The sequence below is a fragment of the Dipodomys merriami genome, unplaced genomic scaffold, assembly GCF_024711535.1.
Source record: "Dipodomys merriami isolate MVZ:Mamm:240054 unplaced genomic scaffold, mDipMer1.0.p SCAF_11, whole genome shotgun sequence".
NCBI classification, from domain to species: Eukaryota; Metazoa; Chordata; class Mammalia; order Rodentia; family Heteromyidae; genus Dipodomys; species Dipodomys merriami.
This window is the reverse complement of record NW_027202382.1, coordinates 48,001,263-48,123,158: the sequence shown is the minus strand read 5'-3', so window position 1 is coordinate 48,123,158 and position 121,896 is coordinate 48,001,263. Positions and strand designations below refer to the sequence as shown.

Here is a 121,896-nt window from a genome sequence, read left to right as displayed (position 1 = left end):
CTGGGCGTACTTGCTGGAGGCTGGGGGGACTGAGGTGGTCTCAGGTTGCTCTGCAGACCCGTGTTTTGTTTCCGTGCCTGCACCAGGGCTTGGGCAGCTGTCCCTTTGCTTTCTCGCTCAAGGTTGGCGCCTCACCTCCACTTCTGGCGCTTTTGGTGGTCAACTAGGGACAAGAGTCTCATGGACTTTCCTGCCTGGGCTGGCTTTGAACCTTGATCCTCAGATCTCAGCCTCCTGAGCAGCTGGGGTTTTAGACACCTGCTATTTGAGGCCCTAGCCTCCCACCCTGCCTGCCTCTCCCCTCCAGCCCAATGAAGACCCAGCACTCTGCCTTCTGGAAGCTGGAGATGAGCCAGAGCGAAACCTGGGGTGTGAAACACACTGACCCTTCATGGTGTGTGTGTGTGCATGGGTGATGGGTGTGCGTGTGAGGTGTGTATGTACAAGCATGTACACATGTTTCTGTGGACGCCAGCCAAGGCTGGCTGTGTTGGCACAGGGCTGGGCTACAGCGGGGCCTCGTGTCTCTGTCCTTGGCCCTAGGGTGGCCTCGCCTCTGCTCCCTTCGGGCTGGCCTCGGCACTCCAGACGGTGGAGCTGCGCTTCTGCCTGGGATCCTGGGAGTGTTGTCAGGCTCTAGGGGGCCCCAGGCATGGGGTGCTGATGTCCAGGGTGTGTCGTGGAAAGGTCTGGGGCCCAGCAAGAACCGATGCCTGCAGGGGGCTCTGCTTCTGTCACTAGGGCCCAGAGGGGTGGGGCGGCGGGGACACCCGGAGTTCTGCGAGGCCAGCAGCTGTAAGGTCAGCTGAGTCAGCCAGGCACAGGGGACGGGTGGGCCGGTCCCTGGTCCCCAACCCTAGGTGTAGAGACGGCTCCTTCCCAGCCCCCAGGGCACTTGGGAGGTGATGCTAGGACAACTCACAGCTGCCCAGTGGGTGTGGCCAGCAGATCCTTAGCTGTGACACCATCTGGAAACATAAACAGGCCCCAGACAGGTGTAGGTAACTTCCTGCCCACAGATGGGGCTTGGGTCACAGGGAAGCTGGCGGCCTGGGTATGAGCCGGGAGGCTCAGGCTTGTGAGGTGATGTCTGGGAGCCTCTGCCCCTCCCCACTCCCACCCCTGAGTTTCAGCAACAGACGGGGCCTTCCCACCCACCGCATGGCAGAGCCCCAGGGACGGAGCCTCGGCCCAAGGCTCTGCACCCAGCCACCTTGCCCTGGGGGGCCCGCGCAGGGCCGCCAGCCAGTGTGAAGTGCCAGAACTGAGCTCAGCCTCCCGCAGTGGTCCCTGCCAGCCACAGGCACAGCTCTGTGCCCACCAGTGCTGGGCCTTGAACCAACTGCTTACCCAGCTCAGACACTTTCCTTAGGACCAGAGTGATAACTATGCTCACAGATTTAAGAATCAGGATGTGTCTCAAGTTTGGCGGAGAGTCAATTGGCAAAGTGGGGCACTTCGGGTGGATTCTTGTCACTGAAAAGGCTGTTCCAGCACCCAGCGGGGCCATGGGGTGGAGGGAGGGCCAGGGCCAGGCCTGGGGCAAGGCTGGCCGAGCTGGCCCCCGCCTCCTGGATGGGGACTCTCTCTCTCTGAGCTATCCCCTGACAGAAGCCACAATGCCCGTATCCAGGAGGGAACAGATGAAATGGGCCTGCTGGAGTGGTGGGTGGCTTGCTCTGTGCCTCTGTGCCCAGTATCTGAAGGGGGGAGGGAAGAGGGAGGGCTGGGGGGAGGGCAGGCACTGGCCTTAGGGTGGTGCCAGGCACACCTGCCACTCATGAGGCCCCGGAGGACAAAGCCATTCATTTCCAGCCCAGTGCTGGGCACCCAGTAAACAGAATAAGTGGGTTCCTAGGGAGCATGTGGCAGAAGATGGCACTGTCTCTCCAATCCCGGGGACCCTCGGGGACACAGAAGAGACAGTGTCTTCTGGGTAGTCAGTGGGGAAAGAAAGGGGAAAAACCCTCCGAAGGGTCTAAGGCTAAGGCCATCAGATGGGAGAGAGGGAGGGAGAGAGAAAAGGGCTTGGACTTGGGGGCTCCCAGTCAGACACAAGCACAACAAAGGGTGGAGAAGTTCAGCTTGGCTGGGGCCCCGGCATTCCCAGCCTTCTTGTTGACCTTGGGCAGCAGCAAGACAAAGGCCATGGCCAGAGCACAGTGGTAGAAGCTGTGCACGTAGGTGTAGTCCCAGTCCTGCGGGGAGAGGCAAGTCAGAGCTGCTGCCCTGTAAGGCTGCCGGCCTGCGCCGACCCTGTGTCCTCCGGGTCCATTGCAGGTGCCTCAGGACAGCCCTGAGAACATAGCCGCTCCCACCACCAGACCCCAAACCCCACCGCACAGAAGGCCCGTGCACCACCAGGGATACCCCTCCCTCCTTCCCCTCTACTCTCCCTCCCTCCCTCCTTCAGATCCTGGCACCCGACAAGGAACTCCTTCTAGAGGTGGACAGTACTGTGTGTTCTTTCATAGTGGAGCCTCTCTGTGAAGTCACACCCCCAGCGGCCTCCCCCCAGCTTGGCAGGGCCATGCTCATTAGAGCTCACGTGTGTGTCCCCCCCCCCATACCTCGAAGAAGAAACGCAACATCAGGGCCAAGGCCCCAAAACAGAGGCCAGGGCCTATCTGCTGGGTGTAGACGCTCTTGTCAGGGTACAGACCCTTCTTCTCCTTCATCTTCTGTAGCTATGGGGAGGGATGGAACATTCTAGCACAGCATGAGAAAGCTCCCTCCCTAGCTGGCTGATGGGGCCTGCATGTACCTGCCCCCAAGCTGGTCATCATCTGAACCAGTGGAAGTCCTGACCTGGGTGACAGGGCTTTGGGGAACCTCTGGGTCAGCGCCCGGGGCCTGCTCCCCTCCTGGCTCCTTGTTCATCTCCCAGCCAGAAGGGAGCCATCGCAGGAGCACTGCTTACACTGACCCCTGACCACGCACACTCTGAGGAGGGGGCCTGTGGGCTTTGATAGCACCCTGACATTCATTGTACAGTTTCTCAGTTAGGGAGTCCCCTCAAGTTTGCTATATTATTCCACCAGCATGTTTGTCCTGATTTCTCAGGTGGAGCTCTGTCTAGGATTCAACTGAGAAAGTACGGGAGAAACATGTTGGGCCTGGGGACAGCCTCACACAGAGAACAGCCTCACACAGGGAACAGCCTCACACAGAGGACAGCCTCACACAGGGAACAGCCTCACACAGAGGACAGCCTCACACAGAGAACAGCCTCACACAGAGGACAGCCTCACACAGAGGACAGCCTCACACAGAGGACAGCCTCACACAGAGGACAGCCTCACACAGGGAACAGCCTCACACAGAGGACAGCCACACACAGAGGACAGCCTCACACAGGGAACAGCCTCACACAGAGGACAGCCTCACATAGGGGACAGCCTCACACAGAGGACAGCCTCACACAGGGGACAGCCTCACACAGAGAACAGCCTCACACAGAGAACAGCCTCACAAAGAGGACAGCCTCACACAGAGAACAGCCTCACACAGAGAACAGCCTCAGACAGAGGACAGCCTCACACAGGGAACAGCCTCACACAGAGGACAGCCTCACACAGAGGACAGCCTCACACAGAGGACAGCCTCACACAGAGAACAGCCTCACACTGGGGACAGCCTCACACAGAGAACAGCCTCACACAGAGAACAGCCTCACACAGAGGACAGCCTCACACAGAGGACAGCCTCACACAGGGGACAGCCTCACATAGAAAACAGCCCCACACAGAGAACAGCCTCACACAGAGGTCAGCCTCACACAGGGGACAGCCTCACACAGGGGACAGCCTCACACAGAGGACAGCCTAACACTGGGGACAGCCTCACACAGAGATCAGCCTCACACAGAGAACAGCCTCACACAGAGGACAGTCTCACACAGAGGACAGCCTCACACAGGGGACAGCCTCACATAGGGGACAGCCTCACACAGAGAACAGCCTCACACAGGGGACAGCCTCACACAGAGGACAGCCTCACACAGAGAACAGCCTCACACAGGGGACAGCCTCACATAGAGAACAGCCCCACACAGAGAACAGCCTCACACAGAGGACAGCCTCACACAGAGAACAGCCTCACACAGAGGACAGCCTCACACATGGGACAGCCTCACACAGGGGACAGCCTCACACAGAGAACAGCCTCACACAGAGGACAGCCTCACACATGGGACAGCCTCACACAGGGGACAGCCTCACACAGAGAACAGCCTCACACAGAGGACAGCCTCACACCGGGGACAGCCTCACACAGAGAACAGCCTCACACAGGGGACAGCCTCACAGAGTGGACAGCCTCACACAGGGGGCAGCCTCACACAGAGAACAGCCTCACACAGAGAACAGCCTCACACAGGGGACAGCCTCACACAGGGGACAGCCTCACACAGAGAACAGCCTCACACAGAGGACAGCCTCACACAGAGGACAGCCTCACACAGAGAACAGCCTCACACAGGGGACAGCCTCACACAGGGGAGAGCCTCACACAGGGGACAGCCTCACACAGAGGACAGCCTCACACAGAGGACAGCCTCACACTGGGGACAGCCTCACACAGAGGACAGCCTCACACAGAGAACAGCCTCACACAGGGGACAGCCTCACACAGGGGACAGCCTCACACAGGGGACAGCCTCACACAGAGGACAGCCTCACACAGAGAACAGCCTCAGACAGAGAACAGCCTCACACAGAGAACAGCCTCACACAGAGGACAGCCTCACACAGAGAACAGCCTCACACAGGGGACAGCCTCACACAGGGGAGAGCCTCACACAGGGGACAGCCTCACATAGGGGTCAGCCTCACACAGAGAACAGCCTCACACAGGGGACAGCCTCACACAAGGGACAGCCTCACAAAGAGAACAGCCTCACACAGGGGGCAGCCTCACACAGAGAACAGCCTCACACAGAGAACAGCCTCACACAGGGGACAGCCTCACACAGAGAACAGCCTCACACAGAGAACAGCCTCACACAGAGGACAGCCTCACACAGGGGACAGCCTCACACAGGGGACAGCCTCACACAGAGGACAGCCTCACACTGGGGACAGCCTCACACAGAGATCAGCCTCACACAGAGAACAGCCTCACACAGAGGACAGTCTCACACAGAGGACAGCCTCACACAGGGGACAGCCTCACATAGGGGACAGCCTCACACAGAGAACAGCCTCACACAGGGGACAGCCTCACATAGAGAACAGCCCCACACAGAGAACAGCCTCACACAGAGGACAGCCTCACACAGAGAACAGCCTCACACAGAGGAGAGCCTCACACATGGGACAGCCTCACACAGGGGACAGCCTCACACAGAGAACAGCCTCACACAGAGGACAGCCTCACACATGGGACAGCCTCACACAGGGGACAGCCTCACACAGAGAACAGCCTCACACAGAGGACAGCCTCACACCGGGGACAGCCTCACACAGAGAACAGCCTCACACAGGGGACAGCCTCACAGAGTGGACAGCCTCACACAGGGGGCAGCCTCACACAGAGAACAGCCTCACACAGAGAACAGCCTCACACAGGGGACAGCCTCACACTGGGGACAGCCTCACACAGAGATCAGCCTCACACAGGGGACAGCCTCACACAGAGGACAGCCTCACACCGGGGACAGCCTCACACAGGGGACAGCCTCACACAGAAGACAGCCTCACACAGGGGACAGCCTCACACAGAGTACAGCCTCACACAGAGAACAGCCTCAGACAGAGGACAGCCTCACACAGGGGAAAGCCTCACACAGAGAACAGCCTCACACAGAGGACAGCCTCACACAGGGGACAGCCTCACACAGAGGACAGCCTCACACAGAGAACAGCCTCACACAGGGGACAGCCTCACATAGAGAACAGCCCCACACAGAGAACAGCCTCACACAGAGGACAGCCTCACACAGAGAACAGCCTCACACAGAGGACAGCCTCACACATGGGACAGCCTCACACAGGGGACAGCCTCACACAGAGAACAGCCTCACACAGAGGACAGCCTCACACAGAGAACAGCCTCACACAGGGGACAGACTCACACAGGGGACAGCCGCACACAGGGGACAGCCTCACACAGGGGACAGCCTCACACATGGGACAGCCTCACACCGGGGACAGCCTCACACAGAGAACAGCCTCATACAGGGGACAGCCTCACAGAGAGGACAGCCTCACACAGGGGACAGCCTCACACAGAGAACAGCCTCACACAGAGAACAGCCTCACACAGGGGACAGCCTCACACAGAGAACAGCCTCACACAGAGAACAGCCTCACACTGGGGACAGCCTCACACTGGGGACAGCCTCACACAGAGATCAGCCTCACACAGGGGACAGCCTCACACAGAGGACAGCCTCACACAGAAAACAGCCTCACACAGGGGACAGCCTCACATAGAGAACAGCCCCACACAGAGAACAGCCTCACACAGAGGACAGCCTTACACAGAGAACAGCCTCACACAGAGGACAGTCTCACACAGAGGACAGCCTCACACAGAGGACAGCCTCACACAGAGGACAGCCTCACACATGGGACAGCCTCACACAGGGGACAGCCTCACACAGAGAACAGCCTCACACAGAGGACAGCCTCACACCGGGGACAGCCTCACACAGAGAACAGCCTCACACAGGGGACAGCCTCACAGATAGGACAGCCTCACACTGGGGACAGCCTCACACAGAGAACAGCCTCACACAGAGAACAGCCTCACACTGGGGATAGCCTCACACTGGGGACAGCCTCACACTGGGGACAGCCTCACACAGAGATCAGCCTCACACAGGGTACAGCCTCACAAAGAGTACAGCCTCACACGGGACAGCCTCACACAGAGAACAGCCTCACATAGGGGACAGCCTCACACGGGACAGCCTCACACAGAGGACAGCCTCACACAGAGAACAGCCTCACACCGGGGACAGCCTCACACAGAGGACAGCGTCACACAGAGGACAGCCTCACACAGAGAACAGCCTCACACAGGGGACAGCCTCACACAGGGGACAGCCTCACACAGAGAACAGGCTCACACTGGGGACAGCCTCAAACAGAGAACAGCCTCACACTGGGGACAGACTCACACAGAGATCAGCCTCACACAGGGGACAGCCTCACACAGGGGACAGTCTCACACAGGGGACAGCCTCACACTGGGGACAGCCTCACACAGAGAACAGCCTCACACAGGGGAGAGCCTCACACAGAGGACAGCCTCACACAGAGGACAGCCTCACACAGAGGACAGCCTCACACAGAGTACAGCCTCACACAGGGGACAGCCTCACACAGAGATCAGACTCACACAGGGGACAGCCTCACACAGAGGACAGCCTCACACTGGGGACAGCCTCACACAGAGAACAGCCTCACACAGAGAACAGCCTCACACTGAGGACAGCCTCACACAGAGATCAGCCTCACACAGGGGACAGCCTCACACAGAGGACAGCCATACACAGAGAACAGCCTCACACAGGGGACAGCCTCACACAGGGGACAGCCTCACACAAGGGACAGCCTCACACAGAGAACAGCCTCACACAGAGGACAGCCTCACACAGAGGACAGCCTCACACAGAGAACAGCCTCACACAGGGGACAGCCTCACAGATAGGACAGCCTCACACTGGGGACAGCCTCACACAGAGAACAGCCTCACACAGAGAACAGCCTCACACAGGGGACAGCCTCACACAGAGAACAGCCTCACACAGAGAACAGCCTCACACTGGGGACAGCCTCACACTGGGGACAGCCTCACACAGAGATCAGCCTCACACAGGGTACAGCCTCACAAAGAGTACAGCCTCACACGGGACAGCCCCACACAGAGAACAGCCTCACATAGGGGACAGCCTCACACGGGACAGCCTCACACAGAGGACAGCCTCACACAGAGAACAGCCTCACACCGGGGACAGCCTCACACAGAGGACAGCGTCACACAGAGGACAGCCTCACACAGAAAACAGCCTCACACAGGGGACAGCCTCCCACAGGGGACAGCCTCACACAGAGAACAGGCTCACACTGGGGACAGCCTCAAACAGAGAACAGCCTCACACTGGGGACAGACTCACACAGAGATCAGCCTCACACAGGGGACAGCCTCACACAGGGGACAGTCTCACACAGGGGACAGCCTCACACTGGGGACAGCCTCACACAGAGAACAGCCTCACACAGGGGAGAGCCTCACACAGAGGACAGCCTCACACAGAGGACAGCCTCACACAGAGGACAGCCTCACACAGAGTACAGCCTCACACAGGGGACAGCCTCACACAGAGATCAGACTCACACAGGGGACAGCCTCACACAGAGGACAGCCTCACACTGGGGACAGCCTCACACAGAGAACAGCCTCACACAGAGAACAGCCTCACACTGAGGACAGCCTCACACAGAGATCAGCCTCACACAGGGGACAGCCTCACACAGAGGACAGCCATACACAGAGAACAGCCTCACACAGGGGACAGCCTCACACAGGGGACAGCCTCACACAAGGGACAGCCTCACACAGAGAACAGCCTCACACAGAGGACAGCCTCACACAGAGGACAGCCTCACACAGAGAACAGCCTCACACAGGGGACAGCCTCACACAGGGGAGAGCCTCACACAGGGGACAGCCTCACACAGAGGACAGCGTCACACAGAGGACAGCCTCACACTGGGGACAGCCTCACACAGAGGACAGCCTCACACAGAGAACAGCCTCACACAGAGGACAGCCTCACACAGAGAACAGCCTCAGACAGAGAACAGCCTCACACAGAGAACAGCCTCACACAGAGGACAGCCTCACACAGAGAACAGCCTCATACAGGGGACAGCCTCAAACAGGGGAGAGCCTCACACAGGGGACAGCCTCACATAGGGGTCAGCCTCACACAGAGAACAGCCTCACACAGGGGACAGCCTCACACAAGGGACAGCCTCACAAAGAGAACAGCCTCACACAGGGGGCAGCCTCACACAGAGAACAGCCTCACACAGAGAACAGCCTCACACAGGGGACAGCCTCACACAGAGAACAGCCTCACACAGAGAACAGCCTCACACTGGGGACAGCCTCACATTGGGGACAGCCTCACACAGAGATCAGCCTCACACAGGGGACAGCCTCACACAGAGGACAGCCTCACACCGGGGACAGCCTCACACAGGGGACAGCCTCACACAGAAGACAGCCTCACACAGAGGACAGCCTCACACAGGGGACAGCCTCACACAGAGGACAGCCTCACACAGAGAACAGCCTCACACAGAGAACAGCCTCAGACAGAGGACAGCCTCACACAGGGGAAAGCCTCACACAGAGAACAGCCTCAGACAGAGGACAGCCTCACACAGGGGACAGCCTCACATAGAGGACAGCCTCACACAGAGAACAGCCTCACACAGAGGACAGCCTCACACAGAGAACAGCCTCACACAGAGGACAGCCTCACACATGGGACAGCCTCACACAGGGGACAGCCTCACACAGAGAACAGCCTCACACAGAGGACAGCCTCACACCGGGGACAGCCTCACACAGAGAACAGCCTCACACAGGGGACAGCCTCACAGATAGGACAGCCTCACACAGGGGACAGCCTCACACAGAGAACAGCCTCACACAGAGAACAGCCTCACACAGGGGACAGCCTCACACAGAGAACAGCCTCACACAGAGAACAGCCTCACACTGGGGACAGCCTCACACTGGGGACAGCCTCACACAGAGATCAGCCTCACACAGAGAACAGCCTCACACAGGGGACAGCCTCACACAGAGAACAGCCTCACATAGGGGACAGCCTCACACAGGGGACAGCCTCACACAGAGGACAGCCTCACACAGGGGACAGCCTCACACAGAGAACAGCCTCACACAGGGGACAGCCTCACACAGAGAACAGCCTCACATAGGGGACAGCCTCACACAGGGGACAGCCTCACACAGAGAACAGCCTCACACAGGGGACAGCCTCACACAGAGAACAGCCTCACACAGGGGACAGCCTCACACAGGGGACAGCCTCACACAAGGGACAGCCTCACAAAGAGAACAGCCTCACACAGGGGGCAGCCTCACACAGAGAACAGCCTCACACAGAGAACAGCCTCACACAGGGGACAGCCTCACACAAGGGACAGCCTCACAAAGAGAACAGCCTCACACAGGGGACAGCCTCACACTGGGGACAGCCTCACACAGAGATCAGCCTCACACAGGGGACAGCCTCACACAGAGGACAGCCTCACACAGAGAACAGCCTCACACAGGGGACAGCCTCACATAGAGAACAGCCCCACACAGAGAACAGCCTCACACAGAGGACAGCCTCACACAGAGAACAGCCTCACACAGAGGACAGTCTCACACAGAGGACAGCCTCACACAGAGGACAGCCTCACACAGAGGACAGCCTCACACATGGGACAGCCTCACACAGGGGACAGCCTCACACAGAGAACAGCCTCACACAGAGGACAGCCTCACACCGGGGACAGCCTCACACAGAGAACAGCCTCACACAGGGGACAGCCTCACAGATAGGACAGCCTCACACTGGGGAAAGCCTCACACAGAGAACAGCCTCACACAGAGAACAGCCTCACACAGGGGACAGCCTCACACAGAGAACAGCCTCACACAGAGAACAGCCTCACACTGGGGACAGCCTCACACTGGGGACAGCCTCACACAGAGATCAGCCTCACACAGGGTACAGCCTCACAAAGAGTACAGCCTCACACAGGGGACAGCCTCACACAGAGAACAGCCTCACATAGGGGACAGCCTCACACGGGACAGCCTCACACAGAGGACAGCCTCACACAGAGAACAGCCTCACACCGGGGACAGCCTCACACAGAGGACAGCGTCACACAGAGGACAGCCTCACACAGAGAACAGCCTCACACAGGGGACAGCCTCACACAGAGGACAGCCTCACACAGAGAACAGCCTCACACTGGGGACAGCCTCAAACAGAGAACAGCCTCACACTGGGGACAGCCTCACACAGAGATCAGCCTCACACAGGGGACAGCCTCACACAGGGGACAGTCTCACACAGGGGACAGCCTCACACTGGGGACAGCCTCACACAGAGAACAGCCTCACACAGGGGAGAGCCTCACACAGAGGACAGCCTCACACAGAGGACAGCCTCACACAGAGGACAGCCTCACACAGAGAACAGCCTCACACAGGGGACAGCCTCACACAGAGAACAGACTCACACAGGGGACAGCCTCACACAGAGGACAGCCTCACACTGGGGACAGCCTCACACAGAGAACAGCCTCACACAGAGAACAGCCTCACACTTAGGACAGCCTCACACAGAGATCAGCCTCACACAGGGGACAGCCTCACACAGAGGACAGCCTCACACAGAGAACAGCCTCACACAGGGGACAGCCTCACACAGGGGAGAGCCTCACACAGGGGACAGCCTCACATAGGGGTCAGCCTCACACAGAGAACAGCCTCACACAGGGGACAGCCTCACACAAGGGACAGCCTCACAAAGAGAACAGCCTCACACAGGGGGCAGCCTCACACAGAGAACAGCCTCACACAGAGAACAGCCTCACACAGGGGACAGCCTCACACAGAGAACAGCCTCACACAGAGAACAGCCTCACACTGGGGACAGCCTCACATTGGGGACAGCCTCACACAGAGATCAGCCTCACACAGGGGACAGCCTCACACAGAGGACAGCCTCACACAGGGGACAGCCTCACACAGGGGACAGCCTCACACAGAAGACAGCCTCACACAGAGGACAGCCTCACACAGGGGACAGCCTCACACAGAGGACAGCCTCACACAGAGAACAGCCTCACACAGAGAACAGCCTCAGACAGAGGACAGCCTCACACAGGGGAAAGCCTCACACAGAGAACAGCCTCAGACAGAGGACAGCCTCACACAGGGGACAGCCTCACATAGAGGACAGCCTCACACAGAGAACAGCCTCACACAGAGGACAGCCTCACACAGAGAACAGCCTCACACAGAGGACAGCCTCACACATGGGACAGCCTCACACAGGGGACAGCCTCACACAGAGAACAGCCTCACACAGAGGACAGCCTCACACCGGGGACAGCCTCACACAGAGAACAGCCTCACACAGGGGACAGCCTCACAGATAGGACAGCCTCACACAGGGGACAGCCTCACACAGAGGACAGCCTCACACAGAGAACAGCCTCACACAGGGGACAGCCTCACACAGAGAACAGCCTCACACAGAGAACAGCCTCACACTGGGGACAGCCTCACACTGGGGACAGCCTCACACAGAGATCAGCCTCACACAGGGGACAGCCTCACACAGAGAACAGCCTCACACAGGGACAGCCTCACACAGAGAACAGCCTCACATAGGGGACAGCCTCACACAGGGGACAGCCTCACACAGAGGACAGCCTCACACAGGGGACAGCCTCACACAGAGAACAGCCTCACACAGGGGACAGCCTCACACAGAGAACAGCCTCACATAGGGGACAGCCTCACACAGGGGACAGCCTCACACAGAGAACAGCCTCACACAGGGAAAGCCTCACACAGAGAACAGCCTCACACAGGGGACAGCCTCACACAGGGGACAGCCTCACACAAGGGACAGCCTCACAAAGAGAACAGCCTCACACAGGGGGCAGCCTCACACAGAGAACAGCCTCACACAGAGAACAGCCTCACACAGGGGACAGCCTCACACAGGGGACAGCCACATACAGAGAACAGCCTCACACAGGGGACAGCCTCACACAGGGGACAGCCTCACACAGAGAACAGCCTCACACAGGGGAACAGCCTCACACAGGGGACAGCCTCACTCGGAGAACAGCCTCACACAGAGAACAGCCTCACACAGAGGACAGCCTCACACAGAGGACAGCCTCACACAGGGGACAGCCTCACACAGAGAACAGCCTCACACAGAGGACAGCCTCACACAGAGGACAGCCTCACACAGAGAACAGCCTCACACAGGGGACAGCCTCACACAGGGAACAGCCTCACACAGAGAACAGCCTCACAAAGAGGACAGCCTCACACAGGGGACAGCCTCACACAGGGGACAGCCTCACACCGAGAACAGCCTCACACAGAGGACAGCCTCACACAGAGGACAGCCTCACACAGAGGACAGCCTCACACAGGGGACAGCCTCACACCGGGGACAGCCTCACACAGAGAACAGCCTCACACAGAGGACAGCCTCACACAGAGAACAGCCTCACACAGAGGACAGCCTCACACAGAGGACAGCCTCACACAGAGGACAGCCTCACACAGGGGACAGCCTCACACCGGGGACAGCATCACACCGGGGACAGCCTCACACCGGGGACAGCCTCACACAGGGGACAGCCTCACACAGAGGACAGCCTCACACCGGGGACAGCCTCACACCGGGGACAGCCTCACACCGGGGACAGCCTCACACCGGGGACAGCCTCACACTGGGGGACAGCCTCTTGGGGGATCAGGGGTCGCCTGTCACCAGACAAGTGAAGACCACTTTCAGTGTTCTAGAACTTGACCTCATGGGAATGAGAGGCCACAGCGGTGGGGGTGGGGGAGGCCTCCGGTGCCAGAGACTGTGTTCTGGTAGGCCTCCTCAGCCAACCCCACAGGGCTCGCACCAGGCTCCCCAGATGAGCGCGGCCCGCCCAGGCCTCCTGTGGGCCTGGCTCCCCCTGGGAGCCCTTGTCTTCCGGACTCCCTACCAGCCAGCTGTTCCAGCATCTCTTCCCAGCAGCTGGGTGAGCCAGGGCACGTGAATCCCAGCGTGCCACCATCCAGAGATCCGACATGTGAGCTGGGAAATGCACTTTGGGGACCAGAGGCTGGCAGGCAGCTATGGCTTGGGGCCTGAAGTCTGAGGCAGTGTGGACGCTGGTGGGGACTCTAGGGAGTGGGTCCTGCCCTGGCTTTAAAATCCAGCCAGAGTCAGATCTAGCCAAGAGAGGCAGAGAAAAGACCCTGACCCCTGTGCAGGCAGGAGATGCGCTATCGGAAGGAGTCTGAATGTGTATGCATTCTGGCAGGCTAATGAATGGCTGGACCCAGATGCCCCTGCGGCCCGGCGGTTCTGGCCTTGCAGGTCAGCCCAGGGCCAACACTACTTCCCTAAGTCCCAGTGAGAAAGAAGCTTCTTGTCAACTGCCCCCAAAGCCAAGTCGGGCGTCTGCTGTCCCAGTGGGGCACCATGGTGGGTGAGTAGCTCTGCCCTCCATGGTTAGTGATGAATGAATGGGTTTGAAACTTGCCACCAGGATTTCACTTTCCCTCCCTGCGGCTGTGAACGTACCCTGGCGGCTCTGCCCTGAGCCGGGCTCCCGCTTGCTGGGGGCCTGGCTGCCTGTTCCGGTCCCTGTGTCTGTCTGTAGCTCCAAGTGACAGCAGAAGTCAGTTGGGGCTCAACTTAGGGCACCCAAGATTTTGGATGATGCTCTATTGAGAGCAAAGCACAGCAGAGGGACTTGAACTCAGAGCCCAGGGGTACTGCAGGCCTGGAAACTAGGCCAACCTAGTCTGCAGCCGGCTGGCCTTCGGTATCTGCGATCTGGTCCCTCCTGCCCTGCGGTGGGTGCCAGTAGATGCCCCAGGCCCTTCCCAAATCAGTGTCCCTCTTCCCCCCATGGCAGCTTGGTTGGGCTGTAGGCCTTGTCACCAGGAGAGGCAGAGGCCTGGTTCTGAATGTGAAGGGCAGGCTGGGTGCCAGCTGCTCCCCAGGGATGTGGTATCGGGTTCAGGCTTCATCGTCCCCACCCTACTGCCTCCTTGTAGCCAAGCCCAGGATGCCCCCTCCAGGAAGTCTCTCTGGATGACTCCAGGCTGCTTCCTAAGCTGGTGCTATACTTCTGATGGTGGCTGACAAGGAGCCGCTACTCTGTGCCTGCCCCCATGCAGACCCGTCACCTCGTGGGAGAAGAGGCTGAGCAGGAAGGGGCTTGGGCCTTCCTTGCCCAGTGTCAGCATATTTTTGGGCATTTCCATGGCCAGTCTGACTGTCTGGGAGGGTGGGAGGTGCACAGATGCTATCCTCTCCCCAGGGCGTGGGGAGTCAGGGCCAGGGGAAGGTCCTGGGTCGCTGAGGCATGCGGTACGTACCCACTTCACGGTGATGATTAGGATGGCCGTGCCGATGGGGCCCGAGTACACCCCGTATCCCTGGTGGTCGTGGTAGGTCCTGACCGCGATGGTCAGCACACCGAACATCACCAGTGTTGACCTCTGAGGCTCATCGAAGTCAGCCAGAGCTGGGGGCCGGGGACAGGCAGGTGCCGGGGGGGGGTGTTAAGGGCCTCCTCCTCCCTCCCAGCTGCACCCCCACACTTAGCTACCTCGAGCCCTCAGCCCCGTGTCCATGACTAACAGGTGTGGGAGTGAAGCGGACCGGCTGTATCCACAGGGCACTGGGGCTGACACAGGAGAGCTGTGAGTGGTCACGCAGGGCCCCAGGCGGCCCTCAGGCAATGGAGCTGCCTTCAGATCAAAGCCTTGGGGGTAAAACCCGGACCCACGCCCCAGAGCCCAAGTGTGGGAGGGGCTTGCCTTCTGAGAGCCCAAACAAACAACCGTTCCTACCCACTAGGAGGAAATCCTGGGCGGCAGAGGGTGATAGAGCTGGCTTGGGGAGCGAGGCAGGCTGCACGGGGAGGAAGGTGCTCTTAGAGCTGGGGTGGGCACAGCGGGCATCACTCACCCATCAGGGAGACCCACATGCTCAGGGCTGTCCCGTAAACACTGAAGTATTCCAAGATGTCGTGGCGGAGAAAGCAGAGCACGGAGAGGCCTGGGCCGCTGCAGGCGTGGTAGAACTGCGGGGAAATCGCGCATGGTCAGTGGGCAGCGGGGACTGGTGCTGCCCAGGAGGACGGGGCTGAGCCGGAGCCTGGTCCCAGGGAGCCAGGCTACTCAGGACCTGGGGCACACTTCATGACTCCTTCTGGGCAGTGGAGCACCGCAGCCTCCGCCCCTCACAGCGTCGAGAGGACTGAGCAACCGTGGACATCACCTGGGGAGGAAAAACCTTTGACCTCTGACCTCTGTTCTGGCTGGGAATTGAGAATTGCTGGCTTCTGTCTCTTTGAAGAGACTCCCTGCCCCCAAGTGGGGGCTAAACCCAGCACCTTCTTTCTCCTTGTCTTTCCCCATACTCTCGAAGTTGCCTCCCAACTGCCTAACTGAATAGCTGTGTGTGTGTGTGTGCATGTGTGTGCATGTGTGTGCCTGGGCAATGTCCCTTAGGTTTTTTTCTTTCAAGGGTCGTACTTTACCACTGGTACTAGAGCTCACTTCCAGCTTTTTGGTGGCTCACTGGAGACAACAGTCTCATAGACATTCCCACAGGGCCTGGCTCTGAGCCATGATCCTCAGAATCTCAGCCTCCTGAGGAGCTAGGGTTGCAGGTGTGAGCCACCAACTCCCGGCTTGAATAGTGATTTTTAAAGCAAAACGCTTCTTGTTTTCCAAGCCGTCTTACAGAGAACAGCTCTCTCTCTCTCTCTCTCTCTCTCTCTCCATCTGCATTCACATTTCATCATTTTAAGTAATATTTAATTACATGACATAATTATTTTGACAAGTTTGGCTGGCATAAACAAGCTTGGGAACTGGCACAATGGGCTCTTGGTGAGACCAGCTCGGCGGGAGGGAGCTGGCGTACTGGAACCCGGCCTGCGGGCGGCAGAGCTGGGGGGATGTACAGCTCCTGCTGATGGCAACTGTAAGCGGACCAAAATTAAGGCCGTCTTGGAAGCACAGATAGAAATTCAGTGGTCCTCTTCTTTGTTCTGGTCAGAGCTGCCTAGATACTGAAGCCACTGGGTTTTGAAATGACATTGGCAGAGAGGAGGGTAGAGGAGGGTAACCAGGTGCTATTTAGCTCAAGGCAAGAAGAGCTTCAGGTGAGGCTTCATCAAGGTAACTAAATGGAGCAGGGAGGAGATGTTCTATGTTGTTCTCTTGCCTACGGCTCCTTCTAGAACCCCACCGTGCCCCCTCCCCCATCATCGGTCTCTACTACCCTTTGCCCACAACTGCTGTGTGTGGTTAGGCCCAGTCACTGTGGCATTCTGGGAAACGCCCATGCCCTGTCCCCTAGCAAGAGTGGGATTCGTCTATCCTGTCCAGGCTGTGAGGCCAGCTCTAGGCACTGAGTGTGTGTGTGTGTGGTCCAGGGAGTGGAACCCGATATCCCCACCCTTGGGTCCCCCTGAAGTGGGAATTAGTCTGTGCCAAGAAGTACCTGTGCAGGGAGGAGGGGCAGGGCAGCCATCGGGGCCTCCAGGACCCTCCTCCTGACTGACCTGGCCTGGCAGGGGTGCAGTGGGGGCCTGTGGACAGGCCTAGCACATTTTGCTCGGGGCTCTGACAAGAGGCTGTTGGCTCGGGCCTCCGAGAACACCAGCTCTGTGGATCTTTTAAGGGGTCTGTGGTACAGTGTACAGCGTGGTGTCCCCCACAGACCGCGGCCATGGTCAAGGAGGTCCTGGTTGAGAGGTAAGAGAGCTGGGGGGACGGAGAGGGGAGACGGAGGCTTGGAGGCCTGAGGACATTTGTCCCAGGAGGCAGCTGCCCCTGCCACTCTGGGCAGGGCTGGGTGGGCCTCTGAGGCCAGCCACAGAAGCAGCTGGGCCCAGCCCAGGCCCAGGCAGGGCAGGGTGGCCGGGCTGGGCACTTGGCCCGGGGAAGGCGATTCTGGCTTCGTTCTTGGCCCTGAGGCCTTGGCATGGCTTGGAGGTCCCTGTCTTGTCTTGGTGTCTCATCCGCTAATAGAGTCTCTGATCCTGACCCAGGTTGGCTCCCAGAAGGAGCAAGAGGGGCTGGGACGGGGCACGGGGCACAAGGCGGCTTCAGTGTGCGCACGCCCACGGTGACAGCAGTGGCTCTGTATCCACCGCACCCAACAGGAGTCCCAGAGCTACAGGAGCGCTCAGCCTAAGAGGCTGTGCGCGGAGCCCCAGGCACGGTCCCCGCCCTGGGCGCTGGCTTGGGGCTCATTGTCCTTGGTGTGAGGCGGGCATCGAGCGTGAGGGGCTCTGGTTCTTCAAGGACTAGGCCCGGGAGGCTCACTGTTACCCACGACAGGGCCACCACGCGCCCCACAGCCCGTGCGCATGTGTGGCTGCCTGTAAAACCAGATTTGACAGGCTCGGCACGGGGTGACCCCCGGATGAGTCTGGATCACGTGTGGGCGCTTGCCCATTGTGGCACGCTGCTGGGGAGAAAGGCCAGCCTGGGGTTGTGGCGCTGTCTCCCACAGGTCTGGCTCTGTTCTGAGTGGGAGGCTAGAGGCCCGTGAACCTCCTCTGCGCATGCGTCATACAAGGGAAGATGGAGGGGAGACCGTGGGAGGGAGCAAGCCTTAGAGAGGCCAGTAGTAGGGGAGGCAGAGGGACCCAGAGGCAGGGGGGAGGGCACTGAAAGAGATGGGCACTGGGTAGATGATAGACATGAATAATTAGATGATATGTAGACAGGTGATAGACAGATGGTGGATTAGAGTAGCTGTTAGGCAGACAATTGATGATTAGGTAGACAATAGACACCAGCCAGAGGACCGGCTAGACAGAGAGACCCCCGGGGGGTCACGGGGAAGGAAAAAACCTGGCAAAGAAAGATCCGGGGACTGAGGGCCAGCGGGAATTCTGTGGGGATACAGTTTCTGAAACTGAGAGAGAGAAATTGAGAAACAGAGGCGGAGAGGGAACCTCACACAGAAAACCAGCAAGGCAATGGGAGGAAAGAGAGCCATGGGGAGGGGGAGGCAGAGGGCCCAGAGACGGGGGCGCCAGGCCTCCACGGAAACACCGAGAAATCACCCCCTGACAGTTACCTGGAAACGGCGGGGAGCGGGGAGAGTGAGCCGGGAGCCCATCAGCTCAACAGAAATAGAACGAGAAAGAAGGATCTAAGAGAGGCAGGCTCTGGGAAAGGGAGCCAGCAGCAGAGAGGCACCCGCCCTTCCCCCCTAGGCAGACTGTGTGAGCCAGGCTAGCAAGGTGTTAGCTGGAAGAGAAGTGGGAACGGGGCAAGCTGAGCCCAGAAGGGCTGCGGTGGCTTTTGAGTCATCCCCGAAAACAGTCTGACCCAGAAGGAAACTGAGGCAAAGAGAACGGGAGGCACTCGGGGAAGCCCGCTGGCTAGATCTCCATTCTGCAGCTCTTTGGGACACTTCCAGATCATCTCTCTCCCCCCAGCACCCGGGACAGGGGCATGAGCCCTCCCCGAGGTGCGCCCTCCCGGCCCCCACACTCACCGCCACGAAGAACATGGTGAACACGTAGACCATGGCTTCCATGTGGAAGCGCCTCTTGGCAGCGATGCTGACCGGGGGCAGAAAGGCCAGGCTGCTGAGGGTAGGCAGGAGCAGTTTGGCCACGAGGGACCCCATGGGGCAGGCAGAGGCGTGGGCCCGGGCTTCCAGCACCCCCAGGGCCAGGCGCTCTGTCCAGCAGGCTCCTCAGGACGCAGCTGTGTGGCACCACGAGGAAGGCTCAAGTGGCCCGCAAGCCTGCGTCCAGCGACACATGGAGGCTCCAGCAGCTGACGGACCACGTGCTCCGCCCTGGCCCCTGGGTGGTTTTTGTGTTTGGTTTGTTTTTTTCAGATGCTGGAGGAATGGATTCAAGGCGGTTGTATTTCTTTTTCTCTGGGGCCACTGCCTTTGGGGGCATACCCCTCTCCCCACTTTTCCAACCCTCACACACACACAGATTGTGCGTTCTGCTTGTGTCGTGACTCCGGGGCGAAGGGGGGGTCTCCCAGGGGAGAGAACGGAGAGGGGAGTCTCCTTGCTTGAAGGACCTTGGAGATAATCTCCTGGCTTTATCCACCCACAAGCACTACTTACTTGCCTTTGATTTCATCAGGAAAACAGCTTTAGCTGCCGTTTATTTTATTTTTTATTATTTATTTATTTATTGGTCATGGGGCTTGAACTCTGGGCCTGGGGGGCGCTGTCCCTCAGCTCTTCAGCTCAAGGCTAGCGCTCTGCCACTTGAGCCACAGTGCCACTTCCGGCTTTTTTCTGATTAAGTGGTACTGAGGAATCGAACCTAGGGCCTCATGCATGCAAGGCAAGCACTCTACCACTGAGCCACCTTCCCAGCCTTGCCATTTATTTATTTATTTATTTAGTGATTTGGGGGCCTTATGCTTGCTAGGCAAGTGTTTTATTCTTTGAGCCAGGCCCCTAACCTTTTGTGTGTTTGTTTGTTGCTTTAATTTGCTTACTTTAGATAGAGTCTCAAGTTTTCTCTCCAGGCTGCCTGGCCTCAGACTGTGATCTTACCTCTGCCTCCCAAGGAGCTAGAATTACAGGCTTAGGCTAACCATTCCTGACTTGTTTTTGTTTTTGAGATAGGGCCCACTCTTTTACGAAGTTAGCCTTGACTCTTGATCTTCCTTCCTGGTAGCTGGAGTTATAGGCATATGCTACCATGCCTGGCACTACCAGTTAATTTTGTCCTGATGGCATAATTTGAACAGGACAAAGCATACAGATTTGAGTTGGGTTCTGTCAGGTACATACACAGATGTAACCCCCCACAGTGATCTCACTGTCAGCATCCAGAACATTCCCTGGCTTCTTTGCTGGTAAGCCCTTTAGTAGAAGCAGCCACTGTTGTGACTTCCGCCCTAGGCATGGCTTTGTTCTGGAACTTGACAATGGGACGTGTGGTGTGTGCCCTAATGGGTCTGGTGGCTCTCATCTTACCTACACAATGCCAGTGTGTATGGTATACTGTGGCTGGTATACTGTGGCATTATCTGGGTGAATTGTGTTCCTCTGTGTCCATCTTCCTGAGAACTGAATCTGGGGCAGGCAGCATGCTCAGGGACCGATGGTGTGAAGCCCTTCCAGGAGGAACTGCCAGGCCCGCCTGCTCTGTGAGGTCTGGGGTCCTCTGTCCTTCTGTCTGCTCCCAGATCCCCTCCCAGAAGCCCCTTCCTTGCTGGAAGCTGGCCGGGGCCCATTTCCACTGTTTGCAATGAAACCTCCCATTGGCAACACCTGCTCACATCCTTCACCTCCAGAAGCCTAGGTATCACAGACACCACAGGCCAGATATGGTCGCGAGCTGTGTCCGGTCCCCATGACAGTCTGCCCTCAGCCCGAAGCGCCTCCCAGCCTGCGGGACAGAGCTGTGCTGCTCTGTGAGCACCTTGCTCACGTGCACTCTGGACAGAGTGTTGGAGGGGAAGACCTTGTGATTGACAGCACAGTGTGTCCCCCCCTGTCTGTCCATCTGTCTGTCCCTTCCCCCCCCCCCCGCCCGGTCTGGGCCATGGGCACCAGCCACACCGTGGCAGAGACACTTGAGTTGACTGGCTTGGGCTGTTATCCCCTGGACTGTGCGATCCGGGATGGGGGTCTGGCTGACACTCTCTCCCCTACCCACCCACTGTGTCCAAGCCTGGAACGTTTTGTGGATCACCACCAAGTACTGGCTGAATGAATGACTTTGTGAAAAGAATGAATGAAAACCCAAGGAGGTGTGGCTGGTTTCAGTCTGGCCGCGGGAGCGCGGTTCCCGCTCCAAATGAGAAAACCAGGCTGTGCTGTGCATGGGAGACGCACCAACCCCGGGGGCGCCTCATGTGGGGACCCTCACCGTCCTGGAGCTCGGCTGCAGCTCTCAGCCCCTGCCCCTCCCCCCGCAGGGGTCAGGTGCTGGGAGACCCCTTGCAGCCGCGGCAGGAAGACATTCCACAGTTGGTTTTGTGCATGACTGTGTCTGGGGGTGGGGGTGGGGGTGGCAGCTGTGAACTGCAGAGCCAGGCTATGAGCCTGGAGAAGGAAGGCGGCTGGGGGTACAACTGCACATGTGTTACAATGATTAAGGAGGAAGGAGGCTGGGGAGGGGATGTCCCAACCCGGGGAGGCAGATGGCTAGGCCTGGGGTAACCAGGGAGCCCCGGCACCAGGGCTAAACCATGGTGGGGGGCATGGCGTGGAGGTGGGGGCGGCTGTGTATGGCTCCCGTCCGAGTCTAGCTGCCTGGACACAGACCAGCTGACTGTGGAGAAGGCATCCAGCTTGGAACAGGACTGAAATGACCCTCCGTTCTCCCCAGAGCAGGGGAAGCAATTTGCCTGGGGCCTGGGCGTGGGGAGGAGGAGTGGAGAAGGCTGTGTTTTCTCGGGGGTGGGGGTGGGGTGGGGGGGGAGGCGGTGTTGCTATCCATGGAGGCCTGGGGAGGGGTCAGAACTGGACCGGGCCCGAAGCCCACTGCCTGGGCAGGCTCAGGCCAGCAGAGACGTGTGCCGGCTCCTCGGGTCCATCCTGGTCCCCGACCTCTCCACCTGCCAGCCCTCCGAAGCCCACAGCCTTGTGTTTCCCCTGCCTGGCTCTGGCCTCTGTTGAGCCTGCTCTCGGTAGCTTTAATCTTCCAAGACTGCAGTGACATGGTGAGGCTTCTCCCAGGCCCCGTGTCACAGTGAGTGTGTCTTGAAAACCTCTACACATAGGGATGTCTGTTATGTACAAGGATGTCTGTTATGTACACGGATGTCTGTTGTATACATGGTTGTCTGTTGTATACATGGTTGTCTGTTGTGTACATGGATGTGCTGGCCACGTGTCAAAGACTCTTCTTACTGTGTCCCATTGGGCCCTCTCCGAAGCTGGTGAGGTACAAGTGTCCGCCTGCCGCCATGGTACAGAGGGAGAGACGGAGGGCCAGAGGAGAGAAGGGACTCACTCAAGATCATCTAAGTGTCCTTGGCATTCTGTCAGCCTAGAAAGATCAGAGCTGTGTGGTCCACCCCTGGACCCCAGCTCTTGGAATGACTCCAAGGGTCCCAGGCAGCAGGTGGCGCTGCTCCAGATGGACCCTGGCAGGGGTCCTGGGGCCATTGAGGGGGGAATAAGGGCTGACTTGCCTGCTCCCCCCCACACCCCCTCAGTCACAGGAGTGGCAGTTTTATAGAGGTGCCGAAATGCCTGGAATGCCACTCAGCTCCCGCCCCCCAGGACAGCTGTCTGTCTGCCCAGCCCGGATTGCAGGGCCAGCTGCTGTATTTATGTCCTCCAGATTTTGAACACTGGGCCATCTCAGAGCACAGAGGCTTAGACTCCGCCTCTCCTGTGGGGTCCACTGACCCCCCCAGCACCTGTGTGGGGGACCAGGCTTTGACGCCCCCAACTCTTTCCAAGGGGGCCCCACGCCGGGTGGGCCATTTAAGCCTCTGCGTGTGTGCGGGGTGGTGTGTGCGTATCTGCATCTGGGATTGTGCTCAGGAGCCGGGCGGCGCCTTCAGCTGCTGGCCGGAAATGAGCAGCTCGAGATCCTACTTCACCCCGGCTTCTGAACACCTGCCAGGTGGGCCAGGCCCAGTTCCGGCTTCCTACCTAGCACCAGGACCTCAACAGACCCTTAGGTCCTCTGAGCCTTAGTTTCCTCATCTGCCACTAGACTTGGAGATGCGCCCACCTCCAGTGTGGAGTCCTGGCTCCACATAGGGCTGTTGGGCTCCTAGCGCTGGGTCATTTGTCGGCTGGCCGGGGACTCCTCACCCTCTGAGAGGTGACTGGACAGACCCCCAGGCCCCGATGCTAGAGCAGGGCTGGGATTCCTTGCATGACACTGCTCTGTCACCTGCTCCTGCGCTGCTGCCTCAGACCTCCCTGGGGACAGAGGCGGCAGTCATTACCGGGGTGTGTGGGGGGTGGGGCCTCCCTCCCGGGGAGCAGAGACTTGGAAGGTCTCCCTCCGAACCCCCAGGACTCCGTATCCGTGGGTGGTCACAGTTGCCTTGAATCTGGGAACTCTCAGAGGCCGGGGGCTGGGTGGGAGGATGGAGGCCTGGAGGGCTCAGAGAACCATGCAAAGGGTCACCACCTGTGGAGGTCCTGACCCCACAGGCTGTCTTCCAGGTGTCTAGCCCATGCTGTCCCACCAGGCCAAGAGAAGATGCTGGGGAAATTTGCTGGTGCGCGGGAGGGCGGTAGGCCCCTGCCTAAGCCAGCCGCCCTGGCACCAGTGGATATGGAGCCAGATGTATCAGGAGAGCAAGGCCTGTGCCACGGTGTATAAGGCCTGGCAGCTGTCCAGGGGAGAGGAGAGCTGAGTGCCGGAGGCTTCCAGAGCAACCCTGTGCCTGCGAGAGGGACTGTGTGCATGCGAGTGTACATTAGTGTGTGCTCCTGTGCACGCATGGGTGTGCATGTGTCTGTGTATACACGCATGAGCGTGTGTGTGCATGTCTGTACACACATGCATTTGTGTGCATGACCAGTGCTGTTTGACAGGTTCTGATATGACTGCGCTTCAGCACACTGACCCCAGGGGGCAGTGTGGGCCTGGGTTAGGATTAGGGGAGGCTAGGCCGTGCGGAGCAATGGCTGGACACCCAGGTCTGAGGGCAAGAGACCAGAGGGTGGGCTCCAAGGGGCACTGGCCAGCTGCACCTGCCACTGCTTCAATGCAGGACCTCAGGCGGGTTCCTCAACATCTCCAAACCTCAGTTTCCCCATCTGTAAGACACAGATAACAAGGAGGCTGGCCTGGGGTGTGTAGGCTGCTAAGCTACACTCAACACCAGGAGTTGATTTCATTGTTCTTACTGGTTGCTCTTTCCTGGCCTTTCTTGTAAGTGGTCAGATTTGCAAGAACAAACTTGGAACAAACTTACAACTTCCCCAAGGAAGTAGAACTTCTAGCTGTTCAAGAGGCAGCTGAAGTTTACCATCCAGCAGGGAGAGAAAGAGGACAGGAGAAGGGGGGAGCGTGAACATGGGGCCTGGATGAAATGGCTCAGATGGCCTCAGGGACTCTGTCCCAGCGCTGGCTCTCCTCTTTGGAGGAGCCTCCAATTGGGGGCTCAGAAGAGCCTGGTGTGCCGGCACAGGTGCCAGGTCAGCCCAAGTCTGCCAGACTTTCCTAGTGGGGCTTAAGCCATCGCTTGCCCCTGCGCCCCTCTGTGTTTTGGCGCAGCAGAAGCAGCCCTGGAGCCCGGGCCTGCTTGCCAAGGGCTGCCCAGCTGGCGCAGGGCCTGGCCAAGCCGGTGCAGGACATCTGCCCAGCTCTCTGCGCCTCTCCCCACGCCCTGGCTGTGCTAGCCGTCTGGTCGACAGGCCGTGGGCACATCTGGCCCCTCCGGGAGCTGTTGGCCAGGCCTTGCTGGTCTCACAACTGCTTAGGCTTCGGCTGGTGGGGACGGCCTCTCCAAACCCCGCTGGGTGGTCCGTGCGCACGCGCCCCTCCGAGAACCTCCTGACACCAAACTCGTGCTGCCGGGGTCCCTGTACCAGGGTGGTGGGGGGCCCCTGGGAGACAGGAACGGGCCGGGCGGGGCTAGGGCCAGGTTTCACCCTCTCCAGCCTCTCCCGGGACCTCAGGCAAGTGCCTGCCCCATCTGTCTGGACAGCAGACATGAGCTCCCAGCTCTGGACCCAGGCAGACTGGCCTCCTTCTTGCTGCTCTTGGGCCTTGGCGGCAGCAGCCAGCAGGCAGCTGGGCTGGCCTGGCGGGGCTCCAGAGGCACAGAGCGGGTTAAAGTGTGCGCCAGGCCGGGCCGGCGGCGGGGCGGGCGGGGGAGCAGCCCGGTGGGAAGTGTGAGTTCCTCCCCGTCTGCCTGACAGCTATAAAGGCAGCTGTGGCCGCAGAGCCCTGCTGCTCCGTGCTGCACGCCCTCCACCCGCCGGGAACCCCCTCCCTTGGATGCTCTTTGAAGTAGGGGAGGGAGGGCGGCCAGGGAGGCGGGACAGCAGGGGCCAGAGCCCACATGTCTCTGCACCGCGCCTGCTGGCCCGCACAGCACACCTGCGGTCTGCCCGTAAGGGCTCTGCGCTGGACCCCTCTCTCTGGGAGATCAACCTGCTGACCTCAGGACAGGTAGGCCCCGCCCCTGCTCACGTTCCAACCCCCCAGGCGGCTGGGCACACACACTCCAGATCTGGGGGTGTGCACCCCCAGAATGGGGGTGGGGCAGAAAGTCTTCCAGCATCCCTGGGAAACTTGTTCACAGAGGGGCTGTCTGAGGGCAGGATGTGTGTGTGGGTGGGGGGGTTCAGATCAGCAGGACGCCTGGAACTGTCTCCTCTACTATATCAGCCCCTTCTCCTGGCTGTTCGTGAGTTCTGGACCCAGGGAGGGCTGGGTCCTGTGTGATCTGGCCCTGGCTAGAAGCCAGCCATGTCTGGGAGCCTTAATTGAAACCAAGTGTGAGTCCACTCGCTCAGCACCTGTCTTCAGCTGGGGGGCAGGGCTGGGGCACCATGGGGCCAGTGGGTGTCCAGGGCTCGGTCCTGATGTGAGTCTGGGGTACAGATGGAGACCTGCAGAGGAGGGGTGGTCTGCTGGGCTAGGGTCGGTGGCAGCTGCTGTGGGATGAGGGTCTTAAAGACTGTGGGTCCTAGCTCCAGGGTGCATGGTAGGCGTGGGCAGGACGGTGCTGAGGGCTTAGTTCCCACTCACCTGCAAGCGCTGGACCAGAATGGGGGCAAGCCAGTGAGAGAGGCCGCTCTGTAGTGGGTTTTAGGGGTGGTGCGGGAGTTCTAGTCCCTGGACTTCTCCCCTGGTGGGGTGGGGGATGGGCTTCTGCGTTTGCTCTGGCAGCTAGGAGTTATTGGGTTTGCTGTGTACTTGGGACAAGTCAGTTCTGGGCTTGGTGTTTGTTTTTTTTTTTGGGTCCGGTTGTGGGCCCTGAACTCTGGGCCTGGGCGCAGTCCCTCAGCTCTTCAGCTCAAGGCTAACGCTCTACCACTTGAGCCACAGTGCCACTTCCGGCTTTTTTCTTTTTGCTTATGTGGTGCTGAGGAATCGAACCCAGGGCCTCAGGCATGCAAGGCAAGTGCTCTACCACTGAGCCACCTTCCCAGCCCCAGGGCTTGGTGGGTTTTGAGACACTGGAAGTGACATTCACTTGCTAAGCCCTGGACTGAAGATGTTAGCTTGGTCTTACCTTTGAGAGCAGGCCAATCAGTGAGATAGGACCTTGATTTGACTTGCTTTGACTCTTGGCAAACCTGGGACTAGAAATGACAAGTGGCTGTGGGCCATTTACACGCTGCACCAAGTGTGTCTCCTCCACCTCCCCCGGTTCTGTCATCTCTCAGGATGGAGGAGTTCAGACACCTGGGTTAGGCCTCGCCTCCGTGCCAGATTGCTGGATGCTCCCTTGTCTCTCTGCCCAATGGCCCCTCCCCCAGCTGCTCCCCTTTCCCCTGCTGCCCCTGGGCTCCACAGCTATTCCCTAGAGAGCTTGGGCATTCAAAGGCACAGCATAGCGGAAGCCCCTAATGAAGAGAGGCCCTAACTTAACACACACACACACCACCTTTCTGTGCCTAAGCTTGGGCAGGCATTGCTAATCGCTCACTGAACACTTCCTGAGCCCAGATGATGGCTCCTTTTCTTTCCCCTACAGGACCTGCTAAGCCGCTCCTGCCGTGGGTCACAGATAACCTCACACCGAGGGCATTGGGAAAACCTGGAGGGTATCCTCAAAATGAAGACAGATGGTGACAGTGGTCTTCTCCGTAGGATGGACAGCAGACAATGGCATTCATGTTGGGCCTGGGCCTTGCTGGCCATGGCGGTGGTGGCTGGGAGCGCGGCCTCCACTGAAGCCTTGGTGAATGGAGTAAGAGGCCCCACCCACCCCAGCCCCTCAGTCAGGCGGGCTGATGTTGGAGGGGGTTGTGTGGCTCAGAACCAATCAGACCCCCTGAACTGAGGGTCCAGCCACTCAGATCCCTGGCCAGCTGGCAGGAGGGTGACCCTCAAGGGGCCAGGTACCTTCCTTCCCCAGCAGAGGCCTGGGTGAGGCTCATGGACGGGGGTGGGGGAGGAATGCTGCAGACACAGGGGGCCCAGGTTGTACAGGGGAAAGTAAGACATGGCCTCAGAAAGCTGTCAAAACCTGGGATGTTCAGATATCAAATACAGGGAGCCCCTACTGCCCGGCACTCAAGAAAATCCCTTCAGATCACAAGAGCTCTGAGCCCAGGCTCTGGAGCGACCTAGCCAGCAGGTCTTCCAGGGGGCCACATCTTCCTGTCCAGCTGTCCAAGATGCCCTCCAGCCCAGAACAGGCCTGTCCTACAGGGTGCTCGAGCCTTCCGCTAACTGTCTGGGCCTCTCACTCATCAGGACAACAGCCCCACGTCCAACAGCCTGGAGGGAGGTGTGGACGCCACCGCCTACTGGTGGGGGGAGTGGACCAAGTGGACGGCGTGCTCCCGCAGCTGCGGGGGTGGGGTGATGTCACAGGAGCGGCACTGCTTACAGCAGAGGTGCGAGGGTGGGGTGCGGGAGGGCTGCGTGGGGAGGGAGGGGGTCCCTCGGGGTGGGCTGTGGGGACGGGAGCAGCCTGGCTCACAGGCTGGCGGCTGCCTGCACTGGGGGAGGGGTTCTCCAGTTCGATGCAGTACAATCTTCCCGCTGGCCTCCATCAGAGATGGGGCTCCTGGTGGATCCCCAAAATAGAGTGTGAGACTCACAAGGAGGCAGGGCCTGCCTCTAGGGTTCTATCACGGGGGCTGGGCCTCCCTCACCTGCTCACGTTTGAACGAACGGCACAGGGAGAAACACAGACATGGGGCTGAGCGTCCCCTGCCAGATGTGAGAGTCTTGTTTCTGCTACTTCTGGCCTTAGTCTCTGTGAGCATCGGCTCCACATCCACGGTGTAGAGAGCGTATTTCTGGGACCGGGGCGTGGAGGGTGTGTTTCCAGCACAGGCTGGATGTTTGCTACTGTTGTATGCTCTCCTGTCAGGAGAACGTCAGTCCTGGGTGCGGGCAACCGGACCTGTACGGGCACGTCCAAGCGGTACCAGCTCTGCAGGGTGCAGGTGAGGCTTCTGACCGTGTACCCTCCCTGGACCCTACCCCAAGACCGTCAGTCTAGTCCAGGATCTGCCCCTTCAGGGAGAGCCCAGCTCCATCAAGCTGATCTCCAGTGGAGGCAGCAGGCTGCTGTGTGTCCTGACCTCTTTGCCCGGGACCGGGCGGGAAGGGAGGGTCTCACTTCTGCTCTAGGAACCCAAGTGTGGCCTCAAGGCCTGGGGTCTCAGGCTGCAGCCCCTCCCCCTCTGCACTCCAGATGCTCACGGGCAGAGGCTGAGGTAGCCAGGCTTCCTGTCTCTGCCGGGCTGCGTCCTGAGTCCCACACACTCGCCTCAGCCAGCGTCAGCGCGGGGCACCAGGGTGGCCGAGTCGTGGAGGAGACGCTGACTCTGGGCTTCTCTTTCTGAGGCCAAATTAATGGGAACCCAAATGCCTGTCCAAGGCTGCTGGCTCCCCAGTGGAGATGCTCCCGTTCTCAGGTCTGCTCACCTGGCCTGGGCCGGGAGCCGAGCTTGCTGGGGGGTCTGTCTTTGCCCATTTGGCTGCTGAGGGCCGAAGGGAGGCCAGCAGTTACAGCTTGTCATAGCATCACCTGGAAAATTGCCCCTCAGGGACATTGTAACTGGGGTTCAGTGGCCAGTCATGAGTTCCAAAGGGAGATGCATGCTCACTGACATCCCAGCGTGGCTAAGCCGGGTGCCTGGCTGTCCTGTCCGTTCATCCCTGTGCCTGGGGAAGGAGGCCAGGTCATGTCCAGGGGGCAGGGGTGGCTGGCACTGGTGGTGTGAGAGGCATGGTCCCCGACCTTCCTGAGCAAGAGTGATCTGTGAGGGCACTAGAGGTCACTAGGGCTGTGGCCTCTAGGGCAGCCAGCCATAGGTACTTCCCCTCCCCTAGCCCTCCCCTTCCCCTCCCCTTCCCCTCCCCTTCCCCTCCCCTAGCCCTCCCCTTCCCCTCCCCTAGCCCTCCCCTTCCCCTCCCCTAGCCCTCCCCTTCCCTTCCCCTTCCTCTCCCCTTCCCCTCCCCTAGCCCTCCCCTTCCCCTCCCCTAGCCCTCCCCTTCCCTTCCCCTTCCTCTCCCCTTCCCCTCCCCTAGCCCTCCCCTTCCCTTCCCCTTCCTCTCCCCTTCCCTTTTCCTAGCCCTCCCCTTCCCTTCCCCTTCCTCTCCCCTTCCCTTCCACTTCCTCTCCCCTTCCCTCCCCTCCCCTTCCCTTCCCTCCCCTCCCCTTCCCCTCCCCTAGCCCTCCCCTTCCCTTCCCCTTCCTCTCCCCTTCCCTTCCCCTAGCCCTCCCCTTCCCCTCCCCTAGCCCTCCCCTTCCCTTCCCCTTCCTCTCCCCTTCCCTCCCCTAGCCCTCCCCTTCCCCTCCCCTAGCCCTCCCTTTCCCTTCCCCTTCCTCTCCCCTTCCCCTCCCCTAGCCCTCCCCTTCCCCTCCCCTAGCCCTCCCCTTCCCCTCCCCTAGCCCTCCCCTTCCCTTCCCCTTCCTCTCCCCTTCCCTCCCCTAGCCCTCCCCTTCCCCTCCCCTAGCCCTCCCTTTCCCTTCCCCTTCCTCTCCCCTTCCCCTCCCCTAGCCCTCCCCTTCCCCTCCCCTAGCCCTCCCCTTCCCTTCCCCTTCCTTTCCCCTTCCCCTCCCCTAGCCCTCCCCTTCCCCTCCCCTAGCCCTCCCCTTCCCTTCCCCTTCCTCTCCCCTTCCCCTCCCCTAGCCCTCCCCTTCCCTTCCCCTTCCTCTCCCCTTCCCTTCCACTTCCTCTCCCTTTCCCTCCCCTCCCCTTCCCTTCCCTTCCCTCTCCTCCCCTTCCCCTTCCCTCCCCTCCCCTTCCCCTCTCCTTCCCTCTCTCCCTTTCTCCTCTCCTTCTCCTCCCTTCCCCTCCCCTCCCCTCCCCTCGCCTCACCTCCCTTCCTCTCTCTTTCCCTCCCCTTTCCTTTCCTCCTCTCTTCTTCTCCCACCTCCCCTTCCCTAACCTCTCCCCTAACCTCCTCTCCCTTTCCTCCCCTCCTTCTCCAGGAATGTCCACCAGACGGGAGGAGTTTTCGAGAGGAGCAGTGTGCGTCTTTCAACTCTCGAGTGTACGATGGGCAGACATACCAGTGGAAGCCCCTGTACCCTGGTACCTGCGGTCCTGCCCCTGCCCCTTGTGAAGGGAGGCAGAGGGTGGGGGGCCTTTCCAACACCTAGGACCAAACACTACGGCTGGACAGATGGGGAAACTGAGGCCTGGAGCAGGGTCTCCTTGAAGGTCAGGGTGACCAGCTGCAGAGCTAGGACGGGACCCCAGGTATCCAGAGGAGGGCCTGGAAGCCGGCCCTCTCCCATAGCCACCATGTCATCTGGGTCAGATGACGAGGCTGAGCCTCTGAGATCAGGACTCTGCCACTTACCAGTCCTAAGACTTGGACAGGAGCCAGACTAGACAAGGCCACATGGGGACTGGGCTCTGTCCCGGGGTGGGGCTGGGGGACTGGGACATACAGTAAACATTTTGTCTTCCCCTCTTGTGGTCCAGGGGGCTGGGAGAGAAAGAACTTGTTCAGGTAGCAATGTAAAAAATTTCCTCTCCAGCTCCTAGGGTAAGTGCTGGCTCCGAGGTGGCCAGGCGGCCGTGCAGGCCGCTGGGCTGGCTCAGACGCTGCAGAGGGGACCCTTGTGTGGGCCTCCTGCAGACCCCACCCACAGGACAGGAGGGACTTCGGGACCCGGACTGAGCCAGACAGCTTTTGTCTTGGCCCATTTCTGCCCCCGAGAACCTGGGAAGGTCCCTCGACTTCACGCACCTCAGTTTCCCCATCTGTACAGTGGCGAGGTCTGTCTCCCCAGGAAGGCTAGGGGAAGCCCTTGAATCCTGCATGTTCTTCCACCCTGAGAACCCCATGCTCTTCCCCCCGAGAACCCCTCCCCCATGCTCTTCCCCCTCAGAACCCCTCCCCCATGCTCTTCCCCCTGAGAACCCCTCCCCCATGCTCTTCCACCCTGAGAACCCCTCCCCCATGCTCTTCCACCCTGAGACTCCCCCCGCCCCCCTGCTTCTGCCCCAGACGACTACGTCCACATCTCCAGCAAGCCTTGCGACCTGCACTGCACCACGGTGGACGGCCAGCGGCAGCTCATGGTCCCCGCCCGCGACGGCACGTCTTGCAAGCTCACAGACCTGCGAGGGGTTTGCGTGTCTGGAAAATGTGAGGTTGTTAAACATTGTAGCAAAAGTATGTGTGTTCTCGCTGTGCGGCCGCCGCCTGGCTGTCCAGGGCGGCGACGGCCCCAGGGCCCGGCATAGCGCCCCCCAGCAGCCTCTTCCTCCCTTCCTGCAGCCCATCGGCTGTGACGGGGTGCTCTTCTCCACCCACACGCTGGACAAGTGTGGTGTCTGCCAGGGCGACGGGAGCAGCTGCACCCACGTGACCGGCAACTACCGCAAGGGCAACGCCCATCTAGGTAAGGGCGAGGCCGCCGCCCCGCCTCCCACCTCCCTGCCACTCTCCAGCGGCTTCTTCCCTTCCTGGGCTACCTGCTTCAGGTAGGCTAGCTGGGTGCTCTGATAGGTCTTCTCCGGTCAGCACTCAGTGGGCACTTGGCATGGAGGTCATGTTTTACCTTTCAGGTAGGCTGCAGGGAAGTGTGAATACCACCCTTAAAAGAAAGAGAAAGAAGCTAGGCACTGGTGCTCATGCCTGTCATCCCAGCTACTCAGGAGGCTGAGATCTGAGGATCGAGGTTCAAAGCCAGCAGGAAAGGCTATGAGACTCCAATCAACTACCAAAAAGCCAGAAGTGGAGGTCTGGCTGAAATGGTAGAGCGCTAGCCTTGAGTAAAAGAGCTCAGGGACAGGGCCCAAGCCCCGAGTTCACATGCCCTGACTGAGCTCTCTCAGGGGGGTGGGGAGAGAGAGAAAGAAAGATACACAGAGAGACAGAGAGAAACTGAGGCCTGGGTCCCAGGCTTGGAGCTAAGAGACTTGACTCATGCCGAGTTCTGGTCATGAATCTTAAATCCCAATTCTGCCTGGGCTGTGCACTGACCCCAGCTAGAGAGGCACCTGGCTCTCTCCAAAGCTGTGATTCTTGGTCCTATGTTTGCATCCAGCTCTGGTGTGGCCCTCTGCGGGTCTGAGGGTCTCTGTGTGTGACAGGCCTTCACACTTTTGTCTTTAAAATAACATTATTATAAAGGTGGGCTGGGAAGGTGGCTTAGTGGTGGAGTGGAGTGCTTGCCTAGCATGCATGAAGCCCTGGGTTCGATTCCTCAGGTCTTCTAGGAGGGCCCGCTGAGCCTGAACTGGTGGGTTCAGGAGGCCAAGAATGTGGCCTGCCCTACATGAGGAGTGTTTGGGACAACATGGGCTACAGGAGGCCCTGTGGGGGTCCTGGAGAGGGGTTGTGCAGATGTGGGACTGAGGGAGAGGCGTGCTGGACTGAGGATAGGGCTGGGGAGAAGAGAGCAAGGCAGCTAGACGGGGGTAAATGGTGTACCAGGTGCCATGGACAGAGGCTCTTTCTGGGGAGGAGCACAGCAACACTGCCGCTGTCTGCCTGTCACTTGCTCCTTCTCTTCCACACACCTGTTTGTACAGCTTCCCGCTGGATACGGCACATGGGACAGGGAACCAGTGGCCGGGACCGCACCTCTTTGAGTGCCCAATGCTCAGTGCCCAGAGCTGGTCCCTGGTGGAGCCCCTATTAGCTGGGGCTAACAGAAAAGCCATCCCAGCTCATTTCTGCTGGGTGCGCCCCCTGGGCGGGCACGGAGCCAAGTCTGGCCTGCGTTAACTCATTCAGACCTGGTGCTGTTGTTTTTGCTACTGGCAGGGACTAGTATTTTTAGCCAGAGCTACAAAGAAAAGCTGAGGAATAAAGTGATCTAAGGTCCCACAGACATGAGGACTGAGTTGGGTTTGAACATGGGCTCCAGCCTGGCTTTGGGGGTCAGTGGTTCTAGCCGCTGGACCACACTCCTACCCAGAGAGCCACGTTCATTTGCCAAGAGGAGGCCTGTGGACGTGAGTGCTGAATGCTTGAGAGCCTTGTGAGCTCCTTGCTGACTGAACATTTAAAATGTGTGTCCGTACTCACATCCATGGTATTTAGGAGAAAGCAACAGTTTCTTAATTCTGCACCTCGTAAGGGTTTTATCTCAAGATGGAAATGCCTCATGCCTGCTGTGGACCCAGGGGTACCATCTTGATAGTTTACCACACACCACCCTAGGAGAGTTTACAGATCAGCACCCCTGCTGACCCCCAAAGAGCCCATGGGAGACATTTACTAGAGCTGCTGGCCGTGAGGGTCAGGTCAGGATCTTCTGACACCGACACTGGGGGGTGGGGATCCGGAGCCGCTTGCTTCCGGCGGCAGATGCATGCAGGCTCCACTGCTTCGGTGTTCCCAGGAAGGTAGCACGGCCCTAGCACACCCACAAGTACTGAGACCCCTTCCCCCACCGTGCTTCTCCAGCCTAGGGCTCGTTAGCTTCTCTCGCCTCCAAGATGGATCCCACCGCCCCACCACTCCTTCCCCAGGCCCCTCCCCCAAGACCCTAGGTCCTTATTTGGGGGTCTCTATGGTTGCCTCTCACCCGGAAGCCCGGATGACAGGCTCTGAGCCGGTGGACGGTACCCTCGTGGGCCCTGGCCCATCAGCAGGGCCTATGGGGTGTCCAGGTCCTGTGTGTGGTTCTCCTGTGTTTTCTCACACCATGCTTGGGTGCCCCCAGCTAGGATAAGATGGCATTTAGCAGTAATGACGTAGCAGGGGTGCTGGTGGCGTGCGATGCTGTAGCCCGTGGTGGACGGTGTGGTCTCTCCGTACAGATGAGGAAATGGAGGCCCAGGGCTTCAGCGATAGCCCGGGGCCCTGCAGGCAGGGCAGCACTGAACACAGCATATTGAAAGTCTTTGTGGTCCCTGTGGTCCCTCAGGAAGAGCTGGGGTGGGCAGGCCTGGTGGGGTGAGCACATGGCCTTGGAGGGAGGGTGAGCCTGGTGTGGGGCCCGGCCTCCGGGAAAGGACGGCTGGGGGCATCTGCACAGCTCTGTGTGTGTGTGTGTGTAAGGGCAGCCCTGGGGCTTCCTGGAGCTCAGGGGAGGTGGCTTCCACTCACCCGCGAGGTAGAGCTGCCTGCTGAGCCTCCCCGGAGGTGCTGCTTCCGCTCAAGGCTTTGCTTCCTGACACCCCCAGGTTACTCCCTGGTGACCCACATCCCAGCTGGTGCCCGAGATATCCAGATCGTAGAGAGGAAGAAGTCGGCCGACGTGCTGGGTAAGTAAGCGGGGCCTGGGGCCGGCTCATGGGTGGGGAAGGGGCAGCCGGCCCCGCGTCTCTTCTTGGGTCGTGCCGGTGCTGCCCCAGAGCCACAGGGGCAGCGTGAGGAAGCCTGTCCTCACGGCTGCTGGACATCAACGACTGAGCTCCCTGTTCTTAGGAAGCCTGAATTTGGCAGAAATTAGGGGAGGTGGCGTGTCCCTGGGGTGAGGGGTGAAGAAGCAGAGTTGGCCAGTCCAAGGTCACGAGCCAGTTCAAGGTCACATACAGCAGAAAGCAGACATCCATGGGGAACCCAGCTCGGGAAGCTCAGGCCGCCACCTTGAGGATTCTGAAGTGCTTGGGGACACTATTTGGATGAGTTCTCTTAAGCTGGGGCATTGACCTGGTCATGTGTAGGGTCCACAGCCCTGTTCCCCGCCCCCCTGGTGGCTGAGCCCCCTGTGCTATGGCAGGCTGACCTATGAGCGGCTCTGAGGTTGGCCCTGCCCTGGGATGGTAGGCTGGGGCTCAGGCTACGTCCGTTTCCCCAGCACAGGCCCAGCCCTATCTCAATAGCACACACTCCCAATCTGCCTGCCTAGCCCCCACCTCAGGTGGCGGCATCTGTGTGAGTGCCAGGTTTGGGGAACCAGCCCCCCCCCCACTCCAGGAGACTCTGGAAAGGGGGAAGATCGTGCAGAAAAGTACTCAGGTTGGAGCTCAGCCTTGGGCTCTCAGCCTAGACCCCCGAGGGCCAGCCCTCCGCACAGCCCCAGCAGGCCAGCACATGGCTGGCCACAGGCCCAGCACCCCGGGGCCTGTGGTGGGCCGAGCGTGGGGAGCCAGGCTTCTGGCCAGGCCGGTTGCTCTGTCACTCGCTGGCTGGGCCTGAGGGGAGGCCAGGAAACACTGTGTTCTCTGAGCTGGCTGCAGAGCTCTCGCTCTTGAAACGGACTTGTGGACATGCCGAGGGCAGGCTTGGAGCACTGGGAAAGCCACAGGAAGGAAGGCGCTTACTGTCAGGAAACAGGTTTTGGATGGAAGCTGCACCGGGGCAGCCAGGCTCAGAACCTGGACTTTGTGATCCTGTCTTGACGGTATTACGTGAAGGGTATTTCTCAAGCAGACGCGTCCTGCTTGTTGCGTCTGTCTGATAATGAATCAATTGCCCCGGCTCCTCTGTTCATAGAGTATCGGGAACGTTGGAAGCCGAATGCGCTGCTCTGGCGGGCCAGTTCCTGGAACTGGCTCTAAGGACGCCCTTTGGAAGACACAGTGTCCCCAGTGCCGAGCCAGCCTCCTCCCCTCTGTCACCAGTCCTGGAGGCTTTGCTCACACTCCAGAACCCCAGGGAGGACCAGCTCCCAGGCCAATTGTTGGTTGGCAGGAAACGGGCTGCTGTGGCTCAGGACTATGGCCTTGGCACATTTCTTCCTCTCCTGAGCCTCTAGCTGTGTCTCCCTGGAAGAGTCCTCCACACCTGCCTCCCGGGGAGGGTGACAGGAAGTACCCAGGACATGTGCTTGCCTGACCGGGCTCCCAGTAGGATGGATTGATGGGTGACAGGAAGCCCTGTCACCGCAGCAGGGCTTGAGATACCATTGAAAAGACAAAGCTGGCCGGAACTGGTGGCTCACGCCTGTAATCCTAGCTACCCAGGAGGCTGAGATCTGAGGATCAGCATTTGAAGCCAGCTTGGGCAGGCAAATCCAAGAAACTTTTTTTGTTGTTGTTAGTTGGGGGGCTTGAACTCTGCCTGGGCGCTGTCCCTCAGCTCTTCAGCTCAAGGCCAGTGTTCTACCACTTGAGCCACAGCACCATTTCCAGCCTTTTCTGTTTATGTGGTGCTGAGGAATCAAACTCAGGGCTTCATGCATGCAAGGCAACACTCTACCACTGAGCCACCTTCCCAGCCGAGAAACTCTTACCTACACTTAACCAACAAAAAGCCAGAAGTGAGCCAGGTGCCAGTGGCTCATGCCTGTGATCCTAGCTACTCAGGAGGCTGAGATCTGAGGATTTTGGTTCAAAGCCAGCCTGGGCAGGAAAGTCTGTGAGATTCTTATCTCCAATTAACCACCAGAAAATCAGAAATGGCGCTGTGGCTCAAGTGGTAGAGCACTAGCCTTGAGCTGAAGAGCTTAGGGACAGTGCTCAGACCCAGAGTTCAAGCCCCATGACTGACCAAAAAATAAAGCAAGAAGTAGAACTGTGGCTCAAGTGGTAGAGCACCAACCTTGAGCTTAAGTGAGAGCATGAAGCTCTGACTTTAAACCACAGTACTAGCACACTGAAAAAAAAGAAGAAAGGAAAGGAAAGGAAAGAGGAAGAAAGGGAAGGGAAGAGAAAGGAAGGGAAGGGAAGGGAAGGGAAGGGAAGGGAAGGGAAGGGAAGGGAAGGACAGAGCTTGTCACTGTGAAGTGGTCCCCAGAAAGGGTTCAGTGGATGGCACCCCAGGGGCTCCCTGGGAGCCTTGGATAACACATCCTCCTCACATCCAAGTGGAGGGGCCGGGGTGGTGCCTGGTCTGGGGTCCATGGCGGGGCTGCACTGCCCAGCTGACCGACCCTCCCGGTCCACACTGGCCACTTGGCCGCTATGTTAGCTCATCACCCTGCAGTCCCTCAGCCCTGTGGAAGCAGCCAGAAAAGCGGGCCCAGGCATTTCTGCCAGCTATTCCAGCCATGCAGACTGGCCTGTAGTTGTTTATTTTAGGCTGATAGGAAAGTGTGTTTGCGTCTCCCCAGCCTTCACTGGCTAGGGCCCCAGGCTGTCCCTGGGCAGAGTGTCTCTCTGAGCCTCTGTGACACTGAGCTTCCTGCCTTCAGGGGGTCAGGCGGGGGCTGGCTACTCCCTGTGTCCATGGCAGGGGCTCCTCCCTGCTCCTCAGTCCTCCCTTGGCCCGGCCCACGTGACCAGGCGGCTCTGTCTTTGCAGCTCTTGCAGATGAAGCTGGCTTCTACTTCTTCAATGGCAACTACAAGGTGGACAGCCCCAAGAACTTCAACATCGCCGGCACCGTGGTCAAGTACCGGCGGCCCATGGACGTGTATGAGACCGGCATCGAGTATATCGTGGCACAGGGACCCACGAACCAGGGCCTGAACGTCATGGTGAGTGTGTCCGGGTTCAAAGGACGGCAGCCCTGCTGAGGGCATGCACGAGGCTGCCTGGGGCTGCCTGGGGGCGGGGAGGGGAGGGGCACCGGCCAGCTCACCCACTCACTGGCCACTTCCTCCTTCATTCATTCACTCTGATGTCCATTGGCTCGTGCGGTCTCCCATGGACGTGTTCATTCATGACTTCCTTCATTCGCTCGCTCACTCACTCCTTCACACTCTCACTCATCCATATTTCATTTATTCATTCACCCCTCCCTTGTATACCATTGTGGGGACCCCCTTTCCCCTTTGGATTGGTCTTTTGGGAGGTTCTGGATGCTCAGGACAAGACATAGACCCATTTCTCATTTGAAGTTGGACGGTTTATGCCCCTCCAGTTCTCTACTGCCCTTATTGATATTGTGCTGAGGACTAGGGCAGCGGGGGCTCCGAGTTCTCCCAGGATGCTTCCTCAGGGTTTCTTGCAGGCAGGAAGAGTTGGGCTCCTATGCACAGCTCGCCACAAAGCATGCATTGTTCCAGCTCAGTGCTCCAGCCCCAAGGACATGTGGACACACAGAGGGCTTATCCCTGAAATCAGGGATGTGCTCTTTAAGGCCCGCTTGCTCCCAAGGAGGCCGAGGGAGTGGCAGTGACAGAATGCAACCCTCAAGTCCTGTTGCCAGATCTCACATAGTGGGCTTGGGAGCTTCAGGTTGTAGATGCAGAAACTCAGAAGGGAAGTGACTTACTTGCATGGTGGTGGATACTAAGAGGTATATCTCAGCCTGTAACCTTAGCTCCATGCTAGCTCTGCCTTTGCTAGAGCCACCTGTCTACTTCTCTGGAGGTCCCAGAATCTCATGGACCAAATATCTGTGCCCATCTAGCCTTTCCTGCCTGGGGTACACTGGCTTCTTGCTGGGGAAGCTATGCTGAAGGTCAGGGTAGCCAGGAAACAGGCTATGGGGTGGCATGCATGCGTAAGAGGCCTTGATAGGGGAGGGAAAGACTCCGAACTGGACAGAGGGGGATTGTTGGGCTGTGGTGCAGTGTTAGGAGGGGCTGAAGCCCATCCTGCTGGATCAGTGTTGCCTCAAGCTGAAGCTGGGACATGGTGCACTTACTGGGTGCTGTTACCCCCTCAGGGAAGGCAATGGCCTTGGGAGAGAACTCCCTTTGCTTAGGGAAATGGCTGGAGCAGAGGCTTAGCTGTGTACTCCTCTCAGCACAGTGGGATGTCCATAGTGGCTCAGCCCTTGTGCTGTTTGGATGGAGCCACGCAGGAGGAAAGCAGGGGGTGGGGGAACTGCAGCTGGTCTGGGGACGGTGCTGGCACATGCCGTATTCCTTTTTTCTACCTGTTTCAAACCCTCCTAAGCTCTGCCAGTACCTTGGTTAGTCTTGGTGGCTTCTCTGGTTAGAAGACCCTGATCTCCCTGTCCCCAACCCCAGGCTACTGTCCTCATCTGGTCCTCATCAATCAGGGCAGCTAGATACCAAGAGAGGCCCCAGGTCGCAGCTCCCTTCATGTCCTGATGAGGCTCCATTACCCGCTTTCCACCAGGGTGCTCACTCCTTTCATCTCCTGGGTGCTGGTCTCTTGGCACAGTATCCGAACATACCAGGTGGTAGTTGTAGCTCTCTGGCCTCCAACTTTCATCCCCCTGCCTCTGCTGGGATTATAGGTGTGTACTGCAGTGTCTAGCCATAGCTTACGCTTTAAGGAGATTTCTGCTCTGTCTCTTGGTGGCAGTTTGTGTCCCCCTCCCAGTTGTCCCCAGGCATCTGGAGCATAGTCCTGAGAGCTGTTGAATGGGAAACTCAAAGTCTCCAAGTAGCTGCCCTCTTCCCAGACTCACGGAGTCTGCCCGCTGGGGTCCCAACACCATGGTTGGTTTAAGTGTGTCCCTCATGGATAATACAAGGCTCAAAGTTCTTGTATGTTATGTCATCTCCGAGCGGATGCGTGGCCTCATCTCCCACTGCTATTGGCTGGCGTGTTGTGCAGTTTCCTTTGCACTGCTGTGTCGCGTGGCACCCTGCCTCAGCGCATCAGCTCCCCTGTGAGCCCTCGGAGACCAGGGCTGGCCCTTGTCGGTGGGCAGGGCTGTTCTGCCCACGGTGTTGCACGGCTGTTGGGTGCTTCTGACCTGATGGGCACGTCTCGGTAGGTCCTGCACTAACTAACGGAGGCAGTCAAGACCCACAGGTACGCCATACCCTGCACAACCAGCCCAGCCCTTGCCAATCCCATGCTGACAACTTACTCTTCCATGTTTTCCCTCATGGTGTTTTTTCAAGACCTCACTCACCCCACAGAGTGCTTTAGTCTTGAGGCAGTGTTCACTTTCCGCTCACACCAAGCCAACCCATCTCTGAATCATACCTGGCCACTTTTCCTTATCCTTGCTGGGTCACTAGAGTCCTCCTCCCTCCCCCCCCCCCGGCCCCTGCACTACTCTAAGGTGCAGCCCTGTGATGTGAGAGACACGCTGCGCAGGAATCCTGGATGATGGCAGTTTGGGGCACTTGCTTGTGCTGCTTTCTTGTGGCCTGGGTTTGCCTGATCTTGGGCACAGCATGAGGGACTGTGTAACTGTGAGGAGCTGACAGAGCTCACTGTGTAGCATTCAGGCCTGGCTGCGTGGGCTAAAGGCTGTCCTGCAGTTACAGGCATCTGTCTTTGGCAGTCCTTGTAGCCAGAAGTGCTTTTTCAAATGATGTCTATTTTCCTGCTGCAATGGCTTGGCCTGGCTCCGGGGCTCAGGGCTAGTGTTAGGGGCTTGTGGTAATTCCATGGGACACCTTCCCCGCCTCCTCTATATGGCTACCCCTGTCTGCTGGCTACCGTGGCTCAAGTAGCTGGCTGTGTATACCGCACCCTGGGCCTCTGCAGAGCCCTCTCTGCTCAAGACCCACTCCAAGCTGTGGCTTTTTATTTTGGTGACAATACTAGGGCTTGAACTCAGGACCAGAGGTCTGTCCCTTAGCTTTTTTGCTCAAGGTTGGTATACTACCACTTGAGCCATACCTCCATTTCTGGTTTTTTTTTTTTTTTTGTTGTTGTTGTTATTTTGGGGCCGGTTAATGGGAGATAAGAGTCTCCAGGACCATTTCTAGTTGGGCTGACTTTCAATTGTGATCCTCAGATCTCAGCCTCCCAAGTAGCTAGGATTACAAGTGTGGTCCACTAGCATCTGGCTGAAGCTGACAGCTGTTGATGTCATCTTACATGCAGATTGGATGGATGTTCCTAGATATGCTAGCTCCTGAATCCTTCCTCATGGTGGAGGCTATGAGCTGCAATAACTTGCCTTTCCTCTCTGAGAGAACATCCTTCAAGGGAACTTTCCCCAAACGGAACCCTGATACGCTCCCTATTGGAGTTTGCGGTACCAACTCGACACAGGGTTAGATCTCTGGTGCTCTGAGCTCAGGGGCTCCACTGTGAACCAGTGCCTCTTCTTATTGGAAGAGCACAGTGCCATCCATGTGAACTAGTGCAGCCTCCTCCAGCATGCACGGCCTGGCTACCAGAGCCCAGCCAGGCCATCTGCAGTGTGGCCAGGAAAGGAAGTTACTGTAGATTTGGGTTGCGATGCACGCATGATCAGGGCTGCTCTGGGCCTTCTCCCTCATAGGGGGAAAAACAGCCTATTTGTCAGGTCAATGGCCATGAATGCCTCAACCCAAGGCTCCACGATCTGTTCTGGGAAAAACACCAAAGCTGTCCCTGCTCTTCCGGGCTTGTAGTGCCCCTCTGGCCTCTGATGGCAGATGCTAGGGTGCTCTTACCACTTGGGGGTGGTGAGTTGTGATGGGTTCCCCCCCACTCTGCATCCTTCAGGTGACACTGCCGGCCGCTGTCCCCCAGGATGGGACACTTAGCCTCACTCTCCTGGCCTCAGCAGTGGCCTCCATTTGCCCCGCCCCCAGGGACTGACAGTCCCGACGCCGAAGGTCTAGGAGTCAATGTGAGCCTTGTGCTAACAGCCAGTTACGCGTTTAGGGACAAGGGAGTGTGTGGACACCCTGAGAGTAGACCAGGACCACAGCTCCACCATTCTGACCACCCCAGTGCTTGCTCAGGGATGGGGGCAATGATGGTAGCTTGGAACCCACAGTTAGCATGGACAACTGGGGCCTCGAGGCAGGGACAGTTAACCAAGTGAAGAGCCTTGAGGCCTTTGCGGGGGAAGAGCTGGGAGATCCTTGCCATTTAAAGTGGTGGATTCTTGCTAGGGAGTTAGGTGCGCTGTCATTCACACGCCATGTGGCCCTGGAAAGTGTCTCAGTTGACGGCAGAGGGCTGAGCAGCTGATCTCTGCCTCCTGCTCATCCACTCTGGGTTTCTTGCATACATTGAGTAGGACACTTTCTGGTCCATTGCTCTATTGCTGTTCACGTACCCGTCATGACTGTGGGCCAGGCCCTGGCTCCTATACCTGCCACACCGCTGCCTGTGACAATTGTGTCTGTCTTGCTGCATCATTTTGGCCACTCCTAATGGGAAAGAATGACCCCTTTCCCAGGCCCAGGAGATTCAGGGCAATCTGAGAGTTCATGTTTTTCCAGTATCTTGACTTGAACTCCTACATCCCAAGTTCTAGGGTCCTGCTGTCCTGGTCTGACTCTGTCCTGGTTCTAGTGGTCCCAGTAAGGATAAGAAGTCAGGCTGCTCAGACGTCTTCCTTGCACGTTGCTGTCCTCTAGCTGTAAGACATGAGAGATTGCTCATGGGCCATCCTGCCGGCCTGATGGCCTAGCTCTGGAGAGGTGATTTGGTGGAGATGCTCCCCTTCAGCCATCGTTCTCCAGTGCGCTGGCTTCTGTGGCCCTTTGCAGCTCAGCCCTCTCTGACGCCCCTGAGATCTTGGCTTAAGGAGCATTTCTCTCACTGATGTCCTGGCTGGGCACTCGTCAGCCTCCTGAAGACACGTGGCTGCCCTTGGGGGTCGGATGGCGCTCAGTGAGCCCAGTGCACTCTGGGTAGGTGGTTTCTTGTGGCCTCAGAAACAGCTGATTGTGCTCCCGAGCCTATTTAACCAATTAACACCGGTACTGAGGCTTGAGCTTAGGGCCTGGGCACTGTCCCCTGAGCTTTATTTGTTACAAGGTTGGTGTTCTTCCACTTGAGCCATGCCTCCATTTTTGGCTTTTTGGTAGTTGACTGGAGTTAAGAGTCTCAGGAACTTTCCTGCTCAGGTTGGCTTTGAACCATGATCCTCAGATCTCAGCCTCTTCAGTAGCTAGGATTACAGACACGAGCCACAGGTGCCCAGCTCTAAGCCCATTTTAGACTCTGCTTCTGAAGACTTCTCCTAGGCTGAGGGCAGGGCTTCCGGGAGGGGCTGCAGGAGCCCTCCTGGGAACAGCCTAGCTGCCTTGACCAATCCACAGACACTCTATGGCCAGCTGGTCTCAGGCATTGTCTGACATTGAGGAAGAGTGCTTTGTTACCACCAACCCCCCCCCCCCCCCGCCCACATAACGGCTCCCCAGGGAGGTCTGGGGGTAAGAATGGGAGCAGTGGTGCTACTGCTTAGGATTTCTGGCCCTTGGTGTCAGTAACATGCAAGCTAAACAATTTTGCCTGCATTGAGCCCCCCTGTGCCTGAGCCGCAGCTGCCCCAGGGCCTCGGACCAGGCTGTGCTCAGGGGTTAAGAGTGATTCCCTAGGTCGGACGGACTCCCCAGTGGCCAGAGCAGCCTGAGGGGCTGGAGTGAGGAAGCAGCCAGGTCCCATTTCTCCTCCTCCCCAGGTATGGAACCAGAATGGCAAGAGCCCCTCCATCACCTTCGAGTACACCCTGCTGCAGCCTCCGCATGCACACCGCCTGCAGCCCGTCTACTACAGCTTCTCGGAGCCCGCCTCGGAGAGCACCGAGAGCCAGGAGCTGGATGGGGCCATGCTGGGCTTCATGCGGCACAACGGCTCGCTGTACGGCCAGGCCTCCGCGGAGCGGCTGAGCCTGGACAACCGGCTCTTCGGACCCCGGAGCCCCGAGGTGGAGCTGGGCCTGACTCGGGGCCAGGAGACCAACGAGGTGTGCCAGCCGGCCAGCGGAGGAGCCTGCGAGGGGCCCCCCAGGAGCAAGGGCTTTCGAGGTGACCAAGAGGAATGTGGGGGGAGGCTAGGAGACTTGAGGGGGCGGGGCTCCAGTCCCCTTGGAAGTTGGCAGGAGAGGCCACTCTGGGCTGAGATGTACAAGTGTGCTTTTGTGTCTGTGGGAGGCTGGTTCTAGAATCCTCTGAGATACCAAAACCAACACACACAAAGATGTCGTATCCTCTCTACAACCCTCCATGGATGTCGACTGCATACCTGAGCCAAGCTGGAGGCTACGCGATATTGTCGGGCTCTGTTGTTTTGGTGTCTGTTCTATACAGAGGCAAATTTGTTTCCAAATATTTGTGCTGCTGCAATCAGAGGCTCTGCGGCGGCAGAGCTGGCTGTAAATGGTTCTGAGTCTGAAGGAGGAGCGTGGGACTTAGAGAGTCTCCACCTCTATCCTGCAGACTGGACTCAAACCCACCTTCTCTCTCCTCTGCCTGGGGTTTTCACACAGCCTGCTCCGTGTGTGTGTGTGTGTGTGTGTGTGTGTGTGTGTGTGTGTGTGTGTGTGTGTGTGTGTGTCTGTCTGTCTGTCTGTCTGTCTGTCAGCCTGTCTGTTGGGGACAGTGCTTTTCCAATCCCCACAAAGACCCATCAAATTTCTCTCTAGGTGAAACTGAGTGCTTCCTTGCCCAGAACCCTGCCTTCTGGGAGCTTCTTAGTTTTCTTGCCCGGTGGAGCCACTCTTATTACATAATTGATTTATTATACAGAGGATTCATAGAGAAAGTAAATTCACGTAACAGTAGCTGCTTGCGTTGACCCATTCGTCTCTCTGTCTGTCTGTCTGTCTGTCTGTCTTTCTCTCTCTCTCTCTCTGCAGACCACAACGCCACCGGGGCAGCTCTCTCAGGGGACAAAGATGACCAAGAGGTAGATGCCCATTTCACCTCCCAGGAGTTTCTCTCTGCTAACGCCATCTCTGCCCAGCTCTCGAGCCCAGGCTCTGACTCGAAGGAGTTCACCCTCAATGAGACCGTCAACAGCATTTTTGCCCAGGGCGCCCCCAGGAGCTCTCCGGCCGAGAGCCTCTATGTGGATTACGAGGAGAACCAGGGGGCTGCCGCCTACTTGCTCAATGGATCCTATCTGGAGCTGAGCAGCGACAGGGTCACCAACAGCTCTTCGGAGGCTCCGTTCCCCAACAGCAGTGCCAGCTTCCCCGCTGTGGCTGGGAACAGGACTCACAAGGCCAGGTAAAAGATTAATCCTTTCCCTTGCCCCATCCAGGCTGGGTCATGTCAGGGGAAGGGAGTCTGACCAGAAGGGCTCGGACACTGGCGGTCAGTGGGATTCCCCCTCCAGCCACTCTGTGACTAGGCATGGGCGGGCTGCAGCATGTCTTTACTGAACATAGGGCCCGTAGGTCTTAGGGTTCCATCAGCTATGACTCCTGGTCATGGTGCTGGTACTGGAAATGGTCAGCTGACAGTTCTGGGTACGCCTGGTGAGCCAGGGATGGGCTTAGCATTAGCTATGCATGGGTCCTAGAATAGCCACTCTCAGCTTTAGGCTACTGAGGTCTCAGAGAGGGAGAAGGGGGCTAAGCAACACCATCAAGTTCACAGCTTGACGACTTGGGGTACTGGGACTCTAAGTCTGGCCAGTCATTGAACACATGGCTCCTCAAGGGCAGAGCCTTTGCACCTTTGGATGTCCCTCTGGACCAACCAGAGAGACGGCCAGGTACCCAGGGCTCCAAGGCTTCATGCCACGGGCAGCTCAGGGTTAGGAACAAGGTTGCGGCCACAGCTGGGATGGGTCTGCGGAAGTATGCCAGGCCCGGTCCAGTGGGGCCTGGCTGCAGCTGGGACAAGTGAGCCTCCATCGCTGGGGGACACCTGGACCATCATGGGCAGGCCTGGGGAGGACAGAGGACCAAGCCCACGGGGCCAGGGTTGCCGGGGAGCAGGGGTCCCTACCCTGTTGAGTCAGTAGCAGTGCCCTGGGCCGAGGGTGGCCTGTTCTCACGTACCGCTGGGCTGGAGCTTGGGCAGTCACTGAACTCTGGGCTCCAGAAACCCAGGTGGGTAGCCGGACTGTTGTGAACAGCTGGGCCGGGCTTGGTGGCCTTTGGTTTGGGTGAGGCTTCAGGCGAGAAAAGCCACCAGCTTCGGCTTTGTTTGTGTGAAGCCCTTTGACTTTGAGCCCGAGGGGAACCTGGCCAGGAGGTGTGAGTCCTCGGGACGTGGGCGGCTGGATTCGATGGGAGATTTGGGGATCTCTCTTGGGACAGTGGGGTTCGGGCCTTATTACCCATCCCCGAGGGCTGAGAGCATCACAATGAGTCAGGGCCACAGGTTCTACACCCTCTCTCATCTCAGCTGCCCTCAGAGAACCGGGTACACTGGGGTGCCGCTACAGTGAGCTCTCGAGGGAGTTCTTCTTTTCCTAGGGTTGGCTGCCCATCTTCCCCAGAGCACGCGCAAAGCTTACGAGGGCTGAAGCCCCTGCCAGGAAGACCTCTGTTTGCAGGACCGGGTGTCTGTCCCAGGCTCTGCTGTGTGTGTGTGTGTGTGTGTGTGTGTGTGTGTGTGTGTACGTGCGTGTGTGTGTACGTGTGTGTGTGCATGCGTGCATGTGCGTGCGTGCACGTGTGTGTGTGCGTGCGTGCATGTGTGTGCGTGTACATGTGTGCGTGTGTGCGTGTGTGGTTGGCAGGCAAGATCGTCAAAGTCAGAAGGCTGCTGTGCACCTCACCGGTCCCTCCCATGTTCTCAGCTCTGTCTCTGATCTTCTGTGTGAGCCTCACCCATCCCTTCCCCGGGGCAGAAGAGATGACAGCCTGGCTGTGCATGGGATACAGTGAGGACTGAGACATGGAAGGTGCTAGTAATAGAGTGAGCCTCCGAGGTCAGAGAGGGACCGTTGCGGACCTATAGCCAGGACAGTGAAGGCACCAAGCATCCAGTGCTCTGTACCGGTTGGGGGTGACACAGAGGCCCCCTCTTTCATTCGGTGTATGACATGGGACCCACAGGGGTCTGTGGGGTCCCGTGGAAAGGCAGCTGACACAATGGAAGCTGGATCCACCTCCGTCCTTCAGGGGGCCTCAGTTTCCCTTCACTCAGCAGGGTTTGTCAGAGGCCTGTCAGCTCAGACACACAAGTGTTCGAATCCTCTAGCCACGTCTCGAAGCATCTCTCCTGCCCGCCCCTCCCCCAGCCCCACAGGAGGATATACTCGTTTGTCAACACCCAGAAAGGGCCCGCCTCGGAGCGAGGTGGCCAGGCTGTCATCAAAGGATGCTGCTGCTGGTGGGGACCCAAAGATGGTCTGGGCAGATAAAGGGCTGAGGGAGGCCGTGGGGGAAACTACCGGGCCAAAATAGCCGCGTCTCGGCCGGTTGTCCAAACACAGGAAGTCGTGTCTGCTCGGGGAGCGGGAGAAATCAAAGGGGCGGCCCAGAACGGAAGGGTTATTTTCATCTTCTCAGAAATGCTTCAGACAATCAAGGGAGGGGCCGTCACCAGACTCGACTTTGGGGACAAGCGTCTGAGACACAGAGGCGCACAGCCCTTTCTGAAGCCTTGTGTGTGTGTTGGGGGGGAGGGCGAGGGGGGAAAGGCAGAAAGACATTTGTGGTTCATTTATAAACAAACATGGTCATTTCAGAGCTTCTGTGGCCCCCGGGGATTTCAGGAGTCTGTGTCCTGCCAGGCACTGGGCAGACGCTTCGAGTCTGGCACAAGCTGAGGGACAGTGGCATCCTTCCAGACTGAGGGGTAGGGGAGGTAGGCGGGGGTGGGGGGTGGTTTCCGGGGTGTGTTGCCTACTGATGCTCCTTCCAAGAAGGGAACCTGTTAGGCTCTGTACTGTTGTGTCAATATATGCAGGGTTTTGTTCCAGAAGGACATATGCTTCGGCCCACGTTGCACACGTGCTGGCGGGAGTGTGAGCGTGACTGTGTGTGTGTGTGAGCGCGCGCACGCAGCCCCTCCAGAAATACTTCTGGGGCTTAAAATCCAAAGGGTTATTTTGAACCCGGCGGCTCTCTTGAGTCAGGAATGAGTCACGCTGGCTGCTGGCTCAGGGTGTGTAATTAGATAAAGATGGCGGGGTAGAGGACACGGATCGCATCTTTCCCTCTGTTTTTGTTCTTGGGGGAGAATTGTTGAAGTCAGGGTGGGGATGGTAGGGAGACCCAATCAGCAAAGCTCCGTGCCTTCGGAATCAAGCTCTAGGGACTCGTTTTCAGGGTTCTTCCTGCCCTGGGAGGATTGCCTACCCTGGGTCCCCCCCCCCTCAGGAGTGCCAGGCTTTCACAGATACCTTCTGAGAGACTGTTGATTTCCATCTGAACGTTACCGTTTGTCCCTGGGAGGCAGGGAAAGGCTTCCCCTTCCTTGAGCACAGACTCCTGGTTTGAAGTCCCCATCTCCCTCCCTCATTCTGTCCACCACCTCCTCCCAGCTTCCAGGAACCCATTACCCACGCTCCTGCTGGCAGATTGTTTCCTGGGTTCTCGGAGTGTGGCGTGTTATCTGGGCACCCCTCGGGCCTCTCCTGGGAACGAAGCCAGAGTAGAGTGCAGGCGCAGTGCTCACAGAATGGACCAGAAAGTACTTTAGAATGTAACACCCTATCACGCTTTGCTTAAGGGACCCCAGGGCCCGGGACCTGAGAAAAAGGATTGGCCCGGGTTGAAGTTGTGAGAAGAGCATGGATAGGTGCACCATGCCCTGGCCAGCTCCCCTGGCTTCCAAGGGAAGTGGTGTTGGGCGGTGTGGATGGTGGAATGTCCAGGGAACTCAAGGCCCGTGGGAGCTGCTGTAGACGGGGTCAGCTCTCCTTCTCCTGTCTTTAGCTCTGGTGGCGACGGGACCCTGTGGGCTGTGATTTGTTTGAGGGCCGTGTCTTAGAGCAGATACCCTGGGCTGAGGGAGCGGCCATGTAACTTCTCTCCTTCCCCACTGTGTCCCAGATACTTCTGCACGGCGGGTACTGAGGCATGCCCAGGCCCACGGGCTGGCTCAAAGCAGCCAGCAGTCCTTGACAGGAAGAGCCATAGTGGGGGGTTGGCTGGGCCCCCAGGTGCCTCTTGCCTCCGAGTGGGTCGGTGCGCACGGGGCTGATCTGAGCGGCTGCAGCCATCTGCAACTCACAATTGGAATTTCACTCGTTGGGGGCTGAATGCTAGTGTCCCAATGCAATCAGAATCCCAGCTGAAGAAGGCAGGAGGAAAGACTTCTAGAACATTCTCAGCACCTAGGTGCCTTTGAGGTTTGGGGAATAGGAAGGGAGAGCCTCCAGGCTCTTGAGAATGGAGGCCCAGCTCCCCTCCCTCCCTGCCCGCCCTGTGTGTCTCTGTTTCAGGACCAGGCCCAAGGCGCGCAAGCAAGGTGTGAGTCCAGCCGACATGTACCGGTGGAAGCTGTCATCCCAGGAGCCCTGCAGCGCCACCTGCACCACAGGTACAGGCCCCAGGTGCCTTAGCCCACCTCCATGGTGACTGGGGTTTGGCATGGGGCGGGAACAGCATCCTGAGAGGAAGGAGGTGGAGAGGGTGGACACATTTGGTTAGTGAGCATGGGCATGGGCTTTGGACTCACACGGGTCAGGCTGCAGGGTCAGCCTGACCTGGGACGCTGGCCTCGGCCACCAGGGGCTGAGGCTGTATCGGCTGCCACCATGGTTCTCTCCCAAGGCATCCTGGCAGGTCAAATGTCAGACCTAGGACCAGGTACAGGGGCACTGGAGATCCTGAAGGCCACGCCAGGGTCATTCTGTGTGTACCTTTGGGATTCCGTTTGGCAGCCCCTTGCCACCCCTCCATGCCTCAGATGCCTCCTGACCACCCAGCATCCTTTAGTAAATGAGAATCTGGATTCCTGGCGTCCTCTGGCCAGCAGGGATGCCAGCAGCTTGTGCCCTGCAGCTCTGGTCAGAGGCCCACTAGAGGGGGGCGTGGCCCTGTCTGCTCTGAGAAGCAGGGATCTTCAGGTCCAGTGCCCACAGGCCCTGCCCCTGAGTGTGCTGTGGCTGCCCTGTGGGGGAGCCCCCATTCTTGAGGGGAACAGCCCTCATAGGATGTCTGATAAGCCATTGGCAGATTGCTTCCATTTTCTGTCTGTGGGATAGGATGTGCCTCATCTTGGAGTTGGCTGTGGGGACCAACACAAACTAAGAAGCCATCTGTCCTGGGCACGGAGGCCTCTCCCTATAATCTTAGTCACTCAGGAGACTGAGATCCAAGGATTCAAAGCCACCCCAGGCAGACATAGCTGAGAGACTCTGATTTCCAAGGAATCTGCAAAAAAGCCAGGAAAGGAAAAGCCAAGCAAGAGTGAGGCCCTGAGTTTCAGGCCAGTGCCCCTGTCATGTTCCCAGCCCAGCCAGCACACATCCTTGCTGCGTTCACTGCAGCATCGGGAAAGCCCAGGGGTTGCCCCTGACCCAGCTTCTTCCAGGCCAGCCTGAGAGGAGCCAGGCCCCTGGGAGGCTTTGCCGGAGCCCGTGGAGGCTGAGGTGGATGCACTCTGAACTCCTCCAGCCGTCCTAGCCATGGGACTCAGTGTGTGCTGGGATTATGGAAACCGTCTGAGAGCATCTTCTGGACCTCACTGGCTGGGGAAATGGTGTCACTCCAGGTGGAAGCAGCTTTGGGGACGAGGGGCCTGATGGACAAGCCCAGGGTGGATAGGATGACTTCTTGGCGTGCCGGGAATGACCAGGAGAGGGCACTGGGTCCGTTCGGTGGGGCCCAAGGTACAGAACAGAACAAAGGACAAAAGAGATGAGAGACAGGAGGAGTGTCCAGGACTGGACACTATGGGAGGCCCAGCCCAGCTGAGTGGCCTCGGGCAGAAAGGATGATGCTAGGTGCTCACTGCGGCTGTCTCGGCCCTCCCAGAGCAGTGCTGTGCTTGGGCGCTGGAGACCCCACACAGCTAACCACCTGGCAGCTACGGAGGTGCCTATTGGAAGGGTGGTGTGGCCAGGCCAGGGCAAGATGGGGTTTTCCAGCCGTGCGGGGCACGTGGCATCCACAGGTGTCTGGTGAAGGGTTACCAGTGCCCTGCCTCCCCCACTCCGGGCCCAGGCTTGTCAGGTCCAGGGGGCAAACCTCGACCACACCCCAGTTTTGACTGTCCATCTCGACTGTTTCTTGGAAATGGCAGCAGTGTTAGCAGATAAGTGAGACTCGGCTTGGGGTTCAGGTGGCAGTGTCCAAACTGTCCCAGCTCTGATTCCCTGGGGCCCAGTGCTCGGAGGAGGGCAGCTGGCAGGACCCTTTCTTGGAAAGGGGAGGACCTGGTTATTTCACATGCTGGGCTCTAGGCCCGCTCTTGTTCAAAAAGAGAGAGCATGCTGTCGCTTGGAGATTCCAGAAGCTTAGTTCCCAAGATGTATAGGAAAAGGTGTCCAGAAAGTTGACATTTTGGTTCTCACGGCCTTCCTGGAAGATTGTGAAAGGGGCGGGGCAAGCCGAGTCCTGCGGAGTGGGGCGGGCGTCTGAGCCTCCACTTCCTGAGGAAGAGCCGCGTAATCAGGCCCCTGGGGAGCGTGGACAAGCCCCTGCTTGTCTGGGCCCCAGAGCCGGGTGTCTCTGGGGCCTGGAACATTCTAGGTGGACCTGGCCAGGAAACTGCCGCCCCCTCAGGGCAGACGGAAGACTTGCACAGCCTGGTGCTGGTGGAGAGGAACTAGTCATTGCCGCCCAGCTTGTCCTTTATGGAAAAGAGAAAAACCTCGTGGGAGGCTGTCACCCAGCTCTGTTGATCCATCCAGGCCCAGTCTTGGAGAGGCAGCTGCCACTGGCGCTCAGACATCCCCAAGAGAGACAGTGGCGCTCCCTGAGGGCACTGGCAACCCCAAGAAGCCAGTCTCTCCTTCTCCTTCTCCTCTCCTTCCCCCTCCCTCTCTCTGACTCCCCCCTTCTCTCTCTCTCTCTCACACACACACAACCACCACCACCATCACCACCACCACCACCACCACCACCACCACCACCACCACCACCATCACCACCATCACCACCACCACCATCACCACCACCACCACCACCACCAGCATCACCACCACCACCACCATCACCACCACCACCACCACCACCACCACCACCATCACCACCACCACCACCACCACCATCACCACCACCACCACCAGCATCACCACCACCACCACCATCACCACCACCACCACCACCACCACCACCACCATCACCACCACCACCACCACCACCATCACCACCACCACCACCATCACCACCACCATCACCACCACCACCACCACCATCACCTGGCACCCACAGCCCCTCATGGTCTCTCCCATACCAACAACCCTTCTGAATCACCCCGGCTCCCTGGGGGAGCGCGCCCACAAGCCCACTCACACCTGGATGTAGTAGGAAGCCCAGGGAGTCAGGAGACAGGTTTTGGTCCAGGAATCTACGTGGCTAGGTGGCGGCTGGCCCTCTGATTCTGTCCTCCTAATGGGATTTCTAGAGTCCCAGGGAGCCCAGGAAGATGGACACACCCAGAAATGATGAACGGTAGAGCTAGGGGTCCCCCTCCGTGGGGAGGCTGTTGAGTATGTGGGTGTCAGGGACGCCTGGCTCTATTTGCCTCCATACCTCTTTAAAGGCTGATTCCAGTTTACGTAAAGCCCAGAGCTGGTGATGGGTGAACCGGGTGGCGGGCCTGGGCCCGGGTGGATGGGAAGAGAGGTCAGATCCTGGGATTGACAGGGAGAGAGGCCTATAGAGCTACCTCACCGTGAGCCAAGCTGGCACGCTCACCGCCCCCGCCCAAGCCAGGCAGCAGGGCTCAGAGAGGTCCTGTGATTCGCCCAGGTCAGAGGGCTGGCCTGCTGGCATCCAAGGCACTAACCACCAGGATCACAGCCTCTTCCCTCGTCTGAACCCAGGGGTCATGTCCGCATATGCCATGTGTGTCCGCTATGACGGTGTGGAGGTGGATGACAGCCACTGTGATGCCCTGACCCGCCCTGAGCCTGTCCACGAGTTCTGTGTTGGAAGGGAGTGCCAGCCCAGGTACCAGCCCCTGAGTGCCTGGCAGAGAGAGGGAGGGGAGAGAGAGAGAGAGAGGGAGAGGGGGGGAGAGAGGGAGGGAGGGAAAGGGAGAGAGGTGGAGGGAGAGAGGGAGGGAGGAAGAGAGGGAGAGAGAGTGTGGGGGAGAGGAGAGAAGGGGCTAGAGAGGGAGAAGGAGAGAGAGTGGGGGGAAAGAGAGAGGGAAGGAGGGAGGGAGGAAGAGGGAGAGAGGGAGGAAGGGAGAGAGGGAAAGGTTGAGAGGGAGGGAGGAAGAGGGAGAGAGAGAGGAGGGGAGAGAGAGGAAGGGAGGGAGAGAGGGAGGGGGAAGAGACAGACACACAGAAAGACACAGAGACAGAGAGACAGTGTGTGTGTGTGTGTGTGTGTGAGTGTGTGTGTGTGTGTGTGTGTGTGTGTGTGTGTGTGTGTGTGTGTATGTGTGTGTGTGTGTGTAGAGGGCAGTGCCCGGTAGCTTTCTACCATGGATTTAGAAGCCCTTTGACTGACTTGGTACTAGGCCCTTTATAAGCTAACAGGATTATTCCTGAGATTCCAGGACTGGCTGTCTCTCAGGTATATGTCATACCCCATCATTTTAGACCCCAGACGCAGTCAGATACAAGACCCTTGCATGTGCCCACCCACGGTGGCAATCAGGCAGGAGCCGTGGCACCAGCCTCTCTACTGACCATCTACAGGTCGTGGCTGCTCAGGGCATGCACTCCTGTTCTCTGACCCAGCCCCGTACTCTTATTTCTTCTTGCCTGCTGTGTCTCAGGCATTGGGCAGAAAATCCTCCCCCAGAGCTAGTTTTGCCCTCTCTGGAGTCCCGCGGGCTTTGGACTTCTTGTAAGTCCATCTTCCCAGAGGACCAGGGGGTCTCTTCTGCAGACCTGCCCAGCTCAGGCACGGGGCCTGAGGTCTTCCCAGCGCCCTGGCGAGGTCTCTGTGCAGAGCCAGACCTGAGCCTTTGGTTCATTTCCACCATGGCTCCTGAGGAATCAGAGACCCCCCCTCCCCCCGATGTGACCCCCACAGGACCTGACACAGCTCAGGAGACTGGAGTGTGCACCTGGGGTTACGGCAGGTGCAGAGGGCATCGGGAGGGGGCAGAGGGTGTGTGCCAGGGGACAAGGTGACAGGCCTAGATCCTTGGGGGCATGCACTCAGGCGAAGCCCAGCCCCTGGGCTGGGCTGTGAACTGAGGGTCCTACCAGGAAGGTGGGGTCTCTGAGTGCCCTGCGCTCCCGGGGCAGGTGGGAGACCAGTAGCTGGAGCGAGTGCTCACGCACCTGCGGTGAGGGCTACCAGGTCCGCGTCGTGCGCTGCTGGAAGATGCTGTCGCCCGGCTTCGACAGCTCCGTGTACAGCGACCTGTGCGAGGCCGCGGAGGCTGTGAGGCCGGAGGAGCGGAAGACCTGCCGCAACCCGGCCTGCGGGCCTCAGTGGGAGATGTCAGAGTGGTCTGAGGTGAGCGTGGGCGACCGGGGGGGGGCGCTGCGTGGGTGACCGGGGGGGTGGGGGGGCGCTGCGGCCTCCCTGCCCAGCCTGCGCGGAGAGCCCGCTGCACGCCCCTCACCCCGCTTCCTTCCAGTGCACGGCCAAGTGCGGGGAGCGCAGTGTGGTGACCAGGGACATCCGCTGCTCGGAGAAGGAGACGCTGTGCGACCCCAGCACCAGGCCGGTTGGGGAGAGGAACTGCACGGGACCCCCCTGCGACCGCCAGTGGACCGTGTCGGACTGGGGACCGGTGAGGGCGGGGCACGGGCGGAGGCTGGAGAGGGACCCCCTCACTGGGCCTCATTTTCCCATCTTTTGGGGTGAAGGTGTGAGGGAGTTGCGCTTCTCTCCTGCTGTAATGAGAGGGCCAACCCTCATCCAAACCCAGGCCCTCAGCACAGCGTCTCTGTCTCTATGTCTGCGCGCATCTCTCATTTATCCCTCTGACTCTGTCTGTCTGTCTGTCTCTAGCCTGCCCGTGTCTCTCTCTCTCTCTGTCTCTGTTTGTGTCTCCTTGTTTCTGCCTCTTTGTCACTCTGTGTCTCTGTCCTTGTCTCTGCCAGATCTCTGTCTCTGCCTTTCTCTCTCTTTGTCTCTGTCCCTGTGTCTCTCTCCTTATTTGTCTCTGTCTCACTGTCTTGGTATCTTTCTCCATGTTTATCTCTGTCCCTTTGTCTCTGGGTCTCTCCTTGTTTGTCTCCACCTCTCTTTGTCTCTGGCTTTGTCTCTGTATCTCTCTGTTTGTCTCCCCCTCTCTCTGTCTCTGGCTTTGTCTCTGTATCTCTCTGTTTGTCTCCGCCTCTCTCTCTTTGTCTCTGGCTTTGTCTCTGTATCTCTCTGTTTGTCTCCCCCCCTCTCTCTCTGTCTCTGGCTTTGTCTCTGCTGCTGGCTGGGCCCCCTCCAGCAGAGCTGGGGAGCTGTGTGTGACCTTTTGAGCTGTGCTTTTCTCTGTGTGTGTTTTGCATTCAGTGTGTTATTTCTGTAATTAGAACAGAAAAATGTTATTTAAGAAGTGGTTACTACGGCAACTGCGTCCCCATGTGGCACCAGAGCGGTTTCCCTCCCTTGGGGACGCGGTGGACGGGGCGTGCGTGTGGAGCGGCCCCCCTGACGCTGTGTCCCCCTCCCGCAGTGCAGTGGAAGTTGCGGGCAGGGCCGCACCATCAGACACGTGTACTGCAAGACCAGCGACGGGCGGGTGGTGCCCGAGTCTCAGTGCCAGACGGAGACGAAGCCGCTGGCCATCCACCCCTGCGGGGACAGGAACTGCCCGGCGCACTGGCTGGCTCAGGACTGGGAGCGGGTGAGTGCCCTGCGGTGCGCATGGACAGACTCCTATCCACAGTGTGGGGCAGAGAGCCAGGCCGGGCGCAGGCTCCACTGGGGACAGCAAGGAATCCATTACACACGATGAGGCACAAGTCACTAAAACTTACTTGGAAACACACAAGTCCAAACAGGCAGAAAAGTCCCTGGCGATCTCTTAGATCTAAGAGGCCAGCGTGGTGATGTCTACAGAGCCGGCAGTGTCTCTCCCTGGGTCCTCGGTTTCAGTGGGGAAAAGCTCGTAACGCCAGGCGCAGTGGGTGTTGGTGCCTTTGCTCCCGCCCTGGGGCCTGGGCTGCCGCTGGCCATCGAAACACTGTGCTTTCACTCAGCTCAGCCTCGCCCCAGACTCACCATGTTGGATGAACAGCTGTCAGGCACATTACCGTTAACAAACCATCCTTGCCCAAATTGCCACGAACCAATTTGTTTCAGGACAGACGGTTGGGGGCTAAGTTGCTTTTGATCAGGTAGATCCGTTCCAGGCCAAATGCCTATCCAGTCGAGTCAGTTCTCAGCCCATTTGCCTACTCATCTGCGTGGTTTTCACCCCAGTGCTATTGACCAAACCCGGAGGTGACACGGCCAGGCTCCGGGTCCTTTCCGGCCTCTAGCGAGGCCTGATGCCCCGTTTGCCCCCACCCCCCCTTCAGTGCAACACCACCTGTGGGCGGGGTGTGAAGAAGCGGCTGGTTCTCTGCATGGAGGTGGCCAACGGGAAAGCTCAGACCCGCAGCGGCCCCGAGTGCGGGCTGGCCAAGAAGCCTTCCGAGGAGAGCACGTGCTTCGAGAGGCCCTGCTTCAAGTGGTACACCAGCCCCTGGTCAGAGGTGAGCACCACAGCCCTCTCTGAGGCTGCCCCAGCTAGGCCTGGGACCTGCTCCCTCCACCGTCCCTCCCCTCCCAGCCTGCCAGCCAGGCTTCTGCAGACCAGGACAGAACGCTTTCACTCATGGGCTGATGATCTACCGCCTGAGACATGCCTCCAGCCCCCAAAGGGTGCTTCAATTGTGTGTGTGTGTGTATGTGTGTGTGTGTTTGGCTTCTTGATGCTACTGGTCACGGCTGGCCTCAGATTGTCCTTTAAAGTGACAGCCAAGCGGCCTTGGGGATATGCTGGCGGCGGGGGGGGGGACGGACGGAGGGGCCTGGGACCTGGTGTTGTAGGTTAATGGTAGCATGTCGGCCTCGAGTGGGGATAAAGGGTACTATGGCAGCTCCTTCAACACAAACTTGGCCCCTGCTCTGGGCTGGGGTACCTTGAACCTGGGAACCCCAAGTGAGACTTGAAGACGCCCAAGACAAGCCACCGAAGCCCAGGGCTGGGAGTCTCAAGGGAGCCTCATAGGCCAGGCGCCAGATCCTCAGGCCCCATCTGCCACTGAGGCAGAGCCATTGTACCTTGCTGCCCTGCTCCCCATCCCCTCTGACCCCCTCAGCCTCCCCCCCAAAGAGACCCCTGAGAGCTCCAGGGCTTTGCGGCGCCGCAAGCCTCCTGACACCCTGGGGCAGCAGTGTCTGACCACTAGCTTTCACGAACTTGTCAAAGCCTGTTTATCTTCGCCCCCATGCCCCCCACTCCTGTGTGAGGTCCTCAGGGGAGAATGTGGGGAAGGCCAGAGCTGACGTTGACAATTGCTGGGCAGAGGCTGGAGAGCAGGGTCCCTGGGCCAGGTGGAGTGACCCCGCGTGTCTAGCTTCCGAGGTCCTCAGTTTCCACAAGAGTCTTTGCTCAATACTTAGGGACCGTAGAACGGCGTCAATGGGACCTGGTGCTCAGCCCCACAGTGTCACAGACCCCTCAGGCCCCCTGCTCTTGGCCTCTGTGGCAGGTGGGTGTCAAATCCCCAAACCTCAAAGGTCCAGGTGAGGTTCTGGAAGTAAGACTGGACCCCAGGAATGCTGGCCCCATTTGAGGGTGAAGTCGGGCTTGCAGCTTCTCCCGCAGACCCGAGAGGCCCCTGCTCGGCTCTCCGACAGGGAGCTGCCTGGTCCAGATGCACAGCACTCACACACTCTGTACTGCCCACGAAGGGCACCATTGTGGGTGGGAGACCCAGGGCCCCGGGGACAAGCAGGCATCAGCCAGGAGAACCAGTGCAGGGGCGGATGTAGGGAGGGCGGGGGTGAAGCGTCCCTCTGCCTGGCGGCTCCCAGCTGGGACGGGGACCTGGACAGGGCCGGGACCCTAGGGAGCCATGCCACGACCTATACTTTGGGAATTGCATTGGCTTTGGATGGAGAAACAACCCTGGGGCCAGGGCCAAGCCCCGACTGGATGCCAGCACCACAGCATATGCTGGGCTATAGAAGGGGGGGAACACTGGGCAAGAAGCACCTCCATACTGGCCCCACAAAACCAGGGACACATGACCTCTGCTGGACAGAAATGCCCCCCACAATACAGTCTGTGGGTTCAGCATCTGTCCCCCTAGTCTCCTCGATCTCCCAGGAGAGAGGCCTGAGTGCCAGGACCTGCTGGGAGCCCGCCGATCTCCAGGGTCAGGTCCGGAGTTCCGCGTGGCACCTGTCCAAGGCAGACTGTCCTCTGGTCACTGATACCAAGTCCACCTCTTCCCTCCTTCAGACCGGCCCACTCGCCAGGCTCAGGGCAGGAAGCCGGAAGATGGCTGCTGCCTCTCCCCTTACCCTCACAGCAGATTGGGGGTGAGCCTGGGGGCAGAGGCCTCTTCCACCTTTAGAAACCCAGGGCTCAGGTACCAGACAGCCCTGGGTGAGGTGGGGCCATCCATGTCTGGGAGCCACCACCTGCTGGGCCTTGGCCAGAGGACAGTAGGACAACTGGGGTCAGTAGATGTCCCTGTGCTCTGGGCAGCTCAGCAGGCTTTCTGAGGGAAACGTCTGGAGGGAGTGGGGGCGGAGCGGGGCTCCGTAAACTGCCTTTGGTTGGTCCCTAGGCTCGTTCTGCACCCCAGACCTGAGTGAGTCAGCTGGGATCAGAGCATCTGTCAGGACAGGCTGAGAGGAGGGGAACCTCCCTCACTGTGCAGCTGGGGAAACCGAGGCAGCGCTCCGATGGGCACAAGGGGTCAGCATCTTCTGACTGGCAGGCAGTGTCCTTCCTCTCTGGTTACTTCTGTTCAGCCTCAGCTGCAAGCTGTAGGTTCTGAGGAGCGTGGCCTGTACGGGGGTCAACTGGGATTCGGGGGCCAGTGGTTGGGGTGGGGTGGTGAGGCCCCTCCTCCCCTCCCACGGGGGGGGGGCTATGCTGTGAATCTGTGCCTGCCTCTCTCACCTCAGTGCACCAAGACCTGTGGGGTGGGCGTGCGGATGCGTGACGTGAAATGCTACCAGGGAACGGACATCGTCCGTGGCTGCGACCCACTGGTGAAGCCTGTTGGCCGGCAGGCCTGTGACCTGCAGCCCTGTCCCACGGAGCCGCCAGGTGAGGAGGGAGGAGGCCGGCATGGGCGGAGCCAGTGCCCGGGGGAGGAGCAGCCATCAGCCAGGAGACCAGGCTGAGGAGGCTGAAGTATGGTAGAACAGGAATAGAGGATCCCTGGGGTCTGGCTGCTCCCAGCTTGGAGGGGATCCCAACCTGGCAGACACTAGGGCTCCCGAGAGCCACGCTGGGGACCAGCCCTGGGCCTCAGATGGGAAAGCAGCTATGAGGTCAGGGTCAGAATCTCAGACACCTCCGTCTAAGAAGCTAGTATTGGCCCAGGAGCAGAGTCTGGGCAGGGTCTATGGTTTGACACTTGGAAGATCCACAAGGCTCTGAGGTGTGTGTGTGTGTGTGTGTGTGTGTGTGTGTGTGTGTGTGTGTGAGAGAGAGAGAGAGAGAGAGAGAGAGAGAGAGAGAGAGAGAGAGAGAGAGAGAGAGAGAGAGAGAGAGATGGGTGCAGAGACAGGTGAGTTCTGCTGAGTACACTGAGTCAGAGGACCTCCGTGGGCCCTGGGGCTATGCAGGCCTTGGGGAGAGGTACAGTGGCTCCCTTAAATCCTAGTCCCTAGCTTGGTGCCAGTGGCTTATATCTATAACCCTAGCTACTCAGGAAGCTGAGCTCTGGGGATCAAGGTTCAAAGCCAGCCTGGGCAGGAAAGTCCATGAGACTCTTAACCTCCAATTAACCACCACAAGATGGGAAATGGAGCTGTCACTCAAGTGGTACAGCCCTAGCCTTGAGCACAAAAGTGCCTAGGTCCTGAGTTCAAGCTCCAGAATGGGTCCAAAAAATAAAGAACCAGGAGCTGGTGGCTCATGCCTGTAATCCTAGCTACTCAGGAGGCTGAGATCTGAGGATGTCAGTTCAAATCCAGCCCTGGCAGTAAAGTCTGTGAGACTCTTATCTCCAATAAACCACCATAAAACTGGAAGTGGTGCTGTGGCTCAAGTGGTAGAGTGCTTTCCTTGAGCTGAAGAGTTCATGGACAGAGCCCAGGCCCAGAGTTCAAGCCCTACAACTGACAAAAAACAAAACAAAACAAAGTTCCTGGGGTGTCACCTCTCTGGGTACACATATCAAATCACTTGGCAAGACCTAGGACTTCATGAAGAGGGGGACAGGAACTGGGAAAGGAGGCAGAGAGCCAGAGCTGGAGACCTGGAGCAGGTGGGGACCTGGAGCAGGTGGGAACCTGGAGCTGGTAGGGACCTGGAGCAGGTGGGGGTGGGAGCAGGTAGGGCCTGGAACAGGTGGGGACCTGGAGCAGGTGGGATCTGGAGCAGGTGGGATCTGGAGCAGGTGGGGACCTGGAGCAGGTGGGATCTGGAGCAGGTGGGACCTGGAGCAGGTGGGGACCTGGAGCAGGTGGGGCCTGGAGCAGGTGGGGCCTGAAGCAGGTGGGGACCTGGAGCAGGTGGGGTCTGGAGCAGGTGGGGATCTGGAGCAGGTAGGGCCTGAAGCAGGTGGGGACCTGGAGCAGGTGGGATCTGGAGCAGGTGGGGTCTGGAGCAGGTGGGGTCTGGAGCAGGTGGGGTCTGGAGCAGGTGGGACCTGGAGCAGGTGGGATCTGGAGCAGGTGGGATCTGGAGCAGGTGGGGTCTGGAGCAGGTGGGGTCTGGAGCAGGTGGGACCTGGAGCAGGTGGGACCTGGAGCAGGTGGGGTCTGGAGCAGGTGGGATCTGGAGCAGGTGGGGACCTGGAGCAGGTGGGATCTGGAGCAGGTGGGATCTGGAGCAGGTGGGGACCTGGAGCAGGTGGGGATCTTGAGCAGGTGGGATCTGGAGCAGGTGGGACCTGGAGCAGGTGGGATCTGGAGCAGGTGGGATCTGGAGCAGGTGGGACCTGGAGCAGGTGGGACCTGGAGCAGGTGGGGACCTGGAGCAGGTGGGATCTGGAGCAGGTGGGATCTGGAGCAGGTGGGGACCTGGAGCAGGTGGGGATCTTGAGCAGGTGGGATCTGGAGCAGGTGGGATCTGGAGCAGGTGGGACCTGGAGCAGGTGGGATCTGGAGCAGGTGGGGTCTGGAGCAGGTGGGACCTGGAGCAGGTGGGACCTGGAGCAGGTGGGGACCTGGAGCAGGTGGGATCTGGAGCAGGTGGGATCTGGAGCAGGTGGGGACCTGGAGCAGGTGGGGATCTGGAGCAGGTGGGATCTGGAGCAGGTGGGATCTGGAGCAGGTGGGACCTGGAGCAGGTGGGGATCTGGAGCTGGTGGGGATCTGGAGCTGGTGGGATCTGGAGCAGGTGGGATCTGGAGCAGGTGGGATCTGGAGCAGGTGGGGCCTGGAGCAGGTGGGGCCTGGAGCAGGTGGGGGTGGGAGCAGGTGGGGATCTGGAGCAGGTGGGACCTGGAGCAGGTGGGATCTGGAGCAGGTGGGGACCTGGAGCAGGTGGGGATCTGGAGCAGGTGGGATCTGGAGCAGGTGGGATCTGGAGCAGGTGGGACCTGGAGCAGGTGGGGCCTGGAGCAGGTGGGGCCTGGAGCAGGTGGGGGTGGGAGCAGGTGGGGATCTGGAGCAGGTGGGACCTGGAGCAGGTGGGATCTGGAGCAGGTGGGACCTGGAGCAGGTGGGGTCTGGAGCAGGTGGGGTCTGGAGCAGGTGGGATCTGGAGCAGGTGGGACCTGGAGCAGGTGGGACCTGGAGCAGGTGGGATCTGGAGCAGGTGGGGGTGGGAGCAGGTGGGGATCTGGAGCAGGTGGGACCTGGAGCAGGTGGGATCTGGAGCAGGTGGGACCTGGAGCAGGTGGGGTCTGGAGCAGGTGGGGTCTGGAGCAGGTGGGGTCTGGAGCAGGTGGGATCTGGAGCAGGTGGGACCTGGAGCAGGTGGGACCTGGAGCAGGTGGGATCTGGAGCAGGTGGGATCTGGAGCAGGTGGGACCTGGAGCAGGTGGGGATCTGGAGCTGGTGGGGATCTGGAGCAGGTGGGATCTGGAGCAGGTGGGATCTGGAGCAGGTGGGACCTGGAGCAGGTGGGGCCTGGAGCAGGTGGGGTCTGGAGCAGGTGGGGGTGGGAGCAGGTGGGGGTGGGAGCAGGTGGAGACCTGGAGCAGGTGGGGACCTGGAGCAGGTGGGATCTGGAGCAGGTGGGGGGAGGGGGGGACCTGGGGCCTAGAGGAAGCTCCCGCTGTTAGGGCCTGTGGGGTGAGGTCCTTTCAGAGCTATCCCTTCCTGACCTCTTGGCTACTCCATCCCATCCCCCTCTGCCCTGTGTCCCTTCCCCAGACGACAGCTGCCAGGACCAGCCAGGCACCAACTGCGCCCTGGCCATCAAGGTGAACCTCTGCAGCCACTGGTACTACAGCAAGGCCTGCTGCCGCTCCTGCCGGCCCACCCACTCCTAGGCCCTGCACTGCAGCCAGACACCCAGGGCCCCACCCTGGGGCCCCTCTTTGGACACCCGTCCTACAGGGGCCCCCAGGCTGTGAAGATGTGACACTGAGCCTCGGCTGACCGGAAGGGACTGTGCGTGCTCCTCTGCACCTCGGCTCTGCCCGGCAAGGGAGAGGCCTCAGGGCCTGCCAGCCCCTCCCCACATGGAGCCTACTGCACGAAGCTGGACTTAGAGCCAGGAGGGGCCTGGCTGTGGCCCACCCTCCGGGAGCCCACAGTCCAAGCTCTTCTCTGGGGTGGCCAGGCCCTCTGCGGGTGACTCGCAGATGATCTGGAAAGGGGGTAACCTTGGGGTTGGGCAGGGGCCTGGGCCGCCACTCTGCCCCGATGGTATTAGGGTGTCGATTCTTGGGGGACCCTCTCGTACAGCCGTACTGCCCCCACCCCCATCAGAGCGCGCAGGCCCGAGGGGCCCTGCACTTTACCCAGGAAGAGGCCCGTCTCAGGGGCTCTTTGGTTGCGGACAGCAGGGCGTCCCTGTGACTGTCCTCCCCACTCCTCGGTGTATTTTAATAAAGTGGTCGTATTTATGGCGGCGTTGTGGGATCTCCACTGCTCCTTGGAGACGGCTGGGCGAACTGGGCCGGGCTGGCAGGTCCCCTGCTCCACCATGGGTGTGGGGCTGGGTGGGGTTGGCAGGTGAAGGAAGCAAAACGGCCATGAGAAGAGAAAGGGGCGCTGGGCCCAGGGGACAGCTCTGGCAGGGGGGAGGGGAGGTGTCACACAGAGGCGCTTAAGGAGACTCCACGGAATCTGAGCCTCGGCTCAGGAGAGGTAACCCAGGCCGCAGGGTGCTGGGTGGGCAGCGGGGCAGAGGCTGGGCCCCTGGGAGCCTGTGGACCTCAGGAAGGACCCCCTGGATTTGTGGGTGAGGGGCCCCCTTGGGGTGCTGCTTCACAGGGCTTTCCCCCAGCCGCTCAGACACCCCCCCCCCCAGTGCTTGAGCAGGGGTGTGGGAGCTGTGGAGGAAGCATGGGCAGGCCTCTCCCCCGCCTGGGACTCAGGTCTTGCCTCAAGCTGAGATCCAGAGCGGGGTCCACCATGGGGTCCTATCTTACAGTGTCTGCATGCCTTGAGGCGTTGGGGAAACTGAGGCATCGAGCTAGCCCAGTACTTCCTGTGTGTGTAGATGCGTGCATGCACATGAGCCTGCATAGATACCCCTTCACGCGTGACCCAGGGTCCAGTCCTAAAACTCTATGACCTTTGCTCCAGGTCACCAGCTGGGTTGGTACAGGGAAACCCTGCACCTCAGCCTCATTTCTGTTCTGCAACCTTCTGCCCCCTCTATTCTCCTAGCTCTTATTCCCCTCCTCTCCCAGCCTCCTTTCTTTTTCCTTCCTCTCCCAGCCTCCTTTCTTTTTCCTTCCTCTCCCAGCCTCCTTTCTTTTCCCTTTCCTCTCCCAGCCTCCTTTCTTTTTCCCTTCCTCTCCCAGCCTCCTTTCTGCCACCATTTTCAGCATTGTTGTTGCATGTCAGGTGCTTCAGCATTGTTGACTGGTTTTATGATTTTGAGAGACACCCCCCCACACCCCAAGTAAGTGGCATGATCACCCCATTATATGGATGTGAAAACCCAGAGACACCCAGCAAGATGCTCCAGGTTGCACAGCCTGCTGTCCCCCACAGCCATGGCTTCCCGTCTTGGAAGATGGGCAGAGCCACGGGGAAGAGCTAAACAGCAAGGGAGGTTGCTGTAGTGTCCCCTCACCAGGGGGCCGTCCAGGGCCCTCTAAGTGGACCCCAGACTCCCACCAGCTGGATGGGGGAGGCCGACTCCCCCTGGCCCTGGGGCAGCTTCAGAGAATGGCCAGCCAGAACCAGGAGGACTAAAGACACAGAGCAGGGGTGTGGGAGACGAGTTTATTGTCCTCTGCTTTCTCAGGGAGCCCAGTGGCTCCCCCAGCAGGCCCCATGGTGGCGTCCAGTGAACCAGGAAGGACAGATGCTTATTTCAAATAAATCTATAATGTACACAGAGAGGGCAGAGGCCAGCAAGGGGGAAGTTAGGGGCAGCCCAGGGTGGCCCTTCCGCCCTTATCCCCCCCCCCCACAAGGTTGACGCAACACAAATTTCCTGGGATGGGCTGAAGAAAGCCAGAGGGAGAAGAGGGGTGGGCTGGGCTTCCGAGAGTAAATTCAATCAGCATGTCAAACTGAGGCAGAGGAGCGAGGAAGGAAGAGGAGGAAAAAGATTGCGAATGCCAAAGCCAACAGGTCTTCACTAAGTCCAATCAGCGCCTCTGGTAACTCCCTAGAACTTTCTAGTAAAAGCAAGAAGTGTTCCGCCCCACTCATGGGGTGGCCAGGGCACACTGGGCCTCGTCTTTTAGGAAGCTGTTTTCACTGGGAGCTTGCCCCAGCCTGGAATCTCTCCAGCTCAGCCCAGGGGAGATAGAACCCCCAAAGACAGAAGAAACCCTTGGAGTTACACCACCCAGACAGAGAACGCTGTCTCCTGGAGGCGGGCTCTACACCCCTCGCTGCTAGTGGACTTTGGGCATCATTTCCTTGGCCAGTGGGGAGGCTGGAATGGTGGGGTCAGAGTTCCTGGGGGGCCCTCACCCAGGCCCTGGTGGCTGCTACTCTGCGCGCACAGATGAGGCTCTCCACGGAGCAGCAAGCTCTGCCCGGCTGGGTTTCCAGGCACTGGCCAAGGCCTGGGCCTCTCCTCAAGTGGGTAGCAGGTGGTCGAGGGTGAGCTGGGGTGCTGTCTTTCCTGGGAACCATGCTGGTTCTGAGAACCAGAGCTCAAAAGCCTCCTCACACAGATGGGAAGACCAAGACCAGGTATGAGGAGGCCTCTCCAAGTCTCATGCTGACTTTGAGGCCCTTGAGTCCCTGGAGCCTAGCTTTGCTTGCCTTGCATACCCCAGCTCCCTGTCCAAGTTTCTTCTGGGTCTGTGTGTGTGTGTGTGTGTGTGTGTGTGTGTGTGAGAGAGAGAGAGAGAGAGAGAGAGAGAGAGAGAGAGAGAGAGAGAGAGAGAGAGAGAGAGAGAGAGAGAGAGAGAGAGAGAGAGAAAGAGAGAGAGAGAGAGAGAGGAGTTGAGGGAGGTGAAGGGACAGAATAATTGGTCCAGAGTCTCTGAGGAAGGAATATTATAAGAGGCTACAAGGGCTGCTGGCTCCATGGAAGTCACTCCTCCCCTAACTAGCTGGGAAGCCCAAGGCCCAGGGAGAAAGTGTCAGGCCATGGTCACCCATCAGAGAGGGCCAGGCTGGATTTGGAACCAGGAGCTGGCCCCCTCTCCCTGAGCCCAGAGCTGCCCTCCTGCATGCCCACCCCACCCCCAGCCTCCCTGCCCTCCCCCCCCAGCCACCCCCCTCCCACCTCGGGCATACCTGTGTTCACCGAGCCCTCTGGCCGAAGAGGCTGGGGAGCGGCCCGTGCCGGAGGCCCCCACCCGGGCCCGGGACGCCACACCACCGCCCTCCCGCCACGCGGCAGGCCCGGCTGTGCGGTCACACGTCGGTGCTGACGCTGCGGCTCCGGGAGAAGGCCTCCCGCATGGCCGACAGGCGGTGGGGGTTGAGGGCCTGCAGACCCCCGAAGCCCCCGGGGGGCAGCTGCACGTCCTCCTGGCTGGTGCTCCTGTAGGCCACCCGGCCCCCGCCGTTGCGCATGTCCTCGTCCTCGTCCTCGTCGGGCTCCTGCAGGAAGAAGGCGGGCGGCTCGTAGTGCGAGCAGCTGCGGCAGAGGGCGCGCGCCTGCGGGGACTTCTGGCCGAACGAGGCGGCGGCGGCCGGGTAGAGCGCCGGCCCGTTGGTCAGCACCAGGTTGCGATTGGAGTGCAGGGGCGGCAGGTGAGAGTGGACGGCGAAGTCCGGCTCTTCTTCATCCTCCTCGGACTCGTCCTTCTTGCAGCAGTAGTACTGCGGGCAGAGAGCGGGGTGACTGCGCTGTATACCCCCCAGCACTAGAGCGGCGCCCCCAGCCCCGGTCGTGGGGGGTCCCGCTCTGCGCCCACTGCAAGCCTCGCTCTGTGCTAAGCCCTCAGCAAACCTTGCTTCTTGGCTGTGAGGCAAGCACAAACCAATCCTTATTTTACAGGTGGGGAAACTGAGGCACAGAGGGGCAGGTGGCCTGAGAGCAGCCTAGCTGGCTACGTCCTTTCCAGGCCCTGGGCTTGCACAGCGACACCACACAAGGCCCCTTCTCGGGAGCACATGGGGCCTCGGCCTCTCAAAAGCACCCGCAGGACTGGGGACTCTGGGCGGTCCAGGCGCTCCGCCTGCTCTCCCGCCGGCCAGCTGTGTGCGGTCCACCTCGCCTTGGAGAGCGCCCTCGGGTCCCAGTGGCCCCCTCCCAGCCCTGGGGAGTACCTGGAGCCGACAGTAGCACAGAACCGCGATGATGCACAGCAGAATCACAGTCGCCAAGATGCCGCCAGTGATGACCACGGTCCCGGCTGTCATCCGCTCACTTCTCCATCAACAGCCTGCAGCAGACACCACGCCTTGTGACATCCCCAGCACCGCTATGCAAATGCCACGCGCCCCATCTCAGAGCACCGAGAAGAGCCCGCCAAAGGGGGAAAAAGGACCCAGAACACGCGCACTCAAGGCAGGGGCTCCGCTGGGGACCAGGCGGCTGGGAGAAAGCCAGGGCCTGCTCTGCCTCCCGCACTTTCTGTAACGTGCGGATGTGAATGGTGGGCTTTTGCAGACTCCACAGACACACCCGTGAGGAGCTGGCAGGTGCCCTTCCAGTCACACAGGGACAGGTTACACAGGCGGTGGAGCTGGGCCCAGGGTTTATGGCCTGCCTTCCTGCTATCTTACCGCATTTTCTACCTCATTAAACGTCTTTCCAGAACAGGGTTTCTGACTGTACTCCACTGTTTAATACAACCAATGCCTTTCTTTTAAATAATAATATAATATATATCAATATATAATATAATATAATAAATGCATATATCAGGTAAATTTTACCATTCTATTCATTCTTAAAAGGCTGTATCTGCCCTCTAGAACTTTTTTTTTTAATTTCACAAACCTGAAGAACAATTCTCTTCAGGATGCTTAGATTTAGAAAAGCTATTTTCTTCATCCCTCCCTTTCTCCTTCCCTCCCTTCCTTCTCCTTGCTTTATTTCATGGTACTACTAGAACTTGAACTCAGGGCCAAGGGGCTATCCCTTAACTTTTTCTTAACTTGAGCCACAGCACCACTTCCAGCTTTTTTTGCTGGTTAATTAGAACTAAGCGTCCCACAGACTTTCCTGTCCAGGCTGGCTTCAAACCTTGATCCTCAGCTCTCAGCCTCCTGAGTAGCTAGGATTACAGACATGATCCCCTAGCATGGGACTAGAAAAGCTATTTTCAAGCATTGTGACAGGTAAGAGTTAGGGATTCACTAACATTACTTGCTCAATTACTTTTCCAGCATGAAATCTTTGGGTATTTTTGTTACATTTATTCATTTAATTAATTATTTTTGTACCAGTAATGGGGCTTGAACTCAGGCCTCCTCCTCCCCCTTGGCTTTTTCCAATCAGGGCTAGTGCTGTCACTTGAGCCACGGCTTCACTTCCAGCCTTTTGGTGGTTATTTGGAGATAAGGATCGTGTGGACTTTCCTGCCCAGGCTTGCTTCAAACTGTGATTTTTCACATCTCAGCCTCAGCATGCGACCCGGGTGCCAGGCCCAACCTGTCATTTTTAACAGTTTATAGAACCTGGCTAAATCTCTTCTCATTGAATGAACATAGATAAAGCAAAGGCAGGTGTGTTCAGAGAATCTTCCTTCCTCCCTACCCATCCCGGAGTTCCAAGCGGACCCCTGCAAGCACATGGATATTTCCACTCCCTTTAACAAGTGAGCCCTTCCGGTGCCTTCCTTTGCTCCCCGCGGCGGCCTGTCCCTCCGTGCTATGGCAGGTGTGCCCCGTGGCCCCGCAGCTCTGGTCTGCCCTTTCCAGCCCTTGGGGCCCGTGGGGTGGCGGAAGCTCGCCCGGCTGGGCTCTGCAGGATGTGTGATCGGGGCGCCGTCGCCGGCTTCCGGCTATCCCACACAGGCACCAAACCTCTGTAGTGCGCACGTTTCTGGAGACTTCGGCAAACTCTGCCAAGTCTCGCTGGAATTTGGGCCGATTCACCCTCTTCCGGGAATGCGTGGGAATCACGGACAGAAGGGATTTGGGTTCAGAGACTCAAGGTCTCTGTGGGGGTTGATGGGTTTGGGGGGTGATGGTAGACAGCTGGGGAGTCGCACAGCCAAGCACAGTTTCAGAAAAGCCGTGGCTGCCGTCCGAGGGGGGGGGGATGGGGCACATACCGACAGAGGGGCTTGCACACACCACATGGAGCCAGAGACAAAGCTGGAACTGGAACCCAGATCCTCAACCAACAACCGACTGGTCCAGATGCACCCAGAGGACACAGACAGACGACAGACAGACAGACACATGGACAGCTCCAAGTCCAGACAGGCTGAGGTGCAGACAGGCAAGTCCAGACAGACCCAAAGCAGCGAGACTACAGGGCACAGACACACTATCAGACCCAGACAGGGCAGGAGCCCCCGGGGACCCTGCTCATTCCAGGCGTTCTGCCTGGAGCTCAGCCCACCTCAGCCTCCCGGGGCGGCTGAGGCCAGCTGGAGGGCTGGCCCCGCCGGGGCTGCACCCAGGCTGTGCAGGCCCAGCCACCTCGCCATCTAGACTTCTCTGGGTGAGGATGAGGAGAACCGCGCGGACCCCGCCGAGGGCACTGGGCTCAACCTCTGACCTCTTGCCCCTCCCTGGGGGCCACAAGACTGCTGACTTCCTGGGCTAGCAGAAGGGACCGGGGAGAGCCTGGGACAACAGGGCCTGGAGCCCTGATGCCTGAAGAGTGGGGTGTAGGGAAGGGGCAGGGCCGGCCTGTTCTGTGAGCATCTGTCCAGGAAGCAGGCCCCTCTCCTGGCTGAAGGCCCGGACGGCAGGGACACAGGCTGCCTGTGTGAGAAGCCCAGGGGCTCCGGGACACGGACCCGGCGTCACCAGCCCACCTGAGACCACCATGGCCACCCTTATTTGATGCGCACAGACCCCAGCCCGGAGGGGAGAACCAGCAAACCTAGCTGTACTCTTAATTCCCCCCCTGCCCCGCAGTGCCATACCCCACCCCAGTTTCCCTGGCATGAACACCCCAAATTCCACAGCACCATGTGGGAAGACATGCTGCCGCTCATGGTTTGGGGGTGCCTCACCCCGGCCCTGGTGTCTGTGTCCTGCCCCTGAGTAGCTGCATTGCCTATAGACTGTACAGGACTCAAGGTAGATAACCCTCAGGGCTGGGTGAGTAGACCCAAGACCCGAGGCCCAGGCTGGTCTCTGCTGGTCACTAGCCTGGGCAGAGGCACGGTGGCCGGGGCTGGCATTTTGGGGTGACAGATGTTGGGAGCCAGAGGGAACTGGAGAGGGCAGGGTACACAGGAGCAGCGGGGCCGCTGGGAATCCTGGAAGGCGCCAGGTTCTCCCGGGCGATGGAGGTGTCCTCCCTGAGGGTTTCCAGCTCAAGCCCAGGGCTGGTCCTTCTGGTCCCAGCACGGTGGTGAAGCCTCACCGAGCTTCGTCTGCAGAGCCAGGGGACCCACGCGAACTGCACGTGACCTCTAGAAGCTGAATTCATCCCCCACGCCAGTGCTCCGCCTGCCACCGACCTCGGCCACCCCCCGGGCCACCGTGTGCTCAAGGGCCCCACCGAGGCTGGGCCGGGCGCTCTGGGAGGACAGAGCCAGCGGGCGGCATGGCGGGGCGGAGGGAACTCCTGGGGACAGGGAGGAGGTCCTCCATGAGTGTGAGTGGACTGCCTGCCCGGCTCTACCTGCAGGTAAGGTCTGGCTCCCTTGCTCTGTGTCTCGGCTTCCTCCTCTGAAAAGCGAGTGGAGGATGCTGAGGATTCTGAGAAGACAGCGTGTGATTGCTCCGTGTGCGGTTACCCTGTGCACCCCCCGCCCCCAGCTGGGTCTGTGTCTCCGTCAGGTACCTGAGGAGTTGGCCACTCTTGCCACCGAGCCTCTGTCTCGCTGAGCTGGCCTCTCTCTCTCTCTGCCTGGCCCTCAGGGCTCCTCAGCATGTGGGTCTCCGGCAGCAGGCAGCCTGGCGGCGTGACGGGAAGGGTGCCGGCTCAGGCCAGATGCCCAGGGCTGTCAGCAAGCGCTGCTCCAACACCCGGGCCGTCCAGCTGGAGCATCTCAGCCCCGCTCTGCAGATACACGCCCGCCGGGATCTGCAGATACGCCACGGCCGCCAGGCCCCAGGGCCGGGCCCGGCACAGACGCACACGCCACTGGCGACTCGACTCCAGTGCACCCGCCTGACATCATCCGCTGTTACTCCAGACAGTCCTGTGCAACGCGGCCTCCCTCAGCCCGGCCCAGACTTCCTGCCTCCCCGCTGGCTCTTGCTGGGCCTCACGAAGGGAAACTCCTCCCTCAAATCAGCTCCACCAAAGCCTGGCCCACGCCTTCCTCCTCCAGGAAGCCCTCTTGAACCTAACGCATACCACAGAGCCTTTCAGTGCAGGTGATGGGACCCCCTCACGCCCCTCGGTTGGGTGCAGTAAGATGATTGACTAGAGGTCTCTGCCCACTCCTGCCACCTTCCAGGGCTGGACCTCACCCAGCTGCATGGGGTGCCAGCCCCCAGGGGCCGTGGTCTTGCCCCAGATGCCCAGCAGATGAGGGACTGTCTTGAAGTACACAGCTGTGTGTCCTGGGGTCAGCTCCCCATGAGGTCAGTTCCCTTTGTAATAGGGTGTGTGGGGCTTTGGGCTCGCATTGCTGACCAGCCCTGCAAGAGGTCTGGGTGGTTACCATGTACCCCAAAATGCGAGAGTCTTAGTCAGGCACCGGTGGCTCACGCATGTAAATTCTCACTACTCAGGAGGCTGAGATCTGAGAATCTTGGTTCAAAGCCAGTCCAGGCAAGAAAGCCCATGAGCAAAAAAGCTCAGGGACCGTGCCCAGACTCTGAGTTCAAGCCCCAGGACTAGCACGAACAACAACAACAACAACAATGATAATAACAACAACAATGACAATAATAATAAATTGAGAATCCTGAACATAATAAGTACCAAACAGTAAGCCAAGGTAACCTGACAGAGGGCTACTGACCCTATGATTCAGTCATCTGGGACAGGCCCTGGTTCCGAGAACATGAGGTGCAGTGGGGAGGGGGAGGGGTGCAGTGGGGAGGGGGAAGGGTACTGTGGGGAGGGGGAAGGGTGCAGTGGGGAGGGGGAGGAGTACTGTGGGGAGGGGGAGGGGTGCTGTGGGGAGGGGGTGGCCATGAATGGAGGGCTGGCACCAGGGGCTTCTTAGAGGACCAGTCCTGGAGGGTGAGCTGCCTCCACAGGCCTGAGGGGACAGCCCAGGACAAGACTGGGACAGAGGCTGCCAGGCAGGGGTGACCGCCCAGCCCGGCTCACAGCCCCGTGCAAGTCCACACCTCCCACCGCCAGCCAGTGCCATTTGGTGAGAACCTGGCGGAATTGTTCATCTGCCCCCCCCCCCACCATACATGGGTTTCAAGCTTTAGGAACAGCGTTGCTTCCTGTCTTTGCCAGTTGCTCAAGGGCAGACTGTGAGAAGGGGCCCCTCCATGTGCCACCCCCACCCCCAAGTCTGGGGAAGGGGCCCCGGTGGGCAGCAGCCCCTTCCCATAGCCAGGTCTCGTCTGGGCCCCCAGCCTGGGGCGCAGCCACGCACAAGCCCTCACTGTCTCCGGGGGCCAGGCAGGAAACACCTGGCAGGAGAACGAGACACCGCCTCCACCTGCCGCCCCCACCGCGCCCTTCCCTGGCAGGACCCCCCTGCGCCACTGCCATCTGGACCACACAGCCCGTGCCTGTGGAGACACTTTTCCTCCGCCCCTCTTGCCGTGCTCCCAAACTGCCTTAGCGGCTAGAGACCCGAGCTCCACAGTCTATTTATTTAGCACTCTGCCCCAGCCCTTGCCAGTGCCTTCATGGTACGGGACCCGCAGTGAGGCCCGATGAGGGCTCTGTCTGCTCACCGGAGATGCCCAGGGCTCCTGCAGGTGCCAGCAAGATGCCACCTCTGTGCTGGCCTGGCCCGCTGGAGCACCGAATCTAGCAACTTCCAGCCCCATGGGACACCAGCATTGGGGGCCTTACACACACACACACACACACACACACACACACACACACACACACACACACACACACACACACACACACACACACACACACACACACACACACACACACACACACACTGGGGACCTGGCAGCTTTTCCAATCCTGTGAAGATGGTGCCACTCATTTCCAGACGGGGATACTGAGGCTGGCTCGGTGCATCGCCAGGCTGGGCCCCCAGGCTTGCTGTCCATCTCCCAGGCCCTTCTCCCCGCCTGTGCCTCCTCCAGGGCTCACAGGCCCCGTTCCTCACAAATACTGGTTGTACAGTGCTCAGCTACCTGGAAGCCCAGGGGCCAGGCTCTGCGAGCGGGCGGAGAGTTCCTGTCTAGACCTCCTCCTTCCTAATTTCACGCTCTGCGGGCTCCCAGATTCCTGCATTCTGTAATAAATAGACAGGAAAGAGCTCCGAGGCTACCCTGGTGGGTCTCGGAGAAGAGATATTATCCAGAGCCAGCTGGAGGTGGGATGGCGGGAGGGGCTGGCTCAGAGCAGCTCCCCACAGTGCCTGCAGTGTCTCCCCACAAGCACCAGCCCAGACAAGCCCCCCGCCCCCCAGCTCAGCCCCATCAGGGCTAGAGGGCCACAACTCCCAGAGCGCTGGAGGCCCCAGCCATGTCCTCCACGGGGAGATGAGGAGATCCAGGTTTGGGGTCAGGTGGGGTCAGGTGGAGGGACGATAGCGTTCTGGAAACACATGGAGAGCCTGAGTTTGCCAAACGTGGTGGCCTGGCCAATCCAAGGGGCCCCCCAGAAAAAGCACAGTGACCCAGACATCTCGCTGGCTGATCCCAGGCCACCCCAGATGTGCGGAAGCTCTTCCCGGACTCCAGCTACAGAGCCCTGGGGTCAGGACCAGAGTTTGGGGCCTCGCCCACGGTGCACAGCCCAGTGGAGGCTATGAGCAAAGCGAGCCTGTGGGTGAATGAATCCTAGTCTGACCCCAGTTCCCACGCTGGGCTTGGCTGGGCTAAGGTGTGATAGGGAGTGATAGGGAGTGTGTGGGAGGGGGGCTTCTTTTTTTCTGGTCCAATGAAAAGACCTGAAGGGAATGTTCTGTGCCATGTAGCCATGAGAACACCTGCTCTGCAGATCTCATCCAGCCCAGGGTGGATGACTTTCTTGGTGGACAGAGAGAATGGAGGGACTAGACGGGAGCTGCCACCTGGATGCAGCCCAGGCCACCTGGGAGACAAGGCTCCACACAGCTCTTTGCAAGGAGAAATGACACCATGACCCACATTTTCAAGGGAGCAGACAGGCCAGGAGGCTGAAACCACAGAGCCAGCAGACACCCCAGGCTACAGACACCCATGCTTGTGTCACCAAGCACTTCCCTGGAGTTCAAAGCCACCCTGTCTGGAGTCTGTGTTTGGAGGCTGCACTTGAGACCGGCTCCAGCTGGCCCGTGGCTGCAACATCAAAGTTGTTCCAGGCCGGAGCTGTGCCTGGCCTCCCGCAGGCATGGCTTGGAGCTAGGGAGGGACTTGGAGGAGAGGAGCCAGGCAGACACCAGTCTGCCGAGAGGGAATGAAGACTCTGGGAGGAACAGGTGTTTGTCCCAGAAGGCCTGGCCACGGTACATGGCCTCTACACTGCCCGAGGAGCGTGGGCCTCCCAGCGTGAGGGCATCCTGTACCTCCTCCCAGGGTTTCAGGCAGACAGTGTGGCTGCGAGAGCATCCTGCCCAGAGTCCCTGGTCCACGCTGTGCAGTAAATCCCAGGCTTGTAGACTCCATCTTCAGTGCAGATGGAAGGAGGAGACCACAGACCTTGACCTCATGGACGCAAGTGTCCAGCAGAGTGGCAGGCTGCCTCCATGGGGAGGTCTTGGTCCCTTTCACCCTGACAGTCAGCAGGCCTCAAAGCCTCCTGTCCTTCCCAAGGGCCTCTCTGAGGTACACCCCAGGTACAGGGGGCGGTGAACGGGATCGTGGCACGGAGGGGTTCACAGAGGTCAGTCATGGCTCCCAGAAACCCCCAGACACCGCCTTGTCCTACCACTTCATGCTCTTATACACTTGTTCATACCTGTGACAAGGCTCAGGCCCCGGGACTTCGGCCTTCCCCCTGGGCAGCGTGTCAGGACATGTGGGTGACAGCTGGATGGGCCTCCTGCTGCACAGCTGCAGAAACGGCTCAAATAACAACGTGCACCCGTGAGGTTCCTAAAACCCTCTCTGACTTCAAGGTTTGGGGGGCGGGACTGTTTTAACTTTTCAATTCCCTTTTCTAAGAACGAAGCACAGCTCCTGGGCCTGGAATTCAGGCGGTGGGGGGAGGGAGGGAGGTAGGGCAGGCCCTGATCACTGAGAATCACCAGCCCTCACAGGCACCCAGCATGGCACTGGGTACTCCAGGCCAAGACCAGGCAATGTGAGAAAGACAGGAAGGAAGCCTAGTCAGGGGCCACTGTGCCCATACCTCAGATTCATGGGGACCGAGCCCTGCAAGAGCTGCAGACAGGGATGCCCTAAGTCTTCCATGACCTGAGGCTGGTGGAGACAGTGCGGGACAGGTTCCTGAGGCTCAGCCATGGGGCTGCCTGGAGCCCGGGGGTCCTGGCTTAGGGTAAGGGGAGACAGTGCATCTGAGAGGGTGCCTCAATCCTGGAGCTCTCCTGCCACTTCCCCGGCCCGAGGGGACAGGGCCGTGCTTTCCAGATCCAAGGCCTGTTCTCAGCCCGCATGCCCTCTGGTTGGGTCTTGCCTGGACATGTGGGTGGACCAACCAGAGCCACTCACCCTGCAGAGCCCCACGCCGGCCCATGGCTGTGCCAGCCACACACCTGCTCACCCGCTACCAGCCGATTGGGTGGGTGTCCCCTGTGTGCCACGCACGGGGAGGGGGGAACCAGGAGACAAAACCACACAGGGCGACCACCCAGCAGAAGGGGGCTGCCTGCCCCCACAGCCCTGAGTGAGAGCCATGGAGGAACCCAGGGGACATCCCAGACTCACGACCTCAGCCAGCTTGTGGCCCCCAACCTCTGACCCCAACCAGGAATTCCTCATTCTGAGGGCCCCAGTCATGTGCCAGGTGTGTTGTGTACATGGGGGAGGAGGGCAGCCAGACCTGACCACAGGGCATGGCCACCTGGGCGCCTGTCAGTGATAGTCACTCTAATGCCACCTACAGCACCGTGGTGCTCCCTCCCGGCTCCTCAGCCTCCAAAGGCATGGCCCAAGACAAGGCATGTCCAGTCCTGCATACCAGACCTGCCTCTTCACCTTCCAGAGGGTTCTACACCTGGGCTGGCTCTACTGGGGGCGGGGGTGTCTGACTCTGGTCCAAGGAGGCTGAGAATGCACAGTCCTCCCCTCCATGAACCCCAAAGACAGCACTGCCCAGCAATGCCCCTGAATCAGGGTCTCAACCCTAAGACCAGCCCTGCCCCTGCCCCCATCTGCTTCCGTGTGGAACCGCTCTGGGGTGCTCAGGGCCTGGCAGACAGTGAATTCTCTGATCCTGGAAGCTCTGGGCCTGGAGCCCGGGGTGAGGAGACGAGGTGCCGCCACCCCCTGGGGAGCTCTTGCAGGAGGGAGCAGGCGGTCAGCTCTGGGACTGGTGGCGCACAGCCCCCCTGCCGTCTGTCAGGCTTCAGAGTCCAACCCCTCATGGGCAGCCTGTGAGAGCGCCTGGATAGACGGATAGACGGGTTCTCAGGAAGAAACCAAGTCTGGCTGAGATGAGGACAGGAGGAAAGGCCCAGGAGAGCCTGACTTCAGATCTCCTTCAGCTCCTCATCTGCTGTGTTCCCTTGGGAGTGTCCTGCTGCCCAGGCTGCCTCAGTTTACCCATCTGGGCATCCTCAGTCGGGGTGAGGCCTTCAGTTCACGTCCTTCACACGCCCCGGTCCCGGCCATCCCGCCGTCTCTCACAGAGGCAGCGTCCCTTCCCACCACCAGAGGGCCTGGCTCCAATCCTCGGGCTCCAGACAGCCTGTGCTCAGCCCTGTCCGTGCCTCCTCTCCCAGCTCTGGGCACTCATGCCACATCTGTCCAGGAGCCCCAAACACACACTCAGGGAAGCCTTGACCCGGCACCTTGGGACCGGTAACTGTGCCAATGACCAGCGTTGCTCCTGTGTGCCAGGCACAGAGGCCCCCCTGTTAGGGACTTGGGCAGTCCTGCCTGGTCTGAGCCCCAGCCTGGACAAACATTCCTGGGCCAGAATTCATGCATCGTGCATGGTCTGGTGGTGCCAGTGGCCATGGAGGTGCCCCGCTGACCTCTCCTTTGAATGTCCCCTGGGAAGCAGGGCTGTTTTGGCCACGTCTACACCAGAGCAGCCAGCACGGGCCCACGAGAGAGGCGCGAGACCATGGTGCTACCTCCACCTCCCGAGTAGCTGGGATCGCACCACCGTATCTTAATGGGCACAGCGTTGAGTGGGTCGTGGTGCTGCCAGGCTGCAGCTGCAACGGTGCCAGCTGCGGCGGGAAAAGGGCAGGGGCCTTCAAGTCACTTGCGCATCTCCCTTGCAGACCTGACCTGCAGGCCGAGCCTTACCATCTCCTTTGCTGGTCCAGGGCTCCAGACCCAAGGCTCCCTTCCCCATTTGCCTCCCTCCCTTCCATCCAGACTTTGCTAAGAACTCCTCTTAGACACCCTCAGCCTGCCCTCCACGGAGGGATAAGTGAGGGGCTGCAGGATGGAGTCAGCAGAGCAAGCAGACGTGGAGGAGAGAGGCCCCAGAGTGCCTGAGACACGGGGCTCAGGACAAAAGGATGGGCGGGGTAGAGCACAGACAGGGCTTGGTGGGGTGGATACAGCAGGAGGATGATCGGAGAGGAGTCCAAGTGCACTGGGGTGACGCACCTTTGGCTGTGAATGGAAGGCATGGGTCCACACTGCCAGAAGCAGGGGCAAAGTGCCTGGCACCGCCTGGTACTCTTTGCAGGTTGCGTTGCCTCATCCTGTCCACTGACAGGACGGGATGCAGTCCAGCCGTCTTCAGGAGAGCTGGCTGTCATAAGCAGGTATGACACTCCAGAAGCCTGGCCACCGTGGAGTTAGAGGGACAGATTTACCTCCTGAACAACTGCATGTCAGGACAAAATGCTGGAACATTGCCACTTGAGGTGTTGGGATCAGATGATGAAGGAAAGCGACCTTCAATGGATGGGAAAGAAACACTGTCCCCTCCCAGAGCCAGCATCCTGCCTGGCTACTCTTCTTACTTGGCAGAAGGAGCCACGTAGCAGCCAGAGTCTCCCTCATTTAAGGAGAGATTGCTGGGATCCAAGGTGGCCAGAACAGCAGAGATGACCAGACGCAGAGCTCGGAGCTCAGCTCTCAGGGCATGTGAGACCAGAGGAAGAACTGCCTGAGGGAAGGTCTAGAGAACAGAACTTGAAGCTCACCCAGTCCAGAAATGGTTCTTGTCCCACCATGTATCTCACGGAACACAGAGGAGGGGACACCGAGGGCTTTGAGGGAGGGTTGCTCTGCTCTTGAGTGGAACTCTGAAACAAGACCTACAAGGGTCTGGTTGTCCCCCAGTGACTTAGCAACACTCCACAGCAGAGCTCACACACACAGACTGGAATGCAAAAATACCTAGCTCTTACCATGACTGGCATCAGTAAAAATCACCCAACGTGGAAAGAAGCAGAAAAAGACACAAAACCAAAAGAACAAAACAAAACTGTTGGGTCATTGAGTAGAAGCAGAGCAGAAGATGGAATCAAGGGACAGGGTATTAAACAGTTATTAACTGTGGCCCATACACTCAAAACACTAGGGAATTCTGATCACAAATGGAGACGTGAATGGTATTGGTGGTTGTTGTTGTTTTTTAACCACAAAAACAAAACAAGACACTTACCAGACTTATAGAGATGAAAAACAACAATGTCTAAGGTGAAAACCATCCAAAATAAAGCATGAGGGGGAACCCAGAATAAACAAATAGATAATAAACAGAGCCTCAGGAGATGTGAGAAACTCCAATGGCCTATTACATAGGCACCCATAACCGCCAGAAAAGGAATCAGCAGAATTACAGACTGCAAAATTTCCAAATTGGATGATAGCTACAAACCCACAGATCCAAAATGCTTGACAAAACCATGCACAAGAGAAGCATGAGGGAAACAACAGCCAGGGACATGTGATCATCCAGTTTCTTAAAACCAGTGACACAGAGAAAATCTAAAACACAGACAAGAAAGGCCTGGCCAACAAGAGTGACTGCAGACATCTCACTGGATATAGTGTTAGCTGGGAGATAGTGGAAGCCTGTCTATCAGAACGTAGAGGATGAACAAGAGGATGCAAACCTGGAAGCTTCCATACATGAGAAGGGGGGGAAAGTCTTTCCAAGATGAAGGGTAAATTAGAGGTGGTGGCATTAGTACAGTCTCCCTTTCTAGACTATAAGGCCATGGGGGGAGGGGGCAGGGTCTGGAACTCTTGCCAGGGTACAGTGGTTTGGACCTGTCCTGGGGATTCCTGTTTTCTCCCTGGTGGGCCCACCTGGTTAGGAAAACACTCAGGTGGGCTGGTCTGGGCCCTCCTGCTGGGCCATCAGCCCCCTCAGGGCCCAGGCCTGTGAGCTCTCCGGTGGGAGGTACTCTGGTTCTGGGAGCCTGTGTGACATCTGGCTTGTTTTAGGGGAGACTCAGAGACTCTGCCAGGGTTCTCTTCCTTCTTTTCTCTTCCTTCTGCTCCAGCACAGAGCACCTGGGATGGGCGTGGGTTTCCTGTGCACAGTGGGCCTGTCTCTTGTACCTCGGCCTCACCCGTCACGCAGGAGTGTGAAGGCGGAAGAGAATAACTTTAAAAATTATTTTAAAAAGAGTCAGGGGGGAAAAAAACCCTGTTTTGTAGCTGCTCATGGGTCCCAGGCAGTTTCCATGGCTGCAGCAGCGGCACACACGGGGGGAGGGGGTGCTACTGAGGGGGGAGGGGCTCTGCTCAGCCCACACGGCCCTGGAGGAAGGAGGGAAGGAAGGGAAGGAGGAGGGCTGGTGCTGTGTGGGGATTCCCATGGCTGGTCAGACACGGCCCTGTGTGCTCCACATTTGCAGCTGGCTTTTCCGGTACAGGATCTCCCAGACAGGAGGGTGGCCTGGGAATCCAGGAGGCAGACCCTCGTTCTCTTTCACAGGCGGGGCACAGGCACGGGTGTCACCAGGTAGCAGCAGAGGACTGACAGGGATGCCTGTCCTGTCCTGTCCAAGCCCCAGGTCTTTTTTGTGCCATCTTGCTGCTCATCTCAGACTGAGCCTAGATGCCCGAGGTCCTGTCCCAACTGCGAATGCCCCGAGGAGACAGGGGGCTGTAGCTGCTCCCCTGTCGGACCCAGGCAGCACCTGGGCCCGTCTCTTCCTGTCCTTTTGAGTGGCCCCAGGATCCCCTGATTTGCACAGGCTCCCTGCTGCTCCCTTCTGTCCTGGCTGGGCCCCTGCCTCCTCCACTGCCTTGTCCTGGCTGGGCCCCTGCCTCCGCCACTGCCTTCCCCGTCCAGCCCGCTGGCCTCTCCGCGCCTCAGCTGCTCAGGGTCCTGCCCGCCTCCTCACTCTGTGCTCTGGATCCTGCATCCCGCTCCCACAGCTGGCCCTGGCTTGTGCTCTGCTTCAGCCCACACACAGCTCTCCTGCTCACCTCTCTCCTCGGGGTGCCCATCCCAGCATCACAGGCAAAGGGAGCCCCAGCCTGGACCCATTGCCAGCCTGCACCAGCCCTGCTGTGGGAGAGGAGGCCTTCCTCCCCGTGCTGCTTGGTGGGAGGTTCCTGGCCTTTCCTATTCCTCCCCGAAGACTTTCTCTCCACCCTCTGTGTGAGGCTGCCATGGGCAGAGCCGTCCTCAGATCTTCTCCACGGAGGCTACCCTTAAGTAGCTGTTCAGGGCTGAAGATCAGCCCTGTCCTGGGAAGGCAGAGTCCAGCATGCACTGAGTGCCCCCTGTGTGCCACTCCTGGAATCTCCAGGCGGGGACGACGGATTTCCCCCCGATCTGTCCCAGGCCAAGGAGTGGGGAAGGGGTCGAGCAGTGGCCGGCTACGGCCTCTCCCCTCCACTGCTCCTCCACATCTGGGGAAACCAAGGCAGACCTGGCAGCAGCTCTCAGCCATGAGATTTGACTCTGAAAGGTCTGGGCAGGACGTCACAGGAAGGGGGCCTTGGGGTCCAGCCTCTCCCAGGAGGTGACCCCGGTAGGGGGTTCTTCCCCCCCCTCCACTACGGCCTTTGCACTGTGGTAGGCAGGGCACAGCCCCACCCCGCTGGCCTTGGCCTTAACCATATGACTTGGCTGAGGGAGCAGGGCCGGAAATGCCTGAGTTCTAGTCCCAGTCCTGAAGATGCCTATGGTCCTGGGCTAGGGAGAGGGTTCCCAGGAAGCAGGCACTCAAAGAACAGCCCTGCGCACTGTGCCCACTCGCTACTACCCACAGGCCTACCAGAGACCACGCTCGCTGCTGAATATGGGGCCATTTGTTACACAGTTACTGTGCCTGCAACTGACCGATACATACAGCTGAGGCATAAAGAAGCACTAAGGACAATGTGGATGAGTGCTGCAGGGAACCCAGGACAGCAGTGACCATGTCGGCAACACCCGACAGACAGACACTGGATTTCTAGGGCCCAAGGAAGCAGCCTGAGGGGTTGGCAGTCAGAGGACAGGAGGCACTGCAGCTATGAAGCAGAAGCCCGAAGCAGCCTCCTTGGCAGGGGTAGTGATCTTCCAGAAGCCCAGGCTGGACGTGTGTAGAATGGGGAGGTGGACAGGGTCTTGGAAGAAGAATCGCTCCTTCCTGAACCTGACTTGCAGAGAGTATGGGTGCATCTGTGATCTGTGTACACCTGTGTGTGTATGTGTGTGTGTTAGTGAGTGTACTCTGTGTGTCTGATATAAATGTAGACAGGACAGGGAAAAAGGGAGAGTTAAGTGGCCTGGACTCCACCCCTCTACCCCCCCTGCCCCTCCCCCAGGCTGGCCTGCCTAACAGCCAGGGAAGGTGAAGAGCTAGTGGTCCCTTGCTTTGACCATCCTCTAGATCCGGTGGTTGCTCACGATCTTCTGGACTGTGATACTCAGCCTGGAGGGTGGCCCAGGATTCCCACATAAAAAATGAGGCTTTATTCAAAAGAAAAAAAAAAACTACAGCAAAAAGGGATGGGCTTAGCTCATGTGGTAGAGCACCTGCCTAGTAAGCGAAAGACCCTGAGTTCAAACTCCAGTACCCCAAAGGAAGTAAAGTAGAGCTGCTTTGCTGGAACGGTCCATCATGTGGATTAAATTATATATATGATCATACACACACACACACACACACACACACACACACACACACACACACATTTGGTATCCGTACTAGGGCTTGAACTCAGAGCCTGGGTGCTGTGCTATCCCTTAGTTTTTCTTTCAAGGCTAGAGCTCTACCACTTGAGCCTTAGCTCCACTTTCAGCTTTTTGGTGAGTCTCACAGACCTTCCCATTGGAGCTGGCTGCAAACTGCCATCTCAGATCTCAGTCTCTTGAGCAGCTAGGATTATAGGTGTGAGCCACCAGCCTGCGGCTCACATGTGTGTCTGCGCAGGATATCAGCTCAGCCTGCGGGCTTGGCCAGAGGAGGCTGGCCTGGCCTGGAATTTCCTTCTAATCATTCATCCACAGCCATGCTGTGGGACGTGGGACATGGGACTGGACAGGACAACAGACCACAGACTCTGGTCCAGCTGCTTCCCCCCCCAAGTCCTCCTACCAGAAGAGCAGATTCCACCAGTTTGGGTGTTTTGAAGGAAAACCCCGGAGGGACTGACATGGCACTGTGACCCTAACTGTGGTGTCCTGGGCCATGCAGGGCCTTGCAGGGCCAGGCTGGTGGCCAGCGGGAGTGGCCCCCATGCTGCAGACCAACTGGCCATCCAGTAGCATCTATGAGAGTCCCTGGGGTGCTTGGCTCTGGGCCCTGTGGGGCTCCAGCTCGCCAAAGCCACGGCTGCAGGTGGTGATGACTGATGTGGTACCCGGGGCTTGCGTCTGGGCACTTCCCTGAATGGTGGACACCAGAGCCTGGCCTGGCACTGGCCAGAGGGAGGTCTCCAGGCAGAGCGGAGCAGGTGGGAGAAGTCTGGGGGGGAGGAAGACTCTTGGAATGTTCCAGAAGTGGGAAGTGAGCCAGAGGCAGTACAGAAGAGTGGAGGGAGGGCTTTCAGAGGCTAGGAGACCAGACCCATGTGCACCAGGCGTCTAAGGTGGGAAAATCATGCCTGGTTTTTGTTACTTTTGTGTCTTGGGCTGGTCCTGGGCTTTTGTGTTCAAGGCAAGTGCTTTACCACTTGAGTCACAGCTTCACTTCTGGCTTTTTGGTGGTTCATTGGAGATAAGAGTCTCAGAGACATTACTGCCCAGGCTGGCCTCGAACTGTGGTCCTCAGATCTCAGCCTCCTGAGTAACTAGGATTACAGGCATGAGCCACTGAAGCCCGGGGCCAGGCCCATTTTTTATAGATAGGACACTAGGGCACAGAGAGGTTGAGTAACCTACTTGGGCTCACCAGAAGGAAAGGGCCTGAGTCAAGATCCACCTAACCAGGCCCCTCTGCTTTCTCTCCCCTGGGCACCCACCTCTTCTCCCCTCCTCTCTTTCCCTCATCTTCTGATCAGTGGAGTGGTCGCTCCCAGGAAGAAAAGAACAAGTAGCGAGGAACAAGATAAATCAAACCACGAACACAAAGACTTGTACCGTAGTGTTATGAAGCGGAGGTCTGCCCCAGGGGAGCACTGGTGGGAGATCCCAAAGCAGGGGGGCAGGCAGGGAGGGGGAGAGAAGGGATCAAAGCTGACTGTATCTGACGCCCACATTCCGCAAGCCTCCGGCAGAATGCGCATTCAAACCCAACAACTCCAAACACAGCCGCCGCCAACCCTGTGGCAGCCACTAATGCTGCCCCCCAAAACACTTCCAGCCCCTGCGCCGCCCCGCCTACCGTGGCCATCTCCTCTCAAACCAGATGAGGACCGGCCACCCCAGGAGAAGCCGTCTCCAGCAGCGGCGTGAGGAGGAGCTGCGCGCTCTGAGCCCTGGGTCCGTCCGCAAGCCGGCCAGGGCTGCTGCCAGGTTCCCGGGCTGAGCTGCAGCGCAGGCCGGGAGGCCTGCCTTTCAATTCGAAAAATGCACATCTTCATTCTGCCTTAGGAAAGTTTCCTGATGTGCCACGCGAGACTGCACGCGCCAGCACCGAATGGCAGGACTGGGAAAACGCCGTGTAAAAACGCGACTCCACAGGCACCGCCAGATGAGGCCGCCCAACAAATGCTCAGAGCAAGTAACGGTGCCTCTGGGGCTGAGCCTCCCAGAAGGCCCAGGAGGGCTCCTCCTCACTCTGATGCTTGCCCTGCAGGGTTGAGGTAAAGCTCTGCCTCCAGGAAGCCTTCCCTGATGGCTCAAGCCAGGCCTGCATTTCCTCCAAACCCAAGATACCCGCCTCTTTGCCCCACTGTCCCGCACTAGGTTTAACCCCTCACCTGTCGATCATGAGAGCCATCCAATCACCAGAGCCTACTAAGTCTATAAAAACCAAATGTAGACCTTTACTAATCCAGCCAGGTGAAGTCAGTATCTCACAAGCTTAATCTGGTCTGTGAAGTTGAGCTGGGGTGTGGTGGCTGTGTGGCTGGGGTGTGGTTCTGTGGCAGAGTGTGAGGCCCTAGTTCCATCCCCAGCACTACAAAAGAACAAAAATCAAAGGTCAAGGAACCCATGGACCCAGTGGGGCTGAGGAGTGAGCCACAGCAGGGCATGTTTACTGTGTCAAACCAGATGACTTGATCTTTCTTTCATGGCAAAGCAGCATTTTTTAAAAATTAAAAATGCTTTGCTATAAGCCAGGCGCTGGGGCTCACACCTGTAATCCTAGCGACTCAGGAGGCTGAGGTCTGAGGGTTGTGGTTTGAAGCCAGCCCAGGCAGGAAAGTTTATAAGGTTCTCATTTCCAAATAATAGGCAACAAAAAGTTGGAAGTGGAGGTGTGGCTCAAGTAGTAGTGTGCCAGCCTTGAGTGAAAAAGCCAAACAAGAGTACAAGGGCCCGAGTTCAGGCCCCAGTACCGGTATGCGCACACACACGCGTGCATACACACACACACGCGTGCATACACACACACGCGTGCATACACACACACACGCGTGCATACACACGCACACGCGTGCATACACACGCACACGCGTGCATACACACACAGACACACAAAGTAATTTCAAAAGCAGCTTCCCCAGGCAGCTGCATACGCATCCACTGCGGGCCCCGCTGCCGTCCACAGCTGTCTGGGAGTGACCCACGGGTCGGCTTTGCCCCTGAACCTGTCTGGAGAACATGATGGCATTGTCCACATCTGACACCACATCCCACAGAGTAGGCTTTAACTGCTTACCAGGGAGATCAGCCCCCACGACCACCTGGCATTGACAGAGGGGGTACCACTGGCTTCCCTGGGGGCGCACAGGGCCTGACAGAAGGCTCTGCTAGTCTTCAGTGAGGTATGGCTTTCCCCCAGCTCCACTGCATATTTCCACAAAGTACCTGTAATTGTTGTCATTTTAGAAACTGAAAACTCAGGGTCCAGAGAGGCTAAGTAACTGCACTAGGAACACACAGCTTAGACATAAACACAGCCCTAATCAGACCCAAAGGCTGTGCTCCTTTGCCCTGGGCTGCATTGCCTGTCCCCGCAGCCGGGGAGGGGGCGGAGGCACCTGTGGTCCTGGGGGTTCCTGGCCAGCCCTTCCTCGGCCTCACCACTAGCTACAGCACAGGGAACTCCACACACAGGAAGACAAGGCTCTGCCCAGCTGAGCTCGGGCTGGACAGACAGGAACGCCCAGCAGGGGGAGGGCTGCACGAGCCTCCCGGCCCCCCAGCGCTGCCTGCTCACTGCTCCTGCATGGACCATCCGGCCTCTGTCCCTGCCTTGCTCACTGGCCTAGGCTCTGCTTAGAGAAACTGCGCCCTGCCGCCTGGCACCCTCCCTGCACCCTGTGTGCCTGGCGTCTGCCCACCCCCGTCCTGGCCCAGGCCTCCGATGACCTCCTCTAGGTGGCCGAAGCACCTCCGCTGAGCTTCCCTGCCTCCTGCCCACCCCCCTATAGCATGCTGCTGGGTAAATGACCACACTGCCCCTTGGGTTTCTGGGTAAAGCCTACCTGCTAAGCAGGGCTTCTAGTGCCCCCCATTCAGTGCCTTCTCCCCTTATGAGGCATCAGATAAGTAGAGGCACACTCTCCGTATCCAGTTCCAGAGCCTCGGGCTGGTTAGACCTGCATTTCAGGTGCCTGCTGTAGCCCACTTTCGCCCTAGACAGCCAGCAGCCCCCTCGCAGGCTGACTGGGCAGCCTCGAGCAAGAGGGACTGGGCCTGAGTTGGGAACTGGAGGGGGCTCAACAGCTCAGCCTACTGGGGGGGCGCTTAACTCCTACAAGAACAAGGAACCATGGGAGGAGAGACCAGCACTGGAGCTTTGGAGAGGGAGAGGAGGCCGGTGAGCACCGGGGTGTGAGTCCTGTCACAGCGCTCTGGAGCAAATCCAAAGGGGCTGAGACAGGAAAGCAAGCCAGCGCCAAGAGCAGCCACGAAGCCCTGAGAATCCCCTCCCCTGGCCTCGTGCCCCTCCCCGGGGGCAGCAGCAGCCCCCGCCCTTCCACCAGGTAACCCCCTGAGCCTATGGGGGAAAGACCCCTCCTTCTGCAAAACAGGGTGATTCACTCAAGAGCTGGGCCCCGAACCATCTTCTTGACACACGAATCACTGCTGTTCTGATGCCCAGGCTGTGCCCACTACCACGGAGCGGGACGTGGCGGCCGGGCACTGAGTGCTGAGGACAGGCTGGCTGCTGCCCAGCCTCCCCTCCTGCCCTGAGTTTGGAGTTGGATGTTATTGACTGAGATATCATAAATCTCCCCACCCGAGCGCTGCAATTACTCCTGGCTAGAACCAGCCGCCCTCATTCTAGGCCAAGCCCGCGTGCTCGGCCAGCGGCTGGGCTGCAAGCACGGCTCCCTGGGCTGGGAAGCCTCACCCAGAGCCAGCCCCCAGCTCAGAACTCAGCCCTCAAATCTGCAAAACACGGGGAGCTGCTTGGATGGAGAATGAGGCCGGCAGGGGGCTTGGAGTCCAAACCTCTGAGCACACCTCCGTACCAGGGTCACAGGGAAGGGCTGATGGGGGGGGGCGCACATGTCCACCCCCTCCTCTTACGGATGGGAAACAGATCAAGAAAGGGAGAGTGACTGGCCCAGGGTTCCTCAGAGTTTGATAGGCGTGCGCCAACTCCTCCATCAGTGCCCACCGCCTCCCCAAGCATCGTCTCGCTGCCTCGCAGCACTGGCACAGCAAGAGGGGCTGGAGCCGGGTGCAGTGGCCCTGCTCCCCGGAGAGGAGCTGTCATCCCAGAGAGGGGCCCCATCCGGGGTGCTGAGGCTGGGTCTGTGGGTCCTCCCCAGACCCCACACCCCTCAGGAAACTCCCCAAGCTTTCCCAGTCCCGACCGGCCACCTCAGCAGAAAACTCATGTTGGGGGCCAAGACTTGGGTACAAACCCCCTCTGTCTTCTGGAGACCAGACAGGCCCTCCCCACGGCCCCGTCACAGGCACGAGAGGCGACAGAGCCACTTCCAAGCGCTGGCCTCCAGCAGGAGAGGAACTTTTCACAGGCTCCTGCGCGCAAGTCCCTGTACTTCCTCAGCCAGCCTGTGGCCAGCGCCCCGGGCTCAGCCAGCTCTCCTGCCCGCAAAGCCAGGAGGCTCTTGGATCGGGTCAGTCTGGGCACCCAGGCTCCGCTCGCAGTTCTATTTCAAGAAGAGGAGGTTGGGAAGTCTGTGTGTGTGTGTGTGTGTGTGTGTGTGTGTGTGTGTGTGTGTGTGTGTGTGTGTGTGTGTGTGCACTTTCCTACAAGCTTGAACTTTGGTAGTTCTTACCTGGTTGGCACAGGCAGAGGGGACCATAGGGGAAGGCTGGAAGTGTCCCTTGGCTCTCCCCAGCTCCAGATTCCTGGGAAAGGGCGTAGGGGGGACAGGAGAGGGGGGAGGATTGGGAGGCGCAGGGCGGGGGAGGGAAGGGGGGAGCAGCTTTACTTCAGGACACTCCTGTACCCTGGAGAAAGGGCTGTGAACTTGGCCCTGTCCCTTGTGGTCCCAGCCTGGAGAGGATGAGGCTGTGAAGCCAGGAGGGTAGCTATGAACTTGCTCTTGGATTTGGGGGTGCAATACCAGTCTGATACACGACTCCATCCCCCCACCCAGGTTTCCAACATACTGAAGGAGGATGCGGGGCGCAGTCCGCTCACCCCCGCCTCTCTGGGTGACCTTGGGAAGAGACCAAACTTCTCCAAGCCAGTCCGGCAAGGGGGGCCAGGTCCCCCCTTTCTCCTGGAGGAGAGGGCTGCGGGGGCAGAGGGAGGTGGTCACTGCAGGTGAGAGAAAGCAACCTCGGCGCAGATCTCAGCGCCCGGCCACGGCCCACACGGCCAGGCTTCTGGGCTTCGTGGATGGCAAACTTTCCCCCCTCGCGGCGCCCGGGGCCCGCGCCCGGCCCGCGCTCGGGGCCTCCCGGGCACTTGGAGGGTGGCCCGTGGTGGGGTGCGCGGCCCGGGCAGCGCCCTCGGCCAGGCTGCCGGGCAGGCGCCCGGGGTGCCCCGCCAGCCGGACCCGCAGCCCGCGCCCCGCGCGCCCGGCCGCCCTTACCTTGACCCGTGGGATCGGCGCTGCCCCGGCTGCCTGCCGAGGACCTGGGCGCACGTGACGGGGCGTCCGTCCGTCTGTCCGTCTGTCCGGCTGTCCCGGCTCGCGGGCGGCGCCTGCGGCGGCGGCGGGGCCGGCGAGGAGGCGCCCGGAGTCCCGGAGACCGCCCGCGAGGCGCCTGCGTGGCCCGGCCGGCCGGCTCCCCGCAAGCGAGCCGAGCGGCGCGGCGCGGCTCCAGCCCGGTCCCAGGCGCGGGGCGCGCGCGCGCGGGGAGGGCGCGGGGAGGGCGCGGGCCCGGCGGGGGAGGGGAGCGCGCGCCGCGGCCCGCGCGCGCCGTCGGCGGGGGCTGCGGGAAGGGGGGGGCGCTGTCCCCGGTGCTGACGGCTCAGCCGCGGCCGCAGGTTCCGCACGGCCTCCCGCGGGGCCCGGGGCTCCCCCAGGCCGGCGGCTCGCGCTCAGCCGGGCTCCCAGCAGGCTGCGCAGTCAGCGGACGCCACAGCCACGCGGGGGAGTCCTCGTCCCCCGGGGGGGGGGCTTTAACATCGATGTAAGGATGCCAGTGCACGCCCTCGGCGCTGCCAGTCTTGGGTTCTGCTCTCTGGGTGGACAGGAGTGGGAGGTGGGGTCTGCCCTGGGTGAGGATGGGCAGGGGTTCGGCCCTGGGTGAGGAGGGGTGTGTCTGCCCTGGGTAAGGATGGGCAGGGAGTTGGCCCTGGGTGATGATGGGCAGGGGGTCTGCCCTGGGTGAGGAGGGGTGTGTCTGCCCTGGGTGAGGCCTGGGGGGGGCGTGAGTCTGCCCTGGGTGAGGACGGGACCGGGGGCAGCAGGCCTGTAGGTATCTCTGCCCTGGGGGGTAGGGTTGGGGAGAAGCAGACCTCGTTGACCCCAAAGACCAGGGCCTAGTGGCTAGAAGGTAAAGCAAGGCAGATGTGGGCCCGGCACAGGGAGAACTTACTGGACTTTTCTGTCTCGAGGCAGGCTAGCCCAGCCCGGGCAGCTCTGGAGGCGGCCTCAGCCAGGCCGGAACACAAGGCAGCTGGAGGGAAGGCGGAGTGCGGGTCTAGCACAATGTGTGCAGATGTTGGCTTCTACTGTGCCTGACTTGAACTTGGCCACAAGAGGCCACCCTGTTGAGCTTAGAGGATCAGAACTCACCCTCTCTGTACAGATGAGAATACGGAGGATGGGCGTGGGCTGAAGGAAGGCCCATCTGCCCTCTGCAGATGGGCTGGGCACAGAAGAGCCACACGAGCAAGACAGTGTCCCCACCAACCACCCGTGTCACCTGCTGCCTCCTGCCTGCTCCCCTGACCAGCATCCCTGCTGGACTTCCCAGGTCAGGTCCCTTAGATCCCAGAGAGATCTCTCACAAGCAAGCCATGAAAATCCCTCGTTCCTCTCAGCCTAGTGAGAAGAGCCCACCCCTGCCCTGGGGAATAAGCACGTCCCTTCAAGCAGGATGCTCGAACATCACCTGCCTCCTTTCCCAAGGGACTGGTGGCTGTGATTGATTCATTAATTAACTACGCACAGTGCCTGCTTCCACCAGGTTCTCCTCACGATAAACAGCACTCTCTGTGCTTAATACTTTCCAGACCTGAGGCTACACTTGCCCACAGCAGCCCACGCACTCTGCTCAGCGATCTGGTCAGCAGGTCCTATCCTTGTCCCATTTTGCGGGTGTAGACCCTCAGGATCTCCTGCAGCAGGCGGGACCTGGGGCTGACTCACTCCGGGCCTCCAGCTCCCAATCCAGGTTGTTTGCCCACAGTCACCCATGACTACCGCTGGGAAGGGGGTGGTAGTGGATGCACAGCCCAGAACTCCCCTGTGACAGGAACCACAGCAGCAGGGAGAGAAAGCAGCATGCGAGCTTCAGGAGGAAAACGCAAGCCAGCCAGCTATCGGTACCCTGGGCATTGGCCAAAGAACCTCGCCATCAAAGTCTCTAGTCACTACTTCCCCCTAAGAGAGTTGAGGTGGTTTGTTGTTGTTGCTGACTGCCTGCTTCTTAGATCCTGGCAAATGTGCCAGGAATTTCAAAAGGAAGCCAGGCACCTGTACTCCTCGCTACTTTGGAGGCTGGGATTGGGAGGATGGCAGTTCAAAGCCATCCCCGAGCTGTTCCTGAGATCCCATTTCAACCCATAAGACCTGGGACTGATAGACCAGGCCTGAGGGAAGCCTGGATAGAAGAACAGAAGTCCAGCCCAGCCCAGGCATAAGTGTGAAATCTTTTCTTTTTAATGAACAAAAGCAAAAGGAGGCTAGAAGTGTGGCTCAAGCAGTAGAACACCCATCTGACAAGCAGAGGCCCTGAGCTTAAACCCCAAGACTATGAAAAAAGAAAGAAAATAATTTCAACAGCAACATCACCACCATACCCTTCCTTTACCAACTGTCCTCCTTCTCCTCTTTGTGCCATTCCTAAGGCTTGAACTCAGAGCCTGGATGTTGTCCCTTAGCTTTTACACTCAAAGTGATTACTCTTATCACTTGAGCCATACCTCAACTTATAGCTTTTTGGTGGCTAGTTGGAAATGAGCCCCCTAGACTTCTCTGCCTGGACTTTGAACTATAATCCTCAGAGCTCAGCCTCCTGAGTAGCTGGGGTTACGGGTGTGAGCCGCCAGCATCCGGCAGCGCAAGCTTTCTCTGCTCCTACGTGCTAGATGGTAGCAGAGAGGGAAAGTGAGTTGCACAGTTACACAGCCAGCCAACAGGTGGCTGCAACGAACAGATTCTATTTGGATAATGATATTGGATGATTACCATCGCCCAACTTGTTCTTTGGGTACAAAAAGCATGTTCTGATTTTAAGCAAAAAAAAAAAGAAAGAAAGAAAGAAAGAAAACCACTATTTCCAAAAATAAAAATGGGGAGGGGAGATTAGGAGGTTTGACTTCTCAGCAAACAATGCACCATCAGGTTTCCCTAAATAGCAAGTTCTGGTGCATGCACAGAAGGAGTCGTAGCTACAGGCAGTTCTTCAGGCTGGCCAGCAGCAGGTCTGGGATGGGACAAACAGATTCCACAGCACTCCTGGCCTCTTTTCTGCCACAGCACGCTTTTCCATTCTTTGGAAACTTCAGTCGACGGCGGCTACTCCATCTAAAACGTGGATGGAGCTCACACCCAACAGATGGTGGAATGGGCTGAAATATTCCCAGCACATAGGAACATGGGCAGCAGTTGACAAAGACTCCTCTTCCACTTGCAAATGGGGCTCTTTACGATCAGCCTGGATGTTCTAAAAGGAGGTCCCCGCTTCCTGGCGGCAAGCGTGGAGGACTCCAAGGTTGGACAACGACAATTCCTGCAGGAAGGCACAAGCTCCGAGCATTGTCTCTCTCCAGCGCTCTGCCAACGGCCAAGCTCCATACTTGCCCACTGGCGGGACATGGGAAAGATCCTGCAGAGTGACCTGAAGAACCACGCCAGGCAGTCCCCCACCCTGTGTCCGGAGATGCTAGTCCTCAGGAGACCTGAGTGCCATCCCACAGAGGCCGCACAAGGTGCTCCAGAACTGAAGCTCCTACCAGGACCTAGAGAATCATGGCCAAGAGGGTTTCCAGTTCTCTTTCTGGGAACCCTCGGGAAGGGCGAGCTTCTGCCTCCAGGCAAGTCCATGGAGAGGCTGAGCCTCCACTTGGAGGCTTGTGCTAGGACCTTGCGGTCCTAGAGGCTTGGGAAGGCGCAGCAGGAAAGTGAACTGGCTTCTCCCCAGCATCCTGGCTTCCCGAGGCCCCCCGACAGAGGCTCCATATTGTTTTCTGAGTTCTTTTTTTTTCCCCAGGCTGGTGCTAGCACCAAGCCAAAGGAAGAAAGGGGTTGTGGTTCCCTTCCTGTCCCTATGTAAATCTCCGGCACTGCAGGAAGCTGCCCCAGCACCGCTCGTTGGCCATCCACTTCTGGTTGTTTGTTCTCAGTCTGGTTGACTGAGTGGAGCCTGTGTCCATCTATCTCACTTTGTGTACCAACTCTGCACGGTCAGTCCAGGCAAAGCCCACCCAGAGAACAGCTGAATTAAAAACAATCAACAGGGAGAGGCAGATGATGGCAGGAAGCAGGTGCTAGGAGTCAGGGTGGTATTTCCAGCTTGGATCAAAGGCTTTTAGACTAGACATGACCAGGAAAAGAACAAGGCACCAAAGCATTCCAGAGAGGATGTGGTGGTGAATGCCTGGAATCCCTGCTACACGGGAGGCTGAGACCTGAGCATCACCATTCAAAGCCAGCCTGAGCAGGAAAGCCCATGAGAATCTTTTTGTTGTTGTTGTTATAAAGGGGATGTGCAGAGGGATAGCAGTTATGTAAGTTAGGTAAGGAGTACATTTCTTTTCATACAGTATCTTCCCTTCTCTCACTCCCCTCCAGTTCTCCACAAACGCATCCCTTCAAAGGCAGAGTAGCCTGGCTGTAAACAATTCGTGTTAGATTCAGACTCCATTAAAAGACTGTGAGAATCCTATCTCCAATTAACCCCAAATAAATCTAGAAGTGGTGCCGTGGTTCAAGTGGTAGAGTACTAGCTTTGAGTAAAAAAGCTAAGGGACTACAGTCAAGCCCTGAGTTCAAGCCCCAGTTTCAACACACATGCACAAGCATATACACGTATACACACATACACACACACACACACACACACACACACACACACACGCATGCACGCACGCATGCTTGGAAGTAGGCAGAAATGGGAAAATCAAAAGTTCAATGACAGAATGAGAGTCATAGTGATACCTTGTTTTTTAAAAAAAAGCCAGGGTGGGAATGCATCTCTGTGATTCCAGCTACTTGGGAGGCTGGGGTAGGAGGATCCAGAGTTTAAGGCCAGCCTGGACAAAGTTAGTAAGACTCTATCTCAAAAATAAATTAAAAGGGCTGGGGACAGAGCTCACGTGGTAGAACATGTCTGTAGGATGCACAAGACCCTGGGTTCCACCCTCACATATGCCAAAATAAAAAGGTGCAAAATGATGAGAAAGCAAGTGTGCAAGAGAAGAGAGCCGGCGGGGTGGGGGTGGGGCTGCGGCGGGAATGCACAGCCCCCCCCTCCCGTGTGGGAGGCGTTTCCCTTCCCTGGCTCTCAGCTGCAGCCTTGTCTGGAAAGCATTTGCAGGTGGATTTTAATTACGGCTGCATTTTAAAACATTGTGACAGCAATGCTGATCCGTTCATTCTTCTGGGAGCGTCAGGATGATGACGGATGAGGGGGTGAGGCAGGAGGCCCTTGGGGAGCAGCCCTGGGTCCTCCTGAGCCGCGCTGGCTGGCCTTGCCAAGGAGAGCAGGGGAGGGGCTGAGGGAGAGTGGCTTCCTCCATCCCCTCTGCCGCTCCGCTCCGGGGATGGTCTGACTGCAGGGAGGCAATCACAGGGAGGCTTCGCTTCCGCAGCCCAGGCAGCCTGTCCAGCCAACCATTCATTCATTCACTCATCCATTCGTTAGACATACTCTGGGGGTGCAGAGGTCAATGTGAGAATCATTATCTAGTAGCTCAGAGCTGGATTAGGTTTCCCAGAGACAAAGGGACAGGGCACCAACTCAGGGACCCTACAAGTGACTCGTGTGCTTTCTTGACAGCAGTAAGATTAGAACTCACCTTTCATCTTCTAAAGACTCAGATGTGCTGGGCACTGGTGGCTCACACCTGCAATCCTAGCTACCAGGAGCCTTAGATCTGAGGATCATAGTTTGAAGCCAGCCTGGGAAGGAAAATCTGTGAGATTCCAATTAATCTCCAGTTAACCAGCAAAATGCCAGAAGTGGAGCTGTGGCTCAAGTGGTAGAGCACCAGGCTTGAGTGAAAAAGCTCAGGGACAAAGTCCAGGTGCTGAATTCAAGTCCCAATACTGGCACTCAAAAATGAAATAAGATAAGGAGGTAAAGATAAGATATTGGCTATTTGGATACACAAACCCCAAATTAAAATAATCTCTCCTACCCTTTCTGCTTCTGTTAGCATAGGCTCGTGGAGAAGGACAGGGCTGAGCCATTCGTTTGAATAAAAGGTGATGCAGAGCCCTTTCTGTGACTGACACAGGAAACATCAGCCCCTGGCCGGGAAGTACCATGCCCCGCGGGAGCCCTTCTGTCTCACAAAGGGTCCTTCCTCCGGGACAAAGTCTCTGAGAGCCCCACGGGCAGCTCTGCTGCCCCAGGACCTTCCCACCCCCTCCCATCCCAGACACACAAGCCCTCCTCCGGCATAGAGAAGGGAAACGTGGCTCTGCTGTCAGAACCCATCATTGCTACAGCCCAACGCCTGACTGACAGTGACGATTCTGATCGTTCCGAGAGGAGGGAGGAGGGGGACGGGGGTTATGGGATCAGGGTCTTCAGGGGCACATCGAGGGGTGTGGCCGTGGGATGGCTGTAGGCCTCACTCATTCCCCTGTCCAGTGACCGGGAGCAGCTGGTGAAAACCAGCCACGGTCCATGCAGGAGCGGATGGCCTGCCACCCGGCCAGCCTGTCTCCCAAGGTCAGGGGACGGTATGTCTTCAGGCAGTGTGCTGACTGAATGAAAGAAGCACAGATGAGAGAGCCTGGGCCTGGGGCTCATGGTGTCAGAAGTGATGTCCCCCGCAAACACAGGTGATCCTGGGTTTCAGCCACTCAGACAAGCAGCAACAGAGCTTTCCCTGCTCGAGGAGCCTCTCTCGCAAAGCTGTTAGCATTCTTCCTCTGGGATTGACTGGCCCTAGGCTGAAGGCTGGGCCAGAGTTGGTGAGCCAGCTTGGCAGGGTGGATGATGGACGGTGGGCTGGCTGTCTGCTTCCTGACCCATTGCTTCCCAGGAAGGTAGACACTGACCCTTCTCTTGGCTTCCCTGAGCCTCAATTTCCCTATATGGGTAAAAGCTACAAAGATCTTTGATCTGGATTGAGGTGGAGTGAACCTTGAGTTTGTAAGCCTGAGCTGCAATAAGAGGCTGGAGGAGGGGGAGGTTAGAGGAGGGGGTCTAGAGGAGGGGAGGCTGGAGGAGGGGAGGCCAGAAGGCAAGGAGGCTGGAGGGGGGTTCCTGGAGGAGGGGGTCTGGAGGAAGGGGTCTGGAGGAGGGGGTCTAGAGGAGGGGGTCTGGAAGAGGAGGTCTTGAGGAGGGGGTCTGGAAGAGGAGGTCTGGAGGAGGGGGTCTGGAGGAGGAAGTCTGGAGGAGGGGGGCTGGAGGAGGGTTCTGGAGGAGGAGGTCTGGAAGAGGAGGTCTGGAGGAGAGTTCTGGAGGAGGGGGTCTGGAGGAGGGGGTCTGGATGAAGGGTTCTGGAGGAGCAGGTCAGAAGGGGGAGGTCTGGAGGAGGAGGTCTGGAGGAAGGGGTCTGGAGGAGGGGGTCTGAAGGAGGGGGTCTGGAGGAGGGGGCTGGTGGGGTGTCTGGGGTGTGGGGTGTGGGGTCCTGCTGCTTCAGGCCAAGGAGCTGCGGTGGGGACAGGCCCCGCGGGGCCTGTGCGGCTGGAGACTCCACCCAGCCCGTCGAGTCCCAGCTTCAGGTCTCCCTCCTCAGCTCACCTCCACCCAGTGCTTTGCATCGGACTTTCCCTAGGCAAGGCTGGCTGAGGCAGCTGGGGCGGGAGCTGCGGGGCTCGGGCAGAACCCCTGGAGGCTTGGCCCACGCTGCGGCTGCGGCTGCGGCTGCGGCTGCGGAGTCCTGCAAGGGTGGGCTCCCCCAGGACAGTGCCAGGCAGGGCACCAGCTCCCTGCCTCTCACCTGTTCTCAGAGCCGCGGGGCGCACAGCAGGGGGGTCCACTGGGGGGTCCACTCAGAAATGTCCAGCCCTCTGCAGTCCTGCCCCTCCCCTGCTGACCACACAGCACACCACAGGGTGACGGGGTGGGATGTCGGGTGAGCCTGGTAGTGCTTCTATGCCAACTGTGAGGCTTGCTGCTGACTGAATTACCCTCCCCGCCCCCAGCTGCCGTAACCCAGCGTTGGGTCCCCGGATGGCGAGAACAGAGATGGTGTGGTCTTTACTATTTGTTTATGTAATTTTGATAGTTGGATTTGTGTGTGTGTGTGCGTGCGTGCGTGTGTGTGTGTGTGTGTGTGTGTGTGTGTGTGTGGTGTGCGCTGGTCCTAGGGCTTGAACTCAGGGCCTGGGTCCTGTCCCTGAGCTTAAGGCCAGTGCTTTATTTACCGCTTGAGCTATAGCTCCACTTCTGGCTTTTTGTGGTTAATTGGAGATACAAGTCTCTCACAGACTTTTCTGCCCAGGCTGGCTTTAAACCCTGATCCTCAGAACTCAGCCTTCTGAGTAGCTAGAGCTGCAGGCGTGAGACACCAGCACCTGGCTTTGATGTTTAGTTTTCTAACCATCTTGTTGGAGTAGTACAGGCCATTAAGAGATTCAGGCACTCTGGTTTAGTCTGATCAGATGCATGGATCGTGGGGGTCAGTTTGACATGGAAGATCTACCCCCAGGGCAAATGTCGTCCTGCGTGCAGGGTCTGTTGCTTGACCCTCTGCTGTCCATCTGCCGGTCCCTTCTCAGGCATGTGGCAGATTGCCAGTGTTTCTTTTTACTGAGCTACTATTGTCTGGAAGGGGGGTAGGCTTCTTTTTATCTTTCTGTCAGGTGACCTTTATAATCAGCCCATGAATCTGGGAACCGTTTGAGGATATTAACTGAGATTGAATTCTAGATTCATTGGGGAAAAACTTAACCCTTCGACAGGCAGAACAGAGTGGAAGAAACTCAGCTTGCTTGGGTCCAAATCCCAGCTCTGTTACTCCTTAGCTGTGTGATCTTACACAAGATCACAGTGTCTGAAGGAACCCTAATGTCAAACTGCTTGAAAGCCAGGGCTGGGTATTGACAGGCAAGCAGGAACTTTCTGCTTGTGCTAACAGATGCCGAGGAAGTGTCGGATGGGAATCAGCACCTATCAATTACTTAAGAGAATCAGAGAGAAACTCACCAGCAAGCAGAAGGGTGTTTAAGAGCGATCTGTCTCTCCAGGCGCCCTGCATTGGGGTAAAGGCCGGAAGTGCCCCCAGAAACACGCTGAGCCATGCATCCTGGCCCCACAGCCTCCCCCGTGGCCAGGGAGGCCCATGAACCCGAAAGACGGAAGCAGAAACAAAAGACCCAAAGATTGAACCAGCAGATGCGCAGCCCTGACTGCACTCGAACACTGGAAAATTCCACTCGATAAATCCCAATGAACCAGTGAAGATTTAGTAGGACAATTACAAGTTCAGCAAGTTGGACAGATACAAAACAAACATGTCAAATGACTGTTTTTATGCCCATTACCATAACCCAATCATTAAAGGATGAAAAATGAATTCTATCTGAAGCACAAGGGGTGTAATTGAGTGTGTGATCTATCTATTTTTAGTAAGGTAAGGACAGCATCGTAGACTCGGGCAAGTCCTGGGTGTGAGCGAATTAACATTTATAACATCAGGCCTTGTGTTTTTCTTACATCCAAAGCATAAAACAAGGCAAAGGCTCATTTCCAATAGCCCCGAAACTATGGTGGCCCGAGGCTGTGTGGCCCAGTGGCCACCTTCTTCGCTCTTCCCTCCGTCCTCATCTCTGGTGGTGAGGATCTTCGTGCTGTCAGAACGCACCCTGGCATCCGCTCTCAGAAAGGAAGGTGGTGTGGAACGTGTGAGCTCCATTGCTATTTCGCTCACACTCGGGCAAGCTGGCTTGGGGATGGGTGGGCCCCAGAACTTCTCCAGGAAGAGGCTGGGTGGTGCGGGATGGAGTCTCAGAAGGGACTCTACTTTTGCTCATCCTCTACGATTCCCACGTGGACTCTCTCAGTCTGCTGACTGGACAGCACTTTCCTTGGGCTGGTGCTGTCCAGGAGCCCTAACCACATCTGTCCACGCGGTGACGCGGTCACGGGCTCACCAGCTCAGAAGACACACGGCTCTGCAGTGCAGACATCTGTGTGTTTTCTTCCACCCTCTGGAAGCGCCTGCCACCCGGGTGGGGCTTCCTGGAGCTGCCGGCCCTGCCCACCGTTCCCTTCTTTGCCCTTTGTGCTGGCTCCCGGGCCACACCTGCCCCATCCTCCAGCTCACTAATTTGCCCCTCAGATGTCTTTCTGCTTTTCAGCCCAACTATTTTAAATCTCTGGGATCTCTAATTAGTTCTTTTATATAAAAGCCCATTCTTGCTTCATGAATAAGATAACCGCTTATCTCTCTGAGGATAGTAATTATACTTATTTTAGGGTCTCCTTCTGTTGATCGAACCAATGCCGCTGAGGTTCTGCCTCTGTTTCTACTCTTGCCTTTGGTCCTGCGGGCAGCGAGTTCAGCGCTGAGATCCAACACCGTTCAGCCGTCTGCCACCCTCGTGTCTGAGGGAAGATGGGAGGGGGGTCCTGGAGCTCCCCCCCGTCTCTGGCTCTACCCTTCTTAGCCGTCAGCTGCCCTCTCCCAGCATGAAGGGGAAGGTGGCAAAAATAAACAATTCAAAAACTCTAAATGTGTTTTGGGTTTGTTTTAGCGGGGCTGGGAGCTATGTCTCCAACTTCTGCACATCCCTCTGATTCTACTCTACCGCTGTCATTGTTTCTTCTTATTATGATTATTAGTTGTCTGCCTCTTACTGGCACAATGCAATAGTTCCTGGTCACCTTGGTTGGAGCCCCCCCTCCCCCCCCATCACATCTCAGCATCCTTCAGGATGTGGCTTCCTGCAATCCTGTCTCTGCATCTTTCGGTGTGATTTGTAGAGAAAAGAGTCTGATCAGCTAAAAAGACTCTGATTTTTTTTTAAATCAATACGATTGTAGATTTTTTTTTTCATTTAGAAACATTTCTCTGATGCGCCAGGATTTTGCAGGAGAGTCTGCTGAGTTGACCACTTTCGGAGGCTGTTAATAAACCCCCAAAACACACACACCCTGCACCCCCTCCCGAGCCCCTCTCCAGACTGGGACCTTCCATATGAATAATGCTTCTGAACTAGGGTGAAATCTTTGTTTGACCCCCGGAAGCATCACCAGGCTGAGGCATCCCAAGGCTGGTGAGTGGAGGGCCTCCTCCCTCCTCCCTCTTCCCTCCTCCCTCCTCCCTCCACTGCTCCAGCCCTGCAGGGCCTGCTGTCCCACAGAGACCTTAGCTCATCTTCCAGCCCCGCCCCTGCCCAGTGTGCCTCTCTCTGTCCAGTCATGGGGAGGCCAGATGGCACTTTGGCTTAGAAAGACCCCATGGTAGAGGATTGGTGGTAACAGATGAGGCCAGCCCAGGGGCTCATGACACGAGCCAGACAGGACAAGACAGACCAGCACTGGGTGGTCCACGAGGTGTGCTCATTGCCGCTCCAGATGGACTGGGAGCCTGGGAGAGGCCACATGGTGGCCCTGCCATCACCTTGCTGATGAGCCTTTAAGCACAGGTTTCTTTTGCTGATAGAAAGGGCATCGTCAAAGCTCCATACAAGCCAGGCACAGGTGTCTCATCTGTAATCCTAGTTACTTGGGAGGCTAAGAAAGAGAGGATCTTGGTTTGAGGCTAGGCTGGACAGAAAAAGTTTACAAGCTCTCCTTCTCAACCCACAGCTGGGTACAGCAGTGCATGCTTGTCATCCCAAGCTACGTGGGAGGCTGAAATGGAGAGGATCGCAGTTCCAGCTGGGCAGAGAAGTGAAAGTCCATCTCATCAAGGAGAAGATAGACGTGGAGTCTCATGAGCATGGCTGTGATCCTAGCAGCTGGAACAAGCCTAAAAGCAGGTGATCATGGCTCAGGCAGGAAGCAAGACTCCATGTAAAAACTAACCACTGAATAAAAACAAGAATAGGGGAATGGCACAAGGGTAAAGCTTCCGTAGGGCCAGCCTAGCAAGCGTGGGGCCTTCAGTTCAAATCCCAGCACTGCTGAAAAAAAAAAAAAAAAAACAGAGTCCTACAGCCAGGTGCCAGTGGCTCATGCTGTCATGAGATCTGAAGATCACAGTTCAAAGCCAGCCCAGGCAGGAAAGTCCATGAGACTCTTAGCTTCAATAAACCACTCAGAAAACAGGAAGGGGTGCTGTGGCTCAAGTGAGCTGAAGAGCTGAAGGACAGTGTCCAGGCCCAGAGTTCAAGCCCCACAACTGACAAAAAAAAAAAGTCCTACAGAGTGCTGGCCTCACCGAGACACTCTGTCCTCCAGATACTGATGAAGCACCACCCAGAAAGCTGTCCTCTTCAGCATCCTGGCTCATTCTGGCTTCTTACAGCCCAGGCCCAGGACCCCTCCGTCCTGGTCACTTTAATTTGCCCTTTCCCCAATGTCTGGCAGGGCCCAGCCTCCCTATAACTGGATCAGCAGCGGGGAAATTGGATCAGGGTGTAGCGAGCGCTGCCTGCTTCTGACTGCGCGAATGTCAGAGCCCGCGGGCACGGAGAATGCTGGCTTCAAAGCCTTGTCTTTGCAAGGCAGATGGCCAGACACCGTGGCCCTTATTCAATTTGTGCTTGTGAAAGTGACGCATTTGATTGTCGCCGGAGGGTGGCTGCCTGGCCCGGGAGCTCATGAGGTCCAGCCACAAGGCCTAACCCTACTTACCTGGAGGAAAATAACAGACAGACACAGGCGTCTCCGGGTGGTGACAGAATGGCCAGTGACTGGACATTTCCCCTCCCCGCCCTGCCAATCGGGGCCCTGAGGACTGGCTTCAGTTAGGAGCCCAGACACTTTTGATCTTCTATCTCACGACTCCATGTTTACGAACTTATTCTGAAGAATCACAAGTGCACCTGGGTGCTGGTGGCTCATGCCTGTAATCCTAGCTACTCAGGAGGTGAGATCTGAGGATCACTATTCAAAGCCAGCCAGGGGAGGAAAGTCTGTAAGACTTTATCTCCAATTAAGCACCAAGAAAGCCAGAGGCAGAGCTGTAGCATGCTAGCCTTGAGTGAAAGAAGCTAAGAGACAATGCCCAGTCCTGAGTTCAAGCCCCAGGAAAGGTGTGCGTGCACACACATGCACACACACACGTAAGGAGTCGCATGTGTGCATGGGCTGGTGTACAGAACAGATGGCACACCAGCATACATTTTGTATATACATGATGTATGTCCAGCAGCATATATCCATGAGCAGGCAAGCCACACCATGAAGCAGGGTCAGTTAGCACAATGGAATACCTCCAAGCTAAAAAGCCAGCCACAAAACAATGTATATGGTAGGCCATGAAAGAAATAGTGACCAATGGTTCCTAAAAAAATAACCCCCCCCAAAAAAAATACAATGATCTTGCCATCTTAGTTCTGAAATAAACCCCAAGGAATTAAAAGCAGGGGTTTAGAGGGGTATGGGAACCCATGTTCACACCCATGTTAGTCACGGGTGTGACTAACATGTCTTAGTAGCTAAGAAGCAGGAGCGACTGAGTGCCTACTGCAGCCAACGGGAGAATAATGTGGAACTCACTGCACAACGGGCTATTACTCAGCCTTTAACAGGAAGGAGATTCTGCTCTTGCTGCAGCAAGAATATACCACGAGGGCACTGGGCTGAGTGATGGAAGCCAGACACAAAGCACGAGGTTTTGAGGATGGAATGCGGGACCTGTGTTGAACCAGCGGGCATGTGGGCAGGTTTATAACAAGAAGGTCCTTCCCACCACGGAGCCCATTGTAAAAGCACAGGAGAGGCGCAGCTCCCGCCAGGCTGGCTCACGGAGCCCGGGTGCCCACATCTGCCAGGGCAGTCCCATCTCCGCCCCGTGAAGAAGAGGCTGGGACAGAGAGGTCACAGCCGGTGGTTCCCCTCTTGCTGTCTCTAGGGACCAGGAACACGTGCTGCCTGCTGGTGTCTCTGTCAAGGGGCAGACGCTGCTCCCGGCCACCAAGGCCCAGGAGTGGCGCAGGACCGTGAGGCTCTGCCCTGCAGTGGGAGCTTAGACTCTCCCCCTCCCCCTCTGCCCCTGGGCACTGCTGAGGCTGCAGGGTGCTTGCCCTTCATCCTCAGTCCGATCCGGTTTCCAGGTCTGCTCTGCCTCAAAGCTAGTGGGGGGCAGGGCGAAGGCTGGGGACACCTCCTTTTCTTGGTTTAAGCAGTTGAGCAGGTGTGTGTATGGGATGGGGAGGGGGAGGTCCTAAAGTTGGTTGGCGGCACTGCCCGGGCAGCATCCACAGCAGCAGGTAGCAGCCAGCCATGGGCGGCTATGGCTGCCCCAGTGTGGTCCAGGAATGTTGAGCGGAGGCGGGGTGCCTGGCTCTGGAGTGGCAGCTTGGACAGGAAGCGCTGAGCCTGTGGCAGAGGCCGGCGGGGCCCAAAGGCTCTGCATAGAGGCTCGGGTGAGGCCCTCCCCGCCCCTCCCCGTCCTCCTGCTCGCACTGTGCCTGTGGCCCACCCCTTGCCACCTCTCTAGTTTTGACATGATCATTTGTGACCTGCAGCTCACAGGGAATTGGTGGGGGGGAGGGGGTCCAGGCACCAGAATACCAGGCCAAGTATTGTCATCCAGGGACTAGGTCGGGGCACAAAGGAACCTGAGCAGAGGCAGGGAGGGTGGTCAGGGACACAGACCCCAGCAGTGACCGCTGTCCTGGGCCAGCTCCTGCTATGCGCTGGGCAGGCACCCAGGGCCTGAGAGCCATCCTCCCCAGAGACCTTTCCCCGGGGACTTGAACCACGGTGTCCCCGCATCTCTGCCCCTACACCAGTGGGCTGAGTGGTGGGAGGGGTGGGCCCAGATGTTTGGGCACCCCTTTCTCTCAATGAGAGAGAGGAGGATGTGGGGGCCACCCTAGCTTCCTTAAGTCAGTGTGCTGATTTTGGGGTACCCTCGCTGTCTCCCCAGGCAGACCTTCTGCCTGCAGTGGACTCTGCTCGAGACCTTGTATCTGTCTCCTGACACCTAACCCTCTCCACAGTTGCCTTTCACACGTCCTGCATGTGCCCCAATCTTTGTCTTTGGTTTCTGGGGGGCTCAAAGCAGTGACAGGGGGCCCAGAGCAGAAGGGAAACAGTCCTGGACCCCAGGGAGTTTTGTGTTGGGGGCAGGGGTGGGGCTATCGTGACAAATGGCCGACCACTCCGAGTCTCAGAACAGCTCCTGTCCTACCAGGCGGCGACCGAAAGCCTGGCGTCCAGGGAATCCCCTTGCTGCCGTCTCGAGCCTGCGCCGCCGTGCTCTGGCTGGCCCCTGCTCCATCCGCCTTCCATCCAGCAGTGTCTCCTCCCTCTGACCTCCACTGCCACGGCCATTGGACTCAGCCTCTGCCTCCCCTCCAGGGGCCCTCGGTCCATCTGGCACAGGACACTGCAGGACCCTCTCCTCGTCCAGAGCCTTGACTGCTCCATTCCTCCACAGGCCCTTCCTCCTGTGGTCCACCCTACAGACAGGATTTGGAGCTGGAAATTGGGGTCCAATTCCATCCACTGGACCCAGCACAGGGTGGTGCACATCAGGGAGGGCTGCTGGGGTTGGGAAGGCCCTGCTGTGCCTTTCTGTGCCCTTCTAGACTGTAGTCCTGGCTGCCTATCCCCGGGGGGTTAGAGTGCAGAGGCGGGCTGGGGAAGGCAGGGGTGAGGCAATGCAGAGATGGTCTGGGGGAGGCAGGGGTGAGGCAGTGCAGAGGAGGGCTGGGGGAGGCAGGGGTGAGGCAGTGCAGAGGCGGGCTGGGGGAGGTAGGGGTGAGGCAGTGCAGAGGCGGGCTGGGGAAGGCAGGGGTGAGGCAGTGCAGAGGCGGGCTGGGGAAGGCAGGGGTGAGGCAGTGCAGAGGCGGGCTGGGGGAGGCAGGGGTGAGGCAGTGCAGAGGCGGGCTGGGGGAGGCAGGGGTGAGGCAGTGCAGAGGCGGGCTGGGGAGGCAGGGGTGAGGCAGTGCAGAGATGGTCTGGGGGAGGCAGGGGTGAGGCAGTGCAGAGGCGGGCTGGGGAGGCAGGGGTGAGGCAGTGCAGAGATGGTCTGGGGGAGGCAGGGGTGAGGCAGTGCAGAGGAGGGCTGGGGGAGGCAGGGGTGAGGCAGTGCAGAGGCGGGCTGGGGGAGGCAGGGGTGAGGCAGTGCAGAGGCGGGCTGGGGGAGGTAGGGGTGAGGCAGTGCAGAGGCGGGCTGGGGAAGGCAGGGGTGAGGCAGTGCAGAGGCGGGCTGGGGAAGGCAGGGGTGAGGCAGTGCAGAGGCGGGCTGGGGGAGGCAGGGGTGAGGCAGTGCAGAGGCGGGCTGGGGGAGGCAGGGGTGAGGCAGTGCAGAGGCGGGCTGGGGAAGGCAGGGGTGAGGCAATGCAGAGATGGTCTGGGGGAGGCAGGGGTGAGGCAGTGCAGAGGCGGGCTGGGGGAGGCAGGGGTGAGGCAGTGCAGAGATGGTCTGGGGAAGGCAGGGGTGAGGCAGTGCAGAGATGGTCTGGGGGAGGCAGGGGTGAGGCAGTGCAGAGGCGGGCTGGGGGAGGCAGGGGTGAGGCAGTGCAGAGATGGTCTGGGGAAGGCAGGGGTGAGGCAGTGCAGAGGCGGGCTGGGGAGGCAGGGGTGAGGCAGTGCAGAGGCGGGCTGGGGAGGCAGGGGTGAGGCAGTGCAGAGGCGGGCTGGGGGAGGCAGGGGTGAGGCAGTGCAGAGATGGTCTGGGGAAGGCAGGGGTGAGGCAGTGCAGAGGCGGGCTGGGGGAGGCAGGGGTGAGGCAGTGCAGAGGCGGGCTGGGGGAGGCAGTCTTCCAGAGGACCCCATGGGCAGGTCTCTCCTCGTCGGCATGGACCCCTGGGGGAGGGCCAAGATGGCTGAGCACGAGATAGACAGGAAGACCAACCTGTTAGAGGAGGGTGTGGGCCCAAGGGAGCTTTGGTGGGTCTCCCAGACCCTGTCACACCCAGAAGCGGAGCCAGAGGGGCCACGCCCGGTCACCCACCAGTGGGTGGGAGTGGAGGCCTTGCATCTGGGACTGTCCTGGCTCATCCGGCCCGGAGCTCCAGGTCCTGCCCGGGTTCTAGAACTGTGGGTGGTCTCTCGCAGTGTCACACCCAGCCCACAGCACCAAACCCTTTTGTGCCTGTCCTGCCCTCCAGAGCTGGGGGAGGGGGTGGAGGGTTAGGGTCACCTGCAGTGACCCCGCCCAGACCCTCATGACCCCACCTAGGCCTCCCCACCAGATACCCAGACCCTGGACACAGGCCGTGAACTCAGGCTGACCCCCAGGGGTCACCCAGGAGGACGTGAACTTCCACTTTCCTACCAGACTCCACGCTCAGGACAGAATCCAGCTCCCCCGGGAGGCGTGCTGCACGGGACGGGGTGCAGCCCCTCACGAGCCGGGCTGCTGCTGCTGCCAGCCCAAGGGTTGAGTTGTCCTACAAGGAGGTCCCTGGGGGTGCAGGCCTGTGGGGGGCCACACCCCAGCGGCGGCTCTGTGCACCGGCTCTCCCCACCCAGCCCCGCTGCCCCATCTCCAGCGCCGCACTGCGGCTGTCACCACCCACGGCAGCGCGTCCGCCGCTGGGCCTCACGTGGCAGCACCGGTGGGGGCTGGCAGTCCCCAGGGCCACCGGCATCAGAGCGGTGCGGAAAGCAAGGGGCTTATTAAGACGCTGAAATGGGTTCTAAATGAGGTCAGCCGTCGATGCGCCTTGGAGAGGAGCCAGGCGCTGAGCGGCCGCAAACAAGGCTGATTTCCTGGTGGTGACAGTGACACCCACGGGCCACCCCAGCCCACCCCCACCCTTGGAGGACAACTTGTCCTGACAGAGCAGAGTTACCAAGGGGGGAGGGCAGGGAGGGGAAGAAGAAGGGGGGCGCCCCCCAACAACTAAAGCCAGAGCCGTGTCCAACACCTGGGGCTTGGGGGGGGCAGCTGCCTGCTGCGCCAGTTCCTGCCGTGGGGTCAGATTGCTCTTAATTAAGATCCACCAATGCCGGGAAGGGCACAGGGCCCAGGGCCCAGGACGACCGGCGGGACTCATCCCCGCCGCCCGCAGTCCATGGCTTTGCCCCGACTGTGCATTTCTGATCTGCACATCCTCCTGATGCAGAGGGATTTGTTACTTTTCTGACCTTGGCTTGTGAGATGCACAGCTCATCACCTTCCCTCCTCCCCTTGCCCCCTCCCCCCCAACACTGACAGACCCACGATGAGTAACCCCAGGTGAAGAGATTTCCTTCGGGTGGCTGCGTCCTGATGGACGTCGGATGGAGCAGTGACGGGTGAGCCGCCCAGTCCCTCCTCCCTCCTGCCAGCGGCCCAGACTGGGTACCTGTTACTTTCTGAAATCAGCAGAACTGTTTCTGTCCTGTGAGGCGGAGGAAGGCTGGTGCTCCGGCCTGGTACGGAGCCGGGGAGAGAGAATGTCTCTTAAATCCTGTTAAAAAGAACTGCGTGTGCCTGGCGCTCTGCTGTTCACTGAGAGCCGCACGCGGGCCTTTCCCCTGGGGACTCCGAGCCACGGCTGCTGTGAGCCCAGGAGCGGATGAGGCCAGTGGTCAGCACCTCCAGTCCCGAGCCCACCGGGCTCTGTACCCAGGAGTGGACGGGGCCGGCCGCCATCGTGCCCCCCCCCACACCTCTGGCCTAGGACAGCCTCAGCGTTCTGAGTCCAAGAGAGCCATGGTGACCGATGTCCTTGTCACCAGTGGCAGAGGCGACAGTGAGTGATTCTTCGAGGTGCTGGTGCAGGACTCATCCCGGAGCCCCCTGGGCCCTCCTTGTCCTGAGGGCCACTGAGAACCATGGCCCAAAGACACCCCGCCTGCGTCTGTAGAGAGGGTCCTGGCTCGAGGGAGAGAGGCCCACCTCCCGCACAAAGGCCAAGGGCATCCACTCCCACCCTGTCCCCTGGGCCAGGCCCGCACTGTCTCCCAATCCCACCGCAGGAGGGAGAACACAGCCCTTCTCCTTCCTCAGAACCGGTGTCTGGCGGGACTGGAGCAGGAGTTCAGGCAGCATCTCTGGGAAGTGATGGTCCTGGTCCAGCTGTTCTGCCTGAAAGGAACAAGGCTGAGCAGGCGTGGCAGGGAGATGGACGCAGGGGACTGGCGGGCAGATCTGTGCAGATACGGGAGAAACAGGGCTGAGGGCCAGCTGGCCTACAAGGAGGTAAGTTCAGCTGGTCCAGTCCAGACAAGAAGAAGTCATGTCCTTGAGAGCTCCGGACAGGGGAACGGCCTTGACCCTCACCCCCTTTCCTTAAAGACTGTCTCCCAGCCACGCACTGGCGCCTTGCCTGTCCTCCACACAGCCCCTTCCCTGCCTGCCCAGCAACGCACCCCACAGCGATCTGCACCCCAGCCGCATGCCCACGCCTTCTGGAGCAGCCGTGGTGCCAGCTGGAGCTGGTGGGGAAATAGAGGCGACAAAAGGGGGAACAGCAGGCCGTGGAGAGAGCGTCTAAACACTGACTATTTGGGGATAGTTGTTATTTTTAGTTTGAAATCAGTCCACCCTCCAGCGTTGTAGAAACCACATGGCTGGCGGGGCCAGGCCCATGGCGAGGAGCCCACCTCTCACGGGTCACCCCCGGCAGGACCCCTCAGCCTTCCACGTGGCAGGAAAGGACGAGAATGGACCATCAGCCAGCCAGGTGGTCACAGCGCCTGGCTGAAGGCTGTCGTGAGGCCTGTGGCCGCCGTCCCTGCCTTCCTGGAGGCTCTTCAGGGCATCAGCCGCTCGGCGTCCATTCCCCAGATGATGTCCATGTGTCATTAGTGCCAATTAAGGAGGGGCAGGAGCAACGTGTTTGCCCTGGGGCCCAGGTTGGTGGAGACCGGCCACTGGACAATTGAATTCCCCACTAGACAAATGTGATTACGGGTGCAGCCAGGATCCACCCTCACGGGGGGCTGGGGTATAGAAAGGGCCAGGTGGAGCCGGCCCCCCGAGCTCCCCGCAGCCATGCAAGCCCCCAGCCGCCAGTGTCGCCGAGCCAATCTCCCCGGCCCCAACGCCCGTGAGGCCGCCTCCATGTACGGCACGGCAGTGGCCATCTTCCTGGTCATCCTGGTGGCTGCATTGCAGGGCTCTGCTCCCCCAGAGAGCCCCTTCCCCTACCACATCCCCCTGGACCCCGAGGGGGTCCTGGAGCTCTCGTGGAACGTCAGCTATGTCCGGAAGGACGTGCATTTCCAGCTCCTGGTGCACGGGCTCCAGGCCGGGGTCCTGTTCGGGATGTCAGACCGCGGGGAGCTGCAGGGCGCCGACCTCGTGGTGCTCTGGACGGACGGGGGCAGCGCCTACTTTGCTGTAAGTCCTTCCTCCCGCCTGGCTCTTCCAACCCCAGCTGGCCCTCCGCCTACTCTGCTCCTTTCCATGTTTGAGTTCACTCTGGTCACCAGGTCTGTGTCCCTGGCTTGAGCATTGGGGGCGGGGGGGGGAAGAGGGGGAGAGAAGGGGGGACACCGATTTGAATGTGAAATGGGAAACGAGTGGCTTTTTACTGTCCTTGCCTGCATACCCCAACAAGCCAGGGTGCAGAAACCCCAGGGACAAATCACAGACCCCGCCATACCCCCACCGCCTGAGTGCAGACCCACGTCCCTCCCTTCCATACCGCCAGTGTGTGCACAGGCGGCGTGGTAACCAGCAACCAGCGCAGGAACACAGCGCACAGACCTTCTGTGCCACACACGGCAGCGCAGGCGGTGTGAACAGGTGCCGATGCCTCCCCGCCCCCGGGTGAGGAAAAGCCCTCCCCGGCCGGCGGAGCCCCGGCTGCTTCCCTGCAAAAGTTATCTCCACCCCGCCATCAAGGCACCGGAGTGGCCTTTGGGGTCCGTCACAAATGGCAGAGATGAGCAGAGGAGGAAGACCCCCACCCCCACACCGCCCCAGGTCACAGATCTCCCCTCTTCTGCAGAGATCGGCCACCGGCCTTTCTAGAGACAAAACCCAGCTCTCCCTGGCCACGGGAACAAGAGGGCCAGGCCCTGCCCTCTCCAGACAAGGGTACTTTCCCATTCTGAGCAGGGGGGGCCCGGCTTCTGCTCTGGCCTCAGCCACCACACCGGAAGTGGGTAGGGTTTCCCACGAGTGGCCCCGGGTCCCGGCTGGGCAGCCACTTAGACACTGTAGGTGACGAGCTGCAGCAGGAGCCACTGGCCGAGGCCACCAGCAGGACAGGGCAGAGCTGTGCTGAGCTGTCTGAGCAGGAGCAGGGGACCCCCCCCCAGCTCCTGCTGGGATCCTGGCCCTCACGGGGGCGGGAGGGGGGGAGCGGGGTACTTCCTGTGTGGACCAGAGTCAGGTCGGGTTTCTCCTTTGGCAGTATGTTCAGCCATTGTCGTCTAGGTCTCCAGCCAGGATCCCACCTGCTAGCTTTCTACCTTGGTCCTCTTAAACCCACAGGGTCCCCAGCCGGGGCTTCACCAGCTGCCTTCCTCTAAGGAGCATCTTGTAAAAATCTTTTGCAAGGTTCTTTTTCCTTTGAGGAAATGAAGAAAAACATGTTGGAAAAGAAACAAGTCAAAGGCTAACAGCACAGGGCATTTTCGTGGCCTGTGGGTCTCACGCCCCACCCCAGGGGGAATTCTGTCCCCTGTGCTCACCTGGAGCCCACTGTAGTCTGAGCCTGGGTGCCCTGGCCAGGCAGGCAATAGAGGGAAGGGTTAGAGACCTAGGCACCATCCTCAGGCCTCAGTTTACCCACTCCAGGTAAGCCTGAGACTAGGAGGAGGGCCATCTAGGGAGCAGTATTCAAGGTGATGCTAGCTCTTTGGGGTGTTACAAGTGCACCTGGGAGTGAGCACCCTGAAATGTTGCTGTGGCTCAAGCGGCCACCCAGCTGTCCTTCTTTGCTGATCCTGGGGTTTGAATACAGGGCTTCACACTTGCTCACCTTGCTTGTTCGGCTGGTATGTAAGACTTGAATCTCCCTTTCGGTCTGGTGTTGTACAATATTTTGGAAATGGAATCTCATGGACCTATCTACACAGGCTGGCTTTGAACCACAGCCCTCCAAGTCTCCACCTCCAGAGTAGCTAGAATTATAGGTGTGAGCCATCAGCACCTGGCTTGTGATTGCTTAAGGGGGAAAGGAAAAGGAGAGGGACAGAGGGGCGGGGCTGAGTGGGAACATTGTACACATATGGGCAATCTCACAAAGACCCCCCCACCTTTGTGAAACTAATGCATGCTAAGAAAAAAAAAAGGAAAGAAGCTAGCCTAGCTATTATCCTGGTACTTGGGAGAATGGAGCAGGAGGACTGTGAGTTCTAGACCAGCCTGTGCTACTTAACAAAACCCCATCTGAAAAGAGCCAGTAAATAAAAGGAAGAGGAAGGGGTCGGGGACACCTCCACAGGAAGTGAGGCACAACTCCCCAGCGGGATTGGGAGGGCCTGAGCTCTGCTCCGCTCTGCACCCGGCCCTGCTGATGGAGTCCTCCATGCTCAGATCCGGGGCTCTCTCCGCAGGACGCCTGGAGCGACCAGAAGGGACAGATACACCTAGATGCCCAGCAGGACTACCAGCTGCTGCAGGCACAGGGGACACCAGATGGCCTGTCCCTGCTGTTCAAGAGGTCCTTTGCCACCTGCGACCCCCAGGATTACCTTATTGAGGTAGGGCACCCCAGCTGAGGAGAGTCTGCTGCCTGGATGATTAGAGACGGCAGTGGCAGGGCTGGTGGTGTGTGTCTAGGTTTTACCTGTATGTGTGTGTGTGGTGGGGGGCGGTCCTGGGGCTTGAACTCAAGGCCTGGGCATTGAGCTTTTATGCTTAAGGCTGGCACTGAATCACTTGGACCACAGCTCCACTTCTGGCTTTTGGGTGGTTAATTGGAGATAAGGGTCTTGGACTTTCTTGCCTGGGCTGGCTTTGAACCTGGATCCTCGGCTCTCAGCCTCCTGAGTGGCTAGGATTATAGGCGTGAGCCACCAGCACCTGGCTCCAGGCTTTAATTTTAGATCTGGTCAAGCGACACCATGGAAAGGCCGGTACCACTGAAAGAGATGTATTACGCACAGTTCTCGGGGAGGTAGCCCCCAGGCCACCGAGGGCCACGTGGGTGCACAGGCCTGGGGGTGAGGTAGAAAGGAGCAAGGACAGTGTGGCAGGAGGTCGTACCCAGCTCCCATAGAAAAGGCAGAGCCTGGCAGGGAAGTGGTACCATGTGGGTCCCAGGCAGGCTCCACCTCCCCAGCGCCTGGCCCGGAGCATGTGGGTGGGAGGCGCTGGCAGCATGAGCTCTCGGGTGGCAGGGTGTGGAATCCCATCCTCACCGGCCTACCGCACTGGTGGATGGCAGGAGGAGGTAGCAGCTGTGGCCATCCATTGGCCCGAGGTTAATTTACAAATGCCAAATGGACAAGCACAGGATCTAGGAAAACAGCAGCAGGGGGCTGGCCAGATGAGGAAGCCAAGGCCCCGGGAAGGAATGGAAGCACCGAGGGGCTCAGGGGCAGAGCTGGAGCAGAGTTGGGCCTTCTGGTTGGTCGTTAAGTCTCTCCCTCCTGGTTGGAGGAGGTGAGGGAGGGCAGGGGATCATCTGAAGAATGTCCCAAGGTAGGCCAGGACCGCCGGCGCCCAGACACACGGGCTTCTGCCTGGAGCTCTGAGATACCCTTGGAGAGAGCATGCATCCTCCAAGTTCACCATAGCACACACCGTGGCTCTAGACCTGCCATGCCTCGATCTGCAGGTGTTTCTGTCACCCTGTTCCACCCGGGATGCTGGTTTCCACTTCTGGTATGGGGTGGGAAGGCCCAACCCCTGCCCCGGAGCCTGGCTGTGACTCCCAGCACAGCACCCCCAGCACAGCACTCCCTGACAGGCCTTTCTGTGTCTGTGCTGTCCAGCACAAGTTCAATACCCCACTTCCCACGCAGCGCCAGTTCCCCAGGCTGGGCTGGCCTGAGCGTAGAAACGACCTTGTCACCCTGTGCCCCAGGACCTTTGGGTTGTCCCAGCTGGCCCAGGCTCTGTGGGGCCCAGAAGTCCCTGTATGGGTATGGGATGTAGGCAGAACAGAAAAGACGAGATGCATTTGGAACAGGGCTGGGGTAGCCAGCCTGGGATCCGAACACAGACAGGGACGCAGCACTCAGAGCCCCTCATCTGCACCGCTGAGAGCCACTGGCTGGCAGGAGTGGGTGGGCAGAAACATAGCCTTGCTCCTGGTGGCTAAGGATCCTGCTTGGTGCGTGGGGGGACTGACGGGCCCCGTCTGGCTGCAGGATGGCACCGTGCACCTGGTGTACGGCATCCTGGAGGAGCCCTTCCAGTCTCTGGAGGCCATCAACACCTCGGGCCTGCAGACGGGGCTGCAGCGGGTGCAGCTCCTAAAGGCCGAGGTCCGCACCCCGGCCATGCCCCCGGACACACACACCATGGAGATCCGCGCGCCTGACGTCCTGATCCCTGGCCAGGAGACCACATACTGGTGCTACATCACCGAGCTGCCCCCCGGCTTCTCCCGGCACCACATCATCATGGTAGGTGGGATCCACCCGGCTGTGGCACACCACCGAGTGTCCTCTCAGCACCCAACTGTGGGACCAGCCTGGGCCCCGCATGGCCGCTGCCGCAACCACGGCAGCACCCCAGTCGCGGCAGCACCCCAGTCACGGCAGCACCCCAGTCCCCTGACACCCGGCTCACCCATCCCCCACCCCAGGGCCTCTGTGCCCTTGGGACTAGGACTGCTGTCCATCCGTCCATTTGTCTGTCTATGGTCACCTGCCCCCTCACAGCTTAATTCATTCTCTAGGATAGAATTCGTAGCGATGGCTTTGGTGACTGATGCCCACTGTTTGCCAGACAGAGGTGGGGACTTTTTCACAGTGGCACCCGGCACTGGCTACTGTCTCTGTTTCCAGAGGGGAAACACAGACTGGAGAGGCCGTGTGAGGGAGCAGCTTGGCTGTGCTCATGTGCCTGGGGCCAGCCTGTAGCTGGGGCGTCCATCCGCCTCTTGATGGTGCTTCAGAGAGAGCGTCCTTGCCCGGAAGTACCTGGCCTATCTCCACCTTTTCTGGAAATGGCCTGTGTGGGTCCCCGACTCTCTTCACGCCAGGCCTCCTCTTCATGGGCTCCTGGCACCATCTTGCTCTGGGCTGGCAGCTTCCTCCCTGAGCCCAGGGCCCCTGCCATGCTGCCTTGCTCCTCCCTCCCATTTCACAGCTGGGCAGATGGGCCCAGAGGCCCTGGGCCGCGGGCAGGGAGAGCAGGCAGGCCAGCTCAGGGCTGTCCTGTGGCTGTCCCTGTGCAGTACGAGGCCGTCATCACCGAGGGCAACGAGGCCCTGGTACACCACATGGAGGTCTTCCAGTGTGCGGCCGAGTTCGAGACCTTCCCCCTCTTCAGTGGCCCGTGCGATTCCAAGATGAAGCCAGAGCGTCTCAACTACTGTCGCCACGTGCTGGCCGCCTGGGCCCTGGGCGCCAAGGTGAGTGCACCATGCTGCCAGCACCGCGCCCCGCCCGCCCGCAGCAGCCCGGGCCCAGCCTCCCACAGCCGTTTCCCCCAAGCCGCTGGCTGAAAGGTCCCAGCAGGGGTATGTAGCAGGGGTGGCCAGGCCCCAACAGCTCCGGCTGCCTGTGGGATGTCTGACTCCCGTCATTCTTTGGGGGCGCATAGACTGCCCTCTCTGACAGTGCCCCGCGTGGGTACTGATTTTATATACACGCTGGGGTCCATGTTCTGGGCACGGCATGCTTCCAGGGCTTCCCGGTGGCAGGGTAAGTTGGTCCCCGAAGGAGCCCCTGGGGTCTCCATGACTGCCTTCTCCCCAAGCTAGAGGACAGAGCAGGTGGGGCTGGGCTGGGAGTGAGACTAATGGTGGAACTGGTCCTGGTCCACCCAGAAGCAGGGGAGCCTTCTAATCCCCCACCCCCGGCCCCAGCCTGTCCCAGCCCAGGTCCCCTTCTGACACCCCCCTCTGCACCCCTCCCCACAGGCGTTTTACTACCCAGAGGAAGCTGGCGTTGCTTTTGGGGGACCTGGGTCCTCCAGATACCTCCGCCTAGAAGTTCACTACCACAACCCGCTGAAGATCCAAGGTAGGGAACGGGAGGGAGGCGCGACTCCATTCTCCACCCGTCCAGTCGGAAAGGACCTGGGGGCGCTAGAGGGGCACTACTGGCAGGCCTCAGCCTCCACCTGCCACAGGCCCCATGTCTGTCCCGGCCACCGCCCACCTCCGCAGGCAGCCCCGGCGCCCCACGCCCGTCCTCCTGTCTGCACAGGACCGCGGGTGTCTAGACGGCGCCATCCCAGCTGCCACCCCCCACGGAAAGGCGAGGCGGAGGTCTTTGCACTCCTACCTTGCAGTGGAGGAAACTGAGGCTCAGAGGTGGAGGAGGAGGGACGTGAGGCCGGGAGTCCTGGCTCTGACCCATCTCGGCCACTGGGCCTTGTGACCATAGAGGCCGGCCTGGTCCCAGAGCTGCTGCCTGTCCCGATGCAGAGCACGGTGACACAGGCCGGCCTGAGCCCGTAGCTCCCCTCCCCTCGCTCGCCGCTCAGGGCCAGTTCAGGGTGCGCAGCCCAGACCTCGGGGCCTGTTGCTGTCCACAAAGTGGCTCTGCTCCCTCCAGGGCAAGCTGGGCCACGGCCTGGCATCTGGCAGGGTTCCAGGCCGTTTCAGAGCCCGTGGTGGTCCCTGCCCAGACTCCCCAGGGCCCTGAAGCTCTGACTACTGGGAAACTGCCGCCTTGGGGACAGGCGGGGCTCTGGCTCTGCAGCCCCCTCACTGTAGAGGAACGGACGAGGGCGTCCAGAGCGAGCATGCACGTGGGGTTTCCTGTCCCTGTTCTGTGTGTGCCTGGGCCAGGGACGGCAGAGGTTTTGCTCCTAGGCTTCCTACTGCCTGTCAGCAGCTTGGAAGAGTACTCAGCCTGAGGTTCTGGCTGGCTATGCAGGGCAGTGCTGTAATTGATTAGCAAAGTCTGCCCTGGGTCCTGCAGGAGGAGCTTAGTACAGCGCAGTTGAGCTTATGGGCACCTGAGTGCTCCGTGACCTCTGTGAGGTACACGGGAGGTGATTGTGTCCCCCAGTTCACCACGGCAACCCTTAGGTCCTGAAGGTAGGGCGTCTGTCTGCCTGTCAACCTGAGCCACGGTGTCTCCCCCACACGTTGGTACCTCCCACATTGGTACCCTGGCCCCAGAGCCTCCTGGCTGCCCCTTCCTGCTTTGCCCGCTCGCTAGCCAGCCCTGCCCACTCGAGGAGAGCCTGCTGGGCACGGGCATCCCTTCAGGGGCAGCCAGACGGTATCCATGGCAGCAAGGGCTTTGGGAGGGAGAGAAGATGCACACGCATGCACACACACGAGCATGCAGTGCACAGATACACCTATGCACATGTGTGCATACCAGGGAAGCACAAGCAAAGTGCAAGGTGTGCAAAAGGATGAGAACCCATGGGATGCAGTTGGCTTCACAGAGGTAACTTGTTTGCTTATTTAGTTATTTATCTGTGCCAGTACTGGGGCATTTGAACTCAGCATCTCCTGCTCTAGTCTGGCCTTCGTGCTCAAGGCTGGCACTCTAACACTCTGCTTGAGCCACGCCCCCACGCTTTCAGCATTTTGCTTGTTCCCTGGAGCTGACGGTGTCCCAGAAGATCCTCAGCTCTCAGTGTCCTGCATAGCTGGGATTATAGGCAGGAGCCTCCACTGTCTGGCTGTGTCTCTGTGGTGGTGTTTAACATGGCTTTGGGGTTCGAAGGGGAACTGAAACTCAGAGCCAACACCGCTGGATCGCTCTGTGCCTGAAGGCGGACAGTAGACGAGGTCTTTAGGATGGGAGTGCCAGTTAACATCGTGTCAGAAGCAGCGTTGACTGCTCTGTGTTGCTGCCCCATCTCCCGCCAAAGGCAGTCTCTCTCTCTCTCTCTCTTTTGATGCGTCGCTGCCTTTCTCTCTCCATACTGTGTGTGTACTGTGCCGCTGCCTCTGTCGCTGTCTCTGTCTCTCTGTCTCTGTCTCTCCCCCCCATCTCTCTCACTCTCTCAGTCCAGTGCTCTACCGCTTGAGCCACACCTCCACTTCCGGTTTTTGGCTGCTTAATTAGATAGAAGAGTCTCGTGGACTTTCCTGCCTGAGCTAGCTTTGAACTGTGATCCTCAGATCTCAGCCACCTGAGGAGCTAGGGTTATAGGTATGAGCCACCGGCGCCCATCCCCCTCTGTCTGTCTCTGTCTCTCTGTCTCTGTCTCTCTGTCTGTCTGTCTCTCTTTTCAAACAACATTCCTTTTCACTTGTGAAACTGCTGTGGTAGCTCAGAGCACCGTGAGGCTGGTGTGCCGAATGCTGGGTGCAGACCCCGGCTGTGCTCCTAATGATGCGGTGATTTTCCTCCCGGCTGCCTACGCCCGGCAGGACCGCAGCTGGAATTATCTGCAGCACACACACAGGCGGCCGCAATGCGGCTCGGCCCTAGCATGAGAGGGGATTTATTGCTCATTTAAAACCTGAAAGCAAATGGATTTTCAAAACCTCCTTAAGCACAGGCGATGTCTGCTTCTTCCTGATTGTCTGCTTGTATTTATGGATCCTTTACCCAATATAAGGCCTTTCCTGTCACTTCACCAATCGTGAGATGGGCTGCTTTCTCTATAAATATCAAAATCCCACAATTGTCTCATTATTTAATCCCTATCTGAATTTTAGCCAAGTGCCTTTTTCTTTCATTTATTTTGTTATAGCTTCTGATGTGAGCAGCTGGGAGATACAGGAGCTGCTGGGGTTTGGATGTTGGAGGGGGAGGGAGAAGACACCTGGTCTTGGTTTCAAGGTGTGAGGGACGGCCCGCGGCCTCTGTGGTGCCCTGCGTCCAGCCGCTCAGCCCGCTGCCTCCCGCGCCGTTCTGTCAGCGAGGGCATCGGCGACCCTGTCCGCAGGGAGCGTGTGAGGCCCTCTGCTCACCCCGGGCCCCTTCCGCAGGCCGCCGGGACTCCTCCGGCATCCGCCTGCACTACACAGCCACGCTCCGGCGCTTCAACGCGGGGATCATGGAGCTGGGCCTGGTGTACACGCCGGTGATGGCCATCCCCCCACGCGAGACTGCCTTCATGCTGACCGGCTACTGCACGGACAAGTGCACCCAGCTGGTGAGTGGGCCGGGCCGGGCTGCACCCCGCCAGCCCAGGGGGAGGCCGCTCCCCTGACCACGAATCCAGGACATGTGTGCAGCTGCCCCTCCCCCGCCCACCCCGGCCCCAGCCCCCGTGGCTGGTCCCACGGCGTGCCCACGCTTCCACGCACTGCACTGAAAGGGCCCTTTCGGTACGCAAGCATCACACAGTGCAGTGGCCACGGGAACCCTCGGACACGCGGCCCAGCCCCTCTGTGTGGCCTGGGCCACTGGCGGGCTCCCAGGCTCTCTCTCCCGTCTGGAAACACCAGCCCTCACACACCGTGGAAACATGCATGTGTAGTGTGTGTGCACACACACGCGCATGTGCCAATGCTGGGGCTTGACCTCAGGGCCTGGGCATTGTCTTGCATTTTTGCTCAAGGCTGGCACTCTGTCGTGTGAGCCACAGCTCTGCTTCAGCGTTTGCTGCTTAATTGGAGAAGAGTCACATGGACTTTTTCTGCCTGGGCTGGCTTTGAACCTTGATTTTGAGATCTCAGCCTCCTGAGTAGCTAGGGTTACAGGCCTGAGTCACCAGCACTTAGCTTGATGACACTGTCTATCAAACAAAGAAACCATAAACCCCACCCCTCCACCCCCGACTCCCATGGGAGTGACTGTCACTCGTGGGCCTGGATGACAGCTCCCGTGGCCAGTGTCCTAGCTGTACACCAGGGTCACCATGCCCTGAGGGAGAACACCCTGTTGCAAGCACTGGAGGGAGTTGGTGGGTACTGCAGAACACATACTGGTTGCCCCCTCGACATGGGTCTACAGAGCGTGGCGGGAGTGTGGCGGCCCTGCCCTGCTCACCCGGGGCGAGCACCGTAGGTCTCTGCCTTCAGGACTCAAGAAAGACAAAAGGGCGGGGTGCTGGGGGCTCACCCCTGTCATCCTAGCTACTCAAGAGGCTGAACTCTGAGGATTGCAGTTCAAAGCCAGCCTAGGCAGGAAAGTCCATGAGATGCTTATCTCCAACAAACCACCAGAAAACCAGAAGTGGCGCTGTGGCTCCAGTGGTAGAGCGCTCGCCTTGAGCTGAAGAGCTGAGGGACAGCGCCCAGGCCCAGAGTTCAAGACCTACAATCAACAAAAAAAAAAAAAAAAAGAGAGAGAGAGAGAGAATCTGCCCAGGAGCCCGGAGCTGCTGCTGCTTCGCAAGGCCCAGGCTGTGGCCCACTCCAGCTCTTACACAGCCTTTTTAAGTTTATGACCAGCAGGAAGAATCCTCAGAAAAGGGAAACAAAGGCAGGGTGTCTCTGCTCCTTGCTTCTGGTTGGGGCCCCTTGGGGGTCAGGCCCTGACTCTGTGTGTCCCCGTGCCCACAGGCCCTGCCACCCTCCGGAATTCGAATCTTTGCCTCCCAGCTCCACACACACCTGACGGGGAGGAAGGTGGTCACTGTGCTGGCCCGGGATGGCCAAGAGAGGGAGATCGTGAACAGGGACAATCATTACAGCCCTCACTTCCAGGTAGGGGCCCGCAGGGCCTACCCCTCCCCTGCTGGGCCTCCCTCGGCCTGCTGGGCTTTCCGTAGGCATGCTGGGCCTCCCTCTCCTCTGGCCTCCCCCTCACCTGCTAGGCCTTCCCTCCCATGGCCCCAGCAATAACCACGCTGAGGCTTTTGCGCCCAGAACCCCCTCTTGTAGTCTAATCCAAGGGGAAGGTGTTGGATCCTGGCCCCAGGGTGGCCAGGGGCTTAGGGGGTCCCTAGCCACACAAGGTTACATCACCCCAGTGTTCACCTTCTTGTCCTAACCTTGTCCCTTCCTGTTTGGAGCCCACATTTAGCCAGCTCTGGCTCCCCAGAGAGGCAGGGCAGAGCTGACACCCCAAGGGTCAGGAGGCTCAGTCTGGGGTGTGGGAGAAGGCCCCAAGCAATCTGATGTCTGCCCTCTTCCCCGCTCAAGGAGATCCGCATGCTGAAGAAGATGGTGTCTGTGTACCCGGTGAGTGCCAAGGGGGTGGGGGACAGGGAGCCCAGGGGTCCTCAGAGGGGGGGACCCAGAGAAGGCAGGGGGGGGTGGAGAGCCAGAAGACGGGGCCACGGCCACAGAGGATGCCCCTCTCTGGCCTTGCCACCATCTGAAAGCTGTGGGAAAGGATGAGGGCCCTGGGTGGGGACCCAGGCCCACGGTGGGGGCCTCAGCCGCGGCAGCAGCGGGGCCAGGCCTAAGCCCATGACTTGTGTCTTCAGGGCCCCGGGGCTGATGGAGTCCAGCCCCCGAGACAGGCATTTTGTAACCCTCATGTGGATGAAGGGGTGAGGGGTGCTTCCGGGGGGCACCTGCTCCCCAGGGGCTGGGTCGCCCGCCAGCCCCGGAGGGCGGGCGCTGACGCGGCTGCGGCCTCATCCCCAGGGCGACGTGCTGGTCACCTCTTGCACTTACAACACGGAGGACAGGAAGCTGGCCACCGTGGTAAGTCACCCCGGCCACCCCAGGTGCCTGCCCAGGCCCCGGGGGACTGTCTCTAAAACCTCCCTGAGGCTGGGTCCCAACCCCTTGGCTGGAGTGCCGGTCGCCGCGGGGCAGGGCGCGTGGCTGCGTTCCCTCCGTCCACCATCTTCCTGAATGAAGTCCCGAACTTGTGAGCAGGGCAGCATGGCGCTGTTGGATGGACATCGTGACGCGTGGCTAGGCTGTGTGTCTGGGACGTGCGCTGGATAACTGGGCAATGCACGGAAGGGGACAGCCACAGGGTAGGAGGCCATTCATTCATCTAAACCAACCCTCAGAAAATAGAACCAAAAACAGAACAAAGAGACAGACTTCCACACAACAGCTAGGAATTTCTGATGGTTCTCCGTGTCTGGGGGACCGCGGTTCTTCGCAGGGTGGAAGTGACAGTCCCAGCCTGGGATTTGTGCCCCTGGCTGGCCAGGAGTTTGCAGCCCTCTCTCCACACAGCCGCCCGCTGGATTCTCACACGGGCTCCGCAGCTCCCTGTCCACTGTGATTGCTTCCCAACCCAGAGAAATTGGCTGACGGTGGTGACCGTCGAGCTCAGGGCTCTGGGGCACCTCTCTCAGCGGACCGGTCCCCGCCCCCCCCCCAGGGCCCCTGAGCTGGCAGTATGGTCTGTGGGTTTGTGGGTTTGCTTTCTTTCTGGCTGAATTCGGTGACCCCTTGGGGGAACCATCTGTTGTACCCCGCGGTGTCTTCTCTGGGTTCCCTCCCCTAGCCAGGGGGGCTGAGTGCTCCGTCAGGACTCCTGGCTGCTCTTCTTCAGCTGTGACCCCAAGAGTGTGCGGGGCCCCGTTTCTCCTTCCTTCCTCTCTTTCCCTCCTCAGAATCTGGTACTTGTGTGTCACCAGATTCTTATTCAGCGAGTCAAGATGGCAGCTCTGGGCAGGTGCCATTACAGTCCCTCACGCCTGGAATCCCATCTACTCAGGAGGCTGAGGTCTGAAGACAAAGGTTTGAAGCCAATCCCGGCTGGAAAAATTCGCAAGTCCCTTATGTACAATGAACCGGCAAAAAGGCAGAAGTGCAGCTCAAGTGTGCTAGCCTTGAGCAACAAAAAGCCCAGAGGCAGCTCCCAGGCCCCCAGTTCATAACCCAGGACCAGCACACGCACACACAAAACATGACCTTGTCCTTCAGACCACCATCGTGTCCCTTCTCCTCTTGGTCATGTTACACTTTTAGTTAAAGTCACCTATGGAGACATAATTTACACACCACAGTCAATTGTTCGACTTTAGTACACTCACAGACGCAGGCAACCACCACCATGGCGGCGTCACCACCCCCAAAAGAAACAGAACAACTCTCCTCCTCCCGCCTCCAGCCCTGGTAACCACCGCCACCTGCTGTCTCCAGACTGGCCCATTCTGGACATTTCTTCTTAATGGAATCATGTGGTTTCTTTCCCTGCATATAAAGTTACAGAATCTCCCTTCCTTGGAATGGAGGGTTACTCTATTACACCCTTCTCCAGTGGGCTGTCACTCAACAGACGCCACTGTTTGTAGCCCTACAAATGGCACGTGCTGGTGATGAGGATGGTGACGATGATGCTGATACTGTACTAGAGTGTGAACTCAGGACCTTGAGCTTGCTGGGCAGGCGCTCTACCCCTTGAACCACACCCCAAGTCTTTTACTTCTGTGTGTGTGTGTGTGTGTGTGTGTGTGTGTGTGTGTGTGCGTGTGTGCTGGTGGTGGAGGAACTAGAGTTTGCTGAA

General features: G+C 58.9%; 4 protein-coding genes across 10 annotated transcripts in view; 2 read left to right on the top strand and 2 right to left on the bottom strand.

Moving 5' to 3' along the window:
• Positions 1–1,264: 1,264 nt before the first annotated feature.
• Positions 1,265–19,500, bottom strand: Mymk (myomaker, myoblast fusion factor). The gene is made up of 5 exons (XM_070006792.1): positions 19,334–19,500; positions 15,776–15,890; positions 15,181–15,329; positions 2,571–2,687; positions 1,265–2,198 (listed from the first exon to the last, which is right to left on the bottom strand). Exons 1-5 carry the CDS (start codon positions 19,466–19,468, stop codon positions 2,049–2,051), a joined length of 666 nt encoding a protein of 221 aa, XP_069862893.1. The 5' UTR covers positions 19,469–19,500; the 3' UTR covers positions 1,265–2,048.
• A 6,215-nt stretch (positions 19,501–25,715) lies between these two features.
• On the top strand, positions 25,716–63,473 carry Adamtsl2 (ADAMTS like 2). 3 transcript variants are annotated; one of them, XM_070015000.1, is made up of 20 exons: positions 25,716–25,916; positions 27,451–27,666; positions 28,176–28,318; positions 28,801–28,876; positions 30,874–30,976; positions 31,902–32,047; positions 32,175–32,298; positions 35,036–35,116; positions 38,039–38,214; positions 43,968–44,313; positions 45,144–45,193; positions 45,320–45,516; positions 49,637–49,734; positions 53,189–53,315; positions 54,569–54,782; positions 54,907–55,062; positions 55,945–56,115; positions 56,792–56,968; positions 59,400–59,544; positions 62,769–63,473. In XM_070015000.1, the coding sequence occupies exons 1-20, from the start codon at positions 25,743–25,745 to the stop codon at positions 62,885–62,887; spliced, it is 3,039 nt and encodes a 1,012-aa protein (XP_069871101.1). In that variant the 5' UTR covers positions 25,716–25,742; the 3' UTR covers positions 62,888–63,473. The 3 variants fall into 3 exon arrangements, with proteins under 3 accessions (XP_069871101.1, XP_069871100.1, XP_069871102.1); XM_070014999.1 differs by having other exon boundaries at positions 45,144–45,516; XM_070015001.1 differs by lacking the exon at positions 62,769–63,473 and having other exon boundaries at positions 45,144–45,516; positions 55,950–56,115; positions 59,400–59,525.
• Positions 63,474–66,272: 2,799 nt separating this feature from the next.
• Fam163b (family with sequence similarity 163 member B) lies at positions 66,273–88,995 on the bottom strand. 5 transcript variants are annotated; one of them, XM_070006759.1, is made up of 4 exons: positions 88,776–88,995; positions 88,011–88,083; positions 67,260–67,375; positions 66,273–66,809 (listed from the first exon to the last, which is right to left on the bottom strand). In XM_070006759.1, the coding sequence occupies exons 3-4, from the start codon at positions 67,350–67,352 to the stop codon at positions 66,399–66,401; spliced, it is 504 nt and encodes a 167-aa protein (XP_069862860.1). In that variant the 5' UTR covers positions 67,353–67,375; positions 88,011–88,083; positions 88,776–88,995; the 3' UTR covers positions 66,273–66,398. The 5 variants fall into 5 exon arrangements, with proteins under 5 accessions (XP_069862860.1, XP_069862853.1, XP_069862871.1 ...); XM_070006752.1 differs by lacking the exon at positions 88,011–88,083 and having other exon boundaries at positions 88,776–88,993; XM_070006770.1 differs by lacking the exons at positions 88,011–88,083; positions 88,776–88,995 and adding an exon at positions 88,348–88,445.
• Positions 88,996–108,529: 19,534 nt separating this feature from the next.
• Dbh (dopamine beta-hydroxylase) overlaps positions 108,530–121,896 on the top strand; it is a 16,239-nt gene continuing 2,872 nt past the window's right edge. Inside the window, exons 1-9 of the mRNA XM_070006739.1 lie at positions 108,530–108,877; positions 111,046–111,192; positions 112,807–113,064; positions 113,841–114,017; positions 114,528–114,630; positions 117,516–117,682; positions 119,037–119,180; positions 119,619–119,657; positions 120,069–120,128. Coding sequence (XP_069862840.1) covers positions 108,530–108,877; positions 111,046–111,192; positions 112,807–113,064; positions 113,841–114,017; positions 114,528–114,630; positions 117,516–117,682; positions 119,037–119,180; positions 119,619–119,657; positions 120,069–120,128 — 1,443 coding nt within the window. The remainder of the gene's footprint in view (positions 108,878–111,045; positions 111,193–112,806; positions 113,065–113,840; positions 114,018–114,527; positions 114,631–117,515; positions 117,683–119,036; positions 119,181–119,618; positions 119,658–120,068; positions 120,129–121,896) is intronic.

What these genes read in the sequence shown, in the direction of transcription:
- Mymk (XM_070006792.1), bottom strand. Translation starts at nt 19,468, where the DNA reads ATGGGGTCCCTCGTGGCCAAACTGCTCCTGCCTACCCTCAGCAGCCTG. An exon ending in CATGTGGGTCTCCCTGATGG is followed by an intron (nt 15,330 to 15,775) that starts GTGAGTGATGCC and finishes CCCGGCCCCCAG; the next exon opens with CTCTGGCTGACTTCGATGAG. An exon ending in TGTTGCGTTTCTTCTTCGAG is followed by an intron (nt 2,199 to 2,570) that starts GTATGGGGGGGG and finishes CTCTCCCCGCAG; the next exon opens with GACTGGGACTACACCTACGT.
- Adamtsl2 (XM_070014999.1), top strand. Translation starts at nt 25,743, where the DNA reads ATGCTCTTTGAAGTAGGGGAGGGAGGGCGGCCAGGGAGGCGGGACAGC. An exon ending in ACCTGCTGACCTCAGGACAG is followed by an intron (nt 25,917 to 27,450) that starts GTAGGCCCCGCC and finishes TTTCCCCTACAG; the next exon opens with GACCTGCTAAGCCGCTCCTG. An exon ending in ACCAGCTCTGCAGGGTGCAG is followed by an intron (nt 28,877 to 30,873) that starts GTGAGGCTTCTG and finishes CTCCTTCTCCAG; the next exon opens with GAATGTCCACCAGACGGGAG.
- Fam163b (XM_070006759.1), bottom strand. Translation starts at nt 67,352, where the DNA reads ATGACAGCCGGGACCGTGGTCATCACTGGCGGCATCTTGGCGACTGTG. An exon ending in TGTGCTACTGTCGGCTCCAG is followed by an intron (nt 66,810 to 67,259) that starts GTACTCCCCAGG and finishes CTCTGCCCGCAG; the next exon opens with TACTACTGCTGCAAGAAGGA.